Source organism: Salvelinus fontinalis, chromosome 1, assembly GCF_029448725.1.
Source record: "Salvelinus fontinalis isolate EN_2023a chromosome 1, ASM2944872v1, whole genome shotgun sequence".
Classification (NCBI taxonomy): domain Eukaryota; kingdom Metazoa; phylum Chordata; class Actinopteri; order Salmoniformes; family Salmonidae; genus Salvelinus; species Salvelinus fontinalis.
Window position 1 is genome coordinate 10,508,163 of NC_074665.1, and position 141,061 is coordinate 10,649,223.

The 141,061-nt window shown below is 44.7% G+C and overlaps 6 protein-coding genes and 1 non-coding gene across 9 annotated transcripts; 5 read left to right on the forward strand and 2 right to left on the reverse strand.

Annotated features, from left to right (window-relative positions):
• The first annotated feature begins 7,142 nt into the window (after positions 1-7,142).
• On the forward strand, positions 7,143-12,703 carry LOC129814349 (CDGSH iron-sulfur domain-containing protein 1-like). The gene is made up of 3 exons (XM_055867468.1): positions 7,143-7,367; positions 10,397-10,599; positions 10,878-12,703. The coding sequence occupies exons 1-3, from the start codon at positions 7,337-7,339 to the stop codon at positions 10,965-10,967; spliced, it is 324 nt and encodes a 107-aa protein (XP_055723443.1). The 5' UTR covers positions 7,143-7,336; the 3' UTR covers positions 10,968-12,703.
• A 13,410-nt stretch (positions 12,704-26,113) lies between these two features.
• Positions 26,114-36,292, forward strand: cnrip1b (cannabinoid receptor interacting protein 1b). Of its 2 annotated transcripts, none has more exons than XM_055867579.1 (3): positions 26,114-26,411; positions 28,612-28,756; positions 34,767-36,292. In XM_055867579.1, the coding sequence occupies exons 1-3, from the start codon at positions 26,212-26,214 to the stop codon at positions 34,929-34,931; spliced, it is 510 nt and encodes a 169-aa protein (XP_055723554.1). In that variant the 5' UTR covers positions 26,114-26,211; the 3' UTR covers positions 34,932-36,292. The 2 variants fall into 2 exon arrangements, with proteins under 2 accessions (XP_055723554.1, XP_055723632.1); XM_055867657.1 differs by having other exon boundaries at positions 26,121-26,624.
• Positions 36,293-37,914: 1,622 nt separating this feature from the next.
• On the forward strand, positions 37,915-78,897 carry LOC129814797 (calcineurin subunit B type 1-like). Of its 2 annotated transcripts, XM_055867958.1 has the most exons (6): positions 37,915-38,155; positions 60,099-60,138; positions 72,121-72,297; positions 73,681-73,740; positions 73,983-74,167; positions 76,305-78,897. In XM_055867958.1, exons 1-6 carry the CDS (start codon positions 38,153-38,155, stop codon positions 76,350-76,352), a joined length of 513 nt encoding a protein of 170 aa, XP_055723933.1. In that variant the 5' UTR covers positions 37,915-38,152; the 3' UTR covers positions 76,353-78,897. The 2 variants fall into 2 exon arrangements, with proteins under 2 accessions (XP_055723933.1, XP_055723847.1); XM_055867872.1 differs by lacking the exons at positions 37,915-38,155; positions 60,099-60,138 and adding an exon at positions 71,333-71,537.
• Positions 78,898-78,993: 96 nt separating this feature from the next.
• Positions 78,994-83,594, reverse strand: pno1 (partner of NOB1 homolog). The gene is made up of 7 exons (XM_055867797.1): positions 83,289-83,594; positions 82,755-82,904; positions 82,583-82,666; positions 81,976-82,036; positions 81,327-81,444; positions 81,135-81,205; positions 78,994-79,488 (listed from the first exon to the last, which is right to left on the reverse strand). Exons 1-7 carry the CDS (start codon positions 83,487-83,489, stop codon positions 79,421-79,423), a joined length of 753 nt encoding a protein of 250 aa, XP_055723772.1. The 5' UTR covers positions 83,490-83,594; the 3' UTR covers positions 78,994-79,420.
• Positions 83,595-83,777: 183 nt separating this feature from the next.
• dnaaf10 (dynein axonemal assembly factor 10) lies at positions 83,778-99,143 on the forward strand. The gene is made up of 8 exons (XM_055867753.1): positions 83,778-84,140; positions 84,541-84,641; positions 85,233-85,363; positions 88,603-88,704; positions 88,957-89,072; positions 94,305-94,439; positions 97,537-97,634; positions 98,160-99,143. Exons 1-8 carry the CDS (start codon positions 83,955-83,957, stop codon positions 98,365-98,367), a joined length of 1,077 nt encoding a protein of 358 aa, XP_055723728.1. The 5' UTR covers positions 83,778-83,954; the 3' UTR covers positions 98,368-99,143.
• Positions 89,790-89,865, reverse strand: trnaa-ugc (transfer RNA alanine (anticodon UGC)). Its single transcript has one exon. It is a non-coding gene; the product is annotated as a tRNA-Ala (tRNA).
• A 7,394-nt stretch (positions 99,144-106,537) lies between the features above and the next one.
• On the forward strand, positions 106,538-111,103 carry LOC129814898 (nuclear nucleic acid-binding protein C1D-like). Its single transcript, XM_055868084.1, has 5 exons — positions 106,538-106,635; positions 107,374-107,516; positions 109,053-109,119; positions 109,274-109,329; positions 110,612-111,103. Exons 2-5 carry the CDS (start codon positions 107,379-107,381, stop codon positions 110,942-110,944), a joined length of 594 nt encoding a protein of 197 aa, XP_055724059.1. The 5' UTR covers positions 106,538-106,635; positions 107,374-107,378; the 3' UTR covers positions 110,945-111,103.
• The last annotated feature ends 29,958 nt before the right edge of the window (positions 111,104-141,061 follow it).

Consider the following 141,061-nt stretch of genomic DNA (forward strand, 5'->3'; position numbering starts at 1 on the left):
CTTGCTTCTGTATTTCTACACTTCTGTTTTGTAGTCTTCGCGAAGTATGTTGATTTTGGTGAAATGTAGTTTTAGGTTTTTTACAAGTGAATTCAGAAAGAGTGGGACATCACAAACTGGGACAGCTTAAACCTGGTGGGTTTATTTCTGAATAGTTTACACCGGGCTCTGGTTCTTGTACTGTTACTAGTGCATTTCTGTCTTCTGAGTGACATCTATCCAACATATTAGCCCAACACATGATGCACTTCTGAAATCCTCAGATGTTTCCTAATCACACAAACTGGTATTGAATTGGGGTACAATTAGGACTATAATAATGGTATCCCAGTTTATGTAAACTTCTGTCGCAGTCTACCAAATGCAAACTGAAAATATGGATTGTGACTCGGTGTACACAAATAGGTGTGTCGTGCCTCCTGTGAATATGATAACATTATTTTGTGTGATTATAGGAAACATCTTGAGGATTCCCGAAATGTGTTGTGCTATGTTGGATAGGTGTCTGAAGAGATTAGAGGACGGATATGCAGAAAGTGTCGCATTTTATTCTCAATTCAGCCTCAATTCGGTATTTGACGTTCTGGTCTTGCTCTGTGAGTTGGCCAGTTGAAAAAGGCCAAAAGCCAAAACGTTTTGCTTTTAACAAAGAATCTTTTTTTATTTCATTCCATTGTCCGCCAAGAGTTGCTGAATCTCTTCTCTACTTCAGTTGGTCAATGCAACGCTACAACATTAGATGTCATTCCATGAGTCAATTGCAACCAACAGGAAGAATTTATCACGCAGCAGCAGGCTAGCTCTAGATTTCTTCAAACACTACTAACGGGAGATTATTACATGCACCTGTGTGTTAAAACAAATTTGCAACCAAAAACCCACAAGAATAAACCTGCAGATCAGGTGATCTTGCATCTTTTACCATGTCAAACATGTTACCGTAGATACCAAACATCTACGTCAGGGTTCTCTACTCCCGCCCCCAATGAAATATCGACCTATCAGGAACCGTGAAAAAAAAACGAGGCTGGTAATTAATCAGACAATTATTGTAAGAATATAGGATTATATTTCATACAAACATTTAATCTTATACAATTATTTCATCTTAAATGTCAACACAATTTAGAATATAATTGTGACACATTAAAATATAATTTGTCATTTTAAATACTTTGTTTAGACTCATTTAATGAAAACAGATTATATTAACTCAATAATTTGGCTTGATTTAGTTACCAGTTTTAGATTTAGACAGTTCGGGGATACTTCCTGCTGTAATGAAACAGGCATGGAGCAGGCCTCGAACCCTCGACCTTCTAGCCCGAAGTCCAGCGCGCTATCGACTGTGCCCCCAAAAGCATGCTCATGCGGCAGAGTCAATATCCGTGCTTATAAACCCAGGGTCGTTACACTACTTTTGATAGTTAAAGTATAGTAGTAAGGATAGCAACACAACTTTACATTCAGAAAATGTGTAAATCAGAGAGAATTACACATCAGCCCAGGGTCAGTAGGAACGGAATGTTCTCAGCTAGGCTGGGGTAAATTGTAACAGATTATTTGTGGTTAACAAGGAAATACATAAAATCTGTTGTTTGGAATAATTGTCAAATAGTTATATTTGAGCACACTAAGCACAGATTTAAGGTTTAATTTATAGGTTGCTTGGTTTCTTTTCCTTCACTCTGCGGTCCGACTCATCCCAAACCATCTCAATTTGGTTGAGGTCGGGGGATTGTGGAGGCCTGGTCATCTGATGCAGTACTCTATCACTCTCTTTGGATAAAGAAAAACCTTTGAATGAGTAGGTGTTCTAAAACTTTTGACCGGTAGTGTATGTTCATCTCTCAAAGGGTGCTGTCAGATCATGAAGTAATTGGGACCATCGTAACAACCAGCAGAACTGAAGCATGTCTCAGAGACAAGTTTCTGAACATGTTTGTTTTGGTGACAGTGTTGCTGGGTCTGTTTGTCAAATGTGCTCCAAATATCTTCCAGACTACTGCCGTTTACTTCTAATAAAATAATTTGTATTCTCTTACATCCTGTGTTTTGAAGATTCCTATGGTAGTGTGCTGTCATATATACAGTGCATTCGGAAAGTATTCAGATCCCTTGACTTTTTCCACATTTGCTACGTTACAGCCTTATTCTACAATGTATTAAATTAATTTTTTCCCTCGTCAATCTACACACAATAACCCATAATGACACAGCGAAAACAGGTTTTTAGAAATAGTTAAAAAACAGAAATATCTTATTTACATAAGTATTCAGACCCTTTGCTATGAGATTTCGAAATTGAGCTCAGGTGCATCCTGTTTCGATTGACTATCCGTGAGATGTTTCTACAACCTGATTGGAGTCCACCTGTGGTAAATTCAATTGATTTGGACATGATTTGGAAAGGCACACACCTGTGTATATGAGCTCCAACAGTTGACATTGCATGTCAAAGCAAAAACCAAGCCATGAGGTTGAAGGAATTGTCCGTAGATATCTGAGACAGGATTGTGTCGAGGCACAGATCTGGGGAAGTGTACCAAAACATTTCTGCAGCATCGAAGGTCCCCAAGAACACAGTGACCTCCATCCTCCGACTCCAATGTGTCGGAGGAAACACAGTTCAACTGACAACCGAGGGCAGCCTGCAGGCACCCAGCCCACCACATCGAGTCGCTAGAGCATGATGAACCAAGTAAAGCCCCCCCGGTCAAACCCTCCCCTAACCCGGGACGACGCTGGGCTAATTGTGTGCCGCCATATGGGACTCCCGGTCATGGACAGTTGTGACACAGCCCCACTACAGCCTGGGATCAAACCCCAGGCTGTAGTAACACTGCAATGCAGTGCCGTAGACCGCTGCGCCACTCAGGAGGCCCCTGGCCTCCATCCTTCTTAAATGGAAGAAGTTTGAAACCACCAAGACTCTTCTTACAGCTGGCCACCTGGCCAAACTGAGCAATCGGGGGAGAAGGGCCTTTGTCAGGAAGGTGACAAAGAACCCTATGGTCACTCTGACAGAGCTCCAGAGTTCCTCTGTGGAGATGGGAGAACCTTCCGGAAAGACAACCACCTCTGCAGCACTCCACCAATCAGGCCTTTATGGTAGAGTGGCCAGACGGAAGCCACTCCTCAGTAAAAAGGCACATGACAGCCCACTTGGAGTTTGCCAAAAGGCACCTAAAGGACTCTCAGACTATGAGAAACAAGATTCTCTGGTCTGATGAAACCACAAATGAACTATCTGGCCTGAATGCCAAGCATTACGTCTGGAGAAAACCAGGCACCGCTCATCACCATCCCTACGGTGAAGCATAGTGGTGGCAGCATGTTACAGGATCGAGGGAAAGTTGAACAGAGCAAATTACAGAGAGATCCTTGATGAAAACCTGCTCCAGAGTGCTTAGGACCTCAGACTGGGGCGAAGGTTCACCTTCCAACAGGACAACAACCCTAAGCACACAGCCAAGACAATGCAAGAGTGGCTTCGGGACTAGTCTCTGAATATCCTTGACTGGCCCAAACAAAGCCCGTACTTGAACCCAATCGAACATCTCTGGAGAGACCTGAAAATGGCTGTGCAGCGAAACTCCCCATCCAACCTGACAGAGCTTGAGAGGATCTGCAGAGAAGAATGGGAGAAACTCCCCAAAAACAGGTGAGCCAAAGTTGTAGTGTCATACCCAAGAAGACTTGAGGCTGTAATCACTGCCAAAGGTGCTTCAACAAAGTATTGAGTAAAGGCTCTGAATACTTATGTAAATGTAATATATATTTTGTTATATAAATTTGATAACATTTCTAAAAACCTGTTTTTGCTTTGTTATTATGGGGTATTGTGTGTAGTTTGGGGGGGGGGGGGTGGGGGGGATTATTCCAATCCATTTTAGAATAAGGCTGTAATGTAACAATGTGGAAAAAGTGAAGGGGTCTGAATACTTTCCGAATACACTGTATAGGCATTGACTTCAGAACCATGGATAGCACCGGGTCATTTGAAAGTGGTTTCTACAGACCGTACTGAGGACTCCCAGCCACACTTTTACCTCTGCACATGAAATAGTTTCTTTCTATATAAGCCAATATGAAAACAACTAGGCCTGCAGTGTATTGCATTGTGGCCAATGGAATGGGTGGAGATAAAAGCCAGCAACACTCCATATTATTCAGAGCCTCATATACTGTATCCATTCTACAGACCCTACTGAGTATTCCCTATAATACTTTAACTGTGGCACCCAGAATAGTTTGTGCTGTATAAGCCAATATGTATTATGTATTCGATATATATATATATATACACACAGTTGAAGTTTACATACACCATAGGCAAATACATTTAAACTCCGTTTTTCACAATTCCTGACATTTAATCCTAGTAAAGGTAACCTGTTTTAGTTCAGTAGGATCACCACTTTATTTTAAGAATGAGAAATGTCATAATAATATTAGAGATAATTATTTATTTCAGCTTTTATTTATTTCATCACATTCCCAGTGGGTCAGAAGTTTACATACACTCAATTAGTATTGGGTAGCATTGCCTTTAAATTTTTTAACTTGGGTCAAACGTTTCGGGTGGTCTTCCACAAGCTTCCCACAATAAGTTGGGTGAATTTTGGCCCATTCCTCCTGACAGAGCTGGTGTAACCGAGTCAGGTTTTTAGGCCTCCTTGCTCACACGCTTTTTCAGTTCTGCCCACACATTTTCTATAGAATAGAGGTCAGGACTTTGTGATGGCCACTCCAATACCTTGACTTTGTTGTCCTTAAGCCATTTTGCCACAGCTTTGGAAGTATGCATGGGGTCATTGTCCATTTGGAAGACCCATTTGCAACCAAGCTTTAACTTCCTGACTGATGTCTTAAGATGTTGCTTGAATATATCCACATAATTTTCCTACCTAATGATGCCATCTCTTTTGTGAATTGCACCAGTCCCTCCTGCAGCAAAGTACCTCCACAACATGATGCTGCCACCCCCATAATTCACAGTTGGGATGGTGTTCTTTGGCTTGCAAGCATCCCCCTTTTTCCTCCAAACATAACGATGGTCATTATGGCCAAACAGTTCTGTTTTTGTTTCATTAGACCAGAGGACATTTCTCCAAAAAGTATGATCTTTGTCCCCATGTGCAGTTGCAAACCGTAGTCTGGCTTTTTTTATGGCGGTTTTGGAGCAGTGGCTTCTTCCTTGCTGAGCGGACTTTCAGGTTATGTTGATATAGGACTCGTTTTACTGTGGATATAGATACTTTTGTACCTGTTTCCTCCAGCATCTTCACAAGGTCTTTGCTGTTGTTCTGGGATTGATTTGCATCTCTAGGAGACAGAACGCGTCTCCTTCCTGAGCGGTATGATGGCTGCGTGGTCCCATGATGTCTATACTTGCGTACTATTGTTTGTACAGATGAACATGGTACCTTCAGGCGTTGGACCAGACTTGTGGAGGTCTACAATTTTTCTTTCTGAGACTTGGCTGATTTCTTTTGATTTCCCCATGATGTCAAGCAAAGAGGCACTGAGTTTGAAGGTAGGCCTTGAAATACATCCACAGGTACACCTCCAATTGACTCAAATGATGTCAATAAGCCTATCAGAAGCTTCTAAAGCCATGACATCATTTTCTGGCACAGTCAACTTACTGTATGTAAACTTCTGACCCACTGGAATTGTGATATAGTGAATTCTAAGTGAAATAATCTGTCTGTAAACAATTGTTGGAAAAATTACTTGTGTCATGCACATAGTAGATGTCCTAACCTACTTGCCAAAACTATAGTTTGTTAACAAGAAATTTGTGGAGTGGTTTAAAACGTGTTTTAATGACTCCATCCTAAGTGTATGTAAACTTCCAACTTCAACTATATATATTTTTTTTTGTAATATTTTTTCAACTTTAATTTAGACAGGGGGTCACTATTCAGACCAGGGTCTCATTCTCAGTCCTGTGAACATGAACACACAATTTAACCTTTATTTAACTAGGCAAGTCAGTTAAGAACAAATTCTTATTTACGATGACGGCCTACCCCGGATGACACTGGGCCAAATGTGCGTCGCCCTATGGGACTCCCAGTCACGGCCGGATGTAATACAGCCTGGATTCAAACCAGGGACTGTAGTGATGCCTCTTGCACTAAGATGCAGTGCCTTAGACCACTGTGTCACTCGGGAGCACGAGTATACAGCCAGTACAGAGAGAGGGTCTGCAAAATTGTTGGATCACTAATTAATACAGGAGCTGAGGTACTGCTTTTTATTTATTTTTTTAAGTTGCCAATGCTGGGCTCTTCTGGTATTCAGAGACTCCCATACATAAAGTTATATATATCCATATATATCAAATAATGTGATTTAAAAATATATGATCATATTTAAAACCCACACAGTGCTGTGAACAAGTATTTGCCGCTTTCTAAATTTTTTCTAATGCATATTTTTGACACTGAATGTTATCAGATCTTCAACCAAAACCTAATACTACAGTAGATAAAGGAAACCTGAGTGAACAAATAACACAACAATTACATACTTATTTCATGAACAAAGTTATGCAACACCCAATGACCCTGTGTGAAAAAGTAATTGCCCGCTTTACACTCGATAACTGGTTGTGCCACCTTTAGCTGCAATGACTCATACCAAACGCTTCCTGTAGTTGATCAGTCTCTCACGTCACTGTGGAGGGATTTTGGCTCACTCTTCCATGTAGAACTGCTGTAACTCAGCGACATTTGTGGGTTTTCAAGCATGAACTACTCGTTTCAAGTCCTGCCACAAAATCTCAAATGGGATTAGGTCTGGACTTTGACTAGGCCATTCCAAAACTTAAAATGTGTTGCTTTTTAAAAATGTTAATTTAGACTTGATTGTGTGTTTTGGATCATTGATCATTGAATATTGTTTTTTTTAACATTCATTTTAAGCACCATTTCTCAATGTGCTCCACCTTTATAATATTATATATTTTGTATAAAGTAGCAATTTTCATTAACTTAGATTCTTCCCCTGATGTACTTGTAATTTTGTGACATTATTTTGACATTATGCACTATGCAAAGCTGCAGAAATGATTGATTTCGTCTCATACGCATAGCGTTTTACCACAGACTTTTATTTTGAAGGCAAAATCGGAAAGACGGTATTCTTAATGTTGCTGCTGGGACACTAATGTTGCTGCCATAACGCTAACATAGTTAGCTGCGTGTTCACATTTTCTAACTAATCTAAAATATGTGCCATTTACTACGCAGGATTTGAGCCATACCGATAGTTTGCTACACCTTCTCCACAAAACTGCCTTTGATCAATCGTATAGTTGCAAGCCATGAGTTCCAACAACGTTTCCCTGTCAAAAGGTAAATATGCCATGCTAACTAGCAAACAAGTTGAAGCTAGTTTATATTAGCTACCTTCATAGCTAACGTTACGTACTTAGCTACGAGAAAACTTGTTATTTAGCAATATTTCAGAAAAATTTGAGCTAGTTTATGACATTGGTTAATGTAATCTGTAAATGTTTTGACGATGGCATAATAGCTAGCATGCCTGTCATTTTGTAAGACTGCGACCTTGACTTGTTGCCTCCTGTTTTGGCTAGCCAGGCAGTTACTAAAGAGTTCACATAACCCTTTTCCCATAAAAAAAATATTAACGCGCTAGAACTGATGCGTGTCAAGAAATAACTGCGACAAAACGCTCTGGAAAACTGTTTAAATTTACTCTCGATGAACTCGCTCGGAAGAGGTGGTTTTAACTAAATTATTATTTTATTTCGACTTTGTTTATGGAGAACCGTATCAAGCGATTTGCGGGTTTTGCTGCGCCATTGGATATTTGAAGTGGAAGTTAGGGAACTCCCTCTTGCGCTTCTAATATGGGGAAAAGTTCACAATGAAACGGACATTAAATAAGGGCAATGATACATTTGCATCTGGCCATCACATTAATTTCGATGCCATTCTAGGCTATAATAGCCTGCGTTTGATACAATAAATATGTTGGAATGGCGAAGTGACCAGAGTCATACATTGCAAATCAATTTTTGGCGCTTGTGTATCCTACCTGGAGCTGGCAAATGATTTAATAATTAGCCTATAACTTCAGTTTATTGCTTATTGCTGTTGTAGCCTTCTGTTATTATGCGATTATTAATGCCCAAGTTTAGTTCATTCAATTGGAAGTTATCAATTGTGATCATGGTCACAGCTCGCCTCTTGCAATTTGCCGATCAGCTGTTAAAATGGTTGCATTAGATTGACAGAAACAAATCAGTCAGATTAGGCTAAAGTAAAAAGCCAAACACTGGCTGTTGTTGACAAGTTTATTCAGTTCATATTCATATTATTCATATTTGATTCAGTGATTGAAATTAAGACCCCATCATCATTAGCCTATTCCAGGATTAATTTATAGGCTATTAGGCAGGGTATCTCAGGGTTTCCCAAAATCTGACCTGAGATTTCGAGATCCTCTATCCTGAGACCCAAACTCATCACTAAAACTCTCCTGTCGGATGTAATTATACTTATGCGCAAAAAGGATTACAGTTAAATCGACATCCATTGATGGAAAATGATGTGGCGAATTATCTTTTCTCCTGCAACATTTAGCATTTCATGTCGCTACAGGTTACGTCGACATTCCTTCTTAATTTCGCTCGATAACATTATAGAAAAAGGGGTTCATATGAGGCCGAGAAAAGTATTTCTCTGTAAGGCAGGGTTTCCCAAACTAGGGGTCGTGACTTGATTTGAAATGGGGTCGCGAGAGAAAATGTGTGCATGGTTCATAGAACCGGGCTCATGCCGGTATCCTGTAGCTTCTACATGCGGTTGTAATAAACAGAGCAGTTTCTGTTTTCTTCCAACAAATGTGTCTCTTTTGAATGGTTTATGCGACAAAATATTATGACCCCGTAACTGAAAGGTAAGACTCTCAGGAACACATGCATACACACTCTACTATGCCGACAACTCATTACAACTGAGTGCACAAGACCAGGCAATAAATCAGACTGGGGGGAAATATAACTTCTACACAGAAGATCTTACCACGTCATCTTCTGAACCTCCCAATACATTTCAGATGCATTTCAGATTGAAATACTGTCAATAATACCAGGAGCCTGCCTCCCGAGTGGCGCAGCGGTCTAAGACACTGCATTGCAGTGCTTGAGGCGTCACTACAGACCCGGGTTCGATCCCAGCCTGTGTCGCAACCGGGAGACCCATGAGGCGGTGCACAATTGGCCCAGCGTCATCCGGGATAGGGGAGGGTTTGACCGGCCGGGATGTCCTTGTCCCATCGAGCTCTAGCAGCTGGCTTCCGAGTTAAGCGAGCAGTGTGTCAAGAAGCAGTGCGGCTAGGCAGGGTCGTGTTTCGGAGGACGCGTGTCTCTCGACATTCACCTCTCCCGAGTCTGTACGTGAGTTGCAGCAATGGGACAAGACTGTAACTACCAATTGGATGTCATGAAATTGGGGAGAAAAATTGGTAATAAAATAAAAATACCAGTAGCCACAGCAGCCATTATGGAATGGCACATTGCGTTGAACAAAGGAGCTGATTGGCTGACCCTGCCATTCCAAAATGGCTGCGGTGGCTACTGGTAACTAGCATGAGTGTGAAAAGGGCAGTTTTCCAGGAAAACTAGCAGTATTTCAATCTTCTCGATGTGTCAGTGTGGATAAAGATAAAATGTGGAGTACAATGGCATGTCCCACCCCTGCATTGAGGTGTTTTTCGTCCCCTATCTCACACCGGCTCCACAGTGTCCTAATGATTGCGTTCCGACCTCCGTGCATCTCAGTGTAAACAAGCGTAACGGAAGGGTGGGTATCTTCTGGCAAGCAGCCACCATTCCATTCCATTAAATGTATCAACGTTAAAGCAATCAAATGTGACAACTGCAAGGTATGGATTCTTTACAGAGGCAATGCAATACATTAGAATGTATTCTTCTTATTAAAGTGTGGTTGGAGCCCTACCTAAACTAGATACTGGATCAGAGTCTGAAGTATTTTTTAAAAACATTTATTTAACTAGGCAAGTCAGTTAAGAACAAATTATTATTTACAATGACGGCCAACCAAAAGGTCTCCCGTGGGACGGGCTGGGATTAAAAATGTAGGACAAAACACACATCACGACAAGAGAGACCACACACACTACAAAAAGAGAGACCTAAGACAACCATACAGCATGGCAGCAACACATGACAACAACACGGTAGTAACACAACATGGCAGCAGAACAACATGGTAGCAAATCAAAACATGGTACAAACATTATTGGTCACAGACGACAACACAAATGACACAAAGGTAGAGACACCAAAACATCACGCAAAGCAGCCTGTCTTAAGTTTCTGTTTTATGATTTACAGCTGAATTGGTGGCAGCCATCGGCGTGACTGCAGGAGCTACAGCTGCAGGCATCCTCCTCTTCCAGTACTTCTCCAAGGGGTCAGGGGTCAAGCCCAAGGTCAACCTGGACCTGCAGAAAGACGACCCCAAAGTGGTGCATGCTTTTGACATGGAAGATCTCGGGGACAAGGCGGTGTACTGCAGGTGTTGGAGGTCCAAGAAGGTAGGTCTCGCTGTCGATCTGATACTCTTTGTTTGATTTAGGTTTGATGGAAATTAAGCAGAGAGAAGTATTAAGACTTGGCTCCTATACATGAGTCATGTCTTAACCACTAGAAATACATAGACACGGCATGGCAAGATGTGGTTGTGAGGAATCAGCCAACTAAAACAGACTGTAGGCTAGTAAGGCTAGTAGTTATTACTTGCGTTTTTGAACAGGAAGAAGGCAAGGAATTTTAAGATGTATTTAGTCTATTCTAACAACTTTTCTGGCCCTAGTTTCCCTACTGCGATGGCGCTCATGCTAAACATAACGAGGAGACGGGGGATAACGTCGGTCCCCTCATCATGAAGAGAAAGGAGGCCTGAACAATCAATCATCCATCCATTTGATTCCATGACTGCCGCTGCTAACATACGGACGCCAACAAGTGCTCTTCACTACAGAAAGGATGGCAGAGGTTTACTTGACACGTGTACACTTGGTATTTACTCCGACATTAAACGGTAACAGTCATTACGTTACTCTATGTTAATAACCAAATAATCACTTTTTTTGGTTGTAATTTATTGATTGATCGAAGCAACACTTATCACAGGACCAAACAGTTATACAATATTGTTGAAATGACTTGTAATAATACCTAGAATGATGGTAGATAATTTCAGTGTGATTATCGAGGAAACAGGGCTGTGAATGTACTGTAATATAAAGTGCAGGGCTGGTTGTGTTTATTTAATTGAGCTTTGGTCTCTGTGCGTTATGTGATTTTCAGAATGCAAAGACTTGCTTGTATGTTTGATCAATGTCTGCCTTCCCTTTTTATTTTATTTTTTATATATCCCATGGAGATGTATCGACATCACAACGCTGTATCCGTCCCATTATGGCGTCTGTGAACACACGGGCAGCGCCATTGAGGCTATCTCCATTTTGAAGTAGTTAATTTTCTTCTTCTACTACTTCTATGAGTTAGTAAACAAACTGAAAGGGTGTATATACTCCCATCTGGAGGGTGTTGTTTGAACAGGTATAATAAAGTCCAGGTTGGTGATTTTACTGCCACCTGCAATTCTGGAATGTTTACTCCTGAGTATAATTCATTGGCTGATCCTTCCTCATGACTTGGATGGAATTATGTGATCCTTCCTTAACCCGTAGGAAGTCGACTACTTCAAAATGGTGAAAGTCCTCAATGGCGCTGCCCATGCTTAAACAGGCTTTTGGAATACAAGAGTCCTCTAATCATACTGTATGGTTGATACTCAGGAGTTTTTCCTGACCACGGGACCTGATCAGGGATATCTCTGGACCTTTTTATTGGAAGCCATAACTATGTACTTTACATAGTTGTAGTCCATATAACCATAACTAGGGCCCAGAGTTTTTCCATGGTCAGGTCATGTGGTTGGGAAAAACGTCTGGTCCTACTGAAGCGTTGTCAGGGAAACGGTGAGGTATGATTTGATTGTTTTGATTCAACTTATCAAATTGTGTAAATGTTGTCAATTTTCAATGGATTTGGGAGATAAAGGTTCTGCAGGTTTCTTAGTTGGAGATGAATCATTGGGAAGGATTGCTTTGTTGCCCAAAGTGTGTTAACGTTGAAGCAACAAGTCTAAACTTGTTCTATACTACATACCAATTGGATTCCTGGGTTGTGTTCAGTAGGCAAGAAACATTTGTGGAATGTAGGGAAACTAGGAGGTAGCCGACTTGAACATGATAAATACTCAGTTTTGTTTTTAAAAAGGTTTTGCTACGGTTTACCCTACTGAACACAGCCCTGTACTAAACACATTTAGTAGCTGAATCTGAACTTTTCATGCAGCACTTCTGCCAACCAGCTCATTCATTCACACCCAAGGGGTGCACATTTTGGCTTTTGCCCTAGCATTGCACAGCTGAATCAAATAATGAACTTAACATCAAGCTTAGATTATTTTAATAAGCTGTGTAGTTCCAGGACAAAAAAAAATAGTGCAAGGGGGGGGGTAAGAATGTGTAGGTAGTGTGTACTCTCTGTGTGACCTCTGATTTCCTCAATATGTGATTTTATCAAAATCCATCACTTATCTATCAATAAAAAAACAACATCAATGTTCCTCTAGTGCTCTAGACGGTGTGTTATTTTCCAAATGCTGTGAGCCACTTCACACCAAAGTAATGTATTAGATTGATTTTAATTGAAAGGTTCAATCAAAGGGATTTAATGGAAAGAATATGAAGCATATTCCTCTCCCCAAAAGGTGTTCTCATTCACAACTCCATCTCTGGTGATGTGTAGGCAAAAGGGTGTGCTCATTCACAACTCCATCTCTGGTGATGTGTAGGCAAAAGGTGTGCTCATTCACAACTCCATCTCTGGTGATGTGTAGGCAAAAGGTGTGCTCATTCACAACTCCATCTCTGGTGATGTGTAGGCAAAAGGTGTGCTCATTCACAACTCCATCTCTGGCCGATGTGTAGGCAAAAGGTGTGCTCATTCACAACTCCATCTCTGGCCGATGTGTAGGCAAAAGGTGATGCAGACCTGGATCAAATTCGTTCAAATGTGTTGCACTTTATTAGGTATGCCTTGGTAGCCTACAATCATTACAATGGAAATAGATGTGAAAGTGGAGTCTTGCCTTGACGACCAGTTTCAAAACCAAGGACAGCAACAATTTCTTTTGACCTATGATTTTAAACTTATTGATTCACTTTTAAATCTCTCTATTTCTGTGTGTGTGCGATTTTGGGCATGGCATGCATGGGTAAATCTGAACACTGTCTTTATTTTTTTTTATTTTTTTTTTAACAGTTGGTGGAAGTTGAAATATAATTAATGGTATAACGGTTAATGATAACTACAGATGGTGTTAATTCAAGGGTCTCTATATCCAACCTTTAATGGTGCCCTTCTTAGATTAATTTAGATAGGATAACCAAATATTACATTTTTTTGTTTAACCTTTTGTTTAACTAGGCAAGTCAGTTAAGAACACATTCTTATTTATAATGATCGCCTACCGGGGAACGACAGATTTTTACCTTGTCAGCTCGGGGATTCGATCTAGCAACCTTTCGGTTACTGGTCCAAAGCTCTAACCATTAGGCTACCTAAATCAGATCAATTAATTATTCTAGTAATTCATCAGTAAATTATCTTGAATATTAATTAGCCAAAAGTCACAAGGTCGTTGCGTTGTCAACAAGGAACCTGCAAGTAAGCATTTCTCTGGACAATGTATACCATGCATATCCCGTACATATGACTAATACAACTTGAAACTTGAATTAAAGGGTAACTACACTCAAAAATCAAAATGCCTTAGGTTTTTGCCCAGACCTCAAACGTGGTCTGCTGATGTGGTTTAAGCATTGTTGTGGACAATGATGTTGTTTTTCTGTCTTTCTATTGAAAAATTGTGACTTTGAGTGTGAAAATCAGATTTTTTCGGGGGGGAAATCAGAAACCTGTGAATTTCTGACTCGGTTGACAGGGTCATTCATCTATTATTTCAATAGTAGGTTTACTGTTAGCCTACTGCACAGACCTGACTGAAAGACCAACATGGGATTGATCATTTTAGGTCATCAGAGTGCATGTCACTGTTCGTGACAGATTTTTCCACACAGGGCACAATTCCTTGACCGGGCAGGCCGTATATCGGAGTGCGTGGACATCGACTCTAGGCGGTTAAGGACAGAGCCATAGATACGTTATCTGTAAATGCCTTTGGCGTGATCTTATCACCACAATGGTGGAATTGTGTTTTACTGTCTTCTAAGAGCTCTCAATTCTCAAAAATCAGGAAGCAGAACTTTCTAGATCAGGTGACAAAGCAGAACAAAGTATTTAGCTGCTGCTAAGGATGTAGCATGTGACACATTTTTATGTTTCTATAGTCGGACAGGATTTAGAGATGGATCATTGACAATGGACATTGTCTGTCCACGTAAATCGTTTTTTTGTTTTCTTATTAACTTTGAACTCTAGTTGAATCAATTTAATGACTCATGTATTTCCAGTAGTATCAGGGTATAGTGCTGCTCTTTGGACTTTTAGATTCTACTAAGCTTATAGGCATAGTTACTCGCTCCAGTCCATCTATGGAAATTCTCTCTTCGTCCTGAATACTGCTAATAACACACTAGTAGTCTATACTGCTCCACTTTTAACCACATGGAGGCTCATTGAGATGTACCCTGTCCTTTGGTACAGACCTGCTGAGTACCACTAATGATATTCTTGTGAGTGATTGATAGTTGTTAATTATAGCCGGACAAAGTGGGTTACATAATGGATGATAAGCGTATCTATACTGTAACCACGTTTGCTTCATTTTGTATTGCATATTTACATTTAATGGAACAATTACGGCCGCAATTAATGTCCATGAGTTATTCTACTGTCCAGTCTCTCTTTGGGAAAGGCTGTTATAGTTCTGGTTATTATAGTTCTAGTTATTATAGTTCTAGTTATTATAGTTCTAGTTCTGGTTATTATAGTTCTGGTTATTATAGTTCTAGTTATTATAGTTCTAGTTATAATAGTTCTGGTTATTATAGTTCTAGTTATTATAGTTCTAGTTCTGGTTATTATAGTTCTGGTTATTATAGTTCTAGTTCTGGTTATTATAGTGCTAGTTCTGGTTATTATAATGCTAGTTCTGGTTATTATAGTTCTGGTTATTATAGTTTTGGTTCTGGTTATTATAGTTCTAGTTCTGGTTATTATAATGCTAGTTCTGGTTATTATAGTTCTGGTTATTATAGTTCTGGTTATTATAGTTCTGGTTATTATAGTTCTAGTTCTGGTTATTATAGTTCTGGTTATTATAGTTCTGGTTCTGGGTATTATAGTTCTAGTTCTGGTTATTATAGTGCTAGTTCTGTTTATTATAATGATAGTTCTGGTTCTTGTTATTATAGTTCTAGTTCTGGTTATTCTGGTTCTGGTTATTATAGTTCTAGTTCTGGTTATTATAATGCTAGTTCTGGTTATTATAGTTCTGGTTATTATAGTTCTGGTTATTATAGTTCTGGTTATTATAGTTCTAGTTCTGGTTATTATAGTTCTGGTTATTATAGTTCTGGTTCTGGGTATTATAGTTCTAGTTCTGGTTATTATAGTGCTAGTTCTGTTTATTATAATGATAGTTCTGGTTATTATAGTTCTGGTTCTGGTTATTATGGTTCTGGTTATTCTGGTTCTGGTTATTATAGTTCTAGTTCTGGTTATTCTAGTTCTGGTTATTCTAGTTCTGGTTCTGGTTATTATAGTTCTAGTTCTGGTTATTATAGTTCTGGTTATTATAGTTCTGGTTCTGGTTATTATAGTTCTGGTTATTATAGTTCTGGTTCTGGTTATTATAGTTCTGTTTCTGGTTATTATAGTTCTAGTTCTGGTTATTCTAGTTCTGGTTCTGGTTATTATAGTTCTAGTTCTGGTTGTTCTAGTTCTAGTTATCATAGTTCTAGTTCTGGTTATTATAGTTCTAGTTCTGGTTATTATAGTTCTAGTTCTGGTTATTATAGTTCTAGTTCTGGTTGTTCTAGTTCTAGTTATTATAGTTCTAGTTCTGGTTGTTCTAGTTCTAGTTATTATAGTTCTAGTTCTGGTTATATAGTTCTAGTTCTGGTTATTATAGTTCTAGTTCTGGTTCTGGTTATTATAGTTCTAGTTCTGGTTATTATAGTTCTAGTTCTGGTTATTATAGTTCTAGTTCTGGTTATTATAGTTCTAGTTCTGGTTATTATAGTTCTAGTTCTGGTTATTATAGTTCTGGTTCTGGTTATTATAGTTCTAGTTCTGGTTGTTCTAGTTCTAGTTATTATAGTTCTAGTTCTGGTTATATAGTTCTAGTTATTATAGTTCTAGTTCTGGTTATTATAGTTCTAGTTCTGGTTATTATAGTTCTGGTTCTGGTTATTATAGTTCTAGTTCTGGTTATTATAGTTCTGGTTATTCTAGTTCTAGTTCTGGTTATTATAGTTCTAGTTATTATAGTTCTAGTTCTGGTTATTATGTTCTAGTTCTGGTTATTATAGTTCTGGTTCTGGTTATTATAGTTCTGGTTCTGGTTATTATAGTTCTGGTTATTATAGTTCTAGTTCTGGTTATTATAGTTCTGGTTCTGGTTATTATAGTTCTGTTATTATAGTTCTGGTTCTGTTATTATAGTTCTGGTTCTGGTTATTATAGTTCTGGTTATTATAGTTCTAGTTCTGGTTATTATAGTTCTGGTTATTATAGTTCTGGTTATTATAGTTCTAGTTCTGGTTATTATAGTTCTGGTTCTGGTTATTATAGTTCTGGTTATGGTTATTATAGTTCTGGTTATTATAGTTCTGGTTATTATAGTTCTAGTTCTGGTTATTATAGTTCTGGTTCTGGTTATTATAGTTCTGGTTATTATAGTTCTAGTTCTGGTTATTATGGTTCTAGTTATTATAGTTCTGGTTCTGGTTATTATAGTTCTGGTTATTATAGTTCTGTTATTATAGTTCTGGTTAAATATAATGAAATGCTCAAGAGTAATGGACAACTGGAATCTTACGATCAAATTTGATGTCATTGTCAAATGTCATATTCGATGGCTCAGCTCACTCTAACAGCACAAATAAACCACAAATTAGAAGGAGGAATTGGATGGACATATAGTTGGAGGCGGCGTTGCAGGTAAAGCTTGAAGAAAGGTTATTTATTGGTTGATTATTGGTCCAATGTTGATACAGTTTTATCGTTGTTAGACAAAATATGTTAACTCGTTAAAAAAAAAAAGAAGTAAAATCATAAACAAATGGAACAATGTTCAGAATTGTCAAAAAAAATCTACTACAACCAAATATTTTACAGAAACATACAGAAAATACATCCTGATTTGCAACGTTCAACATGTTCAACTCGGAACTATATCTGCCACTTGTTCCATTCAAAACATTTTAAAGCTTTTACTATTAATTAATTTTCTCCTAATAATTAGAAACACAATTCAAATAAAATTACTGAATTAAGAGATTCATTATTAAATGTATATATTGTTTTATTTAAGTAGGCAAGTCAGTTAAGAAAAATTATTTTTTTACAATGACGGCCTACCCCCGGGCCAAGCCCTCCCCTGTCCCGGACGACACCGGGCCAATTGTGCGCCACCCTATTGGACTCCAGATTACGGCCGGTTGTGATACAGCCCGTAATCGAACCAGGGTCTGTAGTGACACCTAGCACTGAGATGCAGTGCCTTAAACCGCTGTGCCACTCGGGAGCCACAAATATGAGGGAATAAAATTACTACTGAATCAATTTGTCATTTGGATGAATTAACACTTTAATCAAACATACAGTATATCTGTACTCAAAGAACAAACACCTTCACAAGGCATAAATAATATTTATATCATGAATAATGATGAAGTTGATTGGTACTCACCAGTATTCTGTTCCTGAGCTATAGCGTTAGTAGAATGAATGATGAGTGTTACTGAAGGATGAGAATGAATGGCGAGTGTTACTGAAGGATGAGAATGTGTGCTCTGTCTTTTATACCATCTTTCTGAAACAGGGAGACAACCCCTCTTCTACCTATGCAACAATTCCGTTGACGTTGGCTCACATGCTTCAAAAGCATGGATGATAACCAGGATGACAGTGGCGAGTGATTACTAAGACATGTAGTTTCGTTTTTGCAGGGTCAATACTAGTAAATGGGCCGACTTGCTAGTCGTTATGCTTTTCTTGCTATATAAGCCAGGTTGAAGGTCGCTGAATCATACAAGTAACACAAGTTAATTGGGGCCACTTGGCACACCTCTACAGGTAGAGGAAACAAAGGACTGATGAGTGTGGTGGTGGGGGGGAGGGGTCTTATAAGGCTTGGTAAATCAGTTTGAAGGTCACATTGTGAGCACCACAACATAATTAACTAAATGAACATATGAAGATTTGAAGTAGACTATTTATTTTGCAATCCCAATTTTTCAGCAGCCACCCAGGGTCACAGACACCACCCAGTACCACAGACACCACCCAGGGTCACAGACACCACCCAGGGTCACAGACACCACCCGGTACCACAGACACCACCCAGTACCACAGACACCACCCAGGGTCACAGACACCACCCAGGGTCACAGACACCACCCGGTATAACAGACACCATCCGGTATAACAGACACCACCCGGTACCACAGACACCACCCAGGGTCACAGACACCACCCAGTACCACAGACACCACCCATGGCCACAGACACTACCCTGGGTCACAGACACCACCTAGTACCACAGACACCTCCCAGTACCACAGACACCACCAAGCAGCACAGACACCACCCAGTACCACAGACACCACCAAGCAGCACAGACACCACCCAGTACCACAGACACCACCCAGTACCACAGACACCACCCAGCACCAGACACCAACCAGACACCAGCTCTAACACCCTTCACCTGTCTCATCCCAGGGGCTTTCGCCTGATGCAATGTTCAATGTTCAATGTTCCGTGCCAGCAAATGAAAGCTACATTAGTAGGATACAAGCCTGTCATTAACGTGAAAGAAAACCTTAATTAAAGAGAAAATATATTGAGTAACATGCAAAATAAGAATGGAATATAGAATAAATTATTGTTGACTTGGTTAGTACATAAATTGTGTTTTTTCTGCCTTAGAAAATGTGCCTTCTATGTTGTGAGCAACAGGGTCAGCCGCTGAATGGAGAGCTATTTTTGGGGTTAAGTGCCTTGCTCAAGGGCACAACGGTAGTGGATGGTGGTAATAACCTGACACCAGCAGCCCTCCAGTAGCCAGTTCAGTCAGGGGTTGGGAAATAGGAATACAGTAGTAGGCTACAACAAATGGAGTTTAAGAGGGAGTATCACTCTCAACCAGCATGACCACCGCATGACAATCTAGTTGCTGCAAGCCTTCCCCTCCCTCAGAAACACACCATGAAATTGAAGAAAAAAACACATTAAAAAAAACAAGTCTTTCAAGTTGACGACAGTTGGCCTGTTGGAAGAAGGTAGGGCAAGACTTCGGCACAACTTACATCAACATGGTGCAATTAAGTTTTGTTTATTGGAGCTCTCTTTATACTATAGCAGGTGGAGACTCCTTTACCCTGATTAGCTTGTGAATGAACAATTCTTTTCTGCCAAGGCCACTATTGGCCCAATCCCAGACCAATCCCAGATGCTTTTATCCAAAGCGACTTACAGTACGTGTGCATACATTTTAATATGGATGGCCCCAGCAAGTAAACCCAGAACCCTGGTGTTGCAAGGTGCCATGCTCTACCAACAAATTAGATTACTACTGAATAGAGGTCAAGATTTCCAGGATGTTGTCTGTCTGCCATCCAGCAGACCACTGCACCTTCACTGGCCAGTCATCCCAACCCTAACCTGAGAACACCTGCATCCCTGCACCATGAAAGCCAGGGCCTCAGGTGGAGGCAGTAGTACTCTCACATACAGTACACCAAGGGAGCAATACTGAACCCATATATTTTGAACTGCATTAAAAAGTACCGATGGTGTTTCAATGGGCGAGCATTTGGGCTGCAGTACCGCCTTGATTTAGTACATTTGGGGCTTCTGTTCTTTAGAAATGTCCCCAAACCAGATATACGGAATTGCCCAAAAATGTAAAGATAAAAAATGTATGTTTAAATACATTAAAATATATATATAAATTAGAAAAAATATGAAAATTGAAAACAATACTATAAAAAAATACAATAATAATAATCAAAATAACAACAAAAAACGAAATACTAACCAAAAAATGTAATATTGGGAATTGCATTCAAAGACACTAGTTGTGAATGTGCACTAGATGGCGCAATTGGTCCTAAAATAAATCTCAGAGGCTTCATCCTCTTAAACAATATTAATTCCCAGTGCAATAAGAAAATAACATTGGTATTATGTTTTAAGGGTCAAGTCAATATAGTTTCCATGCAGTATTACTGTTTACTATGACCAGTCTGGCCACACAGAATGGAGAAGCTTTGGTGTGTCATGTGTGATGTAGTACACACACGATAGTGTTCATGAATCAACTAATCAATTAGTTAAAAGATCTTCTGAAATCCCAGTGCAGAATACTATCATGCATTACACACGTAACTCAAACTATTATGGAAATTGAGGATTTTCATGTCAATGAAAGATCTTTTGCTGAACTCATTTTAGGATGACAACATGACGGCCCCTTAATCCCAACGGGCCCGTTTTCACAAAGACTCTGAGTACTGTAGGAGTGCTGATCTAGGATCAGTTTTCTCTTCTAATTCGTAATGAATTGTGTATTTTCATTTAACTAGGCAAGTCAGTTAAGAACAAATTCTTATTTACAATGACGGCCTACCAAAAGGCCTCCGGCGGGGGCTTGGATTAAAAATAAAAATAAATTAAATTATAATATAGGACAAAACACACATCATGACAAGAGAAACAACACTAAACTACATAAGGAGAGACCTAAGACAACATAGCATGGTAACAATACAACATGGCAACATGGTAGCAACATAACAACATGGTAGCAGCACAAAACAGGGTACAAACATTGTTCGTCACAGACAACAGCACAAAGGGCAAGAAGGTAGAGACAACAATACATCACACAAAGCAGCCACAACTGTCAGTAAGAGTGTCCATGATGGAGTCTTTGAATGAATAGATTGAGATAAAACTGTTCAGTTTGAGTGTTTGTTGCAGTTTGTTCTAGTCGCTAGCTACAGCAAACTGAAAAGAGGAGCGACCCAGGGATGTGTGTGCTTTGGGGACCTTTAACAGAATGTGACAGGCAGAACGGGTGTTGTATATGGAGGATGAGGGCTGCAGTAGATATCTCAGATAGGGGGGAGTGAGGTCAAAGAGGGTTTTATAAATAAGCATCAACCAGTGGGTCTTGCGACGGGTAGATAGAGATGACCAGTTTACAGATGAGTATAGAGGACAGTGATGTGTACTATAAGAAGCATTGGTGGCAAATCTGATGTCTGAATGGTAAAGAACATCTAGCCGCTCGAGAGCACCCTTACCTGCCGATCTATAAATTACGTCTCTATAATCTAGCATGGGTAGGATGGTCATCTGAATCAGGGTTAGTTTGGCAGCTGGGGTGAAAGAGGAGTGATTACGATAGAAGAAACCAAATCTAGATTTAGCTTTAGCCTGCAGATTTGATATGTGCTGAGAGAAGGACAGTGTACCATCTAGCCATACTCCCAAGTACTTGTATAAGGTGACTACCTCAAGCTCTAAATCCTCAGAGGTAGTAATCACACCGGTGGGGGGAGGGGCATTCTTCTTACCAAACCACATGACCTTTGTTTTGGATGTGTTCAGAACAAGGTTAAGAGCAGAGAAAGCTTGATGGACACTAAGAGAACTTTGTTGTAGAGCGTTTTACACAAAATCCGGGGAGGGGCCAGTTGAGTATAAGACTGTATTATCTGCATATAAATGGATGAGAGAGCTTCCTACTGCCTGAGCTATGTTGTTGATGTAAATTGAGAAAAGCTTGAGGCCTAGGATCGAGCCTTGGGGTACACCTTTGGTGACAGGCAGTGGCTGAGACAGCAGATGTTCTGACTTTATACACTGCACTCTTTCAGAGAAGTAGTTAGCAAACCAGGCCAAAGACCCCTCAGAGACACCAATACTCCTTAGCCGGCCCAAAGAATGCAATGTTTTACTGTATTTGGCTAAGTCTTTGGCCAAGTCATAAAAATAGCAGCACAACATTGCTTAGAATCAAGGGCAATGGTGGCATCATTGAGGACCTTTAAGGTTGCAGTGACACATCTGAGCGGAAACCAGATTGCATACCGGAGGGAATACTATAGACATCAAGAAAGCCAGTCAGTTGATTTTTAAAAAGTTTTCCCAACACTTTTGATAAACAGTGCAAAATAGAAATATGCCTATAACAGTTAGGACCAGCTTGATCTCCCCCTTTAAATAAAGGACAAACTGTTGCTGCCTTCCAAGCAATGGGAACCTCCCCAGAGAGGAGAGACAGGTTAAAAAGGTCAGAGATAGGCTTGGTGATGATAGGGTCAGCAACGTTAAATAAAGGATCTAAACCATCTGACCCAGATGGGGTCAAGTTTAAGGAGCTCCTTTAGCACCTCGGACTCAGTGACCGGCTGCAGGGAGAAACTTTGTAGCGGGGCAGGGGAAAAAGAGGCTGGAGCGTCGGGTCTAGTTGCATTAGAAGGGGTGGGAGATGAGGAAATGTTGGACGGGCAAGGAGGCATGGCTCAAGTCAAATAGGAGTGAAATAGGAATCCTGACTGATTGCTGATTGCCTGCAATGACAACAAGCTCAGTCCGATGATGATCCAAATCGATCCCGCTCCAGAGTACAGGCCTCGGTGTAACGCTCATTCCTTCGATGATAAACGCAAATCCGACCATCACCCCTGGTGGGACAAAACCGCACCTCGTCAGTGAAGAGCAGTCCTCATGCTTCCTTGCAGCATGCCTAAGGCACGTTCACGTAGATGAGCAGGGACCCTGGGCATCTTTCTTTTGGTGTTTTTCAGAGTTAGTAGAAAAGTCTCTTTAGTGTCCTAAGTTTTCATAACTGTGACCTTAATTGCCTACCGTCTGTAAGCTGTTAGTGTCTTAACGACCGTTCCACAGGTGCATGTTTATTAATTGTTTATGGTTCATTGAACAAGCATGGGAAACAGTGTTTAAACCCTTTACAATGAAGATCTGTGAAGTTATTTGGATTTTTATAAATTATCTTTGAAAGACAGGGTCCTGAAAAAGGTACGTTTCTTTTTTTGCTGAGTTTAGGCTGCCTAGCCACCCTGAGTATTCTAAATAACGCAAATTTGATCAAATTCACATTTTCCTCTTAACACAAATAAATAAGCCTATTTTAGGCTATAAATACATAGCTTGGGCTATAAATACATGACATTACTGCTTCATTTCCCCTGGCCAGAGGGGACCAGAGTGCATACGCTTCTCTAGGTTCTCTGCAGCTGCGGTTGTATTCATTAGGCTATAGTTGATCAGACTAAAGCACAGATTAATTGTGCACAAATTGACAAACCATGAAGTGAATCAAAAGTGTTAGGGCAAATGCCAGCTCACCCTGCTGTACAATAGATGGAAATAAATCTCCACATAATGCTACAAATTAAGAAACATATGTTACAAGTGATAACCGCAACGTATGCTACAAATGAAGAAACGTAACGTTCGCTACAAATGAAGAAATGTAACGTATGCTACAAATGATAAACGCAACGTATGCTACAAATGAAGAAACGTAACGTATGCTACAAATGATAAACACAACGTATGCTACAAATGAAGAAACGTAACGTATGCTACAAATGAAGAAACGTAACGTATGCTACAAATGAAGAAACGTGACGTTCGCTACAAATGAAGAAATGTAATGTATGCTACAAATGAAGAAACGTAACGTATGCTACAAATGATAAACGCAACGTATGCTACAAATGAAAAAACGTAACGTGTGCTACAAATGAAGAAACGTATGCTACAAATGAAGAAATGTATGCTACAAATGATAAACGTATGCTACAAATGATAAACGTGTGCTACAAATGAAAAAACGTATGCTACAAATGAAGAAACGTACGCTACAAATGAAGAAATGTATGCTACAAATGATAAACGTATGCTACAAATGATAAACGTATGCTACAAATGAAAAAATGTATGCTACAAATGAAGAAACATATGTTACAAATGATAAACGTGATGTATGCTACAAATGAAGAAACATAACGTATGCTACAAATGATAAATGCAAAGTATTCTACAAATGATAAACGCAACGTATGCTACAAATGAAGAAACGTAACATGTGCTACAAATGAAGAAACGTATGCTACAAATGATAAACGTATGCTACAAATGAAGAAATGTATGCTACAAATGATAAACGTAACATATGCCACAAATGTATGCTACAAATAAAGAAGCGTAACGTATGCTACAAATGTTAAACGTAACGTATGCTACAAATGAAGAAACGTAGCATATGCTACAAATGAAGAAATGTATGCTACAAATTTAGAAACGTACGCCACAAATGAAGAAATGTATGCTACAAATTAAGAAACATATGCTACAAATGTCACGCCCTGACCTTAGAGAGCCTTTTTATTTCTCTATTTGGTTAGGTCAGGGTGTGGTTCCCATTCAGAGGCAGCTGTCTATCGTTGTCTCTGATTGGGAATCATACTTAGGCAGCCTGTTTTCCATCCTAGTTTGTGGGATCTTGTCTTTGTATAGTTGCTGTTTAGCGTTACAGAGCTTTACGTTCGTTTGTATTTTGTTGTTTTTTGGTGTAATTTTAAATAAAAGTCAAATGTACGCCTACCACGCTGCACCTTGGTCTCCTTCCAACAACGGACGTAACAACAAATAAAGAAACGTATGCCACAAACAAAAAAATGTATGCTACAAATGATAAACATATGCCACAAATAAAGAAATGTATGCTACAAATGATAAACGTATGCTACATATGATAAATGTATGCTACAAATTATAAACGTATGTTACAAATTAAGAAACATATGCTACAAATGAAGAAACGTATGCTACAAATTAACAAATGTATGCTACAAATTAAGAAACGTATGCTACAAATGAAGAAACGTATGCTACAAATGAAGAAATGTATGCTACAAATTAAGAAACTAAATCTATGGCGAAACCCTACTGTACCTCAGAGCATGGAGAAGACTTGGGAGGGGGGGGTGTTGTATATCACTTGGACACCTATATGTATGTGTAACAGTAGTAACTTTACGTCGACCCCTCGCCCCGACACGGGCGCGAACCAGGGACCCTCTGCACACATCAACAGTCACCCATGAAGCGTCGTTACCCATAATAGATAAGCTGGCCAAGAAAACTCAGCAGAAAAGAGAATATTGATCTAAACTCTGGTCTCCCAGGGTCTGGCTGTCCTCTAGTCCACTCTGGTCTTTCAGGACATGGCTGTCCTCTAGTCCACTCGGGTCTCCCAGGGTCTGGCTGTCCTCTAGTCCACTCTGGTCTCCCAGGGCCTGGCTGTCCTCTAGTCCACTCTGGTCTCCCAGGGCATGGCTGCTGTCCTCTAGTCCACTCTGGTCTCCCAGGGCCAGGCTGTCCTCTAGTCCACTCTGGTCTCCCAGGGCCAGGCTGTCCTCTAGTCCACTCTGGTCTCCCAAGGCATGGCTGCTGTCCTCTAGTCCACTCTGGTCTCCCAGGGCTTGGCTGTCCTCTAGTCCACTCTGGTCTCCCAGGGCTTGGCTGTCCTCTAGTGCACTCTGGTCTCCCAGGGCTTGGCTGTCCTCTAGTGCACTCTGGTCTCCCAGGGCTTGGCTGTCCTCTAGTCCACTCTGGTCTCCCAAGGCATGGCTGCTGTCCTCTAGTCCACTCTGGTCTCCCAGGGCTTGGCTGTCCTCTAGTCCACTCTGGTCTCCCAGGGCTTGGCTGTCCTCTAGTCCACTCTGGTCTCCCAGGGCTTGGCTGTCCTCTAGTGCACTCTAACAAAATGCAGGTTTATTTTTTCTCTACAAGGCGTTGTTGTTTAGAACGAATATTTTATCTTTGTCTCATTAGATTGCATGTATAGGAGGATTATGTGTGTGTACATGGGATTACGCGCTAGGGCAGTGAAAATTACTTTAGGCTCTGCCTTCTGCCGTGAGTTTTTACATTGTAAACCCGTGCTTTCACGTCACAACAATATTCTACATCAATCGTTCTGTTGGAATTCAGCGTGCGGCCGCGGTTTCACAACTGCGCATCTCTGCTGTTCACTCAGGTAGGATTGGATTTGAACACAAACGCATACCTCACCAAGAATGGCTATCGCAATCGTCAAGATCGGAATTTCATTGAAAATGCTACCAAATAACAGTGCCGTGTTTTTCAAATCGGACGGTGGGAGATTTGGCCAAACCAGGACGATTAAATTGCTAACGGGGTCAAAGTACAAGATTGAAGTGGTTGTCAAACCTGGGGCTGCAGAGGCAACGTAAGTATGGTTGGGGGGAAATGTTTACAGGCGCTCGCGCATCAGGCCATATAATGTCTATCCACTTCAATAGGTTAAATTGTGACAATTTCTCTGTTGAGGAAAACAATATTCTGTCAGTGTCCATCACTACCTGTTTATGTTTTTGCTCTGTTTTATTATATTAACTCAGTGTTTCATAGTGTGAAGAATATAATTCGGCACATTCTCTTGGCAAAGATCACAACCCGTGGATATTATGTCGCTGCTTTAACCTAATTTATAGGTTAATTAAATTGGTTATTGAGAACATTGACAAGACACAAGCCATGGGAGGTTGTGATTCGATGTTGGAGTTATGTGAGAGGGTGCGCGGTTAGAGTTCCCACTAACGTTAGATGGTCAAACTGCAGTCTAAAATGGCAAGGCCTATATCGTTGCCTACAAATGTATAAAAACAAGAATACGTTTTTTGGAATTAATTTAAGGTAAGGGTTATGCATAAGGTTAAGCTGTTTGGTTAAGGTTAGGGTTTATGTCCGGTAGGTGCAGGGAGACAGAAGTCGCTGCCAGATTGTGTCAAATCCACTACCGATTCAATTCAAATTTTATTTGTCACATGCCGAATACGTAACGTTAAGACTTTACCAAGAAATGCTTACTTACGAGCCATTTCCAAACAATGCAGAGTTAAAGTAAGAAAAATTGGCAAAACTAATTTTATGTAATAGTAACGCAATAACATAACAATAACAAGGCGATATACAATGAGTACCAGTACCGAGTCAATGTGCAGGGGTACGAAGTAATTTAGTTAATTTAAGTAATATGTACATGTATGTAGGAGTGAAAGTGACTAGGCAATCAAGATAGATAATAAACAGATTAGCAGCAGTGTGTGTGTGTGTGTTGTAGTGTCCGTGTAGTATGTGTGAGTGCGTGTTGTAGTGTCCGTGTAGTATGTTTGAGTGCGTGGGTATTGAGCCAATGCAAGACAGTCAGTGCAACAACAAAAAGTGGGTTATACGCAAATAGTCCAGGTGGCCATTTGATTAACTGTTCAGCAGTCTTATGGCTTGGAGGTAGAAGCTGTTTAGGAGCCGTTTGGTCAAGTACATGCCATGCGGTAGCAGAGAGAACAAGTCCATGATTTGGGTGGCTTGAGTCTGACAATTTTCAGGGCGTTCCTTGCTACCCTCTTTAGCGCCTTACGGTCAGATGCCAAGCAGTTGCCATACCAAGCGGTGATGCGGCCAGTCAAGAGGTTCAGCTGTAGTTTTTGAGGATCTGAGGGCCCATGCCATATCTTTGCAGCCTCTTGAGGGGGAATAGGTGTTCTCCTGCCCCTCTACACAACTGTGTTGGTGTGTTTGGAGTGGACCATGATACAGTAGATCCTTAGTGATGTGGACACCTAGGAACTTGAAGCTCTCGACCCGCTCCACTACAGCCCCGTCGATGTGAATGGGGGCGTGCTTGGCCATCCGTTTCCGGTAGTCCCCGATCAGCTCCTATATCTTGCTGACGTTGAGGGAAGAGGTTGTTGTCCTGGCTTCCAGCATGTGTGACATTAGGCTTCCAGCCTGTGTGACAGAGACCAGCATGGTTGAAGGCTACCTAGTTTTTTTGAGCAGTTTCTACAGTAGTAGGCTAAACATGCACTCAAATGTGTTTCTGTATTTGGTTATTCATTCCTGTCTTTGTAATTTATCATTTCATTTATTATGGACTGATAAATTACATTGATCTGTCTTTCACCTCTCTATCCACACCCCTTCATCCACCCATTCCTTTGTCTGATTCATCTACAAATAATAATGAGCAGTTACTTATGATGCAATGTGATTTGTAGGGCAGTCATTCGGCAGTCTCCTGCACTGTCGGATACAATGTCAAACAACCCCAGTGACCCCCCCCCCCCCCCCCCCCCCCCCAACTTCTGCCCCAGTCAAGCGGTCACAAAAGTATTGTCTGTGATGTAACTGTTATGGTCCTGTCCTGTCCTCAGCACTATGAGTGTAGGCGGAGTCATCTTCCCCTTGGAGCAGAAGTCTAGAGACCCCCAGTCTGTAGTCTACACTGGCGTCTACAACACAGAGGGCATGACTCACACCAAGAGTGGAGACAGACAAGCTGTACAGATCAGTTTGCAGGTAATAAAGGCAAAATATGACATGACGACAGGTATAGTCTTCCTGGGATTAAAGACATAAAGTACTTTTACATTAAAAAAAAATTATGAACAAGTAGACAAAACAATTGACCTTTCGCTAAGCCCCGCCCACCTTGGTTACTGTTGCAACCTCAAACAACATTTTCCCAGAAAGCCCAATTCCTCATTCAGCTACTGGCGAAATTTTAGATCTTTGTGAGGGGATTGTGTTTCTAATACACAATGAAATGAAACACAGACTACCCCTTGCTAATAAGGAAACTCTTGGGTGTGTTGTGGTGGACTGTCATTACAATTACTTCACGGGAACCTAGTAAAAATACGTTTATAGTGTAGCTAGCCACTGAATGGCTCTCAATTCACCATGTCTGCATGTTGTTAAAGCTATTAACCACTTTGGAGCTAATTAGTGCTCTCAAATCGTATCCTGACGTCAACAGCAGATGGGAGTTGTATTCATAACATGTTAACTTAGCTAGCTAAAATACATTTTGAGAAAACAAGTTATATTAAGTGGCTAGCTAGCGTTAGCAACGTTTGATGGTCAATGAGACTGAGAGCTAACCAGTTTATCTTGCAAACAATGTAACACAAGTATAATTTGGGATTAGACAAATACTCTTAACAGGCTCAGGAATCACAGTAGCAAGTAACGTTACTCCTGTTAGCAAGTACAGTAGAAAATAATTGAACAAACTGTTCAATTATTTAGCCATTTAAACATATACTTTTTGAAGAAAACTCTGTTTTTGCTTTAGCCCTCACTGGCTTTCATGCGATTTAATTGTGAGTTTGTTATCCATTAGAGCGCTGTGATTGGTTGCCCCAAATTCTGGGGCGGGGCTTAGCGAAGGGTCAATTAACAAGTAGACAAAACAATTAACAAACAGACATAACTAGTAAACAAAACTATTAACTAGTAAACAAAACAATTAACTAGTCTACAAAACAATTAACTTGTAAACAAAACAAATAACTAGTAGACATAACAAGTAGATAAGTTCATTCAGAGCAGTTCACCAGTCCCATTACAAATACCTTAAAACTTAAATGAATAGCTTGGGCATTTATTTGCCTAAATCACTGAACACAAAAGACGTTTATTAGAGCTAAGCCAGCTTTTGCTCATTTGCATAGTTAATTGTTTAATTTCAGCATTCAGTTCTGGCATTTGAAAATACATATTTTTTGTTTCCTGCAATAATCTTTTATCATTTACTCACGGTGTCACATTTCATTTGTCTTAGTATGCCTCTATACTGGGAGGCTCATGCACATACCGATACTGTATGTCAATATCTGTTCTATGGGTGGGTGTGGGTGTAAGTGTATCTGTTCATATGAATGGGAGTGTGCGGGAGGGTAAGTATGAGGAGGTCGGGAGAGAATGGATGTGTGGATGCATAGGGTATATGTTGTACTGCATGTGAATGAAGAAGAATAGACGAGTAAGTCGATGTATGAATTGGGTGTAAATGTGTCTGAGAAAAAAGGGAGTAGGAGCTTCAATCCCTATTAAGGCAGAGCGCCTCAAAGTACAAAGAAGTATTCACTTTATGTTTTTTGTGTGTTCTCTGTTAAACGTTTGCTCAGCCTACATGTTCACATATTTTATATGTATAATGTATACAATAACTTTGTATTTATACTATGACTCTTCCATATCCATGGGATGTCCACCGCCCTCATAAGACATACATCTGCTAAAATGTTTTATCTGGTTCTTCAATGACAGTTGGAACAGACAAAGTTAACTTTGATTCTTTACAAATAAAGGCCAACAAAATCCAACTGATTACATGGAATGTGTACGGGCTTCATGATGGCAAAAAAAAAGCATAAGGTTTTTGAACATTTAATTAGATTGTCAGCAGATGTGGTTTTCCTGCAAGAGCTACACCTCAAAAAAGGAGACATTGAATATTTAAAGAGGAGCTGGGTTGGAGAGGCCTATACTGCCACCTACTGTAGTAACAGCAGAGGTGTAGGCATCCTGATAAATAAGAACACACCCTTTTCCCTTATATCCCAGCACACGGACAAAGAAGGACATGTTCAAATTTTTGATTGTACCTTAAATGGGGATAAATACGCATTGATTTCATTGTATATCCCCCGCAGGGGTAAAACTGGTGTTTTTTGTTGTTGCTAGAATTCAAGCTATATTAGATCAAACCAAGACAGTAACAATTATTTTAGCTGGTGACCTAAATCAAGCATTTAGCAAGTTAGTCAGACATAGCAATAAAAAAGGGAAATTCAAGGAGCCTCCAAAGACACTGATAAATGTAATCTATACAAATATTTTACAGGACAACTGGAGATTATTATTCCCAACGACAAAAGACTACCTCTTTTTTCTCAAAGTAAGAAAAAGTTATCAGGAATTTACTACATTTTTATTTTTAAAAATGCACTCAACAATTTACTGGGTTCTAAAATCCATGATATAGTGATATCGGATCATTCTCCTGTATCATGCTTATTTACACCATCAGAAAATACACTTAGTGACAGAATATGGAGCGCATCTTCAAGACCCAAAATCTATTAAATACGTGAATAAAAAAATAAACACCTTTATCATTACAAATTTAGACAGAGGGAAAAGCCAACCTCCGACATCATTTAGGATGCTTTTAAGGCATACATTAGGGGTATGATAAGCTCATACTTGGCAAAAGTTAAATCTGAGCCAACAACTACAGGTTAAACTCAAATATAGCATACTATTTAATGGCAAAAAATAGCCCTCACAACACAAATACATGCCAAAGCAGTTATAATTTACAAGATAAGGATACAAGTGCTTTAATTAGGAGCAACAATGCTATTAATAACAATTTTAAAAGCTTCTATGAAATCTATATGAATCAGAGTTAAATAACAATTGGAATGATCCTGTAGTCTTCCTAGAATCAATAACCCTGTAGCAACTATCAGCTAGGTTCCCGTAAAAAAAATAAAAAAATGGAAATCGTCCAAAATGAAATATTACCAACTGTTACAACAAAGCACCAGGAATGGACGGCTTAACCCATTGCATTTTATATGATATTCTGGGACAAAGTAGCGCCCCTATTTAATCAAATGACAACACACGTCAATCAATTCAGTGCTTCCGAGTTCCACGCATCAAACAGTTATTTCAGTTATATTAAAACCAGGAAAATATGCAGAGTTTCTGCAGATTACAGACCCATACGTTTAATAAATTGCGACAATAAAATAATAACAAAACCCATAAGCAACAGAATGTCTTGATACATAATAATCAAGCAAGGTTTATTAAAAATAGACACTTACAAACAAATACAAAAACATTTTTCAGTATAATACAATACGCTAGAGTACAAGATGTAGATTTATCAATAATGGCTGCTGATGCTGAAAAGGCTATCGACCGGCTTGAGTGGCCTTTTTTTATTTAACTTTGGAAGCATTTAACTTTCCAGCTGAAATAAAACACTTCATAAAATAATATATCCTAAAGCAAAAATATACACAAACAATACACTATCTGGTGAAATAGCTTTAGAAAAGGGCACGAGACAAGGATGTCATCTCTCCCCACTCCTGTTTGCATTGGCAATTGAACCACGAGCAGAAAGAAATATACAGGACCCAAACGTATCATTATTGGTAAACATGAATATAAAATAAACTTATTTGCAGACAATATCCTGATATAATTGACTAATATTGAAAACTCAATGTCCCCCTTATTAAAAATATTTTCGGAATACTCTAAAATCTCAGGATATAAAATGAACGTGGGAAAAAACAGAAAAAATGGCAATGGGAAAAAGAATAACTCATGATCCACAGCAATTCTTTAAGTGGACCACAAAAAATATTAAATACTTAGGATGCTTAATAAGTGACAACAAACAAATATATAAAGATAACTTTATCCCATTACTCAACAATATGAAAGCAGATCTAATTAAATGGAACAATCTCCCCATACATCTTACAGGTAGAATTAACCTCTTTAGAATGGCATGGCTCCCATTTATTTTCGGTAATGCCAATTACCTCACCAAAGACATTCTTTAAAAAAGTATATTCGGCCATAACAGACTTCATATGGGCAATAAAATTCATAGAATAAATTGGAAATATGTCCCTAAATCTGAGGGTGGTTTTAACCTTCCAGATTTGGAATTGTATCAACTTGCCACCCAAGGCTTTTACTTGCGATATATTGTTAAATGCACTAGAGAGGGACAATGGGTTATTATTGAAGATGCCACTTGCTGCTCCGAGAATATATTTTCACGTGTCTGAACAACTTCATAGTTAAGAACACTATAAAAATATGGAAAAAAAGTCAAACTGATTCTACAAGAACCAGTATCACTCACTAAAAACACATCCCTATGGATTAATCCTTGGATAGCTTTTCAGAATCCACCGATAAATTGGCCCACATGGAAAACGAAATGCATAGAAACCGTAATTGACGTGGTAATAGGAAATGTAATTATTTACATGACAAGTTGTCTATTGTTTATGTCTATGTATGTTTTTGTTTATTGTAAAAAGAAAACTAGCAACATAAAACATTACAAAAAATTACCAGTAAGAAAAAAAAAAAATAATAATCCTCTTTGACTGTGCATTTTCGGTAGTTTTTACATTTGTCACTAGAGGGCGATCGGACGATTTGTTGGGTCTGTACTCCCGAAGTTGTTGACTGTTTTTTGCTTGCCAGCACTCTTAGCAGCCAATGGGCTAGCAGTTTCTTCCTGGTGATAAAAACAGATGAGTAACATCATTTTTTAGAGTCATTACTGTATGATTTAACGTAACAAATTAAACCTTGCAAACAATTCAGGATAATTAATGCTGACCTCGTAAACAATTCCTTTAGACCCTGCGTTAATTTGAAACGGGCGTTGATTTGCTGAAATGTGGGCCGTTGCCCGGCTATTAGAAGGGGCAGGTGGCTATTTGAGACTTTATTTCTGTATATCTACATCATCTAGCCTGGACTCAGATCTGTTGGATATCTGTATCATATAGCCTGGTCTCAGATCTGTTTGATATCTGTATCATATAGCCTGGTCTCAGATCTGTTTAATATCTGTATCATATAGCCTGGTCTCAGATCTGTTTAATATCTGTATCATCTAGCCTGGTCCCAGATCTGTTTGATATCTGCATCATCTAGCCTGGTCCCAGATCTGTTTGATATCTGTATCATATAGCCTGGTCCCAGATCTGTTTGATATCTGTATCATATAGCCTGGTCTCAGATCTGTTTAATATCTGTATCATATAGCCTGGTCTCAGATCTGTTTAATATCTGTATCATAGAGCCTGCTCCCAGATCTGTTGGATATCTGCATCATCTAGCCTGGTCCCAGATCTGTTTGATATCTGCATCATCTAGCCTGGTCCCAGATCTGTTTGATATCTGCATCATCTAGCCTGGTCCCAGATCTGTTTGTGTGGTATAGCCAACTCCTATGTGCGTTGTCATGCCATGACTATAGGTGTTGGGACAAGACAGCACAAACAGATCTGGAAACCAGGCTATGCATGATCCATATGAACACATTCACAACAATCCCTATAGCCAATTACACATGCAGGATATTCATTACCAGGCGTCAACTGTTCATGATGCAAATCATGAGGAAAGCTCTGAAACAGTGCGTCTGTTTATGTTTATTATTATTATTTGTCTTTTCTTACTAGACATGACTTTGCTTATAGCTAGCAACTTTATTGAGTAAAAATGTTAACATGTAAATGTATTATTTTTAGGGCTGTCACACCTTCTTTAATCTCAATGTCAACTTGTTTTGACATCGCATTTTTTTTTTTTAGCTGTATAGATTATGTATTTTGGGATGTTTTCAGTGTATTTTGAACTCTTTCAGACAATCGCGAAGAAAAAAAATGTGTGCACTAAAATGACAAAACGTTAACTTGAGTTAACTGATTAACTCTGACAGACCTAAATATTTTCCCCCTCCCAGTTCCCAGAGGTGGGCTCTTTTGAAGTGGTGTGGCAGGTGAAGTACTACAACTACAACAAGAGGGACCACTGCCAGGGGGGCAACAGTTTCAACAGCATCGAGTACGAGTGCAAGCCCAACGAGACACGCAGCCTTATGTGGGTCAACAAGGAGCTGTTCGTCTGATGGACCAACCAACACAGACAGCATCAGGGTTGTGTTCATTAGGGCACCAAACGGAAGTTAACGTAGTGAAACTGGGCGGTACTACCTGAAATTACAAAAGCTGAAGAACATACGCACTTCCAGGTGCTTTCCGCAGGTGCTGGAGTTGTAGGCAAACTCAAGGAAAACAGAAAGAAAAACGCCTCACCTGAAATTAGCCAATAAAAATGCCTGTTTTAGTTTTCCGTTGCAAAAATGTTTTGCTACGGTGTGCCCTAATGAACACGACCCTGATGTCACTGAAATGAGAGATGGATGACAATCCGCTGCTGTGTGTTTCAGCTGTAGCCAGCGTGCAACCCCTCAAAGTGGATCATTTGCTGACTACTAGTGAAACGGTTAACCCAAACATATTTTCCTCAGTCTGTTGTGGCATAATGTTTACCCTCAGGTCTATTCTGTTCCATGGAGTGCTTGTGTGTGTGTGTGTTATCTATTTATATCTATGAAGGCAGTGTGTTAATATGGGTGTGTAGATGTGGTGTGTGTGTGTGTGTTATTTATGCGTATCCATGAAGGCAGTATGTTAATATGTACACTGTATGTGCAGATGTTGCGTGTGTTAAAGTACTGTAATGAACAGTCAGTGGTTTTAATTTAAAAAAAAATAGTTGTAGCTTTTTTTGTTCAATTAAAATGTTGTCCCATTTGTCGTTTTCCCATGTGTCGACAGAGTACAAGTAGCATAGGACATCTGTAGAAGTGAGTGTTTACATTTATTAGATTTGACAAAATATTTTGACTAATTCATGAAATTATCTTATTTTTGAATTGGGCTGATTTTGACTAATCAAAAATCGATCCTCAGAATATCATATATCTGTAACAAGCTGTTAGCCAGCACTTATCTTATTTCTCTCTTTTATTTTTGTCAAATTAAAAGTGTTATTATATTAGTTGGGAAAACACTATCAATACTGAAAACCAATATAAACGCAACATGTAAAGTGTGAGATCCATAGATTAGGGCCAGATTAGGGCCAGATTAGGGCCAGATTAGGGCCAGATTAGGGCCAGATTAGGGCCAGATTAGGGCCAGATTAGGGCCAGATTAGGGCCAGATTAGGGCCAAACTGCAACTCAGTAAAATCTTTGAAATTGTTGCATGTTGAATTTATTTTGTTGTTCAGTATATATATATTTTTAAACAATATAACTTACTATGAGATATGTAGTGAAAATGCAACAAAATGTTGTTTAATTATCAGAGCACCGTGCAATGTTACAACATCTTTAATATATTGTGGATATGTTTTTAATCTAAATCATAGTAGCTGTAACATTTTGTGGAGGTATTTGATTAGTAAATATATTTGGGAAGACATTTGTGTGTTTTTTGTTTGTCATTTGAATGCTAGGAAACAAGTAAATCTTAGGTTGTTATTTTCTTAATACCTGGACATTTCTATACCCTATAATATAGTAAAGTTCAACCCAGTTAATTGTGGTTTTGGGTCAGTTGCTTCTTATTTTTTTTATTTAAAACATAAATAAAAAATCTTCTTAGGTTTACAGTCTAAGAAAACATGAAAGGAGCATGCTATGTATCCATCCATAGCTTCTAGTATGAGGTTGGGGACTTGCCTTGGAAATGAAGCATGAAAACATTCTGCTGTCATGAATCATGAACTCTTCAAATAGGATGCGTAATAATGTTCTGATCCTCTGTGGCTCAGTTGGTAGAGACCGGCGCTTGCGACACCAGGATTGTGTGTTTGATTCCCGCTGGGACCACCCATAAAAAGAATACATGCGGCAGGCAGGTAGCTTAGTGGTTAGAGCGTTGCGCCAGTAACCGAAAAGTTGTTAGATCAAATACCCGAGCTGACAAGGTAAAAAATCTGTCATTCTGCCCCTGAACAAGGCAGTTAACCCACTGTTCCCCGGTAGGCTGTCATTGTAAATAAGAATTTGTTCTTAACTGACTTGCCTGGTTAAATACATTTAAAAAAATGCGTGACTGTACGTTTTTGGGGTTTAAAAGGCTCTGCTAAATGGCTGATATTATATATACACAGTGTGTTATATTAGACACTTTACATCAGCTCTGCTGTTGGCTATGTGAGATTAGACAGAATTTGTATTTTTAGCATCTATTTAACTAGGCAAGTCAGTTAAGAATAAATTAATATTTACAATGATGGCCTACCGCGGCTAAACCCGGACGACGCTGGGCCAATTGTGTGGCCGCCCTATGGGACTCCAAATCACGGCCGGATGTGATACAGCCTGGATTCGAACCAGGGACTGTAGTGACACATTTTGCACTGAGATGCAGTGCCTTAGATGGCTGTGCCACTCGAGAGGATATGTGAGAAGTTTAGGGGTCAATGCTGGATGATAAAGCCCATAGGACCCCCTGTCCCAAACGAAAGCCATGGGGGGACTGGACACGACATCCACAGGGCCCTTATGGCTCCTGTCAAAGAATAGCGGTAGCCCAACAGTAGGTCTGGACAATGGGGATATTCTTGAATGCACTGCACAGTTTCCACCACTGAGTGGTGCACTTGTGCAAACAGACATTGGAGGAGAAAAAAATAGAGCTGAGTTCCCCGGATGGACTGTAAATGCTAGTATTTTACGAGTTTACGAGTTTCCCACTTGTTATGAACGCAACATTAATCCACAACATGGCGTTGAGGATGTGCTGAGATCTTCAAAATAAAAGTGATCTGTTTCACATAGCAGTGAAGGGAGAGGAGTGTGCATGTGAGCTGTCCTTCCATTGTGCCCTTGAACATTGGCAGAACCCAATCTATTTTTTTATTTGGGGTAGGCTACATTGGAAGATTGGCAGTGGCTAGACCCAAAGCATGAATTGCAGTCTTTCCTTGTCCATATACTGCTCTAAAGTAAGGAAACAAATAAGTAATGTTGAACTTTCCCTTTAAAACATATGGACTTTTATTTAGAAATGTGGGCTGCTTGCTGGCTCCTCTCATCCCCCTCCACACCTACCTTGTCCCTCCTCCTCGTTACTGACCCGCCCTGCGGGTTTCCCTGTGCCACTGCAGTGAAACCGACGGTAAAAGAGAGAGAGGATCAGTTAAAAAAGTAAACAAGAACCTGAATATCACGAGCGCCGTGTTTTGTAATAGCGAAACCCCCTTTTTATATAGTTTTTTCCCCCATTCCGTTCACATCTCCGGGTCAACCCATTTCGTCATCCAACCGGCAAAATGGTAAGCAAACGGTCGCGACTCTTATTGTTACCCACCAAACGACAGAGAAACGCCACAGTAAATATAGTCAAATATCTGCAGGTAGAGGGACTTTAGCCTACGGTTTTTTGACAGTTTGTTGTGTTATTACGGTGTTATATGTGTCGCAGAGTGAGACGAAACAGTACCGTCCTCCCTCGCAAGGGAAGAGGAAACGCTTTCCGTGCCAATTTTGCCTCTGTTTATTGGTCAGTGCTATGGCCGAGATATGCCCTTCCCAGTCGTAACCCTGTCTACGCTGTATATCCAGCGTTATGTTGTCGTCGTAAAGTAGATACAAGTCAACACTCTCTATCATAACATGTTGGAAAAAAACATATTGTGCGACACTAGGAGATTTACATGTTCTGCTTTCATGTTGTTTCCCCTGACCGTGAGTGAGTGGCTATCTTGACCGATCTGTAGCCTACCCTAATTTCCTGTAATCTGCTTTATAAATAAGACTACGTGGTGTATACGTTGCATTTAGCAGGCAGGTCTAGACATGAACAAATCAAGGAGGGGGGGGGGGAGACCGAAGCTTGTAGCCTTGGTGTTGCAACATTCTATAACCCCCTTTAATTTCGTCTTGCTACAGTGTGACTGAGTTACTGTCGCGTGTTCGAGCTCTAGCATCATTAGTTAACCTTTATTTAACTAGGCAAGTCAGTTAAGAACACATTCTTATTTACAATGACGGCCTACCAAAAGGTAAAAGGCCTCCTATGGGGACGGGGGCTGGGATGAAAAAGAAAAAGGATTCAATGAAAATATAGGACAAAACACAAATCATGACCAGAGAGACAACACAACATTACAAAAGGAGAGACCTAAGACAACAGCATAGCATGGCAGTAACACATGACAACACAGCATGGTAGCAACACAACATGACAACAACATGGCAGCAGCACAACATGGACACCTGCTCGTCCAACATCTCATTCCAAAACCATGGGCATTAATGTGGAGTTGGTCCCCCCCTTTGCTGCTATAACAGCCTCCACTCTTCTGGGAAGGCTTTCTACTACATTGCTGCAGGGACTTGCTTCCATTCAGCCTTGAGCATTAGTGAGGCCGGGCACTGATGTTGGGCGATTAGGCCTGGCTCACAGTCTGTGTTCCAATTCATCCCAAAGGTGTTTGATGGGGTTGACTGTGCAGGCCAGTCAAGTTCTTCCACACAGATCTCGACAAACCATTTATGTATGGACCTCTTTGTGCACGGTGACATTGTCATGGTGAAACAGGAAAGGGCCTTCCTCAAACTGTTGCCACAGAGTTGGAAGCAAAGAATCATCTAGAATGTCATTGTATGCTGTAGCGTTAAGATTTCCCTTAACTGGAATTAAGGGGTCTAGCCCAAACCATGAAAAACAGCCCCAGACCATTATTCCTCCTCCATAAAACTTTAGTTGGCACTAGGCATTGGAGCAGGTTGCGTTCTCCTGGCATCCGTCAAACCCAGATTTGTTCGTCAGACTTCCAGATGGTGAAGTGTGATTCATTACTCCAGAGAACACGTTTCCACTGCTCCAGAGTCCAATGGCGGCGAGCTTTACACCACTCCAGCCGACGCTTGGCATCGCGCAGGGTGATCTTAGGCTTGTTTGCGGCCGCTCGGGCATGGAAACTCATCTCAGGATGCTCCAGACGAACAGTTCTTGTGCTGACGTTGCTTCCAGGGGGAGTTTGGAACTCGGTAGTGAGTGTTGCAACCGATGACAGACTGTTTTTATGTGCTACGCGCTTCAGCACTCGGCGGTCCCGTTCTGTGAGCTTGTGTGGCCTACCATTTCGACTGAGCCGTTGTTGCTTCTAGACGTTTCCACGTCACAATAACAGCACGTACAGTTGCCCGGGGAAGCTCTAGTAGGGCAGACATTTGATGAACTGACTTGTTGCCACATTGAAAGTCACTGAGCTCTTCAGTAAGCCCATTCTGTGGCCAATGTTTGTCTATGGAGATTGCATGGCGGTGCGCTCGATTTTATACACCTGTCAGCAACGGGTGTGGCTGAAATAGCCGAATCCACTAATTTGAAAGGGTGTCCACATACTTTTGTATGTATATATAGTGTAGATCATTTTATGCTTGTAAAAATGTTATGGAATAAGGCCTATTCAGTGTTTGTACTGGTAGCAGTGTAGGCCAGCCAACAGGCTACCCCATCGATGGAGGCTACACGGCTAGGCTACTCTGGGTTGTGAGTGACAGAGGTGGGGTGCAAGGAGGACGGCGGCACTTGCTTAAGCATGAATGACCTGATATAGGGACCGTATGCTGCCTAGCAATCGAGCACCACCCACATACATACATATCGACTGAGCGCTAGCCGGGTAGCACTAAACCAAGAGATAAAAGACGTGGCTAATCACCAGCACAAGTCATGATTCATCCTGCCTGGCTGCCTGGAGACGCTCCCTGTGTGGTGCCTGTCAGTGCATGTCTGCCCACTCACACAGGATTTATTAGCATAACTGTTGCATTCCTTCTAGCGCAAGGAGCTAATACAATTGTGAACAGGCCTATATGATCTCATGAAACCAGGTCAACTAATGAAACATGCACCTCTGGACAAATCTTGGCTATAGTAGGATAACTGTGCATTGAATGGGTTCTACAACAAGGAGCTACGGTTGCATTTACACAGGCAGCCTAATTCTGATATTTTGCCACTTAATTGGTCCATCAGATCTTCAGTCACTTAATTGATATTTTGACCAATCAGATCAGATCTTAAGCCACTAATTGAGCAAAAGATCAGAATTGGGCTTCCGGGTGTAAACGCAGATCTCTTGTGTCCAGGTAGCCCAATGAAAGGTGTATACGCCATCCGTTCTTGGAAATGCGATTTTTTTTTCTCTCCCAATGAGCTTTGAAGACCTTCTGCCTAAAAGGTATCAAACAGTCCAACTGGAAATCAATTGATCAATCCTGCATCTCAGCATTTTCACAGTCGGGCCAAACATAAGCCAGTATATACCATCCAGAGCTAGCTTTTACAGTCACGGTGCCTCGTGTAGGCCTTCTCACCTCTGTGCCTTCGTGTAGGCCTTCTCACCTCTGTGACTTCGTGTAGGCCTTCTCACCTCTGTGACTTTGTGTAGGCCTTCTCACCTCTGTGACTTCGTGTAGGCCTTCTCACCTCTGTGACTTCGTGTAGGCCTTCTCACCTCTGTGACTTCGTGTAGGCCTTCTCGCCTCTGTGACTTCGTGTAGGCCTTCTCGCCTCTGTGACTTCGTGTAGGCCTTCTCGCCTCTGTGCCTTCGTGTAGGCCTTCTCGCCTCTGTGCCTTCGTGTAGGCCTTCTCACCTCTGTGCCTTCGTGTAGGCCTTCTCACCTCTGTGCCTTCGTGTAGGCCTTCTCACCTCTGTGCCTTCGTGTAGGCCTTCTCACCTCTGTGCCTTCGTGTAGGCCTTCTCACCTCTGTGCCTTCGTGTAGGCCTTCTCGCCTCTGTGCCTTCGTGTAGGCCTTCTCGCCTGTAGGCCTTCTCGCCTCTGTGCCTTCGTGTAGGCCTTCTCGCCTCTGTGCCTTCGTGTAGGCCTTCTCGCCTCTGTGCCTTCGTGTAGGCCTTCTCGCCTCTGTGCCTTCGTGTAGGCCTTCTCACCTCTGTGCCTTCGTGTAGGCCTTCTCACCTCTGTGGCTTCGTGTAGGCCTTCTCGCCTCTGTGGCTTCGTGTAGGCCTTCTCGCCTCTGTGCCTTCGTGTAGGCCTTCTCACCTCTGTGGCTTCGTGTAGGCCTTCTCGCCTCTGTGCCTTCGTGTAGGCCTTCTCGCCTGTAGGCCTTCTCGCCTCTGTGCCTTCGTGTGGGCCTTCTCGCCTCTGTGCCTTCGTGTAGGCCTTCTCACCTCTGTGCCTTCGTGTAGGCTTTCTCGCCTCTGTGACTTCGTGTAGACCTTCTCACCTCTGTGACTTCGTGTAGACCTTCTCACCTCTGTGCCTTCGTGTAGGCCTTCTCACCTCTGTGCCTTCGTGTAGGCCTTCTCACCTCTGTGCCTTCGTGTAGGCCTTCTCACCTCTGTGCCTTCGTGTAGGCCTTCTCACTTCTGTGCCTTCGTGTAGGCCTTCTCACCTCTGTGCCTTCGTGTAGGCCTTCTCACCTCTGTGCCTTCGTGTAGGCTTTCTCGCCTCTGTGACTTCGTGTAGACCTTCTCGCCTCTGTGACTTCGTGTAGGCCTTCTCGCCTCTGTGACTTCGTGTAGGCCTTCTCGCCTCTGTGACTTCGTGTAGGCTTTCTCGCCTCTGTGCCTTCGTGTAGGCCTTCTCACCTCTGTGGCTTCGTGTAGGCCTTCTCACCTCTGTGCCTTCGTGTAGGCCTTCTCACCTCTGTGCCTTCGTGTAGGCCTTCTCGCCTCTGTGCCTTCGTGTAGGCCTTCTCGCCTCTGTGCCTTCGTGTAGGCCTTCTCGCCTCTGTGCCTTCGTGTAGGCCTTCTCGCCTCTGTGCCTTCGTGTAGGCCTTCTCGCCTCTGTGCCTTCGTGTAGGCTTTCTCGCCTCTGTGACTTCGTGTAGGCCTTCTCGCCTCTGTGACTTCGTGTAGGCCTTCTCGCCTCTGTGACTTCGTGTAGGCCTTCTCGCCTCTGTGCCTTCGTGTAGGCCTTCTCGCCTCTGTGCCTTCGTGTAGGCCTTCTCACCTCTGTGCCTTCGTGTAGGCCTTCTCACCTCTGTGCCTTCGTGTAGGCCTTCTCACCTCTGTGGCTTCGTGTAGGCCTTCTCGCCTCTGTGCCTTCGTGTAGGCCTTCTCGCCTGTAGGCCTTCTCGCCTCTGTGCCTTCGTGTAGGCCTTCTCGCCTCTGTGCCTTCGTGTAGGCTTTCTCGCCTCTGTGACTTCGTGTAGACCTTCTCACCTCTGTGCCTTCGTGTAGGCTTTCTCGCCTCTGTGACTTCGTGTAGGCCTTCTCGCCTCTGTGACTTCGTGTAGACCTTCTCACCTCTGTGCCTTCGTGTAGGCCTTCTCGCCTCTGTGTCTTCGTGTAGGCCTTCTCGCCTGTAGGCCTTCTCACCTCTGTGCCTTCGTGTAGGCCTTCTCGCCTGTAGGCCTTCTCGCCTCTGTGCCTTCGTGTAGGCCTTCTCGCCTGTAGGCCTTCTCGCCTCTGTGCCTTCGTGTAGGCCTTCTCGCCTGTAGGCCTTCTCGCCTCTGTGCCTTCGTGTAGGCCTTCTCGCCTGTAGGCTTTCTCGCCTCTGTGCCTTCGTGTAGGCCTTCTCGCCTGTAGGCCTTCTCGCCTCTGTGCCTTCGTGTAGGCCTTCTCGCCTGTAGGCTTTCTCGCCTCTGTGCCTTCGTGTAGGCCTTCTCACCTCTGTGCCTTCGTGTAGGCCTTCTCGCCTGTAGGCCTTCTCGCCTCTGTGCCTTCGTGTAGGCCTTCTCGCCTGTAGGCTTTCTCGCCTCTGTGCCTTCGTGTAGGCCTTCTCGCCTCTGTGCCTTCGTGTAGGCCTTCTCGCCTCTGTGCCTTCGTGTAGGCCTTCTCGCCTCTGTTCCTTCGTGTAGGCCTTCTCGCCTCTGTGCCTTCGTGTAGGCCTTCTCACCTCTGTGCCTTCGTGTAGGCCTTCTCGCCTGTAGGCCTTCTCGCCTCTGTGCCTTCGTGTAGGCCTTCTCGCCTCTGTGCCTTCGTGTAGGCTTTCTCGCCTCTGTGCCTTCGTGTAGGCCTTCTCGCCTCTGTGCCTTCGTGTAGGCCTTCTCGCCTCTGTGCCTTCGTGTAGGCCTTCTCACCTCTGTGCCTTCGCGTAGGCCTTCTCACCTCTGTGACTTCGTGTAGGCCTTCTCGCCTCTGTGACTTCGTGTAGGCCTTCTCGCCTCTGTGACTTCGTGTAGGCCTTCTCGCCTCTGTGACTTCGTGTAGGCCTTCTCGCCTCTGTGCCTTCGTGTAGGCCTTCTCACCTCTGTGCCTTCGTGTAGGCCTTCTCACCTCTGTGCCTTCGTGTAGGCCTTCTCGCCTCTGTGCCTTCGTGTAGGCCTTCTCGCCTCTGTGACTTCGTGTAGGCCTTCTCGCCTCTGTGACTTCGTGTAGGCCTTCTCGCCTCTGTGCCTTCGTGTAGGCCTTCTCGCCTGTAGGCTTTCTCGCCTCTGTGCCTTCGTGTAGGCCTTCTCACCTCTGTGGCTTCGTGTAGGCCTTCTCGCCTGTAGGCCTTCTCGCCTCTGTGCCTTCGTGTAGGCCTTCTCGCCTGTAGGCTTTCTCGCCTCTGTGCCTTCGTGTAGGCCTTCTCGCCTGTAGGCTTTCTCGCCTCTGTGCCTTCGTGTAGGCCTTCTCGCCTCTGTGCCTTCGTGTAGGCCTTCTCGCCTCTGTGCCTTCGTGTAGGCCTTCTCGCCTCTGTGCCTTCGTGTAGGCCTTCTCACCTCTGTGCCTTCGTGTAGGCCTTCTCACCTCTGTGCCTTCGTGTAGGCCTTCTCACCTCTGTGCCTTCGTGTAGGCCTTCTCGCCTCTGTGCCTTCGTGTAGGCCTTCTCGCCTCTGTGCCTTCGTGTAGGCCTTCTCGCCTCTGTGCCTTCGTGTAGGCCTTCTCGCCTCTGTGCCTTCGTGTAGGCCTTCTCGCCTCTGTGCCTTCGCGTAGGCCTTCTCACCTCTGTGCCTTCGCGTAGGCCTTCTCGCCTCTGTGACTTCGCGTAGGCCTTCTCGCCTCTGTGACTTCGCGTAGGCCTTCTCGCCTCTGTGACTTCGTGTAGGCCTTCTCGCCTCTGTGACTTCGTGTAGGCCTTCTCGCCTCTGTGACTTCGTGTAGGCCTTCTCGCCTCTGTGCCTTCGTGTAGGCCTTCTCACCTCTGTGCCTTCGTGTAGGCCTTCTCGCCTCTGTGCCTTCGTGTAGGCCTTCTCGCCTCTGTGACTTCGTGTAGGCCTTCTCGCCTCTGTGACTTCGTGTAGGCCTTCTCGCCTCTGTGACTTCGTGTAGGCCTTCTCACCTCTGTGACTTCGTGTAGGCCTTCTCACCTCTGTGCCTTCGTGTAGGCCTTCTCACCTCTGTGCCTTCGTGTAGGCCTTCTCACCTCTGTGCCTTCGTGTAGGCCTTCTCGCCTCTGTGCCTTCGTGTAGGCCTTCTCGCCTCTGTGCCTTCGTGTAGGCCTTCTCACCTCTGTGACTTCGTGTAGGCCTTCTCGCCTGTAGGCTTTCTCGCCTCTGTGCCTTCGTGTAGGCCTTCTCGCCTGTAGGCCTTCTCGCCTCTGTGCCTTCGTGTAGGCCTTCTCACCTCTGTGCCTTCGTGTAGGCCTTCTCGCCTGTAGGCTTTCTCGCCTCTGTGCCTTCGTGTAGGCCTTCTCGCCTGTAGGCCTTCTCGCCTCTGTGCCTTCGTGTAGGCCTTCTCGCCTGTAGGCCTTCTCGCCTCTGTGCCTTCGTGTAGGCCTTCTCGCCTGTAGGCCTTCTCGCCTCTGTGCCTTCGTGTAGGCCTTCTCGCCTGTAGGCTTTCTCGCCTCTGTGCCTCGTGTAGGCCTTCTCACCTCTGTGACTTCGTGTAGGCCTTCTCACCTCTGTGCCTCAGACTTGGACTTTAAACTCAGGCAGTTTATTTTATATTTATTATTTTAAATACCCAATCCCTCTGGACCACCTACCCAAACCCTACCAGTTCTGTCCACACCATCCACCGACTCTGACAGAAGCATCAGATGGAAGGATGAAAGTCAGCTGGTTTGCAACCTTTCTTCAGGAGTAAAGTTTGACACCCTGCCCTAAACACACACACACACACACACACACACACACACACACACACACACATGAGAGGATTAGCTAGTGAGAGTATTTAGCCTGCTGATATTTAGATTATTCTTTTCAGATTAGCACGTAATCCGTCCACACAGTGTTTGTCTAGCTTTCTTCCATTCATGTGGTAGCAGCCAGGAATCATGTTCTGACTGGTGCTGCTACAGACAATTCATTGAGACAAGAGGGCCAAAATAATACCTCAACGATGGCAAATGGTAACTATTCAGTAAAACAAATCAAGCAGGTTAGTTGTAATCAAATGAGTCACTATAGTAAAGTAAGAATGGTGCTATTTAGCAGACGCTTTAACCCAAAGAGTCTCACCGTAACGCTTTGATCCAACGTGACATACGGTAGTCCATGCATACAGTTTAGTGTGGCGACCCCGGCGGGAATCAAACGCACTAACCCACGACCGACAGGCAGCCAACTCTGATCATCTTCAACTAAATGGTCTTTTTACCAATCAGATCAGGGTTTTTTGCCAATATTTGGGCAAAATATCATAATTGGGCTGCCTGTGTAAACGCAGACTTAGTTTCAACTTCCAACCCCCCCAAAGAAGTGCTTGAAAATCAGTCTAATCAATATACATGCTCTCTGCATTAGTTAGTCTAACATGTCATCTGTTTAAATACATTTCCTGTGTGTACTGCACAGACCTTTGACGTATGTAATGTCGGATGTCAGGCCAGGTGGTGAGTGTTAATGGCGCTAATTATATATGGAAGTTGGCCCTGCATCTATTTACAATATTATCTTATAATTGCAATGTGTAATATACAATACTATATGAGATACGGTCAAAACGGGAGATTTTATTTTGGCGTTCGTTGTGAAGGCCTGATTGTGATTTGGATGACACGACTCCTGCTTGTTTGGACTGGCATAGAAATAACAAGGAGAGTTAGACCAGACACACATGCTCTCCCTATTGGTTCCCTTCATCCAGATAGCTATCTCTTCTGATTAGCTAGGCTTTGTTTGCTGGAGAGATCCCATCAGCTGAACCAACAGTGCTGCCAGGTTGTTAATCATGCAATACGTGTGTTTTGTGCTGTGTGCTAATTGATTCTGAATGACACATACATTATTGATGAGAAAACACAATCGGTGGCTCTCTCTTTCTCTGTCTCGATCGTTCTCCATCTCTCGCTCTCTCTCCAGCTGCCTCTTTCTCTCTCTCTTTCTCTGTCTCGATCGTTCTCCATCTCTCGCTCTCTCCCATCTCTCGCTCTATCAATCCCTCTCTCGCTCTCTCTCCAGCTGCCTCTTTCTCTCTCTCTTTCTCTGTCTCGATCGTTCTCCATCGCTCGCTCTCTCCCATCTCTCGCTCTATCAATCCTTCTCTCGCTCTCTCCAGCTGCCTCTTTCTCTCTCTCTTTCTCTGTCTCGATCGTTCTCCATCGCTCGCTCTCTCCCATCTCTCGCTCTATCAATCCCTCTCTCGCTCTCTCTCCAGCTGCCTCTTTCTCTCTCTCTTTCTCTGTCTCGATCGTTCTCCATCGCTCGCTCTCTCCCATCTCTCGCTCTATCAATCCCTCTCTCGCTCTCTCTCCAGCTGCCTCTTTCTCTCTCTCTTTCTCTGTCTCGATCGTTCTCCATCTCTCGCTCTCTCCCATCTCTCGCTCTATCAATCCCTCTCTCGCTCTCTCTCCAGCTGCCTCTTTCTCTCTCTCTTTCTCTGTCTCGATCGTTCTCCATCGCTCGCTCTCTCCCATCTCTCGCTCTATCAATCCTTCTCTCGCTCTCTCTCCAGCTGTCTCTTTCTCTGTCCCCCTCTCCATAACTCTGCCCTCTGAGAGGCTTCATTTACATTTTAAGCGGCATATTAAGATGTGAGCTTAATTAACGCAACTTGTTTATCGATGAGAGGAAAAACAAAACAACCAGCCATGTTATTTCTGACACAACCAGCCGCGTAGCCTAGTGGTTAGAGCGTTGAACTAGTAACCGAAAGGTTGCAAGAATGAATCCCTGAGCTGACAAGGTAAAAATCTGTCGTTCTGCCCCTGAACAAGGCAGTTAACCCACTGTTCCTTGGCCGTCATTGAAAATAAGAATTTGTTTTTAACTGACTTGCATAGTAAAATAAAAAATTCTGACACAGATGTGTTACTTCTAACACAACCAGCTGCGTTATTTCTGACACTACCAGCTGCGTTATTTCTGACACTACCAGCTGCGTTATTTCTGACACTACCAGCTGCGTTATTTCTGACACAGAAGATGTGTTACTTCTGACACAGAAGATGTGTTACTTCTGACACAGAAGATGTGTTACTTCTGACACAGAAGATGTGTTACTTCTGAAACAACCAAATGCCAGAGAGTTGACCTGAGGCCTAAACTTAGTAACTCTATAATCCTAAACACTCCCAATCTCCTTTCCTGTAGGCCTAAATCCTTACCTCACTCAACCTGTATTTATTTGACCAGTGTGGGCTACATACGCCCTGGGGCCTTTTATAAACAGACCTTTATTTAGAAAATAGTTACATCATTCTTTGCCACATGTCTTGGAATGAGACTGACCTTACCTCCTTTGGCTAAACTAACATTCCACATAATTCTATACATCCTAAAAAAGCTCTCTTTTATTAACGGATGTAAACCTTTATTTTGAAAACAGGCCTAGTTGCGTGCATCGCCACGTCTTTCGAATGGGATTGATGCTGTCCTTATGACAAAGTGGTATGTATGTATGTATGTATGTATGTATGTATGTATGTATGTATGTAACACCAGGGAAGTAGCCAAGTTAGCGTTGTGTTGTTCTGAGAAAAGGGAAAGTCAAATTCTAATAGTTTAATCCCATGTAGCCTCTTGCTCTTCACTGCTTAAAATACCTTAGCAGGTTTAGACTGGAGGTAACACTGCTTCTCAGAGGGAACACCTTGTGTGTGTGTGTGTATGTGTGTGTGTGTGTGTGTGCGTTAAGGCAATTTACATACAGTTAAAACATTACACTTCACAACACATTATTACACACTACTACAACACATCTACAATACAAAATCCATAGGTACCTGTGTGTAAAATGTGTGTGTGTGTTAGCATGTGTGTGTGTGTGTCTCCACAGTCCACGCTGTTACATAAGGTCTAGTTTGATCTTTTTCTTAATAACTGATTTTACTGCTTGACTGAGTTACATGATGTGGAATGGAGTTCCATGTTGTCAAGGCTCTATGTAGTACTATGTGTTTCCCGTGGTCTGTTCTGGCCTTGGGGATTGTGAAGAGACCTCTTGTGACATGTCTTGTGGGTTATTCATGAGTGTCTGAGCTGTGTGCTAGTAGTTTAAACGGACAGCTTTCAACATGTCAATAGTAGTGAGGAAGTCAATCTCTCCTCTACTTTGAGCTAGGAGAGATTGACATGCATATTATTAATGTTAGCTCTCCGTGTACATTTTAAGGGTAAACTGTGCTGCTCTGTTGTAGGCCAATTACAATTTGCCTATGTCCCTCTTTGTGACACTTGACCATATGACTGGACAGTAGTCCAGGTATGACAAAACTAGGGCCTGTAGGGCTTGTTTTGTTGATAGCGGTGTCAAGAAAGCAGAGTAACACTTTATTATGGACAGACCTCTCCCTATCTTAGCTACCGTTGCATCAGTATGTTTTGACCATGACAGTTTACAATCCAGGGTTACACCAAGCAGTTTAGTCTCCTCAACTTGCTCAATTGCCACATTATTCATTACAAGACTTAGTTGAGGTTTAGGGTTTAGTTAATGATTTGTCCCAAATACAATGCTTTTAGTTTTTGAAATATTTAGGACTAGCTTATTTCTTGACACCCATTCTGAAACTGACTGCAGCCCTTTGTTAAGGGTGGCAGTGATTTCATTTGCTGTGGTAACTGATGTGTATAGTGTTGAGTCATCAGCATACATAGACACACAGACTTTACTCAGTGCCAGTGACATGACATTTAGTAAAGATTTTAAAAAACAAAGGGGCCTAGATAGCTGCCCTGGGGAATGCCTGACTCTACCTGGATTATGTTGGAGAGGATTCCATTAAAGAACACCCTCTGTGTTCTGTTAGACAGGTAACTCTCAATCCACGATATAACATGGGATGTAAAGCCATTACGCAAACGATTTTGATCGTTAATGTCAAAAGCTGCACTGAAGTCTAACAAAACAGCTCCCACAATCTTCTCTCAGCCAATCATCAGTCATTTGTGTAAGCACAGTATATGTTGAATACCCTTCACTATAAGCATGCTGTAAGTCTGTTTTTTTATTTGTTTACCGTGAAAAAGCATTGTAACTGGTCAAACACAATTTTGTCCAAAAGTGTTGGTAACAGGCTGATTGGTCGGCTGTTTGAGCCAGTAAAGGGGGCTTTGCTGTTCTTAGGTAGTGGAAGGACTTTTGCTTCCCTCCAGGCCTGAGGGCACACACTTTCCCTGTAGGCTTAGATTAAAGAGATGGCTAATAGGAGTGGTGTCATGCCTACTCCCGCTCCGGCGCTCGACGTCGCCGGTCTACTAACCACCGGCCCTGTCAAACATCATTACGCACACCTGTTCACCATCATTACGCACACCTGAACATAATTATTTCCTTGATTACTCCCCCTTTATTTAGCCCTCAGTAGCCATTAGTCACTAGGTAGTTTTGTTTTGATTCACATTCTGTACGCGTCTTATGTTTTGTTTATCTGCATTTATTCATTCTTAAACTCACCTTCTGCACCTGCTTCCTGACTCCCGGCGTATACGTAACAAGTGGCAATATCGTCCGCTATCATCCTCAGTAATTTTTCACCGAAGTTGTCAGACCGAGGCGGCTTGTCATTGTTGATAGACAGCACACATTTTTTTCACCTCGTCCACATTCACTTTACGGAATAGAAATTACAATATTTGTCTTTTATAATTTGGTCAGTTATGCATGGAGGTGTAGGTTCAGAATTTGTTGTTGGCATGTTATGCCTAAGTTAGCTAATCTTCACAATTAATAAATCATTAAAGTAGTTGGCAATATCAGTGGGTTTTGTTATGAGGCATCTGATTCAATGAATGATGGAGACAAGTTTGCCTTTTTACCCAACATGTTCATTTAACCAATCAGAGTCCAAGCCGTGTCTAAGCCAGGGGAGGGGGGTTCTACTAAGCTATGCGGAATTGTTTTAAGAAGGTACGAAACTACATGGAATTGTTTTAAGAAGGTCATACCAAGGATCATTTAGCAAATTGTTTTTATTTTAAGACCCCTGGAAGTAAAAAATAAAAAATTGCAAAAAAATGATTTGATTAAAAAAACATGCCTATTCAAACGCATGGAACAATAGATAGATAGTAACCCAGAAAATATCAAAAGGAAGTTTGTTCTGAAGTGTCTCTCCTATATCTGAGAGAAATAAGAAAGATCAGGATTTTTTTTTTTTTTAACATGTATTTAACCCCATATTTTTGGCATTAAACTGTCCCCATAAATACTGTACATATATACTGTACTTCCATTCATTTTTTCAACTGGTACCGGCGGAGCTTCAGACAAGTTTTGTGAGGCCTGTGATCATCCTAGAGCAAAACATGTACAGTACATGTTCATGAGAGTCTCACCTTTGCACAGAGGGGGTCATATTAGGGGGTCATATTAGGGGGTCATATTAGGGGGTCATATTAGGGGGTCATATTAGGGGGTCATATTATAGTTTAGCCCGGACCGTTTGGATGCTACAGACACAGATCGGCTGTACCGAATTCAGATGAGTTTCCTGCCACTTGAGGTCATAGAGCAAAACGGAGAACACCATCGTGAGTGTCTCGTCTTTCCATAGAGGGTCATAATAGGTTGTAAGCTGTTCGGACAATACAGACTGATTTTCAGAACGTCACATGGTCTGACAAACACCTCTCTAGCTCTGTCACCTTTCTCTCCAGATGTAGAAGTGTTACATAGGCTGTGCAGCCAGTCTTATTTGCCATTCCTTTTGCTTGTTCTGCCGTTATTTATAATAGAAAGTAGATAGTCATTCAGACTATCTGAGGAATTCTGCCCCACATTGTAACAAATCAGATCAAAGCCTGCTGTGTTTTAAATGGGTGGAATGTACACCAATGAGCAGTTCTGCTGCGTTTGTGACAGATTTCACACCAGAGGCTCTGCACTAGAGGTCGACCGATTAATCGGAATGGCCGATTTAATTAGGGACGTTTTCAAGTTGTCATAACAATCGGAAATCGGTATGATTTGGCCGATTTAAAAAAAAAAAAAAAAAAAAAAAAAAAAAAAAAATCTCTATCTCTCTCTCTATATATATATATATATATATATATATATATATATATATATATATATATATATATATATATATATATATAAATAATTTTTTAATTTTTTAATTTTTATTATATATATATTTTTTTTTTACACCTTTATTTAATCTTTATTTAACTAGGCAAGTCAGTTAGGAACACATTCTTATTTTCAATGACGGCCTAGGAATGGTGGGTTAACTGCCTCGTTCAGGGGCAGAACGACAGATTTTTACCTTGTCAGCTCGGGGGATTCAATCTTGCAACCTTACAGTTAACTAGTCCAACGCTCTAACCACCTGATTACATTGCACTCCTTGAGGAGCCTGCCTGTTAAGCGAATGCAGTAGAAGCCAAGGTAAGTTGCTAGCTAGCATTAAACGTATCTTATAAAAAACAATCAATCATAATCACTAGTTAACTACACATGGTTGATGATATTACTAGTTTATCTAGCGTGTCCTGCGTTGCATATAATCGATGCGGAGCGTATCGTTGCTCCAATGTGTACCTAACCATAAACATCAATGCCTTTCTTAAAATCAATACACAGAAGTATATATTTTTAAACCTGCATATTTAGCTAAAAGAAATCCAGGTTAGCAGGCAATATTAACCAGGTGAAATTGTGTCACTTCTCTTGCGTTCATTGCACGCAGAGTCAGTGTATATGCAACAGTTTGAGCCGCCTAATTTGTCAGAATTTTACGTAATTATGACATAACATTGAAGGTTGTGCAATGTAACAGGAATATTTAGACTTAGGGATGCCACCCGTTAGATAAAATACGGAACGGTTCCGAATTTCACTGAAAGAATAAACGTCTTGTTTTCGAGATGATAGTTTCCGGATTCGACCATATTAATGACCAAAGGCTCGTATTTCTGTGTGTTATTATGTTATAATTAAGTCTATGATTTGATAGAGCAGTCTGACTGAGCGATGGTAGGCACCAGCATGCTCGTAAGCATTCATTCAAACAGCAATTTCATGTGTTTTGTCAGCAGCTCTTCGCAATGCTTCAAGCATTGCGCTGTTTATGACTTCAAGCCTATCAACTCCCGAGATTAGGCTGGTGTAACCGATGTGAAATGGCTAGCTAGTTAGCGGGGTGCGCGCTAATAGCGTTTCAAACGCCACTCGCTCTGAGACTTGGAGTAGTTGTTCCCCTTGCTCTGCATGGGTAACGCTGCTTCGAGGGTGGCTGTTGTCGATGTGTTCCTGGTTCGAGCCCAGGTAGCGGCGAGGAGAGGGACGGAAGCTATACTGTTACACTGGCAATACTAAAGTGCCTATAAGAACATCCAATAGTCAAAGGTTAATGAAATACAAATGGTATAGAGAGAAATAGTCCTATAATTCCTATAATAACTACAACCTAAAACTTCTTACCTGGGAATATTGAAGACTCATGTTAAAAGGAACCACCAGCTTTCATGTGTTCTCATGTTCTGAGCAAGGATCTTAAACGTTAGCTTTCTTACATGGTACAAATTGCACTTTTACTTTCTTCTCCAACACTCTGTTTTTGCATTATTTAAACCAAATTGAAGTGTTTATTAAGTGTTTAATCAGTATTGTTTTAATTGTCATAATTACAAATAAATGTAAAAAAAAAAAAATTGCTATCGGAGTTGAAAAATCATAATCGGTCGACCTCTACTCTGCACACACACACACACACACACACACACACACACACACACACACACACACACACACACACACACACACACACACACACACACACACACACACACACACACACACACACACACACACACACACACACACACACACACACACACACACACACACACACACACACACTACCAGACCTGGGTTCAAATACTATTTAGGGTGACTTGTAGACACAGTACCAGACCAGGGTTCACATACTATTTAGGTTATTTTAAAGACATTTGGCATGTATTTGAAAACACTCAAAAACACAGTGTATTTTCAAATACCCCAAAATACTTCCATGCGTTTTAAAGAGATTCTCCGGTACTTTTGTATACTTTCTAGCCAGTAGTTCTGAAAGTAACGCTCACGAGACAAAAGTGGTCCCTGAAAATGGTGTACTTACAATCAGTGTAGATGAACGGGAGGATGCAGGTTAAAGAAGGATTTTTAAGCCTTGAAACAGTTGACATTGATTGTGTATGTGTGCCATTCAGAGGGTGAATGGGCAAGACAAAAGATTTAAGTGCCTTTTTGAACAGGGTATGGTAATAGGTGCCAGGCGCACTGGTTTGTGTCAAGAACTGTAACGCTGCTGGGTTTTTCACGCTCAACAGTTTCCCGTGTGTATCAAGAATGGTCCACCATCCACAAGACATCTAGTCAAATTGACAACTCTGGGAAGTATTGGAGTCAACATGGGCCAGCATCCCTGTGGAACGATTTCGACATCTTGTAGAGTGCTCCTAATGTTTGGTATACTCTGTGTATATACAGTACCAGTCAAAAGCTTGGACACACCTACTCATTCCAGGTTTTTTTATTTATTTTGACTATTTTCTACATTTTAGAATAATAGTGAAGACGTAGAAACTATGAAATAACTCACATGGAATCATGTAGTAACCAAAAAAGTGTTAAATAAATCAAAATATATATTTGAGATTCTTCTAAGTAGCCACCCTTTGCCTTGATGACAGCTTTGCACACTCTTGGCATTCTCTCAACCAGCTTCATGGGCTCCTGAGTGGCGCAGTGGTCTAAGGCACTGCATCTCAGTGCTAGAGGCGTCACTACAGACCCTGGTTCAGAGGTCTAAGACACTGCATCTCAGTGCTAGAGGAGTCACTACAGACCCTGGTTCAGCGGTCTGATGCACTGCATCTCAGTGCTAGAGGAGTCACTACAGACCCTGGTTCAGAGGGGCGTCACTACAGACCCTGGTTCAGCGGTCTGAGGCACTGCATCTCAGTGCTAGAGGAGTCACTACAGACCCTGGTTCAGAGGGGCGTCACTACAGACCCTGGTTCAGCGGTCTGAGGCACTGCATTTCAGTGCTAGAGGAGTCACTACAGACCCTGGTTCAGAGGTCTAAGGCACTGCCTCTCAGTGCTAGAGGCGTCACTACAGACACCCTGGTTCAGCGGTCTAAGGCACTGCATCTCAGTGCTAGAGGAGTCACTACAGACCCTGGTTCAGAGGGGCGTCACTACAGACCCTGGTTCAGCGGTCTAAGACACTGCATCTCAGTGCTAGAGGAGTCACTACAGACCCTGGTTCAGCGGTCTAAGGCACTGCATCTCAGTGCTAGAGGCGTCACTACAGACCCTGGTTCAGCGGTCTGATGCACTGCATCTCAGTGCTAGAGGAGTCACTACAGACCCTGGTTCAGCGGTCTAAGGCATTTCATCTCAGTGCTAGAGGAGTCACTACAGACACCCTGGTTCAGAGGGGCGTCACTACAGACCCTGGTTCAGCGGTCTAAGGCATTTCATCTCAGTGCTGGAGGAGTCACTACAGACCCTGGTTCAGAGGTCTAAGGCACTGCCTCTCAGTGCTAGAGGAGTTACTACAGACCCTGGTTCAGAGGGGCGTCACTACAGACCCTGGTTCAGCGGTCTAAGGCACTGCATTTCAGTGCTAGAGGAGTCACTACAGACACCTTGGTTCAGAGGTCTGATGCACTGCATCTCAGTGCTAGAGGCGTCACTACAGACCCTGGTTCAGCGGTCTAAGGCACTGCATTTCAGTGCTAGAGGAGTCACTACAGACACCTTGGTTCAGAGGTCTGATGCACTGCATCTCAGTGCTAGAGGCGTCACTACAGACCCTGGTTCAGCGGTCTAAGGCACTGCATCTCAGTGCTAGAGGAGTCACTACAGATACCCTGGTTCAGAGGGGCGTCACTACAGACCCTGGTTCAGCGGTCTAAGGCATTTCATCTCAGTGCTGGAGGAGTCACTACAGACACCCTGGTTCAGAGGGGCGTCACTACAGACCCTGGTTCAGCGGTCTAAGGCATTTCATCTCAGTGCTGGAGGAGTCACTACAGACCCTGGTTCAGAGGTCTGATGCACTGCATCTCGGTGCTAGAGGAGTCACTACAGACCCTGGTTCAGAGGTCTAAGACACTGCATCTCAGTGCTAGAGGAGTCACTACAGACCCTGGTTCAGCGGTCTAAGGCATTTCATCTCAGTGCTAGAGGCGTCACTACAGACCCTGGTTCAGCGGTCTAAGGCATTTCATCTCAGTGCTAGAGGCGTCACTACAGACCCTGGTTCAGCGGTCTAAGACACTACATCTCAGTGCTGGAGGAGTCACTACAGACCCTGGTTCAGAGGTCTAAGGCACTGCATCTCAGTGCTTGAGGAGTCACTACAGACCCTGGTTCAGCAGTCTAAGGCACTGCATCTCAGTGCTAGAGGAGTCACTACAGACCCTGGTTCAGCGGTCTAAGGCACTGCATCTCAGTGCTAGAGGAGTCACTACAGACACCCTGGTTCAGAGGGGCGTCACTACAGACCCTGGTTCAGCGGTCTAAGACACTGCATTTCAGTGCTTGAGGCGTCACTACAGACCCTGGTTCAGCGGTCTAAGACACTGCATCTCAGTGCTAGAGGAGTCACTACAGACCCTGGTTCAGCGGTCTAAGACACTGCATTTCAGTGCTTGAGGCGTCACTACAGACCCTGGTTCAGCGGTCTAAGATACTGCATCTCAGTGCTAGAGTTGTCACTACAGACCCTGGTTTGAATCCAGGCTGTATCACATCCAGCCATGATTGGGAGTCCCATAGGGCGGCGAACAATTGGCCCAGCGTCGTCCGGGTTTGGCCGGTGAAGGCCGTCATTGTAAACAAGAATTTGTTCTTAACTGACTTGCCGAGTTAAATAAAGGTTAAAATAAATAAATAAAATGAGGTAGTCACCTGGAATGCATTTATATTAACAGTGTATACATTTGTCTTTTGTCTTGCCCATTCACCCTCTGAATGGGCAAGACAATACATGTCTCAATTGTCTCAGGTTAAAGAAAGGTTTTCAAGCCTTGTCTCCTCCCCTTCATCTACACTGATTGACATGGATTTAGTGACATCTAGTGACAACAATAAGGGATCACAGCTTTCACCTGGATTCACCTGGTCAGTCTATGTCATGGAAAGAGCAGGTGTTATCTAATGTTTTGTAAACTCAGTGTATATTTTCTGGGACCAAGTAAAAAAAAAAAAAAAATGTTTTTTGTTGGGGGGTTTACCGGTACAATTTCAATTCATTTATTCAGTTTATATAACATGTACCCTGTGAGCTGCCACTCAACAAAAAAAAAAAGTCTGAAATACATACAGAGAAATTATCATTCAGATCAAAACGGAAAAAATTGTTATGTAAAGAAACATAAACAAAAAGAGGCCTATACAGTTGACATGTTAGAGCATAAACTATACCATGAAGTCTAAGGAACTGTCCATACATCCCCGAAGTAGAAGTGTGATGAGGCATATATCTGGGGAAAGGTATCGAACAATTTCTAGAGTGTTGAAAGTTTCCAAGAGCACAGTGGTCTCCATCACTGGGATATTGAAAACATATGGAACTACCTAGACTCTGTCTAGAGCTGGTCATCTGGGCAAACAAAGCAACAGGGCAAGGAGGACCTTAGTAAGGGAGCTGACCAAGAACCCAATGACCACTCTGACAGAACTACAGAGTTCCTTGGCTGAGATGGGAGAACCTTCCAGAAAGACAAGTCTCTACAACACTTCACCAATCTGGGCTTTTTGGGAGAGTTGGCAAGACGGAAGCCACTCCTGAGGAAAAAGTCACATAACAGCACGCCTGGACTTTGCAAAAGGCACGTACGTGTAAGACGTAAGGCAAAAGTTTCTGTGGCATGATCATTTTTTAAAACTCTTTGACCAGAATGCAAAGCGCAATGTGTGGAGAAAAGCAGGCACAGCCCATCATCTGTCTTAACAACATCCCTACTGTGAAGCATGGTGATGGCAGCATTGTGCTATGGGAATGCTTTTCAGTGGCAGGGACTGGGAGACTGGTAAGTAATAAATAGAGCCAAATACAGGCAAATCCTTAAAGGGAATCTGCTTCAGAGTGCAAACAGCCTTAGACTGTGGCGAGAAATGTACGTTCCAACAGGACAATGACCCCAAGCATACAGCGAAAGCAACGCTGGAATGGCTTCAGAGCAAAAATGTAAAAGTCCTTTGGTGGCCCAGCCAAAGCCCAAAATCGTACCCATTGAAAATCTGTGGAAAGACTTGAAGATTGCTGTTTACCACTGCTCCCCATCTAACTTAACAGAGCTTGATAAAATCTGCAAGGAAGAATGGGAGAAAATCCCCAAATCCAGATGTGCAAAGCTGATACAGACATACCTAAACTGACTCAAAGCTGATGCAGACATACCTAAGCTGACTCAAAGCTGATGCAGACATACCTAAGCTGACTCAAAGCTGATGCAGACATACCTAAGCTGACTCAAAGCTGATGCAGACATACCTAAGCTGACTCAAAGCTGATGCAGACATACCTAAGCTGACTCAAAGCTGATGCAGACATACCTAAGCTGACTCAAAGCTGATGCAGACATACCTAAGCTGACTCAAAGCTGATGCAGACATACCTAAGCTGACTCAAAGCTGATGCAGACATACCTAAGCTGACTCAAAGCTGATGCAGACATACCTAAGCTGACTCAAAGCTGATGCAGACATACCTAAGCTGACTCAAAGCTGATGCAGACATACCTAAGCTGACTCAAAGCTGATGCAGACATACCTAAGCTGACTCAAAGCTGATGCAGACATACCTAAGCTGACTCAAAGCTGATGCAGACATACCTAAGCTGACTCGAAGCTGATGCAGACATACCTAAACTGACTCAAAGCTGTAATCTCCCCGCCAAAGGGGCTTCTACAAAGTATTGCTTCGGGGGTGTGAATACTTATGTAAATGAGATATTTCTGTATTTCATTTTCAATCAATTTGCAAACATATTTAATCAATTTTGAATTCAGGCTGTAACACAACAAAATGTGTAAAGTCAAGGGGTATGAATACTTTCTGAAGTTACTGTACATATATATTTATATTCTGGACGTTTCTCATTCTGATGGGGGGGACTATTGCACTTTATGCTAGATATTACTGCACTGTTGGAGCTAGAAACATAAGCATTTTGCTGCACCTGCGATAACATCGGCAATACTGTGTACGTGACGAATAAACTTTGATTTGATGGCTCAGTTTGTAGAGCATGGTGCTTGCAATGCCAGGATTTAGGATTTGATTCCTGGGACCACCCATATGTAAAATGTATGCACGAATGACTGTAAGTCGCTTTGGATAAAAGCGGCTGCTAAATGGCATATCATTTATTACTAGCTAGCTTGCCTGTTGTCTTTAGCCCTCCTTTTGACCTCCTAACACAACCAGGAGAGATTATCCATCTGCCCGAGTCATCCCCGTATTAACGAGACAGGCCGTTGTATGATATGTAAAATGTTGGTCACGTTGGGAATCATTTGGGTTGTCACTGAGCTGTAGCTGTTGCATGTTGATGTGTGTGTGTGTGAAGTGAGCTTTGTGGAAATGCTAATATAACGAATGATAGGAAATGCTCATTTTTCTTTTTTTGTGTGTTGTAAAACCTTTTTCTATGGTGTGCCCTTATGAACACAAACACATGTTGTAGCTCTAGTCCCTGGGAGGGTTGACATGCAATTACAAGGATTGTGTATTAACCTCCATTTTGAGATAGTAGCACTGGGAAAAGCTAGCAGTATATCCTCTGCAGTACAGTCTGAAAGACCTGAACAGAATACATCATAATGAATGTATCCCAATGGTTTCCCATGTTTGACCAGTATTTCTGTTTTCATAATGCAAAACATGTCTCACCTCTGCCTCCTGTATGTCTCACCTATTGTCTACTGTATTTCTCACCTATTGCCTCCTGTTTCTCCTCTTCAGGGAAATGAGGCAAGTTACCCCCTGGAAATGTGCTCGCATTGTAAGTATCTTTGATTTACTAACTAAGTGCCATTCCTTGTCAGGCATCAACATCAGAAAATGCAACTATTCTCACTCGCCTCCGCTCTCTGCTTGCGGTACCTATTTCCTCAGACTATTCAACATTATAACAGAGCTTTATACGCTCAAATGCAACCCAACAAAAAGACAGCATATATAGATTAGACTAACACCACGCAGAGGAGTTCTCCCAGGCTTTCTGCTGGAGCCAGGGACACACTTAGGGGTGACTCAGGGACACACTTAGGGGTGACTCAGGGACACACTTAGGGGTGACTCGGGGACACACTTAGGGGTGACTCAGGGACACACTTAGGGGTGACTCAGGGACACACTTAGGGGTGACTCAGGGACACACTTAGGGGTGACTCAGGGACACACTTAGGGGTGACTCAGGGACACACTTAGGGGTGACTCAGGGACACACTTAGGGGTGACTCAGGGACACACTTAGGGGTGACTCAGGGACACACTTAGGGGTGACTCAGGGACACACTTAGGGGTGACTCAGGGACACACTTAGGGGTGACTCAGGGACACACTTAGGGGTGACTCAGGGACACACTTAGGGGTGACTCAGGGACACACTTAGGGGTGACTCAGGGACACACTTAGGGGTGACTCAGGGACACACTTAGGGGTGACCCAGGGACACACTTAGGGGTGACCCAGGGACACACTTAGGGGTGACTCTGGGACACACTTAGGGGTGACTCTGGGACACACTTAGGGGTGACTCTGGGACACACTTAGGGGTGACTCTGGGACACACTTAGGGGTGACTCTGGGACACACTTAGGGGTGACTCTGGGACACACTTAGGGGTGACTCTGGGACACACTTAGGGGTGACTCTGGGACACACTTAGGGGTGACTCTGGGACACACTTAGGGGGGACTCTGGGACACACTTAGGGGGGACTCTGGGACACACTTAGGGGTGACTCTGGGACACACTTAGTGGTGACTCTGGGACACACTTAGTGGGGACTCTGGGACACACTTAGGGTAGACTCTGAGACACACTTAGGGGAGACTGGGACACACTTAGGGGAGACTCTGGGACACACTTAGGGGAGACTCTGGGACACACTTAGGGGAGACTCTGGGACACACTTAGGGGAGACTCTGGGACACACTTAGGGGAGACTCTGGGACACACTTAGGGGAGACTCTGGGACACACTTAGGGGTGACTCTGGGACACACTTAGGGGTGACTCTGGGACACACTTAGGGGAGACTCTGGGACACACTTAGGGGAGACTCTGGGACCCACACAGGGACAAGCAGGCAGTCTAACAGTAGTTGCCGCGGTAGACCGAGGATAAGCAGGTGTGTGATCCTGACCCGTGGCGAGCCGAGACTGAGGGAGGACTTCACCTGTCCGGGATATTTCCAGCTTCGCAAGGACCCACTCCCTCCCTCTCCCCACAGCCCATGCTCCACCCCCGATGAAACGCACAGACACGCACACAAACACACGAACACATAGCACTAGCAACAGCCAGTGCCTGTCTGCAGCCTCCCATAATAACCAAGGCCTGCTTGTTGGAGTTCCTTGTTGCTAGGGGTTTCCCAGAGCCAGAGCAAAGGTTGTTCGAGGAGAGGGAGGGGGGGAAAGGGAGAGATTCCATTACAATGGTTTATAAGGAGGACAGGACACCCACTCCCATAGCTTTTTTGAGGTATGAGCCTAAAGCTATTGCATTAGAACTGTTCTACTGAATGATGTAGCCTGCAGTCCAATGAATTTGGAGATATTACTATCAGTCTGAATGCTGAAAACCTTACGTATAGATTTAATGTAGAGTTTGCTGCACAACAGAATCCCTGTATGGCGCATAACATGCTGCTGTCATAGCTAGAGGTCGACCGATTATGATTTTTAAACGCCGATACTGATATCGATTATTGGAGGAGTCGGGGTATGTGCAACAGTTTGGGCCGCCTATTATTGGAGGACCAAAAATAGCCGATACCGATTAATCGGACGCTTTTTTATTTATTTGTAATAATGACAATTACAACAATACTGAATGAACACTTATTTTAACTCAATATAATGCATCAATAAAGTCAATTTAGCCTCAAATAAATAATGAAACATGTTTAAATAATGCAAAAACAAAGTGTTGGAGAAGAAAGCCAAAGTGCAATTTGTGCCATGTAAGAAAGCTAACGTTTAAGTTCCTTGCTCAGAACATGAGAACATATGAAAGCTGGTGGTTCCTTTTAACATGAGTCTTCAATATTCCCAGGTAAGAAGTTTTAGGTTGTAGTTATTATAGGAATTATAGGACTATTTCTCTCTATACGATTTGTATTTCATATACCTTTGACTATTGGATGTTCTTATAGGCACTTTATTATTGCCAGTGTAACAGTATAGCTTCCGTCCATCTCCTCGCTTCTACCTGGGCTCGAACCAGGAACACATCGACAACAGCCACCCTCGAAGCAGCGTTACCCATGCAGAGCAAGGGGAACAACTACTCCAAGTCTCAGAGCGAGTGACGTTTGAAACGCTATTAGCGTGCACCCCGCTAACTAGTTAGCCATTTCACATCGGTTACACCAGCCTAATCTCGGGAGTTGATAGGCTTGAAGTCATAAACAGCGTGAAGCATTGCGAAGAGCTGCTGGCAAAACACATGAAATTGCTGTTTGAATGAATGCTTACGAGCCTGCTGGTGTCTACCAACGCTCAGTCAGACTGCTCTATCAAATATTAAATCATAGACTTAATTATAACATAATAACACACAGAAATACGAGCCTTAGGTCATTAATATGGTAGAATCCGGAAACTATCATCTCGAAAACAAAACATTTATTATTTCAGTGAAATACGGAACCTTTCTGTATTTTATCTAACGGGTGGCATCCATAAGTCTAAATATTCCTGTAACATTGCACACCCTTCAATGTTGTCATAATTACGTAAAATTCTTGCAAATTAGTTCGCAACGAGCCAGGCGGCACAAACTGTTGCATATACCCTGACTCTGCGTGCAATGAACGCAAGAGAAGTGACACAATTTCAGACGCTTAATATTGCCTGCTAAACTGGAATACTTTTAGCTAAATATGCAGGTTTAAAAAATATATACTTTTGTGTATTGATTTTAAGAAAGGCATTGATGTTTATGGTTAGTTACATTCGTGCAACGATTGTGCTTTTTTCGCAAATGCGCTTTTTTAAAATCATCCCCCGTTTGGCGAAATTGGCTGTCTTTGTTAGGAAGAAATAGTCTTCACACAGTTCGCAACGAGCCAGGCGGCCCAAACTGCTGCATATACGCTGACTCTGTTGCAAGGGAAGTGACACAGAAATTCATGTTAGCAGGCAATATTAACTAAATATGCAGGTTTAAAAAATATATACTTGTTTATTGATTTTAAGAAAGGCATCGATGTTTATGGTTAGGTACACGTTGGAGCAACGACAGTCCTTTTTCGCGAATGCGCAACGCAGGACACGCTAGATAAACTAGTAATATCATCATCCATGTGTAGTTAACTAGTGATTGATTGATTGTTTTTTATAAGATAAGTTTAATGCTAGCTAGCAACTTACCCTGGCTTCTTACTGCATTCCCGTAACAGGCAGGCTCCTCGTGGAGTGCAATGAGAGGCAGGTGGTTAGAGCGTTGGACTAGTTTGAATCCTCGAGCTGACAAGGTAAAAATCTGTCGTTCTGCCCCTGAACAAGGCAGTTAACCCACCGTTCCTAGGCCGTCATTGAAAATAAGAATGTGTTCTTAACTGACTTGCTTAGGTAAATAAAGGTGTAAAAAAAAAATATACAGATTTCCGATTATGACAACTTGAAATCGGCCATTCCGATTAATTGGGCGACCTCTAGTCCAAGCCTTTATTTACATGCTGCTGTCCTAGCCATTATCCATCCACTAGCCGTCATTCCATACTGCTGTCCTAGCCATTATCCATCCACTAGCCTTCATTCCATACTGCTGTCCTAGCCATTATCCATCCACTAGCCTTCATTACATGCTGCTGTCCTAGCCATTATCCATCCACTAGCCTTCATTCCATACTGCTGTCCTAGCCATTATCCATCCACTAGCCTTCATTCCATACTGCTGTCCTAGCCATTATCCATCCACTAGCCTTCATTACATGCTGCTGTCCTAGCCATTATCCATCCACTAGCCTTCATTCCATACTGCTGTCCTAGCCATTATCCATCCACTAGCCTTCATTACATGCTGCTGTCCTAGCCATTATCCATCCACTAGCCTTCATTCCATACTGCTGTCCTAGCCATTATCCATCCACTAGCCTTCATTCCATGCTGCTGTCCTAGCCATTATCCATCCACTAGCCTTCATTCCATACTGCTGTCCTAGCCATTATCCATCCACTAGCCTTCATTCCATACTGCTGTCCTAGCCATTATCCATCCACTAGCCTTCATTACATGCTGCTGTCCTAGCCATTATCCATCCACTAGCCTTCATTCCATACTGCTGTCCTAGCCATTATCCATCCACTAGCCTTCATTACATGCTGCTGTCCTAGCCATTATCCATCCACTAGCCTTCATTACATGCTGCTGTCCTAGCCATTATCCATCCACTAGCCTTCATTACATACTGCTGTCCTAGCCATTATCCATCCACTAGCCTTCATTCCATACTGCTGTCCTAGCCATTATCCATCCACTAGCCTTCATTACATGCTGCTGTCCTAGCCATTATCCATCCACTAGCCTTCATTCCATACTGCTGTCCTAGCCATTATCCATCCACTAGCCTTCATTACATGGTGCTGTCCTAGCCATTATCCATCCACTAGCCTTCATTACATGCTGCTGTCCTAGCCATTATCCATCCACTAGCCTTCATTACATGCTGCTGTCCTAGCCATTATCCATCCACTAGCCTTCATTCCATACTGCTGTCCTAGCCATTATCCATCCACTAGCCTTCATTCCATACTGCTGTCCTAGCCATTATCCATCCACTAGCCTTCATTCCATACTGCTGTCCTAGCCATTATCCGTCCACTAGCCTTCATTACATGCTGCTGTCCTAGCCATTATCCATCCACTAGCCTTCATCCCATACTGCTGTCCTAGCCATTATCCATCCACTAGCCTTCATTACATGCTGCTGTCCTAGCCATTATCCATCCACTAGCCTTCATTCCATACTGCTGTCCTAGCCATTATCCATCCACTAGCCTTCATTCCATACTGCTGTCCTAGCCATTATCCATCCACTAGCCTTCATTCCATACTGCTGTCCTAGCCATTATCCATCCACTAGCCTTCATTACATGCTGCTGTCCTAGCCATTATCCATCCACTAGCCTTCATTACATGCTGCTGTCCTAGCCATTATACATCCACTAGCCTTCATTCCATACTGCTGTCCTAGCCATTATCCATCCACTAGCCTTCATTCCATACTGCTGTCCTAGCCATTATCCATCCACTAGCCTTCATTACATGCTGCTGTCCTAGCCATTATCCGTCCACTAGCCTTCATTCCATACTGCTGTCCTAGCCATTATCCATCCACTAGCCTTCATTCCGTACTGCTGTACTAGCCATTATCCATCCACTAGCCTTCATTACATGCTGCTGTCCTAGCCATTATCCATCCACTAGCCTTCATTCCATACTGCTGTCTTAGCCATTATCCATCCACTAGCCTTCATTACATGCTACTGTCCTAGCCATTATCCATCCACTAGCCTTCATTCCATACTGCTGTCCTAGCCATTATCCATCCACTAGCCTTTATTCCATACTGCTGTCCTAGCCATTATCCATCCACTAGCCTTCATTCTGTCAGTTGCACTAGAATCCCTCCCCTCCCCCCTCCACACCACACACACAACCTCATTGGCTCAATAAAAAGCCATTATGCTAATAGGGTTGGTGTCATGTGTTGGCCTGGCAGCATAAGTACAAGGCTGCTCATTTAAAAGTACACACACCCCCCCACAGACACCGACACACGGGTCTAATGGACAAAACGATGATGTAATCTTTCTGTGGGGTGAGATTAATGCTCATTTGATTGCCCGTTGTGCAACAGTCTTTTTTCTTCTCTGAAAAATAAAAGCCAGGAGCTGTGCTGTGTGTGTGCATGCGACCGTGTGTGCCTGCATACCATGCATACCAGGGTTTTTTCCAGTAATAGCCGGCTTTTGGCCTGCAACATTTTATTTATAAATATACACTGCTCAAAAAAATAAAGGGAACACTTAAACAACACAATGTAACTCCAAGTCAATCACACTTCTGTGAAATCAAACTGTCCACTTAGGAAGCAACACTGATTGACAATAAATTTCACATGCTGTTGTGCAAATGGAATAGACAAAAGGTGGAAATTATAGGCAATTAGTAAGACACCCCCAAAAAAGGAATGGTTCTGCAGGTGGTGACCACAGACCACTTCTCAGTTCCTATGCTTCCTGGCTGATGTTTTGGTCACTTTTGAATGCTGGCGGTGCTTTCATTCTAGTGGTAGCATGAGACGGAGTCTACAACCCACACAAGTGGCTCAGGTAGTGCAGTTCATCCAGGATGGCACATCAATGCGAGCTGTGGCAAAAAGGTTTGCTGTGTCTGTCAGCGTAGTGTCCAGAGCATGGAGGCGCTACCAGGAGACAGGCCAGTACATCAGGAGACGTGGAGGAGGCCGTAGGAGGGCAACAACCCAGCAGCATGACAGCTACCTCCGCCTTTGTGCAAGGAGGTGCACTGCCAGAGCCCTGCAAAATGACCTCCAGCAGGCCACAAATGTGCATGTGTCTGCTCAAACGGTCAGAAACAGACTCCATGAGGGTGGTATGAGGGCCCGACGTCCACAGGTGGGGGTTGTGCTTACAGCCCAACACCGTGCAGGACGTTTGGCATTTGCCAGAGAACACCAAGATTGGCAAATTCGCCACTGGTGCCCTGTGCTCTTCACAGATGAAAGCAGGTTCACACTGAGCACATGAGGACATGTGACAGACGTGACAGAGTCTGGAGACGACGTGGAGAACGTTCTGCTGCCTGCAACATCCTCCAGCATGACCGGTTTGGCGGTGGGTCAGTCATGGTGTGGGGTGGCATTTCTTTGTGGGGCCGCACAGCCCTCCATGTGCTCGCCAGAGGTAGCCTGACTGCCATTAGGTACCGAGATGAGATCCTCAGACCCCTTGTGAGACCATATGCTGACACATGCACATTTGTGGCCTGCTGGAGGTCCTTTTGCAGGGCTCTGGCAGTGCACCTCTTTGCACAAAGGCGGAGGTAGCGGTCCTGCTGCTGGGTTGTTGCCCTCCTATGGCCTCCTCCACGTCTCCTGATGTACTGGCCTGTCTCCTGGTAGCGCCTCCATGCTCTGGACACTACGCTGACAGACACAACAAACCTTTTTGCCACAGCTCGCATTGATGTGCCATCCTGGATGAACTCCACTACCTGAGCCACTTGTGTGGGTTGTAGACTCCGTCTCATGCTACCACTAGAGTGAAAGCACCGCCAGCATTCAAAAGTGACCAAAACATCAGCCAGGAAGCATAGGAACTGAGAAGTGGTCTGTGATCACCACCTGCAGAATCACTCCTTTTTTGGGGGTGTCTTGCTAATTGCCTATAATTTCCACCTTTTGTCTATTCCATTTGCACAACAGCATGTGAAATGTATTGTCAATCAGTGTTGCTTCCTAAGTGGACAGTTTGATTTCACAGAAGTGTGATTGACTTGGAGTTACATTGTGTTGTTTAAGTGTTCCCTTTATTTTTTTGAGCAGTGTATATATATATATATATATATATATATATATATATATATATATATATATATATATATATATATATATATATATATATATATAAAAGCCAATAAATAAAATTGCCTCCTGTCCAATTGTCCAGGAGAAGAAGAATGAAAAAACCTATGAATTGGGGATCTATCATCCCACAGTTTGTTTTGAAATATTTTTCTTGACGAGCTGATGTTTTAGTCATTTAGCAGACGCTCTTATCCAGAGCAGTTAGAATGAAGTGCCTTGCTCAAGGGCACATCGACAGATTTTTCTCCTAGTCGTTTCGGGGATTCAAACCAGTGACCTTTTTAGTTACTGGCCCAACACACTCAACCACTAGGCTAGCTGCCGCCCCTGACTAATAGAATAGGTCAACTTTTTCTTCTATGGGGGACAGTAGATTGACAGGCTAGTGATTTTGATGTTCGTTACTTGTCTTGTTGTCTGAGGAAAAGTTAATGTGGACAGTCATTCAAACACCTTCAAAGCGCTCATCAGAATTAGGTAAGAATTACCGCACGTCGCTGCATCCTAGACGTGCATGTACTGTTAATATGAATTAGCATCATCTAAAAGGGATTTCTGTCATTCTGAGCACCGTGGGTGGACGCCCTAATCAGGTTATTCACCCAACGCATATAGGTCCGGTCAATTTTAAATGCTGCCGGTCAAATGTTCAGCTTATATGTCTATTTATGTCTGTGTGTGTCTCGCTATGTGCTCATGTCTGTGTTTGTTTGTGTGTGTGTGGTTTGGGGGGGCTAGCAGCAGGTTCCTGTTGCCTAGTAACACAGTTAAAAGTGAATCCGGTATTGATGAGCAAATGGTCTCTTTCTGCTGTGTGGAGTATCATCATAATGATCTTAGTCACTAAGTAGGACGTCCCTCCAAGCAGGACATCATTAGCATATCTCAAGGACACTATTCCAAATGTGGACTGCATTTCAGTAAGGACTTCTGATTAGCGATCCTACGTCTTGCCTTGTGTATCAGTCATCATATAGTATTGGGATCCCGAGTGGCACAGCGGTCTAAGACATTGCATCTCAGTGCAAGAGGGGTCAGTACAGTCCCTGGTTCAAATCCAGGCTGTATCACATCCAGCTGTGATTGGGAGTCCTGTACTCCTAGTACAGACTTTAACCAACAGTCCAGTCTACTACTCCTAGTACAGACTTTAACCAACAGTCCAGTCTACTACTCCTAGTACAGACTTTAACCAACAGTCCAGTCTACTACTCCTAGTACAGACTTTAACCAACAGTCCAGTCTACTACTCCTAGTACAGACTAACAGTCCAGTCTACTACTCCTAGTACAGACTTTAACCAACAGTCCAGTCTACTACTCCTAGTACAGACTTTAACCAACAGTCCAGTCTACTACTCCTAGTACAGACTTTAAGCAACAGTCCAGTCTACTACTACTAGTACAGACTAACTAACAGTCCAGTCTACTACTCCTAGTACAGACTTTAACTAACAGTCCAGTCTACTAGTCCTAGTACAGACTTTAACCAACAGTCCAGTCTACTAGTCCTAGTACAGACTTTAACCAACAGTCCAGTCTACTACTCCTAGTACAGACTTTAACCAACAGTCCAGTCTACTACTCCTAGTACAGACTTTAACCAACAGTCCAGTCTACTACTCCTAGTACAGACTTTAACCAACAGTCCAGTCTACTACTCCTAGTACAGACTTTAACCAACAGTCCAGTCTACTACTCCTAGTACAGACTAACAGTCCAGTCTACTACTCCTAGTACAGACTAACAGTCCAGTCTACTACTCCTAGTACAGACTAACAGTCCAGTCTACTACTCCTAGTACAGACTAACAGTCCAGTCTACTACTCCTAGTACAGACTAACAGTCCAGTCTACTACTCCTAGTACAGACTAACAGTCCAGTCTACTACTCCTAGTACAGACTAACAGTCCAGTCTACTACTCCTAGTACAGACTTTAACCAACAGTCCAGTCTACTACTCCTAGTACAGACTAACAGTCCAGTCTACTACTCCTAGTACAGACCAACAGTCCAGTCTACTACTCCTAGTACAGACTAACAGTCCAGTCTACTACTCCTAGTACAGACTTTAACCAACAGTCCAGTCTACTACTCCTAGTACAGACTTTAACCAACAGTCCAGTCTACTACTCCTAGTACAGACTTTAACCAACAGTCCAGTCTACTACTCCTAGTACAGACTTTAACCAACAGTCCAGTCTACTACTCCTAGTACAGACTTTAACCAACAGTTCAGTGTACAACCTAATAGTGGTGTCAGCCAGACTCAAACACATGATGTCACCTAATAGTGGTGTCAGCCAGACTAAAATACTCAATTTGGAGGAAGGGCCAGTTTACTGTAAGTGTGAAGTAGCAAGGCATAAATTAAAGGAAAATTCCCTCCAAAAACGATATTTTGGTATTTGTTTCATTAGTCCCTTGTTGACATAGTCCTAAAATCTTTTGCTTTTCAGCAATTAAGTTTAAAATTTATGTAACTTTTCAAATTTAAGAATCATCCGTGTAGGATGTATTTTGCATCATGATGTAAAACACAGCATCATGTGATGTAAAGCACAGCATCATGTGATGTAAAGCACAGCATCATGTGATGTAAAGCACAGCATCATACGGAGATGATTTCTGTATTTTGAAAGTTACATAACTTGAAAAACCACTTAATTATCAGGTAGAGCAGGAATATGTGAATAGCCCTGATTTAGGGGATAATCTCAGACATTGGGTTCAGTCCCACACAGAAATATCATAACATAATCTACTGTATCTGTGTACTGCAATCTAGTTAACCACTTTCATTAGGCCTAAAACAAATGTAATAGTACATTGTCAATATATCCTTCTCTAAGAAAAAGTAGTGAGAGACAGATGGCAGAAGGCAGATTTGTTCCCCGGAGATCGGGCTGTGGAGTGCCTACAGCAACTGCTGCCTCTATACTCGTATACCACTCACACAGTCATCCCTCTAGCTTCTGTTTAGTCATCAGGCTAATGCATGGTGGCGTCGTCCAAACCAAAATGCACACACACACACATCTCTCTCTCCCTTTATCTCACACTCATTCCATTTCTCTCTGGATCATAGCTTTCTGCAACAGCTAAGTCTCTCTGTTCTCTCTCTCTCTTTACTACCCTCCCTCTCAGTTGAACTCCCCCCTCCTCTCTCTCTCTCTCTCTCTCTCTCTTTACTACCCTCCCTCTCAGTTGATCTCCCCCCTCCTCTCTCTCAATTCTGTGAGGTTTGTCTAAAGATGAATAGCTATATCTGACTATCGGTAGTACAGATTAGAGTAGTATTGTGGGGGGAGGGAGGGGGAGGGGCAGTAGACCGGTTCACGTGATCATGGCGTGTCTGAATAAGCTTATATTGTAGTTAGTATCTATGTTATTACAAGGCTTACCCCATGCTACTGTGAGAGGGGACAACAGAAACTAGGTGGGATCAGTACTCTCTGTAATGGCAGGAGCTCACAAGGCACAGGGCAACAAGCTCTCCTCGGGGACGGGGACAGCTAGGGCTGTTTGTACTACCCACATCGACATGGCCAACAACAGATGTAAGTTCACTCAACTGGAAGATTTCAGGCAATGTTTGTGTAGTTAACTTGATCTTTTGTTTTTTTCCCCTGCCTGTGTTTTAAAGACACTGTTGCTGTGTCAGGTCTGTTGCCATGTCAGGTCTGTTGCCGTGTCAGGTCTGTTGCCGTGTCGGGTCTGTGTAGGTGGGGAGGAAGAGAGTAGTCCTCGCCTACATATCGTCATTAGACCACATTAGACCCATGTGTGTGGGTACAGGGTTTGCTGGGTGCCTACCTGCATAGATCTACCCGTGTATGTGTTAATGTGTTGCGTGTCTATATTCCAGGATATCTAGGTAAGCTGACGGCTACTTTTAATGACAAAGGTTTTTACTTGCAATGACTGTGATACTGTATGTGGTTGTCTTGCCTACGTTGGTGGAATACACTGACTGGAAGTCGCTCTGGATAAGTGTGTGTTAAATAATTACCAAAATGTAACGTCTCTACTCATGTAATTTTGTTCATGATCCCTCTCTTTTCTCCTGTTTCGCTCTCTCTCTTTTCTCCTGTCTCGCTCTCTCTCTTTTCTCGTCTCTCTCTCTCTCTCTGTCCCCTCCAGTCGATGCTGATGAGATTAAGCGTCTGGGAAAGAGGTTTAAGAAACTGGACCTAGATAACTCTGGATCCCTTAGCGTGGAGGAGTTCATGTCCCTGCCAGAACTTCAGCAGAACCCTCTGGTTCAGAGGGTCATCGACATCTTCGACACCGATGGAAACGGAGAGGTGGACTTCAAGGGTAAGCCAGAGCGCAAGAGTAGCCTGGTCCCAGATCTGTTGTCTCCTTCTATAGCCTGGCCCCAGATCTGTTGTCTCCTTCTATAGCCTGGTCCCAGATCTATTGTCTCCTTCTATAGCCTGGTCCCAGATCTGGTGTCTCCTTCTATAGCCAGGTCCCAGATCTGGTGTCCCCTTCTATAGCCTGGTCCCAGATCTGGTGTCTCCTTCCATAGCCTGGTCCCAGATCTGTTTGTGATTTTGCCTATACCATTGTGTATGACAATTTTTACTGGTGAATAAATGCTTGGGACCAACAATGTCTTTGAATTTAATCTCATTTGCTGAAATCAAGGACAATAATATCAGGGACATCAGTGTTGGTAAACAGATCTATTGTCCTCCTGTCTGAGAATGTCCCCAGCACAGTACATGGTGGCTACACTAGAGGGGTATAATACAAACCAGGATCAATGAGCTGTCCAGAAAATGAATTGTCTGAAATAACTTTTTATTTTTTTTAGAAAGAAAAGCTTGACATGGGCATTGTCTCATTGACTCAACAACCAAACAAACACATATCTGAGTTTAGCTTTCTTAATTAACCAGAAGATCTATATTTATTAGCTGGCTAACTCATTGATCCTGCTTCCTGATAGTTGTTGGTTGAAAATACAATCTACACAGGACCTTCTAATCAGCAGGTTTCCATATCACCATGCAGTAGATTCATCAATAGACCAATAACAAAGAGAGTTCTGAACCTCTCTGCCAATAACAGCTAGTTCTCAGTTTTCCCCTCCCCACTCAGACCACTTCCAGACAGTCCTAGCAAGAATCTTACTTGAGAAATAGCTATTTTTGCACATTTTAATGGAAATCATTAGAGTAAGGTACTTAGTTGTTACCCAGAAATTAGTTTATATTGATATAAAATGGCTGCATTGGGCCTTTAATCACATTGCATGATTAACAAACGGATCTGGATGACCAGGGAGAGAGGTTGGGACTTCCAGTGTTTCTCTCGGTCTACTCTGCTCTGCCTAACAGTACCTGCAGAGACAGTAGTAACACAGGACAGTCAGGAGTAGATAGCCTAGATTCCATCCGGATATACAGCACGATTTACATTTTTAAAGATCATTTCCGATTGAGCCGACATATCCATCGTTTAACGTGAATGCGGTCTCCGCGAAAACATTGCCTTTAAAAGTTGCATAGAGGAAAGGGGGCTGATTGAATATAGCCCTAAGTATGGATTGTAGTAGTTTGCTACTGAGATTTTGATTGAACTTATGAATGCATAAGTAGTGTATTTGATCACTCCAATTTATATAAAATGATTGCGTACAGTATAAGAAGTCAAATAATGTCTGACTCTAAACCATCTCTCCCCCCCCATCAGAATTCATTGAGGGAGTCTCACAATTCAGTGTCAAGGGGGACAAGGAGTCAAAGCTTCGGTGTAAGTAGACAAATCTACTCCATCTCCATTACATCCTACATCTATACACCTCTCACCACACAAAGTTAAATGATCTGATCTACAAAGACAAAACCCATCCCCTGTCCTCCACTTCCCAAAGTAGAAACAGAATGCCTGATAGCATCAATGAGGCTTTCTCCAAAATACAAAACCAAAAGGTCTGTGTTCAGGATCGCTGACTTCACCGACACATCCTTCCACGTCCCCCCCCCCCCCTCTAGTTGCCTTCCGGATCTACGACATGGACAAGGATGGCTACATCTCCAATGGGGAGCTCTTCCAGGTGCTGAAGATGATGGTAGGAAACAACCTGAAGGACACACAGCTCCAGCAGATCGTGGACAAGACCATCATCAACGCAGACAAGGACGGAGACGGCAGGATATCCTTCGAAGAGTTCTGCTTAGTAAGTCTGGGGTTGTGGGTGGCGGGGGAACTGGGGTCGTGTGTGGCTGGGGTCGTGGGTGGCTGGGGTCGTGGGTGGCTGGGGAACTGGGGTGGCGGGGGAACTGGGGTCGTGGGTGGCTGGGGTCGTGTTAACTGGAGTCGTGGGTGGCGGGGGAACTGGGGTTGTGGGTGGCTGGGGTCGTGTTGACTGGGGTCGTGGGTGGCTGGGGAACTGGGGTCGTGGGTGGCTGGGGTTGTGATGACTGGGGTCGTGGGTGGCTGGGGAACTGGGGTCGTGGGTGGCTGGGGTTGTGATGACTGGGGTCGTGGGTGGCTGGGGAACTGGGGTCGTGGGTGGCTGGGGTTGTGATGACTGGGGTCGTGGGTGGCTGGGGAACTGGGGTTGTGGGTGGCGGGGGGGTTAAAAGGATACTGCAAGATGCTACCGTACCTGTAGACTTTAGCCAGTTAGCATTGGCTCGCGAAACTACCTCTAACTTCCTTCATACTGCACGCAGAGGACATTTTCCAGAATTGTGCAACCCTATTGGGGGTGAACTCCAGTTCTGGAGAGCTGTTATGGTTGATGGCTTCTCCTACCCAGCTCTAACACACCAGAGGGCTTATTCAGTGGAGAGTAATGTTATGTATAGAGCATGATTCTAGCCCATTTCTGAATAAGCTATATTTGGCACATATTTCTCTAAGGCAGCGGTTCCCAAACTTTTCCGTTCCGGGGACGACCAAATCACCGTCAAAAGCTCTCGAGGACCACCATTGGCAGTAAAATGTTGTACATTTTAGCAGTGAATGTAACAAATTACAGGCTTATTATTATTATTATTATAAACAATTTGAATTTTGAAAAGTAATGTCAAACTGCTTATAATACAATTAATACTCCCAACTGTTATTTTCTTTGGAAGATTTTTTTTAATTTGTATTTAATTACATTTTTTTATCAAAAATAATTGTCTGAACAGGTTGTAAACCACTGCTCCTAGAGTCTTGAACTGAAACACTGTTCTTGTGGGAGTATTACCTTCAGGACAACTCAGAATGTTGGACCATGGTTATAATTGGTTTGTGCTGGAGCAGCCCAAGGTTGTTGTGAAGGGATTGTGTGACTTGAGACTCATTCATTAAAATAGCTGAGAGTGTAAGACAGTATTACAGAAAAGACAAGGGGTTAACAGGATACTGTAGTTATACTAGTATTAACACGATACTGTAGTTATACTAGTATTAACAGGATACTGTTGTTATACTAGTATTAACAAGATACTGTAGTTATACTAGTATTAACACGATACTGTAGTTATACTAGTATTAACAGGATACTGTAGTTATACTAGTATTAAGGGGTTAACAGGATACTGTAGTTATACTAGTATTAACAGGATACTGTAGTTATACTAGTATTAACAGGATACTGTAGTTATACTAGTATTAACAGGATACTGTAGTTATACTAGTATTAAGGGGTTAACAGGATACTGTAGTTATACTAGTATTAACAGGATACTGTAGTTATACTAGTATTAACAGGATACTGTAGTTATACTAGTATTAACAGGATACTGTAGTTATACTAGTATTAACAGGATACTGTAGTTATACTAGTATTAACAGGATACTGTAGTTATACTAGTATTAACAGGATACTGTAGTTATACTAGTATTAACAGGATACTGTTGTTATACTAGTATGAACAGGATACTGTAGTTATACTAGTATTAACAGGATACTGTAGTTATACTAGTATTAACAGGATACTGTAGTTATACTAGTATTAACAGGATACTGTTGTTATACTAGTATTAACAGGATACTGTTGTTATACTAGTATTAACAGGATACTGTAGTTATACTAGTATTAACAGGATACTGTAGTTATACTAGTATTAAAAGGACAATGTAGTTATACTAGTATTAAGGGGTTAACAGGATACTGTAGTTATACTAGTATTAAGGGGTTAACAGGACAATGTAGTTATACTAGTGTTAAGTTGCCTCTCTTAGTTGGAATCATGTTGCGTGATCTTGAATTCTGCTCATTTAGCCAATAGCATTAAGAATCAATGTGTTCCAGCCTGCTTTTACTCTAGAATTGGAATAAGAACTATTTGGTTCTGTTCCTTCTCTCTTCCCCTAGGTGGTGGGTGGCCTTGACATACACAAAAAGATGGTGGTAGACGTGTGAGCCTGTCCCTCCGCTCCTCTCCCTCCCTCGCTTTCTTCTCCATCGGTCTCTGAAGATCTGCTCAAGACGTCTGGCAAACACTTTGTGTATTTCAATGGAAGTATTCTCTCTCCCCGTGAAGCTACTTTTTTTCTAAACAAGCCACAAGCTTCGCGAAGCCAATTTAGTTGTGTTATTGAACTCCTATCCTCTCAATAACCTGAAGGACAGCTATTCTCGTTTGTAAGAGCATCCCAGTTTGAGGGAGGGAGGGAGGGGAAAGGGTGGCTTGATTATATTTTGTTTTGTAATGTTATTTTTTAAATATTTATTTTTGTTCTGGTCTCTTTTTTTTATAGACAAGTATATCTATAATGTTTATTTTGTGGGGAAATGTGTCGTTATCTGAGGTGTTGCGTTTAAATAATATACTTGATTTCGGTTACAATTCAAAACGTAGGGTATAAAGTGCCAACCAGGACATATCGTATTGTTATTATTAAGTATCCACCATTGCTGTCAGTGATGAGTCAAACACTCACTGCATGATCACTAATGGTTAGATGCAAATTTCATTTTCAAAAATAAACAGCAGTTTCTTTTGCACTATTTGACTCTTGAACAGGTTGGATTAAACCATTTGACTCTTGAGCAGGTTGGATTAGATCAATTAAGCCATTTGACTATTGATCAAGTTGGATTAGATCAATCAAGCCATTTGAATCTTGATCAAGTTGGATTAGATAAATTAAACCATTTGACTCTTGAGCAGGTTGGATTAGATAAATTAAACCACTTGACTCTTGAGCAGGTTGGATTAGATAAATTAAGACATTTGACTCTTGAGCAGGTTGGATTAGATAAATTAAACCACTTGACTCTTGAGCAGGTTGATTAGATCAATTAAGTTTCTGATCACATTAAATATACAATACCTGTTGGAAGCTTAGAGTGATAGGATGTTTTATTTATATATGTTTATACTTTGAGATTATTATTCTAAACGTAGAGATAGATACCAAGAAAGTGATGTCTTTGCATACTTATTTGTATTTTACTTTAACGACACGTTTTCACGTTGAACCATATGACAATCCCCCAATGTAAATGGGCGGCAGGTAGCCTAGCAGTCAGAGGCGAGCCAGCAACCGGAGGGTTGCTAGTTTGAATCCCGGGTCTGACGGGAAAAATCTGGAGGGAAGTGAGCTGGTAACCAGAGGGTTGCTGCTGGTGTCAAATCCTAGATGGCATAACCTGCCGTTGTACCCTTGAGCAAGACCCTTAATCCCCCCACAGCAACTGCTCCACGGGCGCCGTAGTATGGCAGAGTCCCCTGCTCTAACCTCTGTGTGTGTGTGTCTTGGGATTAAGTCAAATGTTCCGTTGGACCTTGTGTACAATTGAATGAATTAAAGGATATTGTACAGCTTGATCACTCAAGTTGGGGAAAAAATCTCTTAACATGGACCATCTATGTATTTGTATTTTATTAAATTTTGAACTGAGGAACATTCTAAAATATCGAGATGAGAAAGATTTAATGAATGTCAGTTAGTTAGACTCAACTGCAGGCAGCATATTAACTGTATATTAGGTCAATGTTTGCTCATCTCAGAGAGGCTGCAGCAGGCAATGTTAAAACAGCCCATGAATAGTGCAGTTAGAATAGAGGGTTCTTTCTAATGCAACAATGGGAGTTACTCGTAAACTTGACATGATAAATGGGAATACTGTACATTAGAAAGGGAAGATTTAAGAACCCATCACGATCGCTTCATCGGTCCTCTCCCTACGTGGTATTCACAGTAGGGAGAATGACACAAGTTTAACCAAACTGCAATTTAAGGTGAAATGCGCATCCCGAAAAAATAATTGTAACAAAATGGCGGCGGGTTGCATTTTAATGATTCGATAGTTGGTTTGGAAACCATTGTTTTTAGTGAGACGTCTCAAATGCCTCCCTGCTCCCTATATAGTGTACTACTTTTTAACCAGGGCCCAATGCTCAGGTCAAAATAAGTTCATATAGGGCACTGTACAAGTGGCTTTGCTTGGGCCTCCTATGTTTGCATGATGATTTTCCTTGTGCACGTAGATGATCCATTTAAATAATCCTCGTTAAACACGTGAATGGTGAGGTCAGTAATAATGATATTTAATAATCTACTGGGAAACATAAATGGATTTTGTCCAACTTTGTTAAATGTTCACATTATGAGCAGTAATCCAAACAACCTGGAACTACACGTTAACTTTGTATTCCCCCCCCCCACCCCGATCAGTGAGATGATGCTTCTGGTCCCAAAGGCAACCGCCACTCACTGTACTCTGCACTGTTTTGTATAGAAGCTTTCCTTTCCGTCATCTATATAGTTCAGAATTTAGTTCTGCAAGTACTACTTTCTCTGAAGGGGACTCGGTGCTTTTTAGTTTGTGTGGAAACTGAAACGGTTAAGTTTGACTAATAGTTATTTTCCCCTTTCTCTGCATGCTGCATCTGATGCTGTGGGACTGTTGGAAACTTGATATTGTATGAAAAAAATAAACACACTTTGAAACATTTTAAGTACGAGTTGTGTGTGGTCACTGTTTCCCCGGTGTGTCGTGGGGTTTCTGGGTCAATTTGGCACTTTAGTCTCACAGAAAACTACACAGTTTCACATTAGGGTTTCTGAATTTTTATTTACAATGACTCAAATTTTCACTTTGTAACAATTAATTGTTGGCCTCCAAATATTTTAAGGTTCAGATTCAAACAATAAGATTTTATTGAAATCCAAAAGACAATTAGGAAAAAGGGGCAAATCATTTACATGCAAATATCCCCTGTGGGAAGAGACAGGCCAGTCCAGATGTCAAAGGCAGGTAGACACCTCCCAGGTCAATATGTCCAGCTTCAACAACAAAAGTCCTGGAAGATGTCAGGCAAGGGCCCACATCCAAAAAGCGTCTCAGGAGTGCTGATCTAGGACCAGGTCCACCCATCCATATTACCTTGTGTTTTAAAAAGGCAAAACCGGTCTTAGATCAGAACCTTGGTGAATACCTGACTTGAATCAGGCGACGAGAATATAAATCCATGTGTGACTTTAGAATCTCTCTGCTGTCCTGCTGGCCACGACCCTGATGTTACCGTACACCTTAGAAGGGGGACTTCCTGTATGGGGAAATAGACATGTATAATATCAATAAAATAGTAACAATCAAAAGTTTGGACACCTACTCATTCAAGGGTTTTTCTTTATTTTTACTATTTTCTACATTGTAGAATAATAGTGAAGACATCAGAAACTATGAAATAACACATGAAATCATGTAGTAACCAAAAAAGGTGTTAAACAAATCCAAATATTTTATATTCTTCACACTAGTCACCCTTTGCATTCTCTCAACCAGCTTCATGAGGTAGTCACCTGGATTGCATTTCAATTAACAGGTGTACATTGTTAAGTTAATTTGTGGAATTTCTTTCCTTAATGCATTTGAGCCAATCAGTTGTTGTGAAAGGGTAGGGGTGGTATACAGAAGATAGCCCTATTTGGTAAAAGACCAAGTCCATATTATGGCAAGAATTACTACATGATTCCATATGTGTTACTTCATAGTTTTGATGTCTTCACTATTATTCTAAAATGTAGAAAATAGTAAAAAGATAAAGAAAAACCCTGGAATGAGTAGGTGTCCAAACTTTTGACTGGTACTGTATATAATATGCTATTTAGCAGATGCTTTTACCCAAAGCCACAGTTATCTTCGCATACACTATTCATATGGGTGACCTGGGAATCGAACCCACAATCCTGGCATTACAAGCGCCATGCTCTAATAACACTGTGGCATTTCCTAAAACACTTCCCATTTTAATACACGGTACTTGGGCAATGGTGAGACGTGATTATATGACAAATTCACATGGCCAATAGAGTGGTGTGGAGAAGCGCCGCCGATCCTTCGTGTCTGGAAGTAATTTAGTCATTGGCACGCGGTAGAGTTGCTGCTTTCTCTTGTCAATTAACTCATGACATTCCTGGATTACTCATTATATTAATAAACGTCTGATTTATTTAACAAATACGATAGTCAGTTTAAAAAAGGTTAAGTGTACAAGACTGTACATATCTGGATGTGTTGGCAAAATGACTACATATCCCATGGAGCCAAGCGGGGAGAGACTGCACGTTGTCATTTCCAAGACCAGTCAGAAACATCCAGCTAATCCGACGCCAATGGATCTCAAAACTGAACTTGTATCCGAGGTAAGTAGCAATGAAAACCTTCTCCACTGTCGTCTTTCGACAGATATTTCAAACCATTCATGACTATACAACAAAACAAATAATTAAAGTTTCTTTCCAGCTCATTTCTTAGTTACATAATAGTAAAGGAGTTTTGCAGTTGAGGATGCGGTATTTATGAAGTTTGGCAATGAGGACGAAACTAGCATAGTTTAGCTATCCAGCTAGTTTAGCCAGGGAAAACAAACTCGGGTCTAGTTCTCTTGTGAGCCCAGCCGGGTGCACATGCGCACTTAAGCTAATTCAGGAGATAGTTTGTATGCCCTGATATCAGGAACTGGTGGCGATAAGTTTGATGAAACAATTCAGAGAAACAAATCAGATGACGTATATTTAAGGTGATCCAATCGATATTCAATCCCGAAATCAGATGTAACTGTCAATAGTAAAACAAAGCTTAAGAAGACATATGAGTGAAACCGGAAAATGAATGGTGTCGCTTCCGGACACGGTATACTCCCCTTCCTCACCACCACTCTACTAACTTCCACATCTCTTTCAGTCTTACCTAAGATGAGGTTGCATATCGCTGTCCGTGCCATCTTAATATTCTGGAAAGATCCTAATATGTGTACTTTTCTGTAAAATATTAAAGACACCAACAAAAAAAGGCCATGATGAAACCATAAATAATAGTCTTTGAATGTAGACCTAGAATTCTAACTATTACGTCATAACATGGGGACATAGCACTACTCACGAGTCTGCCAGAACAATCCTGGTCTTGGTCACATTTTCAATGGTGAATTTTGTTTTGCCTCCTTTCCCTGCTATCCTCCCAATAGCTCTGGACAAATGGTCTCCTTTCAGTGGTTTTACTGCCAATGAAACAGAAAAAGTTAACGCACTTAGTATGGGCAGAGACCGTGCATAGTTTGATTTGATAGTGACAATGTAAATCAATCAAAAGTTATGGAAATGTGCCATATTTAGCCAGCTGGCTAGTTTTCATCTGTAGTCCCGGGGCACAAAATATTAAAAAGGTAGACAATAAGACTGGTTTTACTGACAATAAAAACTATTAATTGAAAGAACCAAGACAGTCAGTGAAAAATGTGCACTTAGTAGTGAAAAGAGCTTGCATACTACAAACAGGGATGAAATTAAGATAACACACTAGCCCAAGGCTAGTACTTTTCAGACCGGGCTAGTAGAAAGTGTGCCTAACTAGCCCGATGACTAGTGAAATGTTGTCTTTTCAAATATGGCACGGCAAAGAATGTCACCGGGGCAAGTACACATCGGGGTTTACAAGCCTGGCTAGCCAGTGCACATAATCCATTCCTGACTAAATATTGTAGGTTGTAAAGGTAGAGCATAACAGTGCTGCCAGACAGGCCCTTAGTTACCATCTGTGACATCAAAGGTTTCTAGGAAAAGTTCATCCAATCTGATGAGAGCAAGGGCATCCTGGGGAGACAGACAAGGTGTTGTTTAGATTCAACAGAACAGGGGAGTTGTATTGTCAAGACGGTAAGGTTAATTAATAGCCTATATTTAGACTAAACTTTAGAGGCCTCCCAAGGGAAAGAGAGACAAGGTGTCAGATTCCTTTTACATGATAAACAGTGGGGTTGTATTCTCAATAGACATTATGCTTTAGGCATAGTCAGCATGTTTAGACTAAAGACTACTGCATGCTAGAGGTTCTGGTAGACTTCCAGGCATTGCGCTAATGCTAGTTAGCAATGGCTCACGAAACTGCCTTCAAACTCCACGCAGTGACAAATGGTATCCATGAGTTAATCTGACTCTGGGTACATAGAAAAACGCATCCATAATATCTCTCACTATCCCTTTAAACATATTTGACTTGAAAGAAGGGAGATGGCCTGTAATTCTCACTATGTCAATATAGAGCAGAGATAGTAGAGTGCTGCTGGATGACTGGATGCTTCTCATTTCATCACCCCAACAAGATAATGCCTTCCTTTACCAGAAGGTGCTGCTGATTACCTCAACCTGGAATCCTAGAACGAAGGCTCGGACGAAGTCTGCAGCTCTCGTGAGAGAGCCAATGTCCTGTGTGTCTTTACATGTCTGAAATGAAAGACACGTTCGTATTAAGGCCTACTTTCTAGACACCAATACAAAATAAAAATCGCTCAGGTAATCTCATTGCACTTACTTTAATTTCCACATTTCTGGTTTTGAGGTTGAATCTGACTTGGAGCTGTAGGTTCTCGACGATGGGTGTGAATATCTTCAGCCAGTTCTCTTTCAGAGGGGTATACCTGTGGGCCGGGACAGCCACCTTACGCATCTCATCAGAACCACCCTGAGACAAGGAGACAAAAAAAATGACAGTGAAAATGTTAGAATTGTCATCGCAACTTCTCAGTGGTATGTACAGATTGTGTCCATTGGCATCTTCAACAGTTTCATGACATTGTTGTGTAGCCTACACTAGAAGAAAACCGCACTGGCTGAATAAAATGTAGTCTTGTGAGACAGTGACACTTAATATTAGTGCGGGCTAAAGGGTTCCATTTGGGGCAGTGTAAGAATAATCATAGCAATAGCGTGACATTGCGCATGTGCAAGACCCAGAACTTACACGGGACGAGAAAAATGTTCTACCCTAACAGGCAAAGTTCAAGCTAAGTGTAATAATTCAGTAAGAAATATGTAGTCATATATAAAAATGTTGGATTTACTTTACCTTAAGTTTGTCGCCTGAAATGGGTGGAAACTGAGGCCGCTTGCATGCTACGGAGTCCTGTGCCTCCATATCGACTCCATCCATCTCGCGTTTTCGCTTCGATGTCTTCTTTGATTTCACCTTTACGAACGCTTCTGTTGTGTCTTCACTGTCCATAGTAGTAGCAACTACCTCCGTTGTTGGACTATTATCAGTGTCCATAACGAATTTCGTTTTTTAACAGTAAATAAAGCAAAAATGTTAGGAGAGGTATATGAAGTTATACACGAGGTTGTTCCCGTGTTTTTGAAAGGACCCAAAGTCTGTTCAACATGCGCCTGAGTGCAGTGTATAATTCTGTATGGATAAAAAAAAAAACATGTTTATATGGTATTATATATATATATATTAATGTCTGCTAGGGAATAGTATGTAATGTTTTGGAAAATATAACGACATTCACAAGTATTCAACAAATATATTGTCTTTGCTATTTTTCATCCGGCTAAAATGTAGGCAGCACTTTATGTGGCCTTCCATGTCGTTCGTTTTGCTACAAAATCGTGTTGACAAGTTGCCGAACCAAAAAATGAGCTTGCTATTGTATTAATGTCAGAAAACCTATATATTTTTCATTATTAGCGCTCGTAACATTTTCATCGTCGTTATTGTCATTCCAGGGAAGAAATGTCGACGCCATTTGAGAAGCCACAAATTATAGCTCACGTTCAGAGAAGTTTGAACTACACAGTGTTTGACAGCAAATGGATTCCTTGTAGTGCAAAGTTTGTCTGTCTGGGAAACTATGCAAGGGGCACCGGAGTGATGCAAATATACGAGGTGGAACATGGAGAGGTTAAACTCATAAAAGAGGTAGCTAATTTTGTATTGTTTGTGCTTTTGTTTTCGAGCTAGTTCAAGCGTTTAGCTAGCTAGGTACGTTAGCGTTCTAGTTTGTTCTAGAAAAGTCGTTCGGTTACCCTTTGTTACCATAGCAACTAGTAACACAAGGACCCCTGTCCGTCTGTGATACTGCAGCAGCGATTGTAGCTAGATTGGTGTCTACTGTTGTTAACAGTGCCACGTCAAAAACAAACTTACACGAATAGCAACCATGCATGTTCATGTTGTTATCCGTTGCATTCGTTTGGACCCTAGCGATAACTATTTGGACCCCTGTTTCCCAAATACAAGAGAGTGCCCTTTTTGAGGCAATCCATCTAATGAATTTCAGTAATGGACAAGCATAACAATGTCCTGTTATCTTTCACAGATCGAGAAAGCAAAGCCCATCAAGTGTGGGACATTCGGGGCCAGCTCTCTACAACAAAGACATATAGCAACTGGGGACTTTGACGGAAATCTCAATATATGGTAGCCTATTTATTTACCAACTATCTGAAAAGACATATCACATGTCTTGTCAAATAGATTTACACTACCACCAGCATGTGCTGCTATACATCATAAAAAGCTATCCCTAGTAAAGACATTGGTAACAGCGTGTCCAGACGCCTGGTCCCCGGTCTGTTTGTACTAGCCAACTCCTTTGCGACCACATAGGAGATGGTGGCTATACAGCATTAACAGATCTGGGATCAGGCTATGTGTCTGTTAAGTCAAATTAAATGCTGTTTGTCACATGCTTTGTAGACAACATGTATAGACTAACAGTGAAATGTTTACTTACGTGTCCTTTCTAACAATGATGAGTTAAAAACAAAATAGAAATAGTGACACAAGGAATAAATACAGAGTGAATACTGAATACAAATAATATGGCTATATATATATATATATATATATATATATATGTATATGTATGTATGTGTATATATATATATGTATGTATATGTATGTATGTGTATATATATATATGTATGTGTGTGTATATGTATGTGTAGATGATAACATATATATATATAGGTGCATGATGTGTCTGTCTGTCTGTCTGTCTGTCTGTAGGAACCTGGAGATGCCCGATGTGTCTGTGTACTCTGTGAAGGCCCACAAGGAGATTGTGAACAGCATAGATGGAGTCGGGGGCCTGGGGATCGGTGACGGGGCTCCCGAGATCGTGACTGGGAGCAGAGATGGTAATTATTATATATATATTTTTTAAGATGACTTTAATCCTGAGGGTGTGGCTAGGATTCTTAGGCAAGCACTCGTAGGATGCTGTAGTAGAAGAGAGAATACAGACAGAAGTCATAAATGCAATAACATCAACTGAGTTTTAGTTTCAAGTACAGGATACACATGGTGTACAGTGTACACCGTCCAACTAAATGCTTTCACGCAGGTTCCTTCTCGACAACCCGACAACAATAAGAAATAATAAAAGATAAGAATACCAACAAGTAAATGGCTCAGTAGAATAGAATAAACATTTTAGCATAAATATAATACAGGAAGGCACAATTTATAGTACAGAAATTATTTACACCCCTTGAATTTTTCCACATTTTGTTGTGTTACAAAGAGGGATTAAAATTGATTAAATTGTCATTTTTGGCTGGTCAACGATCTACACAAAATACTTCAATGTCAAACTGGAAGAAAAATCCTATCATTTGTAAAAATAATAATAAATAATAATAACTCATCTTGATTAGATAAGTATTTAACCCCCAGAGTCAATACGTGTTAGAATCACCTTTGGCAGCGATTACAGCTGTGAGTCTTTCTGGGTAAGTCTCTAAGAGCTTTGCACACCTGGATTGTACAACATTTTAAAAAGTCTTCAAGCTCTGTCAAGTTGGTGGTTGATAATTGCTAGACAGCCATTTTACATTTTACATTTACATTTTAGTCATTTAGCAGACGCTCTTATCCAGAGCGACTTACAGTAGAGTGCATACATTTTATTACATTTTACATACTTTTACATATTTTCTAGTCTTGCCATAGATTTAAGGCGATTTAAGTAAAAAAAATTAACTTGGTTACTCAGGAACATTCAATGTCGTCTTGGTAAGCAACTCCAGTGTATATTTGGCCTTGTGTTTTAGGTTATTTTCCTGCTGAAAGGTGAATTTGTCTCCCAGTGTCTGTTGGAAAGCAGACTGAACCATGTTTTCCTCTAGGATTTTGCCTGTGCTTAGATCTATTCCGTTTCTTTTTATCATAAAAAAACTCTCTAGTCCTTACCGACGACAAGCATACCTATAACAGGATGATGCAACATGATGCAGCCACCACCATGCTGGAAAGTATATGGAGTGGTACTCAGTGATGTGTTTTGATTTGCCCCAAACATAATGCTTTGTATTCAGGACATAAAGTTAATTTCTTTGCCACATTTTTTGCAGTTTTACTTAACTGTTTTAAAGTCACCATTGGCCTCATGGTGAACTCCATGAGCGGTTTCCTTCCTCTCTGGCAACTGAGTTAGGGAGGACGCTTGTATCTTTGTAGTGACTAAGTGTATTGATACACCATCCAAAGTGTAATTAATAACTTCACCATGCTCAAAGGGATATTCAATGTCAGAATGTTTTAGTTTTTTTTACTCACTGACCAATAGTTGCCCTTTGTGAGGCATTGGAAAACCTCCCAGGTCTTCGTGGTTGAATCCGTGTTAGAAATGCACTGCTCGACAGAGGGGATAATTGTATGTGTGGGGTACAGAGATTAGGTAGTTATTCAAAAATCATGTTAAACACAATTATTGCACACAGTGAGTCCATGCAACTTATGTGACTTGTTAAATAAAGTTTTACTCCTAAACTTATTTAGGCATTCCATAACAGAGCGGTTGAATACTTATTGACTCAAAACATTTCAGCTTCTAATTTGTAATTCACTTGTAAATATTTTGAAAATACAAAATTCCACTTTGACATTATGGGGTATTGTGTGTGTAGTCCATTGAAAAGAGAGATGTACTCTCTTTAATCTATTTTAAATTCAGGCTGTAACAATATTGTGGGAAAAAGTCAAGAGGTGTGAATATTTTCTGAAGGCGCTGTACACATGTTTTGGGGGAATGTTTAAATTGCACAGTATTTAAGTTGCCCAGTGTTTAACAATAATAAATAAGAGTCTGGTAGCAGCAGTTGTGATGTGTGTAGTATAACTGTATACTGTGTGTGTGGGTGTGTCCATGAGTGAGTGTATGTGCAGGTGGTCAGTCCAGTTCAAGTGCTCAGCAGTCTGATGGCTTGTAGATATAAACTTTCACTGAACCTGTTGGTATCAGACCTCATGCTTCGAAACTGTCTGACACCTACTCAGCGTCTCACAAAGACACGGCGGTTGGAACGAAAAATCTTAAATTTGGACTCATCAGACCAAAGGAGAGATTTCCACCGGTCTAATGTCTGTTGCTCGTGTTTCTTGGCCCAAGCAAGTCCCTTCTTATTATTGATGTCCTTTAGTAGTGGTTTCTTTGCAGAATTTTGACCATGAAGGCCTTATTCACACAGTCTCCTCTGAACAGTTGATGTTGAGATGTGTATATTACTTGAACTCTGTGAAGCATTTATTTGGGCTGCAATTTCTGAGGCTGATAACTCTAATGAACTTATCCTCTGCAGCAGAGGTAACTCTGGGTCTTCCTTTCCTGTGGCGGTCCTCATGAGAGCCAGTTTCATTATAGCCCTTGATGGTTTTTGCGACTGCACTTGAAGAAACTTTAAAAGTTCTTGACATTTTCCGGATTGATTTACCTTCATGTCTAAAAGTAATGATGGACTGTCGTTTCTCTTTGCGTATTTGAGCTGTTCTTGCCATAATATGGACTTAGCCCTATTTGGTAAAAGACCATCTCCAGTATACTACACCTACCTTGTCACAACACAACTGATTGGCTCGAACGCATTAAGAAGGAAAGAAATTCCACCAATTAACTTTTAATAAGGCACACCTCATAATTGAAATGCATTTCAGGTTACTACCTCATGAAGCTGGTTGAGAGAATGCCAAGAATGTGCAAAGCTGTCATCAAGGCAAACGGTGGCTACATTGAAGAATCTCAAATATAAAATATATATTTGGTTACTACATGATTTCATGTGTTATTTCATAGTTTTGATGTCTTCACTATTATTCTACAATGTAGAAAATAGTTAAAAATAAAGAAAACCCTGGAATGAGTAGGTGTGTCCAAACTTTTGGCTGGTACTGTACTTGTATCTGGCTTTTACTCAAGTGTTTCCTTTATTTTGTCAGTTGCTTGTGTATTCCTCAGTGTTAATGGACGAGTACTGGATGGATGAATCTTTTAACATGTTCCAATCTGTATTCTCAAAACAGTCCTGCAAAGCTGGATCTTACGTGAGGCATCATAATATGTGTTTAATGTTATCCCTGCTGTCTGTTTTCTGTCTTCCAGGGACAGTGAAGGTGTGGGACCCCAGACAGAAGGACTCACCTGTGGCTAACATGGAGCCAGGGGAGGGAGAGGCCAAGAGAGACTGCTGGACTGTAGCTTTTGGTACATATGAGAGAAAAATGCTAGCATAATGGTAACCCATGGTTTCCCATGCTGCGTCCCATGCTGTCACTTCACTCACCTGCGCTCATCTCAAATCTGCATTGGGCTGCAGAATTAATAGATCTCATGTTGTCCTTCGCATACAGAACTTAGCAAAGCATAGGTCCTAAATGTTCAAGTTACTACATTTTAAAATCCCATCATAGTGATCAGTTAACCCGTCTAAGGTCCGTTTGACCATTTCTTTCCCAGGCCACGCCTTCAACGACCAGGACCGCTGTGTGTGTGCTGGATATGACAACGGAGACATCAAGCTGTTTGACCTCAGGAACATGTCTCTCCGGTGGGAAACCAACATTAAAAATGGGGTGAGGCCAACTGAAGATACCAATGGCCGGTTTCCTGCACCCAGATTAAAGGGGAAGTGCAAGATTTTGGCAATTAAGGTCTTTTTCTATTTACCCAAAGTCTGATTAACTGATGGGTACCAATTTTATGTCTAGGCGTGCAGTGTGCTAGCAGTACCTGTATACCTCCAGTTATTGTGCTAACGCTAGTTAGCAACAGCTCACAAACTACTTACAACCTCCTTCATAGTGGATACAGAGACATAAAAATGTTATCAATGAGTTAATTTGACTCTGGGTAAATAGAAAGTAGGGCTGGCTTCCTGGACACAGATTAAGCCTTCTTCTCAACTAAAATCTCACACTGTCCCTTTAAACCCAGTTCTATTCAGAAATGCACTTTCAATGGGGATTTTAGTTGAGAAGAATGATTAGGTTCTGTTCTATCCGCATCAAGGAAGTTCAGCTTTACAGCGTGATTGAAATTTAAAGGTAATGTTCCCGCTTTAGCGGAGACTGCATTCAGGGTAAACGCTGCATGTCGGCTCAAATCGGAAATTACCTTTACATCACGGAATCTGTAACGTTTCAGCTTTACAGACTGAATAGAGCCTTTAATCTGTGTCCAGGAAACCAGTCCTATATGTCTGGAGAATTTACATTTACATTTAAGTCAGTTAGCAGACGCTCTTATCCAGAGCGACTTACAAGTACATACATTCATACTTTTTTTTGTACTGGCCCCCCGTGGGAATCGAACCCACAACCCTGGCGTTGCAAGCGCCATGCTCTACCAACTGAGCCACACAGGGCCGAGAATGATATGGTAGTGGTGGTCTATACCTGCTTTTTGGTCCTATCGATATTGACACAGTAACAACCTAACCCTTCATATGGTGACTATGAACAGCCGACCTTTATATACACTGCTCAAAAAAATTAAGGGAACACTTAAAAAACACAATGTAACTCCAAGTCAATCACACTTCTGTGAAATCAAACTGTCCACTTAGGAAGCAACACTGATTGACAATAAATTTCACATGCTGTTGTGCAAATGGAATAGACAAAAGGTGGAAATTATAGGCAATTAGCAAGACACCCCCCAAAACAGGAGTGATTCTGCAGGTGGTGACCACAGACCACTTCTCAGTTCATATGCTTCCTGGCTGATGTTTTGGTCACTTTTGAATGCTGGCGGTGCTCTCACTCTAGTGGTAGCATGAGACGGAGTCTACAACCCACACAAGTGGCTCAGGTAGTGCAGTTCATCCAGGATGGCACATCAATGCGAACTGTGGCAAAAAGGTTTGCTGTGTCTGTCAGCGTAGTGTCCAGAGCATGCAGGCGCTACCAGGAGACAGGCCAGTACATCAGGAGACGTGGAGGAGGCCGTAGGAGGGCAACAACCCAGCAGCAGGACCGCTACCTCCAACTTTGTGCAAGGTGCACTGCCAACGCCCTGCAAAATTACCTCCAGCAGGCCACAAATGTGCATGTGTCTGCTCAAACGGTCAGAAACAGACTCCATGAGGGTGGTATGAGGGCCCGACGTCCACAGGTGGGGGTTGTGCTTACAGCCCAACACAGTGCAGTACGTTTGGCATTTGCCAGAGAACACCAAGATTGGCAAATTCGCCACTGGCGCCCTGTGCTCTTCACAGATGAAAGCAGGTTCACACTGAGCACATGAGCACATGTGACAGACGTGACAGAGTCTGGAGACGCCGTGGAGAACGTTCTGCTGCCTGCAACATCCTCCAGCATGACCGGTTTGGCGATGGGTCAGTCATGGTGTGGGGTGGCATTTCTTTGTGGGGCCGCACAGCCCTCCATGTGCTCGCCAGAGGTAGCCTGACTGCCATTAGGTACCGAGATGAGATCCTCAGACCCCTTGTGAGACCATATGCTGACACATGCACATTTGTGGCCTGCTGGAGGTCATTTTGCATGGCTCTGGCAGTGCACTTCCTTGCACAAAGTTGGAGGTAGCAGTCCTGCTGCTGGGTTGTTGCCCTCCTATGGCCTCCTCCACGTCTCCTGATGTACTGGCCTGTCTCCTGGTAGCGCCTTCATGCTCTGGACACTACGCTGACAGACACAACAAACCTTTTTGCCACAGTTCGCATTGATGTGCCATCCTGGAAGAACTGCACTACCTGAGCCACTTGTGTGGGTTGTAGACTCTGTCTCATGCTACCACTAGAGTGAGAGCACCGCCAGCATTCAAAAGTGACCAAAACATCAGCCAGGAAGCATATGAACTGAGAAGTGGTCTGTGGTCACCACCTGCAGAATCACTCCTGTTTTGGGGGGTGTCTTGCTAATTGCCTATAATTTCCACCTTTTGTCTATTCCATTTGCACAACAGCATGTGAAATTTATTGTCAATCAGTGTTGCTTCCTAAGTGGACAGTTTGATTTCACAGAAGTGTGATTGACTTGGAGTTACATTGTGTTGTTTAAGTGTTCCCTTTATTTTTTTGAGCAGTGTACATTAAAGGTCCAGTGCAGTCAAAATTCAGTTCTTTCTGTGTTTTGTATCATATTGTACAACAGCGGATGAAACTAACACCTGTAAAAATGTTCATCAGTCTTATTTCCCGATAGTTGCTGGTTGAAAATACAATCTACACTGGACCTTCTAATCAGCCTGTTTGAATAGGCGGGAGTTTTGGATTGTTTAGTAGACCAATAACAATGAGTTCCAAACCTCTCTGCCAATAACAGCTAGTTCAGTTTTCCCCTCTCTGATTTTCCAAGAAGCTAACCACATAGCTAGATAAACCAAATGTACAACTGCAGAGCATTTAGCACATTTTAGACGGTTAACTTAATAGTTATAAGATATCTAGCTGGCAAACATTTAGTTGTGAATTCCATACAGTAACTAGGTCACCTGGCTCGTGCTGCACAACAGTGAATGACTCACGAGGCTCCGGTCTCTCGTCATTGTAAACAAAATAACATGTGACTGGGGACAACCAGTAAGTTTCAGAATGAAAAATCATGTAACAGGCCAAATGAAGGCAATCTCATAACCCAGTGCACAAGCTGAGTGCAGGTATTGACTTAAAAAGTCAAAATGAACATTAAAATATAGTAAACATGAAGATAAATAGTTTTAATGCTATTGAAAATCAAAATACCCCAGTATAGCGCCCAAGCCTAATTTCTACCTCTACGTTGGACATTTTTAAATGTTTTTCCTGGATAATGTAGTGTGTATGTTGTGTTTCATGCTCTTATACATCTCTGTATTCTACAAGGGCCCATTTTTCCCCCTTTCAACACTGAGACCCAAGCAAGGAAAAAGTACATTTTTAATATATTACATGTATACTTAAATACAGTACAAATTAACAGAACTTACTTCAGGTACGAGATATACTAGAATAGTACATCTGTACGTATGCTTTACACATACTATCATTTCACTTCAATACACTTATTAAAACTGTGCTTTTAAATTAATAGTCTTTTAGTATACAATATGTTCACTATCATTACCCTGCAATACACTGATGCACACAGTAATGGAGCACAATGACCTTCCATGTTGTGTGTTTTAGGGGGTAGATAGCTTCTGTCAATGTAATTGCCTTCATAATTTCCAATTCCCCATACAGTCCATTCAGAAAGTATTCAGACCCCTTGACTTTTCCCACATTTTGTTACGTTACAGCCTTATTCTAAAATGGATGAGAGAGAAAAACAAATCCTCGTCAAATCGACACACAATACCCCATAATGACATCACAATACCCCATAATGACAAAGCGAAAACAGGTTTAGACATTTTTGCAAATGTATTAAAAATAAATACCTTATTTACATAGGTATTCAGATCCTTTGCGATGAGACTCAAAAATTAAGCTAAGGTGCATCCTGTTTCCATTGATCATCCTTGAGATGTTTCTACAATTTGATTGGAGTCCACCTGTGGTAAATTCAATTGATTGGACATGATTTGGAAAGGCACACAACTGTCTATATAGGGTCCCACAGTTGACAGTGCATGTCAGAGCAAAAACCAAGCCATGAGGTCGAAGGAATTGTTCTAGAGCTCCGAGACAGGATCTGGGGAAGGGTACCAAAATATTCCTGCAGCATTGAAGGTCCCCAAGAACACAGTGTCCTCCATCATTCTTAATGGAAGAAGTTTGGAACCACCAAGACTCTTCCTAGAGCTGACCAAACTGAGCAATCGAGGGAGAGGTGACCAAGAACCGGACAGAGCTCCAGAGTTCCTCTGTGGAGATGGGAGAACCTTCCAGATGGACAACCATCTCTGTAGCACTCCACCAATCAGGTCTTTATGGTAGAGTGGCCAAATGGAAGCCACTCCTCAGTAAAAGGCACATGACAGCCCACTTGGAGTTTGCCAAAAGCCACCTAAGGACTCCCAGATCATGAGAACCAAGATTCTCTGCTCTGATAAAACCAAGATTGATCTCTTTGGCCTGAATGCCAAGAGTCACATCTGGAGAAAACCTGGCACCATCCCTACAGTGAAGCATGGTGGTGGCATCATACTGTGGGGATGTTTTTCAGTGGCAAGGACTGGGAGACTAGTCAGGATGGATCCTTGATGAAAACCTGCTCAGGACCTCCGACTGGAGCGAAGGTTCACCTTCCAACAGGACAACAACCCTAAGCACACAGCCAAGACAGCACAGGAGTGACTTCGGGACAAGTCTCTGAATGTCCTTGATTGGCACAGCCAGAGCCCGGACTTGAACCCGATCCAACATCTCTGGACAGACCTGAAAATAGCTGTGCAGCAACGCTTCCCATCTAACCTGAAAGAGCTTGAGAGGATCTGCAGAGAAGAATGGGAGAAACTCCCCAAATACAGATGTGCCAAGCTTGTAGTGTCATACCCAAGAACACTCGAGGCTGTAATCACTGCCAGAAGTGCTTCAACAAAGTACTGAGTAAAGGGTCTGAATACTTGTATAAATGTGATATTTCCGTTATTTTTTATATTTTTTTACATTTGCAAACAATTCTAAAAACCTGTTTTTGCTTTGTAATTGTGGGGTATTGTGTGTAGATTGATGAGTAAAAAGTTCTACTGAGGTCATTTGTCTCTGCCAGGAGCTGAAGTTAGTTCTGCTGAGGTCATGTCTCAGTGCCAGGAGATGAAGTTAGTTCTACTGAGGTCATTTGTCTAGGATGGCTCGGCTGTCCGGCTGTCCACTCCAGGGACTCAGTGCCTGATTGTTGTCGTCTTTGATTACTGTCCGGCAGGTATGCCACGTGGAGTTTGACAGGAAGGATATCAACATGAACAAGCTAGTGGCCACTTCGTTGGAGGGGAAATTCCACGTCTTTGACATGAGGACCCAGCACCCCACCAAGGGCTTCGACTCCGTCTCCGAAAAGGTAATTAGCCGAATAGTAGTCGGAAAAAGTGTCAAAGGTTATTTTTCATCCCCTGGTGGCGGTGAGTCAGTTGTGGTTACGGATGGGGAGAGAGAATTATTTTTTAAAGTTTTCACAACTGGATCTGTGTGGCGGCCATGTTTTTCTTACATGCTCATGTCCATGAAGCTGCATGCCAAAGATCACATAAGGCCGGTGGAGAGTGTGGCTTTTTCAATCGTTCCTCCATGAAATGAAAACACACTTGAAAAACTTGCGTTAAAGCCATGGGCCCAGATTCACAAAACCTTAATAAGAAATGTCTTATTAATAACTGCCATTTTTCTCCTTAACTATAGACGTGTGAAGAAAGTTGCTCTTCCTCAAAGTTATTGGAAATGTTCTTAAGTTTTTTTTTCTTCCTATGACTGTTCCTAACAAAAAGTTAAATGGGATTCTTGAAAATAAGGCTTTAGGATATCTTCTTGGAAATGTACTTAACTTTAGGACTGCTAAACCCTTGTCTTGTGACATCTGGATACTTTTGTAACCATGAACATTTTCTTACGCCACACTGCCACAGACACAGTTGGCTACCTGACAGTTAAATACAACAAGAAAGCGAATTAAACACGTATTATCTAGTTAGTCATTAAAAATATTACAATATTCGTAAGTGTTAAATAGCTAGCGTTAGCTCGTTAATTTCCAAAGAAGTACTTGGCTAACTTATCTAACGTTAATGTCGTTAGCTATGTTGGCTAATGTCATTACGCGTTTGCTAGCTACTAGTAGCTAACTAACTTTGCGGTCGTGCAGTCTCTCTACCACCATCTCTCTTATCATGGACAACATCTTCTCCTCCAGCTGGTCCACATGAATGGTGGATACCCCCCTCCAGTCTTCAACTCCCTGCTTCTCTCAGCTCCATTCTTCTTAGCAGCCGACTTGACGTCGGACTACTTTTCTTTTCACGGCGTCACTGTCCCTTGCCATACCCCAACGGCTGAGACAGACTCGGCCACTCGTCCTTCCTCTCTTTTTGGTCTCTGCAGTGACCCCCGCAGTTATCGAGTCTCCTCAACATTTCAGAGTCTCCAGCAACATTTTCCTGGCTGCTATTTCCTCCACCATCACTTTAAGCTCTTTTTTTTGCTGAAGTTTTTATTGCGGTTTCCTTGGTTATCCATTTCTGGTTTTGATATAGCTAATCTGATGGCTATAATGTATGAAAAATAACACTTTGTTTTTGTGTATAAAGGGTTCACGGGCCAACTAAAAAGATATATTCTCGAGACATAAAGCAGATAAATAAATGGAAATATCAACACGGTTATAGTGGGCCAAATCCTATCATTCCTGTCACATAGGCCTATTCATTAGTTTCAATCACATCACTAATGGCAATGCCACATAAGATATCTACAAAGTTCTTTAAAAAATATATATATTTACGAAGTTCCTAAGAAAACTATGAATTCCTAAGAACATGTTGAGGAATTGCACTCTTATGAACTTGTTTTTTTTCCCATAAACTTCTTACGAAAAAACGTATGTTGTGTTTTGTGAATCCGGCCCATAGTTGTGTCCCAAATTCCACTCTTTCCACTATATAGTGCACTACTTTTGACCTGAGAAAACCTTTGACCTCTGTGGGCAGCCTTGCGGTTTGACCAGAGATCTATGGGTAGTCTTGCGGTTCGAGCGTTGGGCCTGTAACCCGAAAGGTTGCTAGTTCGAATCCAGGATCCGACAAGGTGAAGAATCTGTGGATGTGCCATTGAGCAAGACACTTAACCCCAATTGCTCCAGGGTCAAACCCTGGCCATGACCCGGCTCCAAGGGTGTCTGTCACAGGGAGAGTTGGGATGTGAATTTTTGTAATTTTATTTTTAGAAAAAAACATTTCCAATTCACACATGCATATTAATACACACTAGCACATGTATGAAATAGGACAAATATAATACACCCACCAAAGTATTATTTTAACCGGAGCTCTTTTTGGGCCCTGGTCAAAAGTAGTGCACTTTTAGGGATTAGGGTATCATTTGTGACGCGGACCTGACTCCGTTCGTCTGGTGTTTTAGCGAGATCAGAGAGGACTTTGCCTCCATACCTCTTTTAAAATATTTGTGTTGTTCATTGAGCGATCAACAGTCGGCACATAAATATATCTAATCTCATTTTGGATGGGATTTGAAGGTTGGGAGTGTTTTTCAATTCACTCCGATTGTTGAGTTGTTGTTTCTAGTTTCATGCCTCTTCCTCTAATCAAAGTTGTTGGGTTGTACATCTGCCACCGACATGGGATATTACTAACCTTTGGCTGAATATATGCTACTAGACCTTTTGGTTTGACCTTGCAATCACAGAAATAGAATGACCACCCACTAACTTGAATGCAAATCCCGTTCTATGAATTATATTTCTCTGCTTGCAATATCCATTTTAAAAATGTTTAATTCTTCGGGATTGGTGTCCCTTCCATGGGACGGTTGAGCTAACGTAGGCTAATGCGATTAGCATGAGGTTGTAAGTAACAAGAACATTTCCGAGGACATATCTGATATTGGCAGAAAGCTTAAATTCTTGTTAATCTAACTGCACTGTCCAATTTACAGTAGCTTTACAGTGAAAAAATACAATGCTTTTGTTTGAGGAGTGCACAATTTTGAACATAGTTATTAATAAACAAATTAGGCACATTTAGGCAGTCTTGATAAAAACTTTTGAACAGAAATGCAATGGTTTATTGGAACAGTCTAAAACTTTGCACATACACTGGTGCCATCTAGTGGCCAAAATCTAAATTGCACCTAGGCTGGAATAATACATTACGGCCTTTCTGATGGAAAAAAAATAAATAGTAAATAACATTTTATTTTTTGTTGTTGTCTTTTACCAGATCTATTGTGTTATATTATACTACATTCCTTTCACATTTCCATACACTTCAATGTTTCCTTTCAAATGGTACCAAGAAAATGCATATCCTTGCTTCAGGGCCTGAGCTACAGGCAGTTAGATTTGGGTATGTCATGTTAGGTGAATATTTTTCCTTAAGAGGATTAGCACATTGTTTTATATGTAATGGATTCTTTCCATTTCATCCCAGGCCCATAAATCGACGATCTGGCAAGTGAGACATCTGCCCCAGAACAGAGACATCTTTATGACAGCAGGGGGAGCTGGAAACCTTCATCTATGGAAATAGTAAGTAACTTTATCGATTCTCCACTAACTTGGTCCAATGGATTTCAACCCATAACCTCAGAAACATGTCTCTATAATGGTAAACGAACATCAAACATGGTTAGTTCAGACTCCAAATCAATGCTCTTCACTCCTGGTTTTGGAGGGACACGGCTGGTACAGTGTGTGGTCTGAATCCTAACTTGAGATTAACATGCATAATTGCCATCAGTGCATGATGTACTATATGTGAAAGTCTGAGTTATGCACTTTTTTCTCAAGGTACATGTAAGATTTATCCCTGAATGAGTCTAGACTAGTGTGTAGATGCATCCTTGATTCACGGTGCCTTTGTCCTGTTAACAGTGAATACGCTGCTCAGAGGATTTACTCTCTTTGTCCTGTTAACAGTGAATACGCTGCTCAGAGGATTTACTCTCTTTGTCCTGTTAACAGTGAATACGCTGCTCAGAGGATTTACTCTCTTTGTCCTGTTAACAGTGAATACGCTGCTCAGAGAATTTACTCTCTTTGTCCTGTTAACAGCGAATACCCGGCTCAGAGAAGTAAGAAGGACTCAGATGAGGTCGACATGGGCGTGGCCGGCACTGTCACCCTGCTGCAAAACGTCACTCTGTCCACCCAGCCAATCGCCAGCCTGGACTGGAGCCCCGACAAGCAGGGTCTGTGCGTCTGCTCTGCCTTTGACCAGTCCGTCCGCGTCCTCATCGTGACCAAGCTCAACCGTGTGTGAGGTGTACGGTGGAGTACCCCTAGACTCTGATCTTGGCTCAGTTTTGCACCCCCCCCCAGATGGTGAAGAGGGTACATCAGAAGCAGATGTATGATTAGTAATGTCGGTGAGGAAGAGGTGAACCCCAGCAGGACTGTGACCCAACTAGCTATCTATCTTCAAGGCCTGCTATTCTAAGTTAAAATGACTAACAGAATACCCAGGGTGCGTCTATGGATGGCAGTGAGAAACACTCCTCCTTGTAATTCAGTAGAAGCGCGCTCTCTCACTCACTCTCTCTAGTGTCCCTCTCTCTATCTCCAGTCACCCACCCTCTCTCGTCTCATCAAACAGTTTCTATTGAGTCACACAGCGGATTTTGTGGAACTCAATATCCTTTGTTTCTCTCTCTTCCATCCCTCCAGCCATACTTTCTCCTGTTCAAACCATGTGTAGCCTATATTTCTAATGGCAGGTTGATACTCTGAACAAAATGCTTTGCTAACTGAAGTTAGCATATTTTGCTGCTTGAGAAAAATGCTTGTGGTCTTTATCTTTTACTAGGCAGGGTGTGTTTGATTGGCACATGCCTCCAGTTTTGCCTAAAAATGTTCTTACTGTGACTTTGTTATAAAACACCTTACTGGGGATACAGATTAAAATGGCCTTTTTGAGAAAACTAGTATTGTCTTATTGCTTTGGAATTTTAATACTGAAGTCTGTGATCTAAATTTACATGTAAAGTGTTGTAAAGGTACCATGTTTCATGAGCTGAAATAAAAGCTTGCAGAAATGTTCCTAATGCTAATTTGTTTACATCCCTGTTAGTGATCATTTCTCATCTACCAGGATAATCCATCTACCTGAAAGGTGTGGCATATGAAGAAGCTGATTAAACAGCATGATCATTACACAGGTGCAACTTGTGCTGGGGATAATAAAAGGGCACTCTAAAATGTGCAGTTTTGTCACACAACACAGTGCTACAGATTAGACTTTGAATGAGTGAGCAATTGGCATGCTGACGGCAGGAATGTCCACCAGAGCTGTTGCCAGAGAATTAAATGTTAATTTCTTGACCATAAGCCGCATCCAACGTCATTTTAGAGAATTTGGCAGTACGTCCAACCGGCCTCACAAATGCAGACCATGTGTAACCACGCCAACCCAGGACCTTCACATCCGGCTTCTTCACCTGCAAGATCGTCTGAGACCAGCCAACCGGACAGCTGATGAAACTGAGTATTTATTTCAAAGCTCTGTCGGGGAAAACTAATTCTGATTGGCTGGGCCTGGCTCCCCAGTTGGTAGGCCTATGCCCACCCGTGGCTCCGCCCCTGCCCAGTTATGTGAAATCCATAGATTAGGGCTTAATGAATGTATTTCAAGTGACCGATTTCCTTATATGAACTGTAACTCAGTAAACTTGTTAAAATTGTTCCATGTTGCATTTATATTTTTGTCTATAACATTTATTTTATGTCTGGATCAGTGGTCCGTATTGACCTTTTTCTGGGTCCGGATTTGGACCGCGGCCCGTCGGGTGAGTAGGGGTGTACCACAGTGTGCTGACCTGAGTGAGGGCCGCAGGGCCAGCCCGGTCTGGAGGTGCTGTAATATGACCCTACGCCTCTTCTGTCGCAGCAGCAGATGCCCCACATGAAGGTTGTAGTCCCAGAAGTCTTGGCTCAGCGACCAGGTACCTCAGCAGGGCTTGTTGGATCCAGGTACCTCAGCAGGGCCCATTGGATCCAGGGACCTCAGCAGGGCCCGTTGGATCCAGGTACCTCAGCAGGGCCCGTTGGATACAGCCCCCCCCCCCCCGATGATTCTGTTCCATGTAATGCATGTAAATGGGGTTGTTCCTCAGAGAGCCAGGTCCTGTGATCTCAGTGCCAGTCTAATCTATCTGTCTAGAATGTCAGTCCCACTGACTAGAAATGATCAAGTATGTAGTGTCATTACATTAACTTAATATAAACTCAGCAAAAAAAAGAAACGTCCTCTCACTGTCAACTGCGTTTATTTTCGGCAAACTTAACATGTGTAAATATTTGTATGAACATAAGATTGAACAACTAAGACAAGTTCCACAGACATGTGACTAACAGAAATGGAATAATGTGTCCCTGAACAAAGGGGAGGGTCAAAATCAAAAGTAACAGTCAGTATCTGGTGTGGCCACCACCTGCATTAAGTACTACAGTGCATCTCCTCCTCATGGACTGCACCAGAAGAGGGGTTGCCAGTTCTTGCTGTGAGATGTTACCCCACTCTTCCACCAAGGGACCTAGCCCGCACCATCTGATCCAACAGGTCCCAGACTTGCTCAATGGGATTGAGATCTGGGCTCTTCGCTGGCCATGGCAGAACACTGACATTCCTGTCTTGCAGGAAATCACGCACAGACAAGCAGTATGGCTGATGGCATTGTCATGCTGGAGGGTCTTGTCAGGATGAGCCTGCAGGAAGGATACCACATGAGGATGTCTTCCCTGTAACGCACAGCGTTGCGATTGCCTGCAATGGCAACAAGCTCAGTCCGATGATGCTGAGACACACCGCCCCAGACCAAGATGGACCCTCCACCTCCAAATCGATCCCTCTCCAGAGTACAGGCCTCGGTGTAACGCTTGTTCCTTCGACGATAAATGCAAATCCGACCATCACCCCTGGTGAGACAAAATCATGACTCGTCAGTGAAGAGCACTTTTTGCCAGTCCTGCCCATAGGTGACGTTATTGCCGGTGATGTCTGGTGAGGACCTGCCTTACAACAGGCCTACAAGCCCTAAGTCCAGCCTCTCTCAGCCTATTGCAGACAGTCTGAGCACTGATGGAGGGATAGTGCATTCCTGGTGTTACTCGGGCAGTTGTTATTGCCATCCTGTACCTGTCCCGCAGGTGTAATGTTTCGGATGTACCGATCCTGTGCAGGTGTTCTTACACGTGGTCTGCCACTGCGAGGATGATCAGCTGTCCGTCCTGTCTCCCTGTAGCGCTGTCTTAGGTGTCTCACAGTACGGACATTGTAATTTATTGCCCTGGCCACATCTGCAGTCCTCACGCCTCCTTGCAGCATGCCTAAGGCAGGTTCACACAGATGAGCAGGAACCCTGGGAATCTTTCTTTTGGTGTTTTTCAGAGTCAGTAGAAAGGCTTCTTTAGTGTCCAAAGTTTTCATAACTGTGACTTTAATTGCCTACCGTCTGTAAGCTGTTAGTGTCTTAACGACCGTTCCACGGGTGCATGTTCATTAATTGTTTATGGTTCATTGAATAAGCATGGGAAACAGTGTTTAAACCCTTTACAATGAAGATCTGTTTAGTTATCTGGATTTTTACTAGTTATCTTTGAAAAACAGGGTTCTGAAAAAGGGACGTTTCTTTTTTTGCTGAGTTTGTCTTAGTAATTGTATGTATGGTGTCTCTGATCTTGCCTGCATTCTTGGAGAGGAAGATGCAAGGGTCTGGATGAAAGTCTGCCTTGCCCAACTGGCTCTGCTCTTTCAACTAGTGGTACTTAGTGTCCAGGGCCTGTAGCTGGTTCTCCATGGTAGGCGTGCCAGGATGTCACCCTGACGTGCCGTGGACTTGGCACTGCTCAGGTCATCACCGTTACCATCAGACTGGAAAAGGAAGAAGGGCGGCGGGTAGCCTAGCGGTTAAGAGTGTTGGGCTAGTAACCGAAAGGATTCCCGGTTCGAATCCCCGATCCGACTAGGTGAAAATTCCGTTGTTATGCCCTTCAGCAAGGTAATTAACACTAATTGCTCTGGATAAGAGTGTCTGCTAAATTACTCAAATGTAATAAGAAGAAATGCAGTGATTCATATACATATTCAAATGTGTTATGTTCTTGAATAAAGGGTGTGTTTTAAAGGGAATAATTAAAAAATGCTTTGGATTGCTTATGTCTACATTGATGTACCTTCCAATCGCAGGCCCTGCTCCTCCATCCGCCAGGAGGAAGTGGAGTCTTGGGTCTTTGGGCTTGAGCTTCATGGCTGAGGTATAGTGGATGGCAGCCTTCTCCAGACCGTCCAGAGGAAACTGACCATCCTCACCTGGTAGTGGTTTCTTTGCAGCAATTCGACCACGAAGGCCTGATTCACGCAGTCTCCTCTGAACAGTTGATGTTGAGATGTGTCTGTTACTTGAACTCTGTGAAGGATTTATTTGGCTCCAATCTGAGGTGCGGTTAACAATAATGAACTTGTCCTCTGCAGCAGAGGTAACTCTGAGTCTTCCTTTAAAATCAAACTTTACTTGTCACATGCCTTAACCAACAATGCAGTTCAAGAAAGAAAGTTTTTTAAGTGTTTTTCTCCGCTAGCCAGCACCTCGCCTAAATAGGTGTGCGTTTCTTCCGCCTCTAGATTAAGAAAATAGTTACCAAATAAACTAAAGTAAAAAGTTACAATAAAATAACAATAATGAGGCTATATACTGGGGGTACCGGTATCGAGTCAATGTGTGGGGGTACAGTTAGTCGAGGTAATTTGTACATATAGGTAGGGGTTGTTCAGGGGGTAGAAGCTGTTAAGGAGCCTTTTGGTCTTAGACATGGCGCTCCGGTACCGCTTGACATGCACTACCTTCTGTAGAGACATGCGGTTAGATGCCCGAGCAGTTGCCATACTGGGGGGGTGAGGCAACCGGTCAGGATGCTCTCGATGGTGCAGCTGTAGAACTTTTTGAGGATCTGAGGACCCATGCCAAATCTTTTCAGTCTCCTGAGGGGGAAAAGGTGTTGTCATGACCTCTTCACGACTGTCTTGGTGTGTTTGGACCATGTTAGTCTGTTGGTGATGTGGACACCAAGGAACTTGAAACTCTCGACCCGCCCCACTACAGCCCTGTTGATGATAATTGGGGCCTGTTCAGCCTGCCTTTTCCTGTAGTTCACAATTAACTCCTTTGTCTTGTTCACATTGAGGGAGCGGTTGTTGTTCTGGCACCACACTGCCAGGTCTCTTACCTCCTCCCTATAGGCTGTCTCATCGTTGTAGGTAATCAGGCCTACCACTGTTGTGTCATCAGCAAACTTAATCATGGTGTTGGAGTCGTGTTTGGCCACGCAGTCGTAGGTGAACAGGGAGTACAGGAGGGGACTAAGCACGCACCCCTGAGGGGCCCCGGTGTTGAGAATCAGCGTGGCAGACGTGTTGTTACCTACCCTTACCACCTGGGGGCAGCCCGTCAGGAAGTCCAGGATCCAGTTGCAGAGGGAGGTGTTTAGTCCAAGGGTCCTTAGCTTAGTGATGAGCTTGGAAGGCACTATGGTGTTGAACGCTGAGCTGTAGTCAATGAATAGCATTCTCACATAGGTGTTCCTTTTATTCAGGTGTAAAAGGGCAGGGTTGTTCAACCCTCTTCCTGGAGATCTCCTGTCCTGTAGGTTTTCAGTCCAACCCTAATTTAGCCTGTGTTTCAGCTAGTTAAGGTTTTGTTGAGCAGTTAATAAGTAGATATAGGTGTGTTAAATTAGGGTTGGGCTGAAAATCCACAGGACGGTAGATCTCCAGGAAGAGGGTTGGGCAGCCCTGGTCTAGGGTATCCGGGATGATGCTGTTGATATGAGCCATGACCAGCCTTTCAAAGCCCATCATGGCTACCGACGTGAGTGCTATGGGGCGGTAATCATTTAGGTTGGTTACCTTCACTTCCTTGGGCACTGGGACTATGGTGGTCTGCTTGAAACATGTAGGTATTACAGACTTGGTCAGAGAGAGGTTGAAAGTGTCAGTGTAGACACTTGCCAGTTGGTCAGTGCATGCTTTGAGTACACGTCCTGGTAATTCGTTTGGCCCCGCTTTGTGAATGTTGACCTGTTTAAAGGTCTTGCTCACATACTACCCACTACTGCGACCTGTATGCTCTAGTTGGCTGGCCGTCGCTACATATCAGTCTCCAAACCCACTGGCTCCAGGTCATCTATAAGTCTTTGCTAGGTAAAGCCCCGCCTTATCTCAGCTCACTGGTCACCATAGCAAAACCCACCCATAGCACGCACTCCAGCAGGTATATTTCTCTGGTCATCCCCAAAGCCAACACCTACTTCGGCCGCCTTTCCTTCCAGTTCTCTGCTGCCAATGACTGGAACGATTTGCAAAAGTCACTGAAGCTGGAGACATACATCTCCCTCACTAACTATAAGCATCAGCTGTCAGAGCAGCTTACCGATCACTGCACCTGTACACAGCCCATCTGTAAATAACCCACCCAACTACCTCATCCCCACATTGTTATTTTTTTGCTCTTTTACACCCGAGTATCTGTACTTGCACATCATCATCTGCACATCTATCACTCCAGTGTAAATTGTAATTATTTCGCCACTATGGTCTATTTATTGCCTTTCTACATTTGCACACACTGTATATAGATTTTTCCATTGAGTTATTGACTGTACGTTTGTTTATCCCATGTGTAACTCTGTGTTGTTGTTTTTGTCACACTGCTTTGCTTTATATTGGCTAGGTCGCAGTTGTAAATGAGAACTTGTTCTTAACTGGCCTACCTGGTTAAATAAAGGTGAAATAAAAAATAAAAATTGGCTACCAAGAGCGTTATCACACAGTCATCTGGAACAGCTGGTTTTCCCATGCATGCTTCAGTGTTGCTTGCCTCGAAGCGAGCATAAAAGGCATTTAGCTCGCCTGGTAGGCTCGCGTCACTGGGCAGCTCGCGGCAGGGTTTCTCTTTGTAGTCCGTAATAGTTTTCAAGCCCTGCCACATCCGACGAGCGTTAGAGCCGGTGTAGTAGGATTCAATCTTAATCCTGTATTGACGCTTTGCCTGTTAGATGGTTCGTCTGAGGGCGTAGCGGAATTTCTTATAGGTGTCCGGATTAGTGTCCCACTCTTTGAAAGCGGCAGCTCTAGCCTTTATCTTGATGCGGATGTTGCCTGTAATCCATGGATTCTGGTTGGGATATGTACTTACGTCACTGTGGGGACGACGTCATCGATGCACTTATTGATGAAGCCGATGACTGAGGTGGTATACTCCTCAATGCCATTGGATGAATCCCGGAACATATTCCAGTCTGTGCTAGCAAATGTTAAATGATGGATAATGGATGCCATATATCTGAAGAAAATTCTAAATTGTCCCACAGGGCCTCGGCTGTTCTGTCACTGGATGGTGGACTGGGGACAGGGTTGGGGAACCTCCAGGGTAAGATTAGAATACCCCTGTGTTATAGTAACTCTGTAGAGGGCGGTAAGAGTGACAGAACATTCATACTAGATCTGCTCTTTCAGATCCCTAAAAGCCACAGCCATGGGATTCTGCTCATGTGACCATCACATATTACATCTGGAAGAGGTTTGAAAAGAGACACTCTTTAATCCATTAGGCCTCATTGAATAGTTGATATCATTATCAAAAGTACAAAGATTTACCAAAGGTTTCCATACACATTTTGCAGATACTGTAGCAGTCTGTGTAATCATCTTACCTGAGAATTGCTGCCATCTGCTGATAAAACCTTGATACTGACGACAGTTTCTCCAACATTCAATGGGGAACGTTGGGAATCACTTTCTCCATTCACTGAAACATTCATGTTTTTATCAGGAACCTTGGGCATTACAGTCACTGAGTTACAGTAGAATGAAACTGTGCCTAAATGTGGTACAAAAAACCCCAGCACATTACATGTCGTAGAATAAGTCATTAGAATAGTACGTTAATTTCTTAAGGTTATGGCTATCCTCCTCTCATTTGAGTAGGTAATCATAGATATTTGCAGAAAATGTAGGTTGTAGTTGACCATGCAATATTTGTTGGAGGTGTCATAATCGGTTACCACCTCTATCTCAACCCCATTCAAACCTTAGTTCAAATTCCATCAAACTAAATTATCACCACACAGCTGAAAAATAAAAACGCATTGATTTGCAAGAGCATGAAGAACAAATTATGGTTTATGTCCACAGTGTAGAATATTTTACAGCGTTTCCTCCGACGCTCACTGTTTATGTTGGAAACCATAATTTTGCTCTCTGTGCAGCGCTTGCTAGTGCTCAAATTATGTTAACGGTCCTGTTTATTATGCCAATGCCAACTAAATGAATCACATTCTACTAACTAATTTTAAAATAGCCCGGATAGCTCCTCATAATATGCACTTGAGCGATTGAATGTACATTTTGTTTTCTGCAATCCAACACAGTAGAGGGCGTTATTGAGCATCGGTGTGTATTGTCGATAGGCGAAACATAGAAGAAGAGAATGTTGCTGCTTATGTATTTCCGGTTGGACTACAACGTGTGGAGAAACAGGTAGCTAGCTTCTCATTATTACAGTAACCAGATAAAATAATAGACAAACTATTCAACAATGAGTAGTTAACGGAGTGTTGAGAGAAGATTTGTCATTGACGGGAATAAAGTGTTTTTGCTGAGCCGTAGCTTGCTTAAAGGCTAGCTAGCCAGCAAGCCAGAAATAAGCTAACGTTAGCTATCCAGCAATAAGCTAGCTAGCTAGCCAGCAATATGCATGGCTATTTTAGCCACATTATCTATGATATTGCTTCGCCTCTTCCTATTCATCTTCGCTACATCAAAGCAGGTGGTATAGATGGGTTGGTTGTTTAGCAACATAACCGACGCGTGCAAAACAGGCGGGTTGGTTTAGATTCTTGTTAAGGTTTAAAGTATGTTCCGTCTCCAATGTTTATTGGAAACATAAATAAAGTACTATATATTGAGTATTACTTTCAATTTGGATGCAATCAAATTATATTTCAACAAAATAATGTTGCAGGAATGCTAATCTTCCGTTTCTAACAACCAAAATGATTTCAGAACAATCTGCGATGGTTGGTGTCGCCTCTTTCTTGTTCTTTTTGAGGTGGAACGACTCATGGTATCATTAGTAGCTAGCTAGCGACCTTGTCTAGTGTTCTACAGTACACTCACTACTTTAAGTCCCTCTGGTTAAGAGCTTCTGCTAAGTGAATAAAATGTACTATGTCTATCTATCCCACTAATGTTAATTGTCTTTCTCAATCTCCCCAGACAACATGGCAGAGGACATCCCTGTGGAAGACTACCCTACTGAGATTAAGGAGCAGCTCACAGGGTTTGAGTCGTCAGTCGGTGGTGTCAACAACATGGTGCAGACCATCCTATCCATGCCAAGAAATGAGCTGGTGCAAAAAGTATGTTTTCAGACTGACAGGATAGAAGGACTTGGTATTGAGAGTTCTGAAGTCCTGCGGTATATTCAGCCGATTACCGCTTAAGAACCAAACAGAGCAAACGAAACGAGGAGAGACCTAGCTGAATTTGTCCAATAGAAACTAGTTTGATGCAAAACTATTTCTGTTTGTAGTAAACGGTTTCTGTCGCAAAAAGTTTTGCAACAGTATCGGCGAAATGAATACACCCCTGATTATTGGGAATGTCACTGAGTCGGTCACATATTCAAATGAACAGAACAGCAATATTTAGGCCTCTGCTGTTAAAACCTCACCACTTGAGAGGTTTAATTACACTACTGAACTCGGGAGCACATAGCGCCCTGCTCAAATCTACAGCTCCGGGTCATATTGTCAACAAGGCAGCATAATGCATACTTCAGAAACAGGCTACAACATGTATTTTCTATAAAATATATTTGTTTGAATTCTCAAACTATACTGAACAAAGATATCAACCCAACATGTAAAGTGTTGGTCCCATGTTTCATGAGCTGAAATAAAAGATCCCAGAAATTTTCCATACGCACAAAAAGCTTATTTCTCTCCAATTTTGTGCCCAAAGTTGTTTACATCCCTGTTGGTGAGCATTTCTCCTTTGCCAAGATAATCCATCCACCTGACATGTGTGGCATATCAAGAAGCTGATTAAATGGCATCATCATTACACAGGTCCACCTTGTGCTGGGGATAATAAAAGGCCACACTAAAATGTGCAGTTTTGTCACACAACACAATGCCACAGATGTCTCAAGTTTTGAGGGAGCGTGCAGTTGGCATGCTGACTGCAGGAATGTCCACCAGAGCTGTTGCCAGAGAATTAAGTTAATTTCTCAACCATAAGCCGCCTCCAACGTCGTTTTAGAGAATTTGGCAGTACGTTCAACCGGCCTCACAACCGCAGACCACGTGTAACTACGCCAGCCCAGGACCTCCACATCCGGGTTCTTCACCTGCAAGATTGTCTGAGACCAGCCACCTGGAAATCTGATGAAACCAAGGAGTATTTCTGTCTGTAATTAAAGCCATTTTATGTGGAAAAACTCTGATTGACTGGGCCTGGCTCCCAAGTGGGTGGGCCTATGCCATGGTTCCACCCCTGCCCAGTTATGTGAAATCCATAGATTAGAGCCTAAGGAAATCATTTCGACTGACTGATTTCCCTATATGAACTGTAACTCAGTAAAATTGTTAATTGTTCCATGTTGTGTTTATTTTTGTTCAGTATAGTTTTCCTTCAGAAGGCAGATAAATCATGTGTGTTTTCTATCAAACACTTATTCATGTGAAAACAGGGAATACTAACGCATTACTGGTTGACAATAGGCTACATCAGTTTTGAGACAATTTCACCAGTGGCTTGAGCGGAGCTTCCAGCTCATGCCCGGGGTGCAGCCTGGTTACAAAACGAATACAAATCACTTTTAACTCTGCCTACCTATCGAACTGGGCGAGCTGAAACAAACCCTCTCAATGTGTCTCTTGTTTTCTTGATAGCTGGATCCTCTGGAACAAGCCAAGCTGGACCTGATGTCTGCATATAGCCTCAACTCTCTTTTCTGGAGTAAGTGTGCTTCATTTTCCTGCACGCAAATCCAAGTTAATATTGTCAAATTATATCCAGTCTGCACAATTTTTTTGGGGTGTAAAGATGTTGAAATGACTGTCACCACAACACTCCCCATGTTAAATTACAGTGTCATTCTTGTTCTTTACAGTGTACTTGGTCACACAAGGAATAAACCCCAAAGAACATGCAATCAAACAAGAGTTGGTAAGATATTACATTTTTACCCTGAAGAGAATTCCACTCATCCCACCCTATTTTGTTCAGTCAATTGTCAACTTGCATAACCTGCATTCAAAACCCCACAAACACAGTGTACAAAACATTAGGAACACCTGTTCTTTCCACGACAGAGCATGTTTACATGCACACTAATAATTCAATATTAAATGATGGCTGAAGGCCGAGTATGGCATAACATTAGCCATGTAAACACCTTACTCTGCTCATCTGTCATGGAAACAGCAGGTGTTCCTAATGTTTTGTACACTGTGTGTATGGTTATAATGGAAGTAAAGCATACGCAGATTAAAACACATTTTCGGCATTTATCAAAAGTCCCATCAGTAGTCTGATTTCAGATGTCCATGTAAACATGATTGTTAAGGAAATCGTTCTTCTTGCATAGAGTAGTAACCTGGTATATTTATGTTTACCAATAGATGGCAGTATTGACTCAAGACGGGGGTTTGCTTCCCGCTATCCGTAGCTATTTCCTATGTCTGCCTATTTAACTATGATTAAGAAAGCTTCAGGGAGGTTTAAGCCAGGTGCATAAGAGAATGTAAATCTAAGTTACAATTAAATACTAAACCGTACGTAAGTCTCATGAGTCGTAATTCTAAGAAGCCTTTAAGGATACTACACATAGCATGTAAACATTTTAAACAAGCTATTATATTAAGCTGACTATCCACAATAATCATATTGTTTGCATGTAACTGTGGTCAGGTGAATCCAGGGGGAACCTATAATCCCTTATTGATGTCCCTTGTTGAATCCACTTCAATCAGTGTAGATGAAGGAGACGGGTCAAAGAATGATTTTTAAGCCTTGAGACAATTGAGACATGGATTGTGTATGTGTGCCATTCAGGGGGTGAATGGACAAGACAAAAGATTTAAGTGCCTTTGAACAAGGTATGGTAGTAGGTGCCAGGTGCACCGGTTTGTGTCAAGAACTGCAACGCTGCTGGTTTTTCCACGCTCAACAGTTTCCCGTGTGTATCAAGAATGATCCACCACACAAAGGACATCCAGCCAACTTGATATAACAGTGGGAAGCACAGGAGTCAACATGGGCCAGCATCCCTGTGGAACGCTTTCGACACCTTGTGGAGTCCATGCCCCGACACACTGAGGGCAAAAGGGGTGTAACTCAATATTAGGAAGGTGTTCCTAATATTTTGTACATTCGGTGCCTACTGTAGATGGGTGACATATATAATATTTTAATTTCTAAATCCTGTATTTTCTTGTCTCCTGACTAGGAGAGGATCAGGACATATATGAACCGTGTGAAGGAGATCACTGATAGGAGGAAAGCATCCCGTCTGAACAAACCAGCTATGTCTCGCTTGCTCAGGAACGCATTGTGGGAGCCTGAGGAAGGGAAGTCAAAGAACACGCCGGGTGGTGACCCCCAGGACACGCCGGGCCGTGCCCCCCAGCACACGCCGGGTCGAGGCCAGCGCACTCCGGGTCGCGGCCACCACACTCCGGGTCGCGGCCACCGCACTCCGGGTCGCGGTCACCGCACTCCGGGTCGCGGCCAGCACAAACGCTTTGATGGCCATCAGTCAAAAGGACCCAAACTCAGCTGAGAGGAGGTGGTGCAACACCAGGGGCTGGTTCCTTGCTGGCCTCTACCACGTTTCCTTGGTCCCCTTTTCTTTTTTTCTACTTTGTTTTTATTGTAGGAACACAAAGAAAGTACAAATAAAGTAAAATAAAAGAACAACAAAAAAGATCTGGCAGTTACAGTCAAATTGTTTGAGTTTATTTCCACTCTTCAAACATTTTAAAGAAGTCATTGTCATAACATCAGACAAAATGCACAATTGGCCCAGCGTCGTCCGGGTTTGGCCGTCATTGTAAATAAGAATTTGTTCGTAACTGACTTGCCCAGTTAAATAAAGGTTAACAAAAAAAGCTTTCAGCCTGCCTCACGAATGGTCCAGGTCGCATACAATCCAGGTCGCATACAAACCATACCCTATTCCCTATGAAGTGCACTACTTTTGACCAGGCACCAATAAGGAATAGGGTGCCATTTGTGATGACCCAGTCTGCCCACAGTGCCTTCAGTACAGACCAGCATATTGGAGAAAAATTTATGAATTTTCTTCCCTCAAATCCCACTCCAGCCCTCCACATGTACTCAGTTTAGAAGCTAATCAAAAGGGGCCAATCACGCTTTCCCAGAAGTTTGGTTGGTGCGTAAAACCTGTACATTTAAATAAGCAAAAAGGTCTAACAGGTCCGCACTAAAAGATGTTGTGTAAAGCTTTATTTAAAATTGCGTCAGGGATGTGGCCTAGCGGTTAACAGTGTTGGACCAGTAACTTAAAAGACGCTGGTTCGAATCCCAGAGCCGTCTAGAGGAAAAATCTGTTGTGCACTTGAGCAATCACTTAACCTTAATTGCGTCTGTTAGTCGCTCATGATAAGTGTATGCTAAATAACTTAAATGTAATAGCACACAGACATTTTGTCTTTGCATCCGTCTTCTACATCAGGTCACTAACCAGAAAAGAAATGGCACATCGAACGACATGAGGTAACAAGCTCCATTCTGGTTCTGCTGTGTTTATTTACCCAGTCTGATTTGAATCAACGCTAAGCTAGCTATACTGTACTGGCAGAGAGGAGGGTTAGGTCAGGGGAGCAGAGAGTGGTTTCACTCGTATGGAGTTTCTGTATTGAAATAATGTATAACTACCTTAGACAAACGTCGACAAACGTGGGAAGCTATTGACCTGGCTGAGAAGTAAATCGTTGCATGGTCAAGTGTACTTAAAGGAGCCTGTCCAAATGGCAACCTCTTAGAAAAAAATATTGGAACCAAGAACCTAAAAACATCTGATATTGGCTCAAGATGGAAGGAATGTTGAACATAACTAACGAAATTACAATTAACGAAAATGTACACTTAATCCAATATAAACTAATTTATAGAATTTATTATACAAAATCCACTACTTCTACAACACAATGGCAGAGTCATGTCTTAAATAGCAGTAAGGAGGAGACTCAGCATAAAGGGTTAAATAGCAGTAAGGAGGAGACTCAGCATAAAGGGTTAAATACCAGTTAGGAGGAGACTCAGCATAAAGGGTTAAATAGCAGTAAGGAGGAGACTCAGCATAAAGGGTTAAATAGCAGTAAGGAGGAGACTCAGCATAAAGGGTTACGTAGCAGTGAGGAGACTCAGCATAAAGGGTTAACCTCCAAGGAGGAGACTCAGCATAAAGGGTTAAATAGCAGTAAGGAGGAGACTCAGCATAAAGGGTTAAATACCAGTTAGGAGGAGACTCAGCATAAAGGGTTAAATAGCAGTTAGGAGGAGACTCAGCATAAAGGGTTAAATAGCAGTAAGGAGGAGACTCAGCATAAAGGGTTAAATAGCAGTAAGGAGGAGACTCAGCATAAAGGGTTACGTAGCAGTAAGGAGGAGACTCAGCATAAAGGGTTAAATAGCAGTAAGGAGGAGACTCAGCATAAAGGGTTACGTAGCAGTAAGGAGGAGACTCAGCATAAAGGGTTAAATAGCATTTAGGAGGAGACTCAGCATAAAGGGTTAAATAGCAGTAAGGAGGAGACTCAGCATAAAGGGTTAAATAGCAGTAAGGAGGAGACTCAGCATAAAGGGTTGAATAGCAGTAAGGAGGAGACTCAGCATAAAGGGTTAAATAGCAGTAAGGAGGAGACTCAGCATAAAGGGTTAAATAGCAGTAAGGAGGAGACTCAGCATAAAGGGTTAAATAGCAGTAAGGAGGAGACTCAGCATAAAGGGTTAAATAGCAGTAAGGAGGAGACTCAGCATAAAGGGTTAAATAGCAGTAAGGAGGAGACTCAGCATAAAGGGTTACGTAGCAGTAAGGAGGAGACTCAGCATAAAGGGTTAACTTCCAAGGAGGAGACTCAGCATAAAGGGTTAAATAGCAGTAAGGAGGAGACTCAGCATAAAGGGTTAAATACCAGTAAGGAGGAGACTCAGCATAAAGGGTTAAATAGCAGTAAGGAGGAGACTCAGCATAAAGGGTTAAATATCAGTAAGGAGGAGACTCAGCATAAAGGGTTAAATTGCAGTAAGAAGGAGACTCAGCATAAAGGGTTACGTAGCAGTAAGGAGGAGACTCAGCATAAAGGGTTAAATATCAGTAAGGAGGAGACTCAGCATAAAGGGTTAAATACCAGTTAGGAGGAGACTCAGCATAAAGGGTTAACCTCCAAGGAGGAGACTCAGCATAAAGGGTTAAATACCAGCAAGGAGGAGACTCAGCATAAAGGGTTAAATAGCAGTAAGGAGGAGACTCAGCATAAAGGGTTAAATAGCAGTAAGGAGGAGACTCAGCATAAAGGGTTAAATAGCAGTAAGGAGGAGACTCAGTATAAAGGGTTAAATACTAGTAAGGAGGAGACTCAGCATAAAGGGTTAAATAGCAGTAAGGAGGAGACTCAGCATAAAGGGTTAAATAGCAGTAAGGAGGAGACTCAGCATAAAGGGTTAAATAGCAGTTAGGAGGAGACTCCGCATAAAGGGTTAAATAGCAGTTAGGAGGAGACTCAGCATAAAGGGTTAAATAGCAGTAAGGAGGAGACTCAGCATAAAGGGTTAAATACTAGTAAGGAGGAGACTCAGCATAAAGGGTTAAATAGCAGTAAGGAGGAGACTCAGCATAAAGGGTTAAATAGCAGTAAGGAGGAGACTCAGCATAAAGGGTTAAATAGCAGTAAGGAGGAGACTCAGCATAAAGGGTTAAATACCAGTAAGGAGGAGACTCAGCATAAAGGGTTAAATAGCAGTAAGGAGGAGACTCAGCATAAAGGGTTAAATAGCAGTAAGGAGGAGACTCAGCATAAAGGGTTAAATAGCAGTAAGGAGGAGACTCAGCATAAAGTGTTAAATAGCAGTAAGGAGGAGACTCAGCATAAAGGGTTAAATACCAGTAAGGAGGAGACTCAGCATAAAGGGTTAAATAGCAGTAAGGAGGAGACTCAGCATAAAGGGTTAAATAGCAGTAAGGAGGAGACTCAGCATAAAGGGTTAAATACCAGTTAGGAGGAGACTCAGCATAAAGGGTTAAATAGCAGTAAGGAGGAGACTCAGCATAAAGGGTTAAATAGCAGTAAGGAGGAGACTCAGCATAAAGGGTTAAATACCAGTTAGGAGGAGACTCAGCATAAAGGGTTAAATAGCAGTAAGGAGGAGACTCAGCATAAAGGGTTAAATAGCAGTAAGGAGGAGACTCAGCATAAAGAAGGGGGAGACTCAGCATAAAGGGGTAAATACCAGTTAGGAGGAGACTCAGCATAAAGGGTTAAATACCAGTAAGGAGGAGACTCAGCATAAAGAAGGGGGAGACTCAGCATAAAGGGTTAACCTCTCACCTTTTGACCCTTCTACCGCTCACCTTCTGGCCCTTCTGACCCTTCTACCTCTTACCTTCTGACCCTTCTACCTCTCGCCTCCAGACCCTTCTACCGCTCGCCTTCTGACCCTTCTACCGCTCACCTTCTGACCCTTCTACCTTCTGACCCTTCTCCCCTATCACCTCTCACCTTCTGACCCCTATCACCTATCACCTCTCACCTTCGGACCCTTCTACCTCTCGCCTTCTGACCCTTCTACCTCTCGCCTTCTGACCCTTCTACCTTCTGACCCTTCTACCTCTCGCCTTCTGACCCTTCTACCTCTCGCCTTCTGACCCTTCTACCTTCTGACCCTTCTCCCCTATCACCTCTCACCTTCTGACCCTGGGTTTTTAAATAGCAGTAAGGAGGAGACTCAGCATAAAGGGTTAAATACCAGTTAGGAGGAGACTCAATATAAAGGGTTAAATACCAGTTAGGAGGAGACTCAGCATAAAGGGTTAAATAGCAGTAAGGAGGAGACTCAGCATAAAGGGTTAAATAGCAGTTAGGAGGAGACTCAGCATAAAGGGTTAAATAGCAGTAAGGAGGAGACTCAGCATAAAGGGTTAAATAGCAGTAAGGAGGAGACTCAGCATAAAGAAGGGGGAGACTCAGCATAAAGGGTTAAATACCAGTTAGGAGGAGACTCAGCATAAAGGGTTAAATAGCAGTTAGGAGGAGACTCAGCATAAAGGGTTAAATAGCAGTAAGGAGGAGACTCAGCATAAAGGGTTAAATAGCAGTAAGGAGGAGACTCAGCATAAAGAAGGGGGAGACTCAGCATAAAGGGTTAAATACCAGTTAGGAGGAGACTCAGCATAAAGGGTTAAATAGCAGTAAGGAGGAGACTCAGCATAAAGGGTTAAATACCAGTTAGGAGGAGACTCAGCATAAAGGGTTAAATAGCAGTAAGGAGGAGACTCAGCATAAAGGGTTAAATAGCAGTAAGGAGGAGACTCAGCATAAAGAAGGGGGAGACTCAGCATAAAGGGTTAAATACCAGTTAGGAGGAGACTCAGCATAAAGGGTTAAATAGCAGTTAGGAGGAGACTCAGCATAAAGGGTTAAATAGCAGTAAGGAGGAGACTCAGCATAAAGGGTTAAATAGCAGTAAGGAGGAGACTCAGCATAAAGAAGGGGGAGACTCAGCATAAAGGGTTAAATACCAGTTAGGAGGAGACTCAGCATAAAGGGTTAAATAGCAGTAAGGAGGAGACTCAGCATAAAGGGTTAAATACCAGTTAGGAGGAGACTCAGCATAAAGGGTTAAATAGCAGTAAGGAGGAGACTCAGCATAAAGGGTTAAATAGCAGTAAGGAGGAGACTCAGCATAAAGAAGGGGGAGACTCAGCATAAAGGGTTAAATACCAGTTAGGAGGAGACTCAGCATAAAGGGTTAAATACCAGTAAGGAGGAGACTCAGCATAAAGAAGGGGGAGACTCAGCATAAAGGGTTAACCTCTCACCTTTTGACCCTTCTACCGCTCACCTTCTGGCCCTTCTGACCCTTCTACCTCTCACCTTCTGACCCTTCTACCTCTCGCCTCCAGACCCTTCTACCGCTCGCCTTCTGACCCTTCTACCGCTCACCTTCTGACCCTTCTACCTATGACCCTTCTCCCCTATCACCTCTCACCTTCTGACCCCTATCACCTATCACCTCTCACCTTCGGACCCTTCTACCTCTCGCCTTCTGACCCTTCTACCTCTCGCCTTCTGACCCTTCTACCTTCTGACCCTTCTACCTCTCGCCTTCTGACCCTTCTACCTCTCGCCTTCTGACCCTTCTACCTCTCGCCTTCTGACCCTTCTACCTTCTGACCCTTCTCCCCTATCACCTCTCACCTTCTGACCCTGGGTTTTTAAATAGCAGTTAGGAGGAGACTCAGCATAAAGGGTTAAATACCAGTTAGGAGGAGACTCAGCATAAAGGGTTAAATACCAGTTAGGAGGAGACTCAGCATAAAGGGTTAAATAGCAGTAAGGAGGAGACTCAGCATAAAGGGTTAAATAGCAGTTAGGAGGAGACTCAGCATAAAGGGTTAAATAGCAGTAAGGAGGAGACTCAGCATAAAGAAGGGGGAGACTCAGCATAAAGGGTTAAATACCAGTTAGGAGGAGACTCAGCATAAAGGGTTAAATAGCAGTTAGGAGGAGACTCAGCATAAAGGGTTAAATAGCAGTAAGGAGGAGACTCAGCATAAAGGGTTAAATAGCAGTAAGGAGGAGACTCAGCATAAAGAAGGGGGAGACTCAGCATAAAGGGTTAAATACCAGTTAGGAGGAGACTCAGCATAAAGGGTTAAATAGCAGTAAGGAGGAGACTCAGCATAAAGGGTTAAATACCAGTTAGGAGGAGACTCAGCATAAAGGGTTAAATAGCAGTAAGGAGGAGACTCAGCATAAAGGGTTAAATAGCAGTAAGGAGGAGACTCAGCATAAAGGGTTAAATAGCAGTAAGGAGGAGACTCAGCATAAAGAAGGGGGAGACTCAGCATAAAGGGTTAAATACCAGTTAGGAGGAGACTCAGCATAAAGGGTTAAATACCAGTAAGGAGGAGACTCAGCATAAAGAAGGGGGAGACTCAGCATAAAGGGTTAACCTCTCACCTTTTGACCCTTCTACCGCTCACCTTCTGGCCCTTCTTACCCTTCTACCTCTCACCTTCTGACCCTTCTACCTCTCGCCTCCAGACCCTTCTACCGCTCGCCTTCTGACCCTTCTACCGCTCACCTTCTGACCCTTCTACCTTCTGACCCTTCTCCCCTATCACCTCTCACCTTCTGACCCCTATCACCTATCACCTTCGGACCCTTCTACCTCTCGCCTTCTGACCCTTCTACCTCTCGCCTTCTGACCCTTCTACCTTCTGACCCTTCTACCTCTCGCCTTCTGACCCTTCTACCTCTCGCCTTCTGACCCTTCTACCTTCTGACCCTTCTCCCCTATCACCTCTCACCTTCTGACCCTGGGTTTTTAAATAGCAGTAAGGAGGAGACTCAGCATAAAGGGTTAAATACCAGTTAGGAGGAGACTCAGCATAAAGGGTTAAATACCAGTTAGGAGGAGACTCAGCATAAAGGGTTAAATAGCAGTAAGGAGGAGACTCAGCATAAAGGGTTAAATAGCAGTTAGGAGGAGACTCAGCATAAAGGGTTAAATAGCAGTAAGGAGGAGACTCAGCATAAAGGGTTAAATAGCAGTAAGGAGGAGACTCAGCATAAAGAAGGGGGAGACTCAGCATAAAGGGTTAAATACCAGTTAGGAGGAGACTCAGCATAAAGGGTTAAATAGCAGTTAGGAGGAGACTCAGCATAAAGGGTTAAATAGCAGTAAGGAGGAGACTCAGCATAAAGGGTTAAATAGCAGTAAGGAGGAGACTCAGCATAAAGAAGGGGGAGACTCAGCATAAAGGGTTAAATACCAGTTAGGAGGAGACTCAGCATAAAGGGTTAAATAGCAGTTAGGAGGAGACTCAGCATGAAGGGTTAAATAGCAGTAAGGAGGAGACTCAGCATAAAGGGTTAAATAGCAGTTAGGAGGAGACTCAGCATAAAGGGTTAAATAGCAGTAAGGAGGAGACTCAGCATAAAGGGTTAAATAGCAGTAAGGAGGAGACTCAGCATAAAGAAGGGGGAGACTCAGCATAAAGGGTTAAATAGCAGTTAGGAGGAGACTCAGCATAAAGGGTTAAATAGCAGTTAGGAGGAGACTCAGCATAAAGGGTTAAATAGCAGTAAGGAGGAGACTCAGCATAAAGGGTTACATATCAGTTAGGAGGAGACTCAGCATAAAGGGTTAAATACCAGTTAGGAGGAGACTCAGCATAAAGGGTTAAATAGCAGTTAGGAGGAGACTCAGCATAAAGGGTTAAATACTAGTAAGGAGGAGACTCAGCATAAAGGGTTAAATAGCAGTAAGGAGGAGACTCAGCATAAAGGGTTAAATAGCAGTAAGGAGGAGACTCAGCATAAAGGGTTAAATACCAGCAAGGAGGAGACTCAGCATAAAGGGTTAAATACCAGTTAGGAGGAGACTCAGCATAAAGGGTTAAATAGCAGTAAGGAGGAGACTCAGCATAAAGGGTTAAATAGCAGTAAGGAGGAGACTCAGCATAAAGGGTTAAATAGCAGTTAGGAGGAGACTCAGCATAAAGGGTTAAATACCAGCAAGGAGGAGACTCAGCATAAAGGGTTAAATAGCAGTAAGGAGGAGACTCAGCATAAAGGGTTAAATAGCAGTAAGGAGGAGACTCAGCATAAAGAAGGGGGAGACTCAGCATAAAGGGTTAAATACCAGTTAGGAGGAGACTCAGCATAAAGGGTTAAATAGCAGTTAGGAGGAGACTCAGCATAAAGGGTTAAATAGCAGTAAGGAGGAGACTCAGCATAAAGGGTTAAATAGCAGTAAGGAGGAGACTCAGCATAAAGAAGGGGGAGACTCAGCATAAAGGGTTAAATACCAGTTAGGAGGAGACTCAGCATAAAGAGTTAAATAGCAGTTAGGAGGAGACTCAGCATAAAGGGTTAAATAGCAGTAAGGAGGAGACTCAGCATAAAGGGTTAAATAGCAGTTAGGAGGAGACTCAGCATAAAGGGTTAAATAGCAGTAAGGAGGAGACTCAGCATAAAGGGTTAAATAGCAGTAAGGAGGAGACTCAGCATAAAGAAGGGGGAGACTCAGCATAAAGGGTTAAATAGCAGTTAGGAGGAGACTCAGCATAAAGGGTTAAATAGCAGTTAGGAGGAGACTCAGCATAAAGGGTTAAATAGCAGTAAGGAGGAGACTCAGCATAAAGGGTTACATATCAGTTAGGAGGAGACTCAGCATAAAGAAGGGGGAGACTCAGCATAAAGGGTTAAATAGCAGTTAGGAGGAGACTCAGCATAAAGGGTTAAATAGCAGTTAGGAGGAGACTCAGCATAAAGGGTTAAATAGCAGTAAGGAGGAGACTCAGCATAAAGGGTTACATATCAGTTAGGAGGAGACTCAGCATAAAGGGTTAAATACCAGTTAGGAGGAGACTCAGCATAAAGGGTTAAATAGCAGTTAGGAGGAGACTCAGCATAAAGGGTTAAATACTAGTAAGGAGGAGACTCAGCATAAAGGGTTAAATAGCAGTAAGGAGGAGACTCAGCATAAAGGGTTAAATAGCAGTAAGGAGGAGACTCAGCATAAAGGGTTAAATACCAGCAAGGAGGAGACTCAGCATAAAGGGTTAAATACCAGTTAGGAGGAGACTCAGCATAAAGGGTTAAATAGCAGTAAGGAGGAGACTCAGCATAAAGGGTTAAATAGCAGTAAGGAGGAGACTCAGCATAAAGGGTTAAATAGCAGTTAGGAGGAGACTCAGCATAAAGGGTTAAATACCAGCAAGGAGGAGACTCAGCATAAAGGGTTAAATAGCAGTTAGGAGGAGACTCAGCATAAAGGGTTAAATAGCAGTAAGGAGGAGTCTCAGCATAAAGGGTTAAATAGCAGTAAGGAGGAGACTCAGCATAAAGAAGGGGGAGACTCAGCATAAAGGGTTAAATAGCAGTTAGGAGGAGACTCAGCATAAAGGGTTAAATAGCAGTTAGGAGGAGACTCAGCATAAAGGGTTAAATAGCAGTAAGGAGGAGACTCAGCATAAAGGGTTACATATCAGTTAGGAGGAGACTCAGCATAAAGCAGGGGTGTCAAAGTCAAATGGACGGAGGGCCAAATAAAAAATTTAGCTACAAGCCAAGGGCCGGACTGTTCGAATGTTCATTGAAAATTTTTTAAATGACGCATATAGTCTAGTGAACCTAATTGAACCTACTGAAAACCTAACAAATATATTCCAATATGATCAGATAAATAAAGCAATATTTTCTTATGGCTCTGTCAGTAATCTTTAATTTTCAACAGACACAAAAGACAAATTTCCTTTATATAAAAATCCCCATAACATGAACATTAAATGAAAGAAACCGGTATTCAAGGCACCATCAGTAGCCTATATTTTCTATTTTAGCAAAAGTGGGCTAAATTTACTTCAAAGAAAAAAACAATAATAGCAATTTTCTATCATCCACTCAACTGAAATATTTTTTAAATATAATTGGATTGAAATACAATAAAATAAAGTGCAAAAATCTATTAATCAAAAACAACACTTTGTTTAAGGAGAAGTAACATGCAGTGAAAACAAATATTAAACTTTAACTTTTAAACTTGAACTGAGTAAAAACTCTAAATATGTGATTGCACAGTAATGTTCACTTGTTTGAGGTTGAGGGTGATACTTGGTGGTGTCCCATCTTTTCCACAAGTTCATCAATGTTCGGGGTAAGGCTCTGAGCTGAGGAAATCCTCAGAATTGAGTGGAGGTGTTCAGCAGTAAGTCGACTTCTGTGTGATGTTTTGTTCAGGTTCATCAAAGAAAACAGTTGTTCACACAGGTATGTGCTGCCAAACATAGACAACGTTTGAGCAGCCTGGATGCGCAGCTGGGGCAGTGTCGGGGAGGAAACGGGCGAACTCCGCAGCACCCACTGCCGCATATTTTGCCCTCAGTGCATCATTGCATTGGAGGTCAATCAACTCCATTTGGAGGTTTGGTGGTGAGCTTTCCACGTCAACAGCAAATGGGTTACCGAGCAGTTCCAACCTGCTTTTTTGTGCTTCAAAGTCAGCAAATCGGCGTCGAAAGTCAGCGGCAAGCATACCTATTTTATCAGCCAACTGTGCGCTCGGGAACGCACTGGTAGAGAGCTTCTCTTTCATGGTCTGGCAGCTGGGAAAGTGGCTCAAATTTTCTTTCCGCATCTGCGTCTCCCACAGAGTCAGTTTGGTTTTAAATGCCTTCACTGTACTGTACATATCAGAGATGACATGATCCCGACCCTGCAGCTGCAAGTTCATTGCATTCAGATGACTCGTAATGTCACACAGAAAAGCCATTTCACACAGAAACATTTCGTCTCGGAGTTGTGTTGTGTCTTTCCCTTTGCTGTCCAAGAACAGACAAATCTCCTCACGAAGCTCGAAACATCTTTGAAGCACCTTTCCCTGGCTTAGCCATCGCACCTCTGTGTGATAAGGCAAATCACCATGCTCCGTTTCTAACTCCGTCAGAAATGCCTTGAACTGGCGGTGATTCAAACCTTTGGCTCTGATAAAGTTAACTGTGCGCGTGATGATGCTCATTACATGCTCCATTTTCAAGGCTTTACCGCACAACGCTTCCTGGTGTATGATACAATGATAAGCTGTCAGCTCACCTGTCGCGTTTTCCTCTTGCATCTTTTCCCGTATCTTCGCCACCAGTCCGCTCCTGTGTCCACACATCGCAGGTGCTCCGTCGGTTGTCAAACCCACGAGTTTTTCCCAAGGCAGCTCCATCTCATTTACACATCTTGACACCTCTTCATACAAATCATGCCCCGTAGTTGTGCCATGCATAGGACGTAAAGCCAAAAACTCCTCTGTCACGCTTAGGCTGGAGTCCACTCCGCGGATGAAAATTGACAACTGGGCAATGTCAGAAATGTCGGTGCTCTCATCCACAGCCAAGGAATATGCAATGAAATCTTTTCCCTTTTTCACAAGCTGCTCTTTTAGATTGATGGACAACTGGTCTACTCTCTCGGCAATGGTGTTTCTGCTCAGACTCACATTTAAAAAGAGTTGCCTTTTTTCTGGGCAAACTTCGTCACAAACTTTAATCATGCAGTTTTTGATGAAATCCCCCTCCGTAAATGGCCGGGCTGATTTAGCGATCTCTTCTGCCAAAATAAAACTGGCCTTGACAGCAGCCTGGCCTTGTGATTTGGCTTTTTTGAACAGAGCCTGTCGAGATTTGAGGCCTCGTTTTAATTCCTCTGCCTTTTGTAGCCTTTGTTCCATGTCCATATTCTTGTTTTTGTCCGCGTGTTTCGTTTCATAATGTCGTCTCAGATTATACTCTTTCAGTACCGCCACACTTTCTCCACACAGAAGACACACAGGTTTTCCAGCTACCTCCGTGAACATATACTCCGACTCCCACCTTGTTTGAAACCCCCGGTTCTCAGTGTCCACCTTCCGTTTTGCCATTTTTGATGGGTATCTGAAAGTTAATTTTACTGTGATGCTGACGACTGCTGTGCCAATAAATATTGAAATGAAGCAGCCTACTGCTCGGTGCGTCACCGTTGCATTGTGGGAAATGTAGTATTGGTGCGTGTAAAAGATCTGAGGGCTGCCGGCTTGCTGCGGTCTGCGGGCCGGTTCTAATAATAAATCAAGATCATCCCAGGGGCCGTAAAAAACCTTCTCGCGGGCCGGATGTGGCCCGCGGGCCTTGACTCTGACATATGTGGCATAAAGGGTTAAAAACCAGTTAGGAGGAGACTCAGCATAAAGGGTTAAATAGCAGTTAGGAGGAGACTCAGCATAAAGGGTTAAATACTAGTAAGGAGGAGACTCAGCATAAAGGGTTAAATAGCAGTAAGGAGGAGACTCAGCATAAAGGGTTAAATAGCAGTAAGGAGGAGACTCAGCATAAAGGGTTAAATACCAGCAAGGAGGAGACTCAGCATAAAGGGTTAAATACCAGTTAGGAGGAGACTCAGCATAAAGGGTTAAATAGCAGTAAGGAGGAGACTCAGCATAAAGGGTTAAATAGCAGTAAGGAGGAGACTCAGCATAAAGGGTTAAATAGCAGTTAGGAGGAGACTCAGCATAAAGGGTTAAATACCAGCAAGGAGGAGACTCAGCATAAAGGGTTAAATAGCAGTAAGGAGGAGACTCAGCATAAAGGGTTACGTAGAAAACGGACAATGACTCAATAATCCATGCTTTCTGCTATAAAGTTAAGAAGTTATGGGCAGAGTTAGAAAGTTGGCTGTCAGAATTATTACAATGTAAATTTACTTTTAATTCGTCTGTCTGCATATTTCAAGACGTCAAATAAGGGTGCAGCGAGATACCCGATGGGTTGGACAATACTCTTCTTGTCAATTGTCTTGAAAAACGTATACTTAACTGGAAATCAACCAATCCTCCACCGTTAAGACAATGGAAAAATCATACGCTTCATTGTCTAAATATTGAAAGAGCGTGTTGGTGACTGGAACAGAATGGTGCAATTTGAGGACATGGCGGAGAGTAGTGTAGGCACTGGAGATAGGGGTGAGAACTGGTGTGTCTGGCCAGGGTGAGAACTGGTGTGTCTGGCCAGGGTGAAAACTGGTGTGTCTGGCCAGGGTGAGAACAGGTGGGTCTGGGCAGGGTGAGAACTGGTGGGTCTGGGCAACTGGTGAGAACTGGTGGGTCTGGGCAACTGGTGAGAACAGGTGGGTCTGGGCAACTGGTGAGAACAGGTGGGTCTGGCCAGGGTGAGAACTGGTGTGTCTGGCCAGGGTGAGAACAGGTGGGTCTGGGCAACTGGTGAGAACAGGTGGGTCTGGGCAACTGGTGAGAACAGGTGGGTCTGGGCAACTGGTGAGAACAGGTGGGTCTGGGCAACTGGTGAGAACAGGTGGGTCTGGGCAACTGGTGAGAACAAGTGGGTCTGGGCAACTGGTGAGAACAGGTGGGTCTGGGCAACTGGTGAGAACAGGTGGGTCTGGGCAGAGTGAGAACAGGTGGGTCTGGGCAGGGTGAGAACAGGTGTGTCTGGGCAACTGGTGAGAACAGGTGTGTCTGGGCAGGGTGAGAACAGGTGTGTCTGGGCAGGGTGAGAACAGGTGTGTCTGGGCAGGGTGAGAACAGGTGTGTCTGGGCAACTGGTGAGAACAGGTGTGTCTGGGCAGGGTGAGAACAGGTGGGTCTGGCCAGGGTGAGAACAGGTGGGTCTGGGCAGGGTGAGAACAGGTGGGTCTGGGCAGAGTGAGAGCAGGTGGGTCTGGGCAACTGGTGAGAACAGGTGGGTCTTGGCAACTGGTGAGAACAGGTGGGTCTGGGCAGGGTGAGAACAGGTGGGTCTGGGCAAGGTGAGAACAGGTGGTGTCTGGGCAAGGTGAGAACAGGTGGTGTCTGGGCAAGGTGAGAACAGGTGGTGTCTGGGCAGGGTGAGAACAGGTGGGTCTGGGCAGAGTGAGAACAGGTGGGTCTGGGCAGGGTGAGAACAGGTGGGTCTGGGCAGAGTGAGAACAGGTGGGTCTGGGCAGGGTGAGAACAGGTGGGTCTGGGCAGAGTGAGAACAGGTGGGTCTGGGCAGAGTGAGAACAGGTGGGTCTGGGCAAGGTGAGAACAGGTGGGTCTGGGCAGGGTGAGAACAGGTGGGTCTGGGCAAGGTGAGAACAGGTGGGTCTGGGCAAGGTGAGAACAGGTGGGTCTGGGCAAGGTGAGAACAGGTGGGTCTGGGAAGGGTGAGAACTGGTGGGTCTGGGAAGGGTGAGAACTGGTGGGTCTGGGCAGAGTGAGAACAGGTGGGTCTGGGCAAGGTGAGAACAGGTGGGTCTGGGCAACTGGTGAGAACAGGTGGGTCTGAGCAGGGGTGAGAACAGGTGGGTCTGGGCAGGGGTGAGAACAGGTGGGTCTGGGCAGGGGTGAGAAAAGGTGTGTCTGGGCAGGGGTGAGAACAGGTGGGTCTGGGCAGAGTGAGAACAGGTGGGTCTGGGAAGGGTGAGAACAGGTGGGTCTGGGCAGAGTGAGAACAGGTGGGTCTGGGCAAGGTGAGAACAGGTGGGTCTGGGCAACTGGTGAGAACAGGTGGGTCTGGGAAGGGTGAGAACAGGTGGGTCTGGGCAGGGTGATGTCGTTGATATTTGTATGTTGTCTTTTGTATGTTGTTTTTTGTAATGTTTGAGAAGAAAAAAAACGTAAAAATAAATAATGACCTGGTTGAAAAATAACTAGCTGCATGGGAGGGTGTAGGCAAAGGTGGGGAGGGTGTAGGTAAAGGTGGGGAGGGTGTAGGTAAGGGTTGGGGGGGGGTGTAGGTAAGGGTGGGGAGAGTGTAAGTAAGGGTTGGGGGGGTGTAGGTAAGGGTTGGGGAGGGTGTGGGTAAGGGTAAGGGTTGGGGGGGTGTAAGTAAGGGTTGGGGAGGGTGTGGGTAAGGGTTGGGGAGGGTGTGGGTAAGGGTTGGGGGGGTGTAGGTAAGGGTGGGGAGGGTGTAGGTAAGGGTTGGGGAGGGGAGGGTGTGGGTAAGGGTAACGGTTGGGGAGGGTGTAGGTAAGGGTTGGGGGGGTGTAGGTAAGGGTGGGGAGGGTGGAGGTAAGGGTTGGGGAGGGTGTGGGTAAGGGTTGGGGGCGTTTGGGTAAGGGTTGGGGGCGTGTGGGTAAGGGTTGGGGGGGTGTGGGTAAGGGTTGGGGGGGTGTGGGTAAGGGTTGGGAGGGTGTGGGTAAGGGTGTAGGTAAGGGTGGGGAGGGTGTGGGTAAGGGTTGGGGGGGGTGTAGGTAAGGGTGGGGAGGGTGTAGGCAAGGGTTGGGGAGGGTGTAGGTAAAGGTGGGGAGGGTGTAGGTAAGGGTTGGGGGGTGTAGGTAAGGGTTGGGGAGGGTGTAGGTAAGGGTTGGGGAGGGTGTAGGTAATGTTGGGGAGGGTGTAGGTAATGTTGGGGAGGGTGTAGGTAAAGGTGGGGAGGGTGAAGGTAAGGGTTGGGGAGGGTGTGGGTAAAGGTGGGGAGGGTGTAGGTAAGGGTTGGGGAGGGTGTGGGTAAAGGTGGGGAGGGTGTGGGTAATGTTGGGGAGGGTGTAGGTAATGTTGGGGAGGGTGTAGGTAAAGGTGGGGAGGGTGAAGGTAAGGGTTGGGGAGGGTGTAGGTAAAGGTGGGGAGGGTGTAGGTAAAGGTGGGGAGGGTGTAGGTAAGGGTTGGGGAGGGTGTAGGTAAGGGTTGGGGAGGGTGTAGGTAAAGGTGGGGAGGGTGTGGGTAAAGGTTGGGAGGGTGTTGGTAAGGGTTGGGGAGGGTGTAGGTAAAGATGGGGAGGGTAAGGATTGGGGAGGGTGTGGGTAAAGGTGGGGAGGGTGTGGGTAAGGGTTGGGGAGGGTGTAGGTAAAGGTGGGGAGGGTGTAGGTAAGGGTTGGGGAGGGTGTGGGTAAAGGTGGGGGGGTGTAGGTAAGGGTTGGGGAGGGTGTGGGTAAACGTGGGGAGGGTGTAGGTAAAGGTGGGGAGGGTGTAGGTAAGGGTTGGGGAGGGTGTGGGTAAGGGTAAGGGTTGGGGGGTGTAGGTAAGGGTTGGGGAGGGTGTGGGTAAGGGTTGGGGGGGTGTAGGTAAGGGTGGGGAGGGTGTAGGTAAGGGTGGGGAGGGTGGAGGTAAGGGTTGGGGGGGTGTAGGTAAGGGTGGGGAGGGTGGAGGTAACGGTTGGGGAGGGTGTAGGTAAGGGTTGGGGGGGTGTAGGTAAGGGTGGGGAGGGTGGAGGTAAGGGTTGGGGAGGGTGTGGGTAAGGGTTGGGGGCGTGTGGGTAAGGGTTGGGGGGGTGTGGGTAAGGGTTGGGAGGGTGTGGGTAAGGTTTGGGAGGGTGTGGGTAAGGGTAAGGGTTGGGGGGGTGTGGGTAAGGGTTGGGAGGGTGTGGGTAAGGGTAAGGGTTGGGGGGGTGTGGATAAGGGTTGGGGGGGTGTAGGTAAGGGTTGGGGGGGTGTAGGTAAGGGTTGGGGAGGGTGTAGGTAAAGGTGGGGAGACTGTAGGTAAGGGTTGGGGGGTGTAGGTAAGGGTTGGGGAGGGTGGAGGTAAGGGTTGGGGAGGGTGTGGGTAAAGGTGGGGAGGGTGTAGGTAATGTTGGGGGGGGTGTAGGTAAAGGTGGGGAGGGTGTAGGTAAGGGTTGGGGAGGGTGTGGGTAAAGGTGGGGAGGGTGTGGGTAATGTTGGGGAGGGTGTAGGTAATGTTGGGGAGGGTGTAGGTAAAGGTGGGGAGGGTGAAGGTAAGGGTTGGGGAGGGTGTAGGTAAAGGTGGGGAGGGTGTAGGTAAAGGTGGGGAGGGTGTAGGTAAGGGTTGGGAGGGGTGTGGGTAAAGGTGGGGGGGGTGTGGGTAAGGGTTGGGGAGGGTGTAGGTAAGGGTTGGGGAGGGTGTAGGTAAGGGTTGGGGGGGTGTAGGTAAAGGTGGGGAGGGTGTAGGTAAAGGTGGGGAGGGTGTAGGTAAGGGTGGGGAGGGTGTAGGTAAGGGTTGGGGAGGGTGTAGGTAAAGGTGGGGAGGGTGTAGGTAAAGGTGGGGTGTAGGTAAGGGTTGGGGAGGGTGTAGGTAAGGGTTGGGGAGGGTGTAGGTAAAGGTGGGGAGGGTGTAGGTAAAGGTGGGGAGGGTGTAGTTAAGGGTTGGGGAGGGTGTAGGTAAAGGTGGGGGGGGGGTGTAGGTAAAGGTGGGGGGGGTGTAGGTAAGGGTTGGGGAGGGTGTAGGTAAGGGTTGGGGAGGGTGTAGGTAAGGGTTGGGGAGGGTGTAGGTAAAGGTGGGGAGGGTGTAGGTAAGGGTTGGGGAGGGTGTAGGTAAAGGTGGGGGGGGGGGTGTAGGTAAAGGTGTGGGGGGGGTGTAGGTAAGGGTTGGGGAGGGTGTAGGTAAGGGTTGGGGAGGGTGTAGGTAAGGGTTGGGGAGGGTGTAGGTAAAGGTGGGGAGGGTGTAGGTAAGGGTTGGGGGTGTAGGTAAGGGTTGGGGTGGGTGTAGGTAAAGGTGGGGGGGGGGTGTAGGTAAGGGTTGGGGAGGGTGTAGGTAAGGGTTGGGGGGGGTGTAGGTAAGGGTAAGGTTTGGGGGGGGTGTAGGTAAGGGTTGGGGAGGGTGTAGGTAAGGGTTGGGGAGGGTGTAGGTAAGGGTTGGGGAGGGTGTGGGTAAAGGTGGGGAGGGTATGGGTAAGGGTTGGGGAGGGTGTGGGTAAGGGTTGGGGAGGGTGTAGGTAAGGGTTGGGGAGGGTGTAGGTAAAGGTGGGGAGGGTGTAGGTAAGGGTTGGGGAGGGTGTAGGTAAAGGTGGGGGGGGGTGTAGGTAAAGGTGGGGGGGGGTGTAGGTAAGGGTTGGGGAGGGTGTAGGTAAGGGTTGGGGAGGGTGTAGGTAAGGGTTGGGGAGGGTGTAGGTAAGGGTTGGGGAGGGTGTGGGTAAACGTGGGGAGGGTGTAGGTAAAGGTGGGGAGGGTGTAGGTAAGGGTTGGGGAGGGTGTGGGTAAGGGTAAGGGTTGGGGGGTGTAGGTAAGGGTTGGGGAGGGTGTGGGTAAGGGTTGGGGGGGTGTAGGTAAGGGTGGGGAGGGTGTAGGTAAGGGTGGGGAGGGTGGAGGTAAGGGTTGGGGGGGTGTAGGTAAGGGTGGGGAGGGTGGAGGTAACGGTTGGGGAGGGTGTAGGTAAGGGTTGGGGGGGTGTAGGTAAGGGTGGGGAGGGTGGAGGTAAGGGTTGGGGAGGGTGTGGGTAAGGGTTGGGGGCGTGTGGGTAAGGGTTGGGGGGGTGTGGGTAAGGGTTGGGAGGGTGTGGGTAAGGTTTGGGAGGGTGTGGGTAAGGGTAAGGGTTGGGGGGGTGTGGGTAAGGGTTGGGAGGGTGTGGGTAAGGGTAAGGGTTGGGGGGGTGTGGATAAGGGTTGGGGGGGTGTAGGTAAGGGTTGGGGGGGTGTAGGTAAGGGTTGGGGAGGGTGTAGGTAAAGGTGGGGAGACTGTAGGTAAGGGTTGGGGGGTGTAGGTAAGGGTTGGGGAGGGTGGAGGTAAGGGTTGGGGAGGGTGTGGGTAAAGGTGGGGAGGGTGTAGGTAATGTTGGGGGGGGTGTAGGTAAAGGTGGGGAGGGTGTAGGTAAGGGTTGGGGAGGGTGTGGGTAAAGGTGGGGAGGGTGTGGGTAATGTTGGGGAGGGTGTAGGTAATGTTGGGGAGGGTGTAGGTAAAGGTGGGGAGGGTGAAGGTAAGGGTTGGGGAGGGTGTAGGTAAAGGTGGGGAGGGTGTAGGTAAAGGTGGGGAGGGTGTAGGTAAGGGTTGGGAGGGGTGTGGGTAAAGGTGGGGGGGGTGTGGGTAAGGGTTGGGGAGGGTGTAGGTAAGGGTTGGGGAGGGTGTAGGTAAGGGTTGGGGGGGTGTAGGTAAAGGTGGGGAGGGTGTAGGTAAAGGTGGGGAGGGTGTAGGTAAGGGTGGGGAGGGTGTAGGTAAGGGTTGGGGAGGGTGTAGGTAAAGGTGGGGAGGGTGTAGGTAAAGGTGGGGTGTAGGTAAGGGTTGGGGAGGGTGTAGGTAAGGGTTGGGGAGGGTGTAGGTAAAGGTGGGGAGGGTGTAGGTAAAGGTGGGGAGGGTGTAGTTAAGGGTTGGGGAGGGTGTAGGTAAAGGTGGGGGGGGGGTGTAGGTAAAGGTGGGGGGGGTGTAGGTAAGGGTTGGGGAGGGTGTAGGTAAGGGTTGGGGAGGGTGTAGGTAAGGGTTGGGGAGGGTGTAGGTAAAGGTGGGGAGGGTGTAGGTAAGGGTTGGGGAGGGTGTAGGTAAAGGTGGGGGGGGGGGTGTAGGTAAAGGTGTGGGGGGGGTGTAGGTAAGGGTTGGGGAGGGTGTAGGTAAGGGTTGGGGAGGGTGTAGGTAAGGGTTGGGGAGGGTGTAGGTAAAGGTGGGGAGGGTGTAGGTAAGGGTTGGGGGTGTAGGTAAGGGTTGGGGAGGGTGTAGGTAAAGGTGGGGGGGGGTGTAGGTAAGGGTTGGGGAGGGTGTAGGTAAGGGTTGGGGGGGGTGTAGGTAAGGGTAAGGTTTGGGGGGGGTGTAGGTAAGGGTTGGGGAGGGTGTAGGTAAGGGTTGGGGAGGGTGTAGGTAAGGGTTGGGGAGGGTGTGGGTAAAGGTGGGGAGGGTATGGGTAAGGGTTGGGGAGGGTGTGGGTAAGGGTTGGGGAGGGTGTAGGTAAGGGTTGGGGAGGGTGTAGGTAAAGGTGGGGAGGGTGTAGGTAAGGGTTGGGGAGGGTGTAGGTAAAGGTGGGGGGGGGTGTAGGTAAAGGTGGGGGGGGGTGTAGGTAAGGGTTGGGGAGGGTGTAGGTAAGGGTTGGGGAGGGTGTAGGTAAGGGTTGGGGAGGGTGTAGGTAAAGGTGGGGAGGGTGTAGGTAAAGGTGGGGAGGGTGTAGGTAAGGGTTGGGGAGGGTGTAGGTAAGGGTTGGGGGTGTAGGTAAGGGTTGGGGAGGGTGTAGGTAATGGTGGGGGGGGGTGTAGGTAAGGGTTGGGGAGGGTGTAGGTAAGGGTTGGGGGGGTGTAGGTAAGGGTAAGGTTTGGGGGGGGTGTAGGTAAGGGTTGGGGAGGGTGTAGGTAAGGGTTGGGGGGGTGTAGGTAAGGGTGGGGAGGGTGTAGGTAAGGGTGGGGAGGGTGGAGGTAAGGGTTGGGGGGGTGTAGGTAAGGGTGGGGAGGGTGGAGGTAACGGTTGGGGAGGGTGTAGGTAAGGGTTGGGGGGGTGTAGGTAAGGGTGGGGAGGGTGGAGGTAAGGGTTGGGGAGGGTGTGGGTAAGGGTTGGGGGCGTGTGGGTAAGGGTTGGGGGGGTGTGGGTAAGGGTTGGGAGGGTGTGGGTAAGGTTTGGGAGGGTGTGGGTAAGGGTAAGGGTTGGGGGGGTGTGGGTAAGGGTTGGGAGGGTGTGGGTAAGGGTAAGGGTTGGGGGGGTGTGGATAAGGGTTGGGGGGGTGTAGGTAAGGGTTGGGGGGGTGTAGGTAAGGGTTGGGGAGGGTGTAGGTAAGGGTTGGGGAGGGTGTAGGTAAGGGTTGGGGAGGGTGTAGGTAAAGGTGGGGGGGGGTGTAGGTAAAGGTGGGGGGGGGTGTAGGTAAGGGTTGGGGAGGGTGTAGGTAAGGGTTGGGGAGGGTGTAGGTAAGGGTTGGGGAGGGTGTAGGTAAAGGTGGGAGGGTGTAGGTAAAGGTGGGGAGGGTGTAGGTAAGGGTTGGGGAGGGTGTAGGTAAGGGTTGGGGGGTGTAGGTAAGGGTTGGGGAGGGTGTAGGTAAAGGTGGGGGGGGGGTGTAGGTAAGGGTTGGGGAGGGTGTAGGTAAGGGTTGGGGGGGTGTAGGTAAGGGTAAGGTTTGGGGGGGGTGTAGGTAAGGGTTGGGGAGGGTGTAGGTAAGGGTTGGGGGGGTGTAGGTAAGGGTGGGGAGGGTGTAGGTAAGGGTGGGGAGGGTGGAGGTAAGGGTTGGGGGGGTGTAGGTAAGGGTGGGGAGGGTGGAGGTAACGGTTGGGGAGGGTGTAGGTAAGGGTTGGGGGGGTGTAGGTAAGGGTGGGGAGGGTGGAGGTAAGGGTTGGGGAGGGTGTGGGTAAGGGTTGGGGGCGTGTGGGTAAGGGTTGGGGGGGTGTGGGTAAGGGTTGGGAGGGTGTGGGTAAGGTTTGGGAGGGTGTGGGTAAGGGTAAGGGTTGGGGGGGTGTGGGTAAGGGTTGGGAGGGTGTGGGTAAGGGTAAGGGTTGGGGGGGTGTGGATAAGGGTTGGGGGGGTGTAGGTAAGGGTTGGGGGGGTGTAGGTAAGGGTTGGGGAGGGTGTAGGTAAAGGTGGGGAGACTGTAGGTAAGGGTTGGGGGGTGTAGGTAAGGGTTGGGGAGGGTGGAGGTAAGGGTTGGGGAGGGTGTGGGTAAAGGTGGGGAGGGTGTAGGTAATGTTGGGGGGGGGTGTAGGTAAAGGTGGGGAGGGTGTAGGTAAGGGTTGGGGAGGGTGTGGGTAAAGGTGGGGAGGGTGTGGGTAATGTTGGGGAGGGTGTAGGTAATGTTGGGGAGGGTGTAGGTAAAGGTGGGGAGGGTGAAGGTAAGGGTTGGGGAGGGTGTAGGTAAAGGTGGGGAGGGTGTAGGTAAAGGTGGGGAGGGTGTAGGTAAGGGTTGGGAGGGGTGTGGGTAAAGGTGGGGGGGGTGTGGGTAAGGGTTGGGGAGGGTGTAGGTAAGGGTTGGGGAGGGTGTAGGTAAGGGTTGGGGGGGTGTAGGTAAAGGTGGGGAGGGTGTAGGTAAAGGTGGGGAGGGTGTAGGTAAGGGTGGGGAGGGTGTAGGTAAGGGTTGGGGAGGGTGTAGGTAAAGGTGGGGAGGGTGTAGGTAAAGGTGGGGTGTAGGTAAGGGTTGGGGAGGGTGTAGGTAAGGGTTGGGGAGGGTGTAGGTAAAGGTGGGGAGGGTGTAGGTAAAGGTGGGGAGGGTGTAGTTAAGGGTTGGGGAGGGTGTAGGTAAAGGTGGGGGGGGGGGGTGTAGGTAAAGGTGGGGGGGGTGTAGGTAAGGGTTGGGGAGGGTGTAGGTAAGGGTTGGGGAGGGTGTAGGTAAGGGTTGGGGAGGGTGTAGGTAAAGGTGGGGAGGGTGTAGGTAAGGGTTGGGGAGGGTGTAGGTAAAGGTGGGGGGGGGGGTGTAGGTAAAGGTGTGGGGGGGGTGTAGGTAAGGGTTGGGGAGGGTGTAGGTAAGGGTTGGGGAGGGTGTAGGTAAGGGTTGGGGAGGGTGTAGGTAAAGGTGGGGAGGGTGTAGGTAAGGGTTGGGGGTGTAGGTAAGGGTTGGGGAGGGTGTAGGTAAAGGTGGGGGGGGGGGTGTAGGTAAGGGTTGGGGAGGGTGTAGGTAAGGGTTGGGGGGGGTGTAGGTAAGGGTAAGGTTTGGGGGGGGTGTAGGTAAGGGTTGGGGAGGGTGTAGGTAAGGGTTGGGGAGGGTGTAGGTAAGGGTTGGGGAGGGTGTGGGTAAAGGTGGGGAGGGTATGGGTAAGGGTTGGGGAGGGTGTGGGTAAGGGTTGGGGAGGGTGTAGGTAAGGGTTGGGGAGGGTGTAGGTAAAGGTGGGGAGGGTGTAGGTAAGGGTTGGGGAGGGTGTAGGTAAAGGTGGGGGGGGGTGTAGGTAAAGGTGGGGGGGGTGTAGGTAAGGGTTGGGGAGGGTGTAGGTAAGGGTTGGGGAGGGTGTAGGTAAGGGTTGGGGAGGGTGTAGGTAAAGGTGGGGAGGGTGTAGGTAAAGGTGGGGAGGGTGTAGGTAAGGGTTGGGGAGGGTGTAGGTAAGGGTTGGGGGTGTAGGTAAGGGTTGGGGAGGGTGTAGGTAAAGGTGGGGGGGGGTGTAGGTAAGGGTTGGGGAGGGTGTAGGTAAGGGTTGGGGGGGGTGTAGGTAAGGGTAAGGTTTGGGGGGGGTGTAGGTAAGGGTTGGGGAGGGTGTAGGTAAGGGTTGGGGAGGGTGTAGGTAAGGGTTGGGGAGGGTGTGGGTAAAGGTGGGGAGGGTATGGGTAAGGGTTGGGGAGGGTGTGGGTAAAGGTGGGGAGGGTGTAGGTAAGGGTTGTGGAGGGTGTGGGCAAAGGTCGGGAGGGTGTAGGTAAGGGTTGGGGAGGGTGTGGGTAAAGGTGGGGAGGGTGTAGGTAAGGGTTGGGGAGGGTGTAGGTAAAGGTGGGGGGGGGGTGTAGGTAAAGGTGGGGGGGGGTGTAGGTAAGGGTTGGGGAGGGTGTAGGTAAGGGTTGGGGAGGGTGTAGGTAAGGGTTGGGGAGGGTGTAGGTAAAGGTGGGGAGGGTGTAGGTAAAGGTGGGGAGGGTGTAGGTAAGGGTTGGGGAGGGTGTAGGTAAGGGTTGGGGAGGGTGTAGGTAAAGGTGGGGGGGGGTGTAGGTAAGGGTTGGGGAGGGTGTAGGTAAGGGTTGGGGGGGGTGTAGGTAAGGGTAAGGTTTGGGGGGGGTGTAGGTAAGGGTTGGGGAGGGTGTAGGTAAGGGTTGGGGAGGGTGTAGGTAAGGGTTGGGGAGGGTGTGGATAAAGGTGGGGAGGGTATGGGTAAGGGTTGGGGAGGGTGTGGGTAAAGGTGGGGAGGGTGTAGGTAAGGGTTGTGGAGGGTGTGGGTAAAGGTGGGGAGGGTGTAGGTAAGGGTTGGGGAGGGTGTGGGTAAAGGTGGGGAGGGTGTGGGTGGGTAAGGGTTGGGGAGGGTGTGGGTAAGGGTTGGGGAGGGTGTAGGTAAAGGTGGGGAGGGTGTAGGTAAGGGTTGGGGAGGGTGTGGGTAAGGGTTGGGGAGGGTGTGGGTAAAGGTGGGGGGGTGTAGGTAAGGGTGGGGAGGGTGTAGGTAAGGGTTGGGGAGGGTGTGGTTAAGGGTTGGGGAGGGTGTGGGTAAAGGTGGGGGGGTGTAGGTAAGGGTTGGGGGGTGTAGGTAAGGGTTGGGGAGGGTGTAGGTAAAGGTGGGGGGGGGGTGTAGGTAAAGGTGGGGAGGGTGTAGGTAAGGGTTGGGGAGGGTGTAGGTAAAGGTGGGGAGGGTGTAGGTAAGGGTTGGGGAGGGTGTAGGTAAGGGTTGGAGGGTGTAGGTAATGGTTGGGGAGGGTGTGGGTAAAGGTGGGGAGGGTGTGGGTAAGGGTTGGGGAGGGTGTAGGTAAGGGTTGGGGGGGGTGTAGGTAAGGGTAAGGGTTGGGGGGGTGTAGGTAAGGGTTGGGGAGGGTGTAGGTAAGGGTTGGGGAGGGTGTAGGTAAGGGTTGGGGAGGGTGTGGGTAAAGGTGGGGAGGGTAAGGGTTGGGGAGGGTGTGGGTAAAGGTGGGGAGGGTGTAGGTAAGGGTTGGGGAGGGTGTGGGTAAAGGTGGGGAGGGTGTAGGTAAGGGTTGGGGAGGGTGTGGGTAAAGGTGTGGAGGATGTGGGTGTGGGTAAGGTTTGGGGAGGGTGTGGGTAAGGGTTGGGGAGGGTGTAGGTAAAGGTGGGGAGGGTGTAGGTAAGGGTTGGGGAGGGTGTGGGTAAGGGTTGGGGAGGGTGTGGGTAAAGGTGGGGGGGGTGTAGGTAAGGGTGGGGAGGGTGTAGGTAAGGGTTGGGGAGGGTGTGGGTAAGGGTTGGGGAGGGTGTGGGTAAAGGTGGGGGGGGGTGTAGGTAAGGGTTGGGGGGTGTAGGTAAGGGTTGGGGAGGGTGTGGGTAAGGGTTGGGGAGGGTGTAAGTAAGGGTGGGGAGGGTGTAGGTAAGGGTTGGGGGGTGTAGGTAAGGGTTGGGGAGGGTGTGGTTAAGGGTTGGGGAGGGTGTGGGTAAAGGTGGGGGGGTGTAGGTAAGGGTTGGGGGGTGTAGGTAAGGGTTGGGGAGGGTGTAGGTAAAGGTGGGGGGGGGGGTGTAGGTAAAGGTGGGGAGGGTGTAGGTAAGGGTTGGGGAGGGTGTAGGTAAAGGTGGGGAGGGTGTAGGTAAGGGTTGGGGAGGGTGTAGGTAAGGGTTGGAGGGTGTAGGTAATGGTTGGGGAGGGTGTGGGTAAAGGTGGGGAGGGTGTGGGTAAGGGTTGGGGAGGGTGTAGGTAAGGGTTGGGGGGGTGTAGGTAAGGGTAAGGGTTGGGGGGGTGTAGGTAAGGGTTGGGGAGGGTGTAGGTAAGGGTTGGGGAGGGTGTAGGTAAGGGTTGGGGAGGGTGTGGGTAAAGGTGGGGAGGGTAAGGGTTGGGGAGGGTGTGGGTAAAGGTGGGGAGGGTGTAGGTAAGGGTTGGGGAGGGTGTGGGTAAAGGTGGGGAGGGTGTAGGTAAGGGTTGGGGAGGGTGTGGGTAAAGGTGTGGAGGATGTGGGTGTGGGTAAGGTTTGGGGAGGGTGTGGGTAAGGGTTGGGGAGGGTGTAGGTAAAGGTGGGGAGGGTGTAGGTAAGGGTTGGGGAGGGTGTGGGTAAGGGTTGGGGAGGGTGTGGGTAAAGGTGGGGGGGGTGTAGGTAAGGGTGGGGAGGGTGTAGGTAAGGGTTGGGGAGGGTGTGGGTAAGGGTTGGGGAGGGTGTGGGTAAAGGTGGGGGGGGGGTGTAGGTAAGGGTTGGGGGGTGTAGGTAAGGGTTGGGGAGGGTGTGGGTAAGGGTTGGGGAGGGTGTAAGTAAGGGTGGGGAGGGTGTAGGTAAGGGTTGGGGGGTGTAGGTAAGGGTTGGGGAGGGTGTGGGTAAGGGTTGGGGAGGGTGTAAGTAAGGGTTGGGGGGGTGTAGGTAAGGGTTGGGGGGTGTAGATAAGGGTTGGGGGGTGTAGGTAAGGGTTATGGAGGGTGTAGGTAAAGGTGGGGAGGGTGTAGGTAAGGGTTGGGGGGTGTAGGTAACGGTTGGGGGGTGTAGGTAAGGGTTGGGGGGTGTGTGGGTAAGGGTTGGGGAGGGTGTAAGTAAGGGTTGGGGAGGGTGTAGGTAAGGGTTGGGGGGGTGTAGATAAGGGTTGGGGCTGTAGGTAAGGGTTGGGGGGTGTAGGTAAGGGTTGGAGGGTGTAGGTAAGGGTTGGGGGGTGTAGGTAAGGGTTGGGGAGGGTGTAGGTAAGGGTTGGGGAGGGTGTAGGTAAAGGTGGGGAGGGTGTAGGTAAAGGTGGGGAGGGTGTGGGTAAGGGTTGGGGGGTGTAGGTAAGGGTTGGGGAGGGTGTAGGTAAAGGTGGGGAGGGTGTGGGTAAGGGTTGGGGGGTGTAGGTAAGGGTTGGGGAGGGTGGAGGTAAGGGTTGGGGAGGGTGTAGGTAAAGGTGGGGAGGGTGTAGGTAAGGGTGGGGAGGGTGTAGGTAAAGGTGGGGAGGGTGTAGGTAAGGGTTGGGGAGTGTTTAGATAAGGGTTTGGGACGGTGTAGGTAAAGGTGGGGAGGGTGTAGTTAAGGGTTGGGGAGGGTGTAGGTAAAGGTGGGGAGGGTGTAGGTAAGGGTTGGGGAGGGTGTAGGTAAAGGTGGGGAGGGTGTAGGTAAAGGTGGGGAGGGTGTAGTTAAGGGTTGGGGAGGGTGTAGGTAAAGGTGGGGGGGGGGTGTAGGTAAAGGTGGGGGGGGTGTAGGTAAGGGTTGGGGAGGGTGTAGGTAAGGGTTGGGGAGGGTGTAGGTAAGGGTTGGGGAGGGTGTAGGTAAAGGTGGGGAGGGTGTAGGTAAGGGTTGGGGAGGGTGTAGGTAAAGGTGGGGGGGGGGTGTAGGTAAAGGTGTGGGGGGGGTGTAGGTAAGGGTTGGGGAGGGTGTAGGTAAGGGTTGGGGAGGGTGTAGGTAAGGGTTGGGGAGGGTGTAGGTAAAGGTGGGGAGGGTGTAGGTAAGGGTTGGGGGTGTAGGTAAGGGTTGGGGAGGGTGTAGGTAAAGGTGGGGGGGGGTGTAGGTAAGGGTTGGGGAGGGTGTAGGTAAGGGTTGGGGGGGGTGTAGGTAAGGGTAAGGTTTGGGGGGGGTGTAGGTAAGGGTTGGGGAGGGTGTAGGTAAGGGTTGGGGAGGGTGTAGGTAAGGGTTGGGGAGGGTGTGGGTAAAGGTGGGGAGGGTATGGGTAAGGGTTGGGGAGGGTGTGGGTAAGGGTTGGGGAGGGTGTAGGTAAGGGTTGGGGAGGGTGTAGGTAAAGGTGGGGAGGGTGTAGGTAAGGGTTGGGGAGGGTGTAGGTAAAGGTGGGGGGGGGTGTAGGTAAAGGTGGGGGGGGGTGTAGGTAAGGGTTGGGGAGGGTGTAGGTAAGGGTTGGGGAGGGTGTAGGTAAGGGTTGGGGAGGGTGTAGGTAAAGGTGGGGAGGGTGTAGGTAAAGGTGGGGAGGGTGTAGGTAAGGGTTGGGGAGGGTGTAGGTAAGGGTTGGGGGTGTAGGTAAGGGTTGGGGAGGGTGTAGGTAAAGGTGGGGGGGGGTGTAGGTAAGGGTTGGGGAGGGTGTAGGTAAGGGTTGGGGGGGTGTAGGTAAGGGTAAGGTTTGGGGGGGGTGTAGGTAAGGGTTGGGGAGGGTGTAGGTAAGGGTTGGGGGGGTGTAGGTAAGGGTGGGGAGGGTGTAGGTAAGGGTGGGGAGGGTGGAGGTAAGGGTTGGGGGGGTGTAGGTAAGGGTGGGGAGGGTGGAGGTAACGGTTGGGGAGGGTGTAGGTAAGGGTTGGGGGGGTGTAGGTAAGGGTGGGGAGGGTGGAGGTAAGGGTTGGGGAGGGTGTGGGTAAGGGTTGGGGGCGTGTGGGTAAGGGTTGGGGGGGTGTGGGTAAGGGTTGGGAGGGTGTGGGTAAGGTTTGGGAGGGTGTGGGTAAGGGTAAGGGTTGGGGGGGTGTGGGTAAGGGTTGGGAGGGTGTGGGTAAGGGTAAGGGTTGGGGGGGTGTGGATAAGGGTTGGGGGGGTGTAGGTAAGGGTTGGGGGGGTGTAGGTAAGGGTTGGGGAGGGTGTAGGTAAGGGTTGGGGAGGGTGTAGGTAAGGGTTGGGGAGGGTGTAGGTAAAGGTGGGGGGGGGTGTAGGTAAAGGTGGGGGGGGGTGTAGGTAAGGGTTGGGGAGGGTGTAGGTAAGGGTTGGGGAGGGTGTAGGTAAGGGTTGGGGAGGGTGTAGGTAAAGGTGGGAGGGTGTAGGTAAAGGTGGGGAGGGTGTAGGTAAGGGTTGGGGAGGGTGTAGGTAAGGGTTGGGGGTGTAGGTAAGGGTTGGGGAGGGTGTAGGTAAAGGTGGGGGGGGGTGTAGGTAAGGGTTGGGGAGGGTGTAGGTAAGGGTTGGGGGGGGTGTAGGTAAGGGTAAGGTTTGGGGGGGGTGTAGGTAAGGGTTGGGGAGGGTGTAGGTAAGGGTTGGGGGGGTGTAGGTAAGGGTGGGGAGGGTGTAGGTAAGGGTGGGGAGGGTGGAGGTAAGGGTTGGGGGGGTGTAGGTAAGGGTGGGGAGGGTGGAGGTAACGGTTGGGGAGGGTGTAGGTAAGGGTTGGGGGGGTGTAGGTAAGGGTGGGGAGGGTGGAGGTAAGGGTTGGGGAGGGTGTGGGTAAGGGTTGGGGGCGTGTGGGTAAGGGTTGGGGGGGTGTGGGTAAGGGTTGGGAGGGTGTGGGTAAGGTTTGGGAGGGTGTGGGTAAGGGTAAGGGTTGGGGGGGTGTGGGTAAGGGTTGGGAGGGTGTGGGTAAGGGTAAGGGTTGGGGGGGTGTGGATAAGGGTTGGGGGGGTGTGGGTAAGGGTTGGGGGGGTGTAGGTAAGGGTTGGGGAGGGTGTAGGTAAAGGTGGGGAGACTGTAGGTAAGGGTTGGGGGGTGTAGGTAAGGGTTGGGGAGGGTGGAGGTAAGGGTTGGGGAGGGTGTGGGTAAAGGTGGGGAGGGTGTAGGTAATGTTGGGGGGGGGTGTAGGTAAAGGTGGGGAGGGTGTAGGTAAGGGTTGGGGAGGGTGTGGGTAAAGGTGGGGAGGGTGTGGGTAATGTTGGGGAGGGTGTAGGTAATGTTGGGGAGGGTGTAGGTAAAGGTGGGGAGGGTGAAGGTAAGGGTTGGGGAGGGTGTAGGTAAAGGTGGGGAGGGTGTAGGTAAAGGTGGGGAGGGTGTAGGTAAGGGTTGGGAGGGGTGTGGGTAAAGGTGGGGGGGGTGTGGGTAAGGGTTGGGGAGGGTGTAGGTAAGGGTTGGGGAGGGTGTAGGTAAGGGTTGGGGGGGTGTAGGTAAAGGTGGGGAGGGTGTAGGTAAAGGTGGGGAGGGTGTAGGTAAGGGTGGGGAGGGTGTAGGTAAGGGTTGGGGAGGGTGTAGGTAAAGGTGGGGAGGGTGTAGGTAAAGGTGGGGTGTAGGTAAGGGTTGGGGAGGGTGTAGGTAAGGGTTGGGGAGGGTGTAGGTAAAGGTGGGGAGGGTGTAGGTAAAGGTGGGGAGGGTGTAGTTAAGGGTTGGGGAGGGTGTAGGTAAAGGTGGGGGGGGGGGGTGTAGGTAAAGGTGGGGGGGGTGTAGGTAAGGGTTGGGGAGGGTGTAGGTAAGGGTTGGGGAGGGTGTAGGTAAGGGTTGGGGAGGGTGTAGGTAAAGGTGGGGAGGGTGTAGGTAAGGGTTGGGGAGGGTGTAGGTAAAGGTGGGGGGGGGGGTGTAGGTAAAGGTGTGGGGGGGGTGTAGGTAAGGGTTGGGGAGGGTGTAGGTAAGGGTTGGGGAGGGTGTAGGTAAGGGTTGGGGAGGGTGTAGGTAAAGGTGGGGAGGGTGTAGGTAAGGGTTGGGGGTGTAGGTAAGGGTTGGGGAGGGTGTAGGTAAAGGTGGGGGGGGGGGTGTAGGTAAGGGTTGGGGAGGGTGTAGGTAAGGGTTGGGGGGGGTGTAGGTAAGGGTAAGGTTTGGGGGGGGTGTAGGTAAGGGTTGGGGAGGGTGTAGGTAAGGGTTGGGGAGGGTGTAGGTAAGGGTTGGGGAGGGTGTGGGTAAAGGTGGGGAGGGTATGGGTAAGGGTTGGGGAGGGTGTGGGTAAGGGTTGGGGAGGGTGTAGGTAAGGGTTGGGGAGGGTGTAGGTAAAGGTGGGGAGGGTGTAGGTAAGGGTTGGGGAGGGTGTAGGTAAAGGTGGGGGGGGGTGTAGGTAAAGGTGGGGGGGGTGTAGGTAAGCGTTGGGGAGGGTGTAGGTAAGGGTTGGGGAGGGTGTAGGTAAGGGTTGGGGAGGGTGTAGGTAAAGGTGGGGAGGGTGTAGGTAAAGGTGGGGAGGGTGTAGGTAAGGGTTGGGGAGGGTGTAGGTAAGGGTTGGGGGTGTAGGTAAGGGTTGGGGAGGGTGTAGGTAAAGGTGGGGGGGGGTGTAGGTAAGGGTTGGGGAGGGTGTAGGTAAGGGTTGGGGGGGGTGTAGGTAAGGGTAAGGTTTGGGGGGGGTGTAGGTAAGGGTTGGGGAGGGTGTAGGTAAGGGTTGGGGAGGGTGTAGGTAAGGGTTGGGGAGGGTGTGGGTAAAGGTGGGGAGGGTATGGGTAAGGGTTGGGGAGGGTGTGGGTAAAGGTGGGGAGGGTGTAGGTAAGGGTTGTGGAGGGTGTGGGCAAAGGTCGGGAGGGTGTAGGTAAGGGTTGGGG

What these genes read in the sequence shown, in the direction of transcription:
- pno1 (XM_055867797.1), bottom strand. Translation starts at nt 83,489, where the DNA reads ATGGACACTGATAATAGTCCAACAACGGAGGTAGTTGCTACTACTATG. An exon ending in AACCTTTGATGTCACAGATG is followed by an intron (nt 81,445 to 81,975) that starts GTAACTAAGGGC and finishes TTTCATTGGCAG; the next exon opens with TAAAACCACTGAAAGGAGAC. An exon ending in GATATGCAACCTCATCTTAG is followed by an intron (nt 79,489 to 81,134) that starts GTAAGACTGAAA and finishes TTCCCCATACAG; the next exon opens with GAAGTCCCCCTTCTAAGGTG.
- LOC129814349 (XM_055867468.1), top strand. Translation starts at nt 7,337, where the DNA reads ATGAGTTCCAACAACGTTTCCCTGTCAAAAG. An exon ending in CAACGTTTCCCTGTCAAAAG is followed by an intron (nt 7,368 to 10,396) that starts GTAAATATGCCA and finishes TATGATTTACAG; the next exon opens with CTGAATTGGTGGCAGCCATC. An exon ending in GGTGTTGGAGGTCCAAGAAG is followed by an intron (nt 10,600 to 10,877) that starts GTAGGTCTCGCT and finishes TTCTGGCCCTAG; the next exon opens with TTTCCCTACTGCGATGGCGC.
- dnaaf10 (XM_055867753.1), top strand. Translation starts at nt 83,955, where the DNA reads ATGTCGACGCCATTTGAGAAGCCACAAATTATAGCTCACGTTCAGAGA. An exon ending in CTGCTGGACTGTAGCTTTTG is followed by an intron (nt 88,705 to 88,956) that starts GTACATATGAGA and finishes TTTCTTTCCCAG; the next exon opens with GCCACGCCTTCAACGACCAG. An exon ending in AACCTTCATCTATGGAAATA is followed by an intron (nt 97,635 to 98,159) that starts GTAAGTAACTTT and finishes TCCTGTTAACAG; the next exon opens with CGAATACCCGGCTCAGAGAA.
- LOC129814797 (XM_055867872.1), top strand. Translation starts at nt 71,438, where the DNA reads ATGGCAGGAGCTCACAAGGCACAGGGCAACAAGCTCTCCTCGGGGACG. An exon ending in CGGAGAGGTGGACTTCAAGG is followed by an intron (nt 72,298 to 73,680) that starts GTAAGCCAGAGC and finishes CCCCCCCATCAG; the next exon opens with AATTCATTGAGGGAGTCTCA. An exon ending in CCTTCGAAGAGTTCTGCTTA is followed by an intron (nt 74,168 to 76,304) that starts GTAAGTCTGGGG and finishes CTCTTCCCCTAG; the next exon opens with GTGGTGGGTGGCCTTGACAT.
- cnrip1b (XM_055867579.1), top strand. Translation starts at nt 26,212, where the DNA reads ATGTATAGGAGGATTATGTGTGTGTACATGGGATTACGCGCTAGGGCA. An exon ending in CATCTCTGCTGTTCACTCAG is followed by an intron (nt 26,412 to 28,611) that starts GTAGGATTGGAT and finishes TCCTGTCCTCAG; the next exon opens with CACTATGAGTGTAGGCGGAG. An exon ending in CTGTACAGATCAGTTTGCAG is followed by an intron (nt 28,757 to 34,766) that starts GTAATAAAGGCA and finishes TCCCCCTCCCAG; the next exon opens with TTCCCAGAGGTGGGCTCTTT.
- LOC129814898 (XM_055868084.1), top strand. Translation starts at nt 107,379, where the DNA reads ATGGCAGAGGACATCCCTGTGGAAGACTACCCTACTGAGATTAAGGAG. An exon ending in GAAATGAGCTGGTGCAAAAA is followed by an intron (nt 107,517 to 109,052) that starts GTATGTTTTCAG and finishes TTTTCTTGATAG; the next exon opens with CTGGATCCTCTGGAACAAGC. An exon ending in CCTCAACTCTCTTTTCTGGA is followed by an intron (nt 109,120 to 109,273) that starts GTAAGTGTGCTT and finishes TGTTCTTTACAG; the next exon opens with TGTACTTGGTCACACAAGGA.